General features: G+C 33.2%; 1 protein-coding gene across 1 annotated transcript; it reads right to left on the bottom strand.

Annotated features, from left to right (window-relative positions):
• Nucleotides 1–12,350: 12,350 nt before the first annotated feature.
• On the bottom strand, nucleotides 12,351–90,138 carry LOC143385917 (A-kinase anchor protein 9-like). Its single transcript, XM_077110662.1, is given in 29 exon segments — nucleotides 12,351–12,356; nucleotides 15,533–15,721; nucleotides 15,943–16,134; nucleotides 17,030–17,151; nucleotides 17,283–17,346; nucleotides 17,754–18,173; nucleotides 18,425–18,484; nucleotides 18,963–19,103; nucleotides 20,778–21,848; nucleotides 22,233–22,412; nucleotides 22,744–22,896; nucleotides 28,419–28,523; nucleotides 28,878–29,054; nucleotides 31,901–32,020; nucleotides 34,741–34,973; nucleotides 40,425–40,630; nucleotides 43,077–43,180; nucleotides 43,658–43,798; nucleotides 44,845–45,036; nucleotides 46,717–47,073; nucleotides 47,827–47,919; nucleotides 49,065–49,164; nucleotides 58,298–58,510; nucleotides 59,203–59,261; nucleotides 59,670–61,142; nucleotides 65,545–65,742; nucleotides 69,844–69,888; nucleotides 70,409–70,654; nucleotides 90,061–90,138. Coding segments are annotated over 29 exon segments (6,738 nt in total).
• Nucleotides 90,139–107,824: the final 17,686 nt, after the last annotated feature.

The following is a 107,824-nucleotide window of genomic DNA, read 5'->3' as shown; positions in this document are numbered from 1 at the left end:
TCCCAGAGTAAAAGAGGTCAGTACGGTTAAAAATACTGTTAAAAACCATTACTTTTTTTTCATATTCACATATTCCTAATTAAACTAAATAAATAACGAGTTATAAAGTTATTGAAAATATTCCAGTTTCTAAGCATGGAGGAAATGTTGTCAAATGGAAAAAACATGCATGCCATTTTGGAGTTTTACATTTGAGAGACATACGAGTTAATTAGAAGAAAAACAAATAATTTACCATACAATTCTGTGGTTTATAATTAAGGCATTTCATTGATTTTTAAGATGCACATCTGAGATGATGGAATCTTAAAATTGGCATGTTGTAACCACATGGCAATTTTTCTTCTGAATTGCACATAGAATAAGAATGTTTGGGTTGTTTCTAGGTTTATCACAGACGATACTATGGTGAAACAGCTTGTATACATATCATTTTATACATGTGCAAGTACATCTGTGGGATACATTCCTAGAAGTGGGATCACTGTGCCAGTTGACAATGCATTTATAATTTAGTTAAATGCTTCCTTTCTTAGGTGTTGCACCATTTCAAACTTCCACAAGTACAGTTGCTCCTCATTATTCATAGAGGATTGGTCTGAGGACCCCTTTGTGGATGCTGAAATACAATGATGCTTAAGTCTCTTACATAAAAAGCATAGTATTTGCATATAACCTATGCACTTTCTCCACATACTTTTAAATCATCTTTAGATTACTTAGAAGACCTAATACAATATAAATGCCATGTAAATAGTCATTACACTGTATTGTTTAGATACTAGTGACAACAAAAAGTTGGTATGTTTTCAGTATGACAATTTTTTAAAAAATATTTTCACCTATGATTGTTGAATCCAATCTGAATACCACAGATACAAGAGGGCAGATCTCAGTGTATCAGAGAGTTCCTTTTTTTCTGGGACTGTGTACTGTGTACAACCCTTGAATTTGTTAACAGTTTGATAAATGAGAATTATCAGTATAGAGTAATTTAATGTGGATTTCTATCATTATTAATAAGGCTGAGCATATTATGCTTAAAAACGAATTGTATTTTTTTTCTTGTGAACTCTCTGTTAATGGGTTTTTCACATTTTTGTTTTGGGTTGCTTTTTCCCATTATCAATTTCTAGAAATTTGTAAATTGGAGAGATTAGCCCTGTGTGATATCAATTCTAGTTTTCCCCAGATTTTCACTTATTTTTATTTACCTTCACATATTTTGGTATACAAAAGTCTTACTTTTCTTTTTCTTTAAATTTTACAGTTTATATTAATCATTTTGGTATCTTGATTTTTAAAAATATTTCTTTATTTCTATGTGGTGCTGAGGATCAAACCCAAAGCCTCACAAGTGCTAGGCAAGCACTCTACCACTGAGCTAAAGCCCCAGCCCAGGTATCTGGAGTTAAGTCACTGAAAGGCCTCCAAGATTTTTAGAATTTTCCCATGGTTTCTTTTAGTACTTTTATGGTATCACATTTACATTTAAATGTTCAAATTAGGATTTATTCTGGTGTTCAGAATGATGCATAGGTTCAACTTTATCTTTTTCTGTGTGTCTGTTATTTTCACCTGTTGCTTTTAGAGCCCTTCTTTGAATCTGTTACAGTATTGTTAACTTTTGGAGGTATTGGGGTGTCTCTGGGGTTTGTATTCTATTAGTCTTTTTCTTCATATACCAGTATCACATTATTGGTTTTATAAAAGTTTTAATATCTTTTAAAACTAGTTTCCCCTTGTTGCTTTTCATATTCCTGGGAATTCTTGCTTGCTTATTTTCCCATTAGTACTTTTGAACTCTTCGATCCTCAACACCACATAAAATAAAATTAAAAAAAAATATGTTGTCTCCATTGAAAACTAAAAAAAATAAAAAATAAAAATTTTAAATTCTCTCTCTCTCTCAAAAAATGGGGTTCCCATTTGATCATTTGCTAGAACAGTGTTTACAACTAAGAGAAACATTTAACTAAATGAACTGGTTTACTATAAATGTTACAACTTAGAGGCAGCTCCACGGAAAACATGCAAAGGAGTATGGAGGGAGCTCCCATGTTCTCTCAGGGTGTCTACCTGCTCAATGCCTGAATCTCTTCAGAAGCTTTGTGAATTCCCATCCTTTTGGAGTTTTATGTAGTCTTCATTACTTAGATATTAATGATTTTATCATTGGTCCTTATTGAATAATTCAACCCCCAGTACCTGTTTCCTCTCCAGAGTTGAGAGGTGATGCTGATAATTCCAATTATCTATTCACAGGGTTGGTTTCCCTGCAACTAACCTCTATTCTGCAGCTATCCAGGGGCTCTTCCCAAATCGCCTTATTTAAACTGTGTGGTTAAAAGGCGCTTCCTCTCTCTGGCACTGTTTGAGGAACTGGGGACCAAAATCCAGCTATTATAAGAAAAGATGCCCTTTTGTCTTTCATTACTTGGGGAAGTACATGGGTTTTAGGAGCTAGGACAAAGACAAAAATATATATTACACCCGGAATCCTGGTATTATGAGTTAACATTTTCTACTTATTAAAAAGGGAAATATAGTCAGTGCTTTATATACTTTGGTTCTGCATCCAGAATTCAACCATGGGGAAAAATGCATTGACATGGAATGGGTAAACTTTTATTTTATTATATTTTGCTTGTTACTGTTCTCTAAAAAATACAGTCTAACAACTATTTATATACTATTTACATTGTATTCTGGTTTCCTAAAAAAATTATTTTTTGGTTTTAGGTGGACACAATATTTTATTTTATTTTTATGTGGTGCTGAGGATCGAATCCAGTGTATCATGCATGCTAGGAAAGTGCTCTACCTCTGAACCACAACCCCAGCCCTGTATTAGGTTTTATAACTAAACTATAGATAATTCAGAGTAGACAGGAGAAAACATGTGGGTTATATGCACTTACTATTCCAATATTATTGCCCTAAGCATGCATGGGTTTGGGTATCTATGGGGGTCCTGGAACCAGTCCTCTGTGGATACCAAAGGACAAATCTACTTCTTTCAGATTCATCTTAAAAACAGTAATTATATTCACTTAATTGTGGATGTGGTGTTATTTTTCAAGTACATATTAGATTGTATATATATTAAAATGACAAGTATAACAAAACTTGGAAAATATTGGTTGAACTGAATTCTAGCCTTTTGCTAGATGACTGAAGACTGACCTGGGACCACATGAATCTTTTCTTAAGTTGGAAGGTTCCTGAATCCTCCTCCTCAAATTTTTTGCTGTCAGAGGCTTGCCCTTGCGTCTGTCTTCAAAAGAGAGTGCCCTGGACCCTGGACATTTTTTAAAATATATTTTCCTTTGGTTGTAGATAGACACAATGAAATTTTATGTTATTGTAAGTATTGAACCCAGGGCCTCACACATGCTAGACAAGTGCTCTACCACTGAGCTAAAACCCCAGTGACTCTGGACATTTCTTAATGTACAGATTTCTCAGTGTGTGTGTGGGGGGGAGAAGATGGTGGGTTGTTACTGGCTTTTCAGGCAGGTCAATTCTTTGGCACTGTCCTAAGCGACTTTATCTCTTATATGCTATCAGTGGGCCTCTGACATCATAACCAAAGCTCCCCAACCCCATGTTCAAAGCCCCCCACTGAAAGCCACTTCTAGGAAGCCTCCTAGTTAACAGGATCTAGATCCTGGCCCTACCTCCATAATTCATATTTTTAAATATTCATTTTACTGATAACCAATGCACATTGCACAGCCCAACATGCCCTGGGATAAACAGCTTTAATGCCCTGGGGACCTGGGGTCTTCTGATTGCACTAAGAAGGAGGAAAAGCACTGGCCAAGGATCCAGGGTGCCTATTCTGAGTTGCTCAATGAGCCCCTGTCTCCTTTTCCCTTTCTCTGAAGTGAGGGTTAACTAGCATCAGCCTGAAAAGACCATTGGGAGGATGGAATGAACTAATCCATGCAGAACATCTAATGAGCACCTGGCACACAGAAGGCAGATAGGGGTCAATTCAAAATCACTCCTCCCCTCCCTTCCCCTTCCCTCCCCTCCATTCCCCTTCCCTTTCCTTCCTTCCTTTCTTTCTTCCTTCCTAAATGCTGCATAACCTAGGTGTGCTCTACCACTTAGCTACACCCCAGCCCATATCATTTTAGTGACAGGATCTTGGAAAGTTGTGCAGCTTGGCCTTGAACTTGTGATTCTTCTTTCTTATCCTCCCATATGCTGGGGTTGTAGGCATATTATATGGTGTTCAGCTGTTTGATTCCATTTTTTAGATGATTAAAGGGAGGAATGGATAGGTAGCTTCTGCAGGCTTGACTCCCTCAGGAAGATAACAACAGCACCAGGGCTTGGCCTGGTTGTCTCTGATTCTTCTAGAGCAGGTTAGAGGATAGATGCAAACCCTGAGTTGGAGTCAGAAGGAGGAGGGTTTCAGGGGCACCTTGACCCTACTCTTGTGCAGGGACATGGCTTACTGCAATGAACCTCAGCTTCCTCATCTGCAAATAAGGGCTTTGAACCAAATGCCTTCTGAGGCTTCTGCTAGCTTCCCAGTCTTGTGTCTTTTGTGAAACCCCAAAACTGTATCAAGGGGAAGTCAGCTCAGGTCCTGCAAAGACAGCAGAGCCACGCTCTGAGGACACTGGGCTCTTTCCTCACAGTGCCCAGTGAGGCGACCTGATGACTTATTACTGGAGCTTTCATTCCTCCTCCTGCCCTTCCAGGCATCTGCCTAACTCTCAGAGCCTCTGAGGACACAGAGGATGTTATTTTGGCTCAATAAAAACATTGGGCCAAGGACACTGGGGCCTAGTTTCCAGCTAATGTGTCTGGTGAGGCTGCAGGTGTCCCCGTTAGCTTCTCTGCATCTTTCCCAAAGGGTACTGCCCAATGGGATTGCTGAACCCAGGAGATTATACACTGGGGCAGCTGTCTTGACTCAGATGTGAGAGTCAGAACAGTGATTTCTGGGGACACCAAGTGGTGTGAAGGAGGAGGAATTGCTAGATGCTGAAAATATCTGCAATCCTATAACATCATTCTCTGTGTGTTCCTGCACACAGCAATGGTGAAGATGATGACCGTGATCCATACTAATTATCTCTTCCATTTGTTGAGCACCCACAAGGTATGTGCCATGATACTAGGGCCTTCCCATCATTGTGTATGTATGTGTGTTTGTGATTGGATATGTGTCTCTTTGTGTATATATACACACATACAACACATATGTATATGTGTATATGTGTGTGTGTGTGTGTGTGAGTGTATACTTAAATATGTGTTATTACTTCACATAAATCATGTAAAAGAAGAGACACATATCTTGAATTATATATTAGTTTGGATTTTTTTTTTTTTAATTTTGGGGGCGGTTGCTGTGTATAGAACCCAAGGCCTTCTGTATGTGAGGCAAGCACTCTATGAAGCTGAGATATATCCCTAGCCATAGTTTGAATTATTTAATTTTGTTTAATAAATGTACATAATAAAATCCAGAATTACCTGAGAGTGTCAGTTACCAGTAATTCACTGTATAAAAAATATAAGAAGCATGTGTATGAGAAAAATCAGCCATGACTTAAAGTATTATTTTATGCAGAAATTAAAAGGAAAGTGAAGAGTTACTGAAAATAATAATCATACAAAACACCCCCTGAAGCAAATTGGAGAGTTGGTGCAGCTGAGAATGGGGGGAAACAAGCCAGGTATTCACATACCAGTATATCCATTTTCAACAACTAAAAGCCCAGAAAGAAGGGAGCAATCCTAAATACGGAGCTCTGGAATTTAACTTTTCCCCTAGAAAATTGGTCTTTAACAGGGTCACAGTAAATACTGAAACTCTAGGAAACAAGGTATCTCAGAGAAAGAGTAACAAAGAACAAAATTTTAGTCCTCATCTCTTGAAATCTGGGCTTCCATCTCTCCAAGTAACAATAAATTTCAATATTTTAAAAACTTCCCTCCTTAGTTAAAGGGTTTAAACTCCAAAACTACCACTGATTATTCAAACATCCAGAAGTCCCAATGATTAAAAAACCTAATTATAACCTATAAAATTAAAATCCTCTCTGTAATGAATGATCATTATTGTTGAATGCTAACACAAAGAAAAGACCACCAACTTTAATTTTAAATCAAATTAAAACAAGTTTGTGTGTGTACACCAAGAGACCTGATTAACATTTGTCTCTCTTAGCACAGGGTAGATATCAACACTCCAGATCTTCAGGAAAGAGGTTTTTAGCATACAAAGTTCCAAGGGTGCAAGGGGGTGGGTGCCTTGGGACTTACATATAACAGGATTTTGACAAGCATAATACACAGTCAGATAGTAGATTAATAATCTCCATGTATTGTGAGAGCTAACTATGTGAACAGAGGGGACCTGTATGTTTTCTTACTAATTATCCCATGTAATTCTTTTGTTCCTATAATATGAATTGCTAGTGTTTCTGATAATTATTTTATCTCTAATAAGACAATTCTGAGCTGCAATATTGTATAATATTTTAGAAAAATATTCAAAGATCAAATGTTACAATAAAACATTATCTTTTTTAAACACGTTTCCATCTATATGTGACCCATTCAGTCAAGATTGTTTTCAAGAAACAATTGATACCATTGGTTCCTGGTGAGGAGTCTTGCTTCCCCCCCAGTTTATGTTTTAACGTTAGAGACGTTGTGTCTGATTCATTCTACTGTATTTTCCATTTCTATTTCCAAATCCTTCTACTCACTCCCCAGTCCAATCAGGTAAACCTTCACTCCTTCCCTCACCTTGCTTATTTGGAGGCTGCTTTAACATATCAGAGAGAACATTAGATCTTTGTTTTTTTTTTTTTTTTGAGATTGGCTTATTTAACTTAGCACCATATTCTCCAGTTTCATCCATATACTGGCAAATGCCATAATTTTTCTCTTCTTTTAGACTGAGAAATATTCCATTGTGTATATGTACCACAATTTCTTCATCCATCTATCTGTTGAAAGGCACAATTGTGTAATTGGTCTAATTAGGTAGCCCATTCCCACCTCCTCTTGTGACAAACTGTCCTTTCCATGAAGTTCAATCAGCCTTAACTCAGCTGTTTCTGGATTTTTACCTATTCTAGAAATGTTTTTGTTTTTACAACTCTCCATGTCCTCTATAACTTGTCAATGAAAATTATCTTTCAGTATTTCCTTTAAAATTTTATAAAAAATAATTTATTCATAATAATTTGAATTTAACTTTAGAATGGAATTACATTACTATAATTTACCAAATGGGATTAGTTTTAATACTCTTAATATCCAACTTGTTAACTAGAATGATTCATTTAATCAACATTAAATCTCTGAAACAGTTTAAACTAACTAGCTGGTATTATTTCCTCTTAGCCAATGAGTATACTAGAGGCATATTTAGGAGGTGTTACTGGAACCCTACTTTACCAAACCTTGTACAGAGAGTCAGCATCAGGAGAAACCTGGCTTTTAACTTCCAGCTTGAATGGGTTCCAGGACCCCCATAAACATCAAAACCACAGGGATGCTTAAGCTATTCATAGAAAATGGCATAGTAGTTCCATGAAATCTTTGCATACACTCCTGCATACATTAAAACATGTGTAGATTACTTAAAATACCCAGTACGATATATATAACAAGTAACAGGTTAAGCAGTAGTGACAAGGAGAAATGTACATTTTTTAGTACTGATGGAATTTTTTATAATATGTTGCAGCTAAGATATGGAAGGCCAGCTGCCACATAGGCCCCTGAGAGAGTAAACAAATATTTAAACTTGGCAAAACCGGGAGGAGTGACCACAGCCTCAGGAAAATGGTGGTGACTTCTCCAACATGAAGCTTCACCAGCAACAGAGCTGTTGCTTTGTCATGTGGTCTCACAAAGAACCAGCAAGATTTAGCTGCGGATGAGGCATGTGATGAATTCAGGTGTACACATCCTGTCCTTTTCTAGTGCGACGCTGTTTTGCATGCCCATGGGCCTTATACCACTTTACCAGAAGCTCCATAGGCTCTTACTTCCTTTAAGTAAATGGTCCTGGGTTTTTGTTTACAATTTCATAAGAGCTTAATGTTGTTTCACTACTTTTGTGCACACTTGCTCCTTCTCTGGCTCTCCCTGTCTCAGGGCTAATTTAAAATTAACCACCATTTGTAATTTATTTTGCTATTAAGAGGACTGAAATTCTAGCTAGAAGAATGACCTGTAACTAACAGAAAGTTCCAGTCAATATCAGCAGTGATTCCAAAAAAGACAAACACCATCTGCAAGCTGAGAAGATGACTTTGTATCCAGTTAGGCTGTTGTGTAGTTGCATCTATTTTCTGTCTGAAAGTCCTGCCGATCTTGTGCCCCTACTATGGTATTCTCAGACAGTGAATCCTTCATTTTTTAAAAAGAACTCCTTTGTTTGATTTTTTTAACACTGTTTATGTGATCTAAACAAAATTTATTACATTATTGTGGTTCAGTGGCATATCTTTGATGTTTCTAATCTATTTACCTACTTGAGAACTCTAAGGACATTTAAAATTAAGCCAGTTTATTGGAGAATTTTTGAAGCATAATGTAGTTTTTAAGGTTTTGCTTTTTTTTAAAAAAAATGAGTAAAACTTAATTTGAATAAAGAACACAAACATCTAACCTCATCCAAATTTTATGAAAATAAAAATCCAAATCCCATGAAGAAAAGATATCACCATTAGTTTTTGCAAATTCTGAATGAAGAACTAAGCTTGAACTGGTGAACTAAAGAAAATCATGTGGATACTAGTATTTAGATTTCAAGTCGCTGTTACTGTCTTCGGCAAGTTTTAAGCCAAATATCATGCTAGTAGCACTGCACAATTTACTATTTCCCATATTTTTATGCTCGAGATTGGACTCAGTGCTGCCACAGAGCTACATCTCATCTTCTAATTTTAACTTTTAAAAATGATTCTGTGCATTTTAGTTGATATTGCTTTATACAGATCACTGGTAATTTCCAGTTTCTTATTTTTTAAGACTTATTTAAAGCACGGTTAAAATGTATTTTTTTAGACATATGCACCTACAATGCCATTGAAAAAACTTATAAAAGGAAAGAATTGGAGATTCCATAGGCACCTCTGAAACAGTATTTATTCTTAAATCAGATTTAGTATTAATAGCATATAATAAGATTATTTACTTACTGCTCTAACTTTTAGATATTGGACATAAATGATTTGTGAAAAACCTAGATTAACAATTTACATAAAATAATCCCTTTTTTCCTGTTTCTGGAGTTTGTTGTTTCATTTTTGTTAGTTTTATCTTGAATCAGTTTGAAATTAGTTATTCTCTAGTCAAATTGTATTTGCAACAATTTATATTTCTCTAAGTTTTCTTTTCACTGTTTCAATGAAATTACAAAAAAAAAATTTTAAAAAATTCTGTTACATTAAAGAACAGTGATATTGCTAGATATATAATTTTATTTAAATAATTACAACCAATACACCCATGTAAAGTAGATTTCTGTGTTCTAAATTCATAAATTGACTGTCCTATTTAAAAATGTTTTTTTACTGAGTAATGTCATAAGACTTAATTATCTTTTTCAAATAATAAATAATGTACATTTTTAAATATTGTGCTAATATAAAATCAAGAAAAATATGCTTCCAGAAAAAGTAATGGCAAGATATTTTAGAAATATTATAAGATTTAAAAAACAGTGGAACAAAAAAAAAATAGATGACAATTGTTGGCATGATTGCAGCCATCTTTATTTCCCCAACTCCCACTTTAAATACAGTTTTTATTCTCAAGAATAATTGATTTTTGCCAGAAAACAAAAATGTCTTTTTATGTTCTGGCTCTTTGTATGCAAATTTAGCATACTAATAAAAGCTGAATGTTCGCTGAAGCTTTTATAGTTTAACATTTATAATTTCTCTTTTAATCTTGTCTAAATCATACATAATTGAAAGTCAATAATAAAAGAGTGTTTTGTTGTTTGATAAGTTTCAGTTATTAACAAATCTTTTTGATACTACAGAAAAGGAATTTTCAAATGATTCAGGAAATTGACAAGTTTAAGGTGATTTTTTTGGCACTATCACATATCCTCCTCAGTTAAAAAATAATAATTTCAAGTTAAATAAGTTTTACAAACTTACTGTTTATATATAAACTTATGAATTCAGTAGTAATATGATTTATCTTCATAAAATATTTCAGGTATACCTACAATTGACTTACATTATAATAGCATATTCAGAAAATCTTCTTTCAATATGTATCTTTTGGGGCTGGGGCTGTAGCTCAGTGGTACAGCACTTTCCTAGCATGGGTGAGGTGCTTGGTTGGATCCTTAGCACCATATATAAATAAAATATAGATATAAAAATGTATTTTTTGTATTACTATAACCCCAAACTGGGATAAGAAATCTAATACCTATTATTAGACTTTTTATGTTTCTTTTATGGTAACACTTTCAACTTACCTTGTTAATTATTATGCATCTTACAAACAACATTAAATTCACTTTTGAACAAGAAATTACCTAATATTTAATCCAATAATGGAGAGTAACGTCCTTTAACAGATGAATGGATAAAGATAATTGTAAGCGGGGCTGGGGATGTGGCTCAAGCGTTAGAGTGCTTGCCTGGCATGAGTGAGGCCTGGGTTCGATCCTGAGCATCACATACAAACAAAGATGTTGTGTCCATCAAGAACTAAAAAATAAATATTAAAAATTCTCTTTCTCTTTAAAAAATGTATGCACACACACACAAATGGAATACTAGTTATAACAAAAAATAACCTTATGTCAACATATAGTCTACTGTCATGTATACTTAAAAAACATTAAAAAGTATATGTCCTTTCAATATAAAAGTCTGAACAAATTCAATTTATGAATGAGAGTGAATTTGAATAAAATAATTTATAGTCAGTTTTAACTTAAATTTTTAATAAATGTTAATGATAAACGTGTAGCTGAGGGACTATCTCAGCAGTAGCCCATCATGCTAGTCACACAAAAATCTGGGTTTGATCCTAAACATCAGAATAAAAATTATAAAGGAACAAAAACATGTTTCAGGGCAGTGAAAAATGCCTCATTGGTGGAATACAAACTTTCTTGAGAGCAATTTCAAAATCCTGAAATCTTTTTAAAGTTTCCAATTTAACCAAATAACCCTATATTGAATTTTTTAAAGTAAAGAGAAATATAATTTTTGTTTTTTGCTCTCACCTCCATCATTGGTACCAGGGATTGAACTCAAAGAAGCTAAATCACTTAGCTACATCCCAAGGCCTTTTTTATTTTTTTTTAAATTTGGAGATAGGGCTCAGTGGTTGAGTTCAGTCACCGAACTAAAATCTTAGACATGTTAAGTAAAAACAGGTTACAAAATATGCATCAGGATCCTGTTTTTATGACAAAAAAATATACTTATGTACATATGGACATTGAAAAGGTCTGTAGACATATTTACTTGGGTGTTAAATAGTCATTATTTTAGGATTTATGTGACTCAAGATGTGATTCTTAGGGGTAGAGGTCAATAATTTATACATATAAACATGAATCTACAGAGATACTCATTAAGACTTCAATAGCATTCTATATAAACAATATTAATAACCTCTAAAATTTTTCAATTAAGCCTTTGTCAACAGGGATATGTTTAATTTAACTTATTATACCTGTTTTCTCTGAAGAATTTTAACATGATTCAGCTTTTCAATGACAAATTTTGAGCTTGTGTCATGATTTTAAATCGGCAAAAGCACAGGTTTTTCTATCATCACTACATGAAACAGTTACTAAAGATGCATGTGTCCTCAATAGATACGATGAGAATTTAATAATGATTTCCATTTAGAGTTAAATTAAATAGACTTTTATCAAAAAGTGGGGAAAAGATCCAAGCAAGCATATCACAAAAACAATAATCCAAACAGTTGATAATCATATGAAAAAGCACTAAGTCACTTGAATAATTAAAATCAATTAAAACTACAATTATGTACTGCATGCCAAACGGATTGGCAGCAAAGGTCTAACAATACCGGAAAGTTGGCAAAGTTGTATATAACACAACTCTCATATACTGCTAGTGCATGCACAAATTGACAAAACTGCTTTTTTTAAAAAAAATATTTAGTTTTTAGTTGTAGCTGGACACAATATCTTTATTTTATTTATTTTTATGTGGTGCTGAGGATCAAACCCAGGGCCTCCAATGTGCTAGGTGAGCACTCTACCTGTGAGCCCCTAACAAAACTACTCTTTAAAATAGTTTGGGGTTCTCTAATAAATTTAAAGATATGAATTCTATGACCCAGCAATTTCACTCCTAGAAAGACATAAGTACAATTGCATCAGAAACACTTTGCAACAGTGTCCACAACAGCAATAATTCTAATAGCTAAAAAGTAGAAACAATCCAAATCTAATCAACCACAGAATGAAATATAAGTTGTTGAATATTCAAACAAGAGAATTCTATATGGTAACAAAAACGAACTATAGATAAATGCAGTAAGTTGGGATAATTCAGGAAGGTGACAGAAGCAAGACATAAAATATAAAGTTCAAAAATAGAAACACTTTAAACATATATGATTTTGGAATATATAAATTAGTAATAAAACTAAAGAAAAATCAGGATAACCTGATTTTTAGAGGGGGCCTTTAGGATGTGGGCAATGTTCTACTTCTTAACACAAACAATGTCTCCTCCACAGACATTCATATAATAATGTAATACTGGGGCTGGAGTTGTGGCTCAGCAGTAGAGTGCTCGTCTAGCATGTGCGAGGCCCTGGGTTCAATCGTCAGCGTCACATAAAAATAAATAAATTTAAAAAAGGTATTAAGTCCAACTACAACTAAAAAATAAATATTAAAAAAATTAAAAAAAATAATGTCATACTGAAGAGTTGAATTGTTCACTTTTCTGTATGTTGTTATAGTTAAATTTTTAAAAAGAGGGATTAAAAAAGAAATGGCTACTTTAATTATGGATTTCCTTTTCCTTTAGGTAGTTATCCTCTAGTATATAAAACACCTTTCTTAATGTACAGCTTTAAGAGAGTTCAACATCTCTAGCAATTAGAGAAATGCAAATCAAAATTACTCTAAGATTTCATCTCACTCCTGTCAGAATGGCAATCAATCATCAAGAATAGAGGCAACAACAAATGTTGTCGAGGATGTGGTGGAACAGGCATACTCATACATTGCTGGAGGGACTGCAAATTGGTGCAACCACTATGGAAAGCAGTATGGAGATTCCTCAGAAAACTGGGAATGGAACCACCCTTTAACCCAGCTATCCAATTCCTTGGTTTATATACCCAAAGGACTTAAAATCAGCACAGTATAGTGATGCAGCTGTATCAATGTTTATAGCAGCTCAATTCACAATAGCTTATCTATGGAACCAACCTAGGTATCAATCAACAGATGAATGGATAAAGAAAGTGTGGTATATATACTCAATGGAATATTACTCAGAGCTTTAAAGGAGAGTAAACTATGGCATTTGCCAGAAAATGGTTGGAGTAGGAGAATATCATGGTAAGCAAAATAAGCCAATCCCATAAAACTAAAGGCCAAATGTTTTCTCTAATTTGTGAATGCTAATTCACATAAGGTGGGGGATAGTAGGGAAGAATATGATTACCTTAGATTAGGTAGAGGGAAGTGATGGGAGAAGAGGGGAGGGAATGTGGGGATAGGAAAGATAGTAGAATGAAACAGATATTATTACTGTATGTATATATGTGACTACATGACCAATATGATTCTTCAACATGTATACTCAGAAAAATGAGAAATTATATCCCATCTATGCATGATATATCAAAGTGCATAAATGCACTCTACTGTCATGTATAACCAATTAAAACAAACAAACAAACAAAAAGAGACCATAAAATTAATTTGTTTATCTTGGTCAAGGTAAGGCTACTGTATTTAAAATTAGATACAGTTGTTTAAAATCAATTTGACAATCCTCTCTAGCCACTGCAGTAATTACTATAATTAATGTTATGAAAATGAGAAATCAATACCACTGAAAGGAAATGTTTTAACTGAGTAATTATAATGTAAAGTAAAATATTTTCACCCATTTGTATAATTATATGAGTCTGTTTTGTAACATACCTAGGTTTGGTTTATCATTTTCTTGTTCTCTTTTCAAGGTCATTTTCTTGTCTTTAATTTGAGCATGTGGTACTTCAATTTCAGATAATAAGCTTCTTCTGTCTATTTTTAACTACTGATTTGATGCTGTTGTAGGTCTTTTCAGGTATTCTGTTTCTTCCAGCATGAATTCTGATAAGTGATTTTTTTTAAATTTCACCTCAATTTTCTTATTTGTATAAATAAAATAATTTATAATATTTTGTTATTTTATTTGTTACATGTTTAATTATGATCTCATATTCATTTATAACATTTAAAAATCATAATGAATTCTCCAGAAAAGATTTTCTTATTAGCATTTTCAAGGAACCAATTTTTAATGATTTATCCTCTATATTGTAATGTACATTTCATTATTGTTTTTTACTTTATTATAGTTAATCCTCATTATTAATGGATCCTGTGTTTTTAGATTTGTCTACTTGATAAAAAGTTTTTGTAACCCTCAAACCAATACTTGTATTGCTTTGTCAGACATAGTTAGAGTAGTAAAAAATTAAATTTCCTCATGCACATGTTCCTGGCTAAGTTAAACAAGGGCATACTCTATCTTTGTATTTTAGCTCTCATATTGTACACAAATGTCCTGTTTAGTAACTTGTTTTTCCATATTGTGCTTTTTATTTGTGATTTAATGGTTTTAAATGGCCCACAAGTGAAGGGCTTGGTGTTCCTAATTGCAAGAAATCTGTGACATGCTTTAAGGAGAAAAGTGTGTTAGATAAGCTTCTGTATGATTGCTCTTGGCCGTGTTAAACATTAATGAATAATATACAACACAGAAGGTACCTTTTTTCTTTTTTTAATGGCACTGAGTACTGAGCCCAGGGCCAAGAGTATGCTTGGCAAGCATTCTACCACTGAGATACATTTCTTCTCCCCTCCCCATATAAGATTTCTTTAAACACAACCACACAGAAAATAAGATCATGTATTGACTGGTTGATGAAAATATTGTGATTGAGGCTTGCAGTAACATATTTCTGTATTTCCCACAGGAGCAATGACTCCTTGTAGGTTTATAAAATATAACTACTAAAAATAATGAGAAGTGACTGTATCTTATTCCTTCTCTTTTCTTTAGGTTTTACAGCTCTTTCTAAATTTCCAAGTTTGAGGACTATCTTATTAATTTTATGTTTTTCTTACTTTCTAAAATAAGACAAAAGGTAATGTTCTTCTCCTAAATACTCTTAGTGGCCCCTGTTAAAAACGCTTATCTTCATACTTAAATTAAGACTCTAAAACAAATCAGCAACTGATTTTTTTATTACTATTAAAAATAGTATTCTTTAAAATAAAATTTTGTTTTGATACTTGTTCTTGTATTCACTGTTCCAAACACTTTAATAATCCAACTGCATCTTTAGTGCCTAGAGCTGTCAGTTCAACCTGAAAAGCAGCTAGCAAAACATTGTGCTCCTTTAAGAAAACATGTTGGAGAGCAAGTAGAAATTCCCCTCACCAGTCCGGGAGGCTCTCATGAGATTGAGAATTATCATTAACCTAGCAGAGTACAAATAACAAAAGTTAGGTTTCAAATAAACATGTTTTTAAAACATTCTACTATCCAAAACAGGTATTTAAAAGAATGTATGTATTTTTGAGTCTGAAAATACAGACAATAATTTATGTGAAAATTCATATAAAAAAGAATTTAATTTACAAAGTTCATTATTGTCATTAAAAATAACAATGCTACAAAGAATATAATATTCTTTGGGTACCTCAGATTCCCTTTGCACTTGTATTTTGGTAATTAAATCCTTAAGAGATGAGATGATATTAAGATAAGATCTTCTCTCTTCTAGCCAAAATTCTGAAATCTGTTGAATAGAATGGTCTTCTCTTTCACCATATGGTGACTCAGTGAGAGAAAGCACCTGCAAGCCCTCATTATGAACAGCTCTCAGAAATCCCTAGAAACCAAAATCCAAAAGCCAAAGTTATGACAACTTCTCCAAATGCTGAAAAAATGAGAGCTACAAGGAGAAATATTAAGCAATATAGAATTATGAAGCAAAATAGATTTAGAAAAGCAACCGCAGAAAAGAAACTCCAGGCACCTTTACTAAATGCCTTCTTCCTGTGGAGAGCTAAGTCAATTGCAACAGATGGTCTATGATTTCCATAGATTTCACTTCTAAGTTCCTTCAGTTTAGCTAATGTACTCTTCCTAGATTTAATGATTAGCCATTGATTCGACCAAAAGAAATACCGTGGGAAAAACTTCCATTCCTTGAGACAGCTTTAATAATTTTGGCAAACAAAATCAGCAATAATAAAAATTATTTTTTTAAATCTTCATAACATAATTATTTAATATATTGTATTTTATTATTTGTGGACTATGGAAATAAAATGAAATACAATATATTATTATTTGTGGAATATGGAAATAAAATGAAATAGATTCTCATGGATTTTTTTTTTTTCTTTTAAGTCATTTATTTTAGCCTGTTTTCATTTGAAGCATGAGGTGAGTGCTACCTTTTGCTTCTATTTGATGGGGTGGACTGTACTAGACATTGTTTGAGCAACCAGGGATGCTACTTCCAACATCGTTTTTCCTCAATATCTAGTTAACAGAGAATTGACCAAAAGATCTGGTCACTAATTCTGGAAGAAAGGAGGGAGTGGAGGGCAGCATATTTTCTCCCTCTCTCTCCCCCTTCCTTCGATCTTTCTTGCTATACAGTTTTTTTCAGAGATCGAGTATATAACTTTAAATAAACTTCTATGTTCAACATAGAAATTATACTGGGTAAGTTTACTAAAATATATTATGTTTCAGTAATATTTATCTTTCAGTACCTTTATTTTCTTTGGAAATGATTCTGTTATATTTTCACCTTCTTCTCCTCGTCCTTCTGATGCTGTGTCAAATCCCTGATTTTGTGTAAGATAAACTCCCTGACTCCAGTCTGATGCAGAATCTAAAATAAAGAAAACAATCATTTGTTGTTAAACAAACAAACAAACAAAAATAAAAAACATACCCTCTTCAAACAAAAATAACACGTTTTAATCAAATACTATAAACATTCCAGAATTTTATATAACTTACCACTGGAATATATTTCTCTAGTTTTGTAAGCATTAGAATACATTAGTTCAGGAATCAAGGATCCCTAATTAGAAAAAAGAAACAACATACATAAATATTTTTGTTTTAATAAAAACAGAACCCAACGAACTATTTTGCTGTTATAATGCTGTAAAAAGAAAAAAACAAAGGGGGAAAGAAAAAGAAAAAAACTCAATCTAAGCATACTTGAAATGAAACTATGATTTATAACAAGTCTATAATTTTTTCCTTATAGATATTACCATAGTAAGAAGAGATAGTTATTATTTAAGGAACCATAACAAGTTGCAAACTTACATAAGAACTCTATTATCTAATACAATGGGGAGACTTAAATTCTAATAGTATAAAGAAGAGATATTTCTCAAATTTCTTTTAAAATTTTTGCTTAAAAACAGATTGTTGACAACAGTGGAAACTCCCCCCACATGACAACAACAAAATAAATACCTCTTTAGGTCTCAGACACTGTATCACTGCCTTCAATGTACCACACTCCTCTGTCAGTAACTCAACAGCAACATAATGTTCCTTCTTTAAAGTTTCAGTTTCTGAAATATGTCTGGATTCCATATCCAAAATTTCAGTGGCATGAAGTTCTTGTATGTGTTCAATTCTTTCAGTAAGTTGCCTAATTATTTCAGAGACTTTTTCTGAGGAACAGCTAGTCTGTATATCAATTTGAATTCCTGCATTTTTAACAAGAATTTGTGGAGTCTGGTTGCTCATGTTGACCTTGAGTATTTGGTCCGTTTGGGATGCAGTTTTTTTACCTACTACAATAGGAAGTGGCTCTAAGCAGATGTTTCTGTTTGTTGGTACTTCAGACTTATCCTCTTTTATTAAGAAGTGGGATAATTTCTTTTTTTCCTCGACAAGTTGATTCTTTTTTTTTTGGTTGTTCAAAACATTACAAAGCTCATGGCATATCATCTTCCATACATTTGATTCAAGTGGGTTATCAGCTCCCATTTTTACCCCAAATACAAGTTGCAGAATCACATCGGTTACACATTCACATTTTTACATAATACCATATTAATGACTGTTGTATTCTGCTACCTTTCCTATCCCCTACTATCCCCCCTCCCCTTCCCTCTCCTCTTCCCTCTCTACCCGACAAGTTGATTCTTAACTTGGCTTAAATCTCTCTGAAGAGATGCCATGTTTGTCTCTTTTACCTAAAACACAGATGAATTAAGTTGAAAATCTTGCACATCAAATGAAGAACTTACAGTGGAGAGGGAAAGAGTATAATTTCATTTATATGTTCACTTGCCTCAGAATAATAGGAAAAACACTTTGGAAACTGTAATACATATATACTTTCGCATGTATGTATGGTCACAGGTTACTACAAAATTGAAATAATTTTATTAGCCTTTACTTTTGTTTCCCAGGGGATTTAAGTTCTCTTTAACAGCAGTTTTTCGCTTCCTTTGCTAAAAGACTAGAGATTAAAAGCATTCTTCTAATATAAAGATTCCTAGCAAAACAAGCAAGGAGATGGTGAATAGATTTATAACAATGAATTTTTCAAAAAAGACTTGTAAATTTAGTTTTTAAGTTATGGCTCCGAACTTGTTTCTATAGGACAATTTGAAAGGGAATTAAGATGGGTAGAAATGAATGAATTAGGAGTTATGTTACTTGTCTTACCAAAAGCTCTTTTTGAAGTTTTTCTGTCGTTTCTTTGAAAGTGGCAAGTTCTTCTTTGGTAGCCACTAACTGGATTCTAAGAGCCTCAAGTTCTTCAAAAAATCCACTTTCTCCACTGGCATTTATTAACTCAGTAGTTGTCTGGATACAGTAGAAAACATAAGAAATACATCATTTAAAAAAAAAGAGCAAAATTCAAAGCATTTACACATTCTAATGAAGCTTTTCCAAGACTGACTGCCTAGGGGTTTTAGTGATAAATGCTCTTTCAACAAACAGTGAAACATTTTAAGAACCATCATTTTGTATTCTTAAGGAAATAAAAAAGATTTTCTAGGAATGAAAGACAAATCATGCCATTAATATATATAACATTTATAAATTATTGATAAAAATATTCTTTGTGCCACTCAAAAGTTTCATATTTATATTACTTTCCTCAAAAGATATGAGCTCAAAGATAATTATTATAAGTTATACCTAGAAAGTTATATTAATATTTTAATAATTATTACCTACAGTAATATGCAATTCCAATGAGCTAGGATGAAAAAGTATAGTGAATGAAATTATTATCCTTTGCCAATATAAATTAAGTAGACATAAAATCCCAATGTATCAATCTTCTGGGGCAGATAAGACTGAACTTCTGGTACTTGAAATTGTAAGTTTATTAAGTGAGGGAACTTGTCATGTCTGTCATACACTAAGAAATAACTGCAATTTCTGATCTTTATGTAAGTAGACTTAGGTCAGTTACAAATTTGCCCTAAGAAGAATAAAATATATTATGAGGCATAAAATTTGCCAAGCTAATAACTTGTTACTCATATGTTAATTCAATATGAATATATTTTGATATTTTTATAATTGTATCTCACCTACATAACTTTCACAGATTTTATGCCAAAATTGTTTTTGCAAAAGTGTGGTATGACCATTTTATAAAGCTCTTCCCCAACCAAAAAAAAAATTGTGCTGGTATTAATTTAAAATCATCTATTAATAAACTGTCTTTGGTGCAAGATTAGAATGTATAGAATACTTATGAATATACATTACTGTGGTGTTGATAATTATAGGGTGCACTATGGTACTTAAAAGAGATGATGACATAACATACTTAGTAGAGGTACATTAAGGGGGAAAATATCCACAGAAATTTTGGAGGACATTTGCTAAATTTAATGTTTCCATATTTATTTGAACTGTTCTAATTAATGACAACCCTGATTGAATAAAGATGTTTGAAGATCACAAAACATAATTAGGGCCCATTATTCTAATGATAATAAAATGACCCTATAGTGTTAAATTTAATCTGGTCTCTATACCTTGAGTTTCTGTGTAAGAAACTGCAATATAACTTGGTAGGGAAACAAATAAACAGAGTATAATTAACTACTAAGTCTCAGCCAATGATAATAGGCAACTATGTTTCAGCCAATCATAGGCAATCAACCAATCAAATCACATCCAAACAAGGTCTAGCCATGACCAATCAAGCAATTTCTGAATTTTATTTGTGAGTTCTGCCTCTAAATCCACCCACTGTTGCACAGTGAAGCTGTTCGAATCTCTTCTGTTTCTGAGTGTTGCACAATGCATGTAGCACTTTTTGCTCAAACAAACTCTTTAGTTTGTCTAAAGTTCTTTAAGAACAGTATGATTTTTTTAATAAAATCCCATTATGTATAAATTGGTAGGTGTCAGCAGAACTGTTTGACTTAGTAAATTACCAATCAGCTTAATAAGCAAAGGAAAAAAAAGAGTTTCTTAGGGTATTTATGTGAAAAATTCAAATATAAAGCTAACCTTGAGAACAAAATCTCCATGAGGGCTTCTTTTCCTTTCTTTTCCTTCTAGTTTTTTCTTACTGTCCTCCAATAACTTCTGCAGTTCTATCAGCTTCTTTTCTTTTTCCAAAGCATTTTTCTCTGCAGTTTCTACTTGTTCTTTTTCTGAAATCAAAGTAGTATGCATTTCAATCACTTGTCTTTCTAAGTCTGATATTCTCAAGGTTAATGCAGACATATCTGACTCCATTTTGTTTTCTGTTATTTGATTTAAATTCTGCATATTTTCCTTTTCAAGTTCTGATGAAGCTATTCCTTTATCTTGATAGAATTTCACATATTCCTGAACTGCCTCAAGTTGGACTTGACTTACAAGAGCAGCAGCTACTTTCTCCTCAAGTACTTTCTGTAGGTTTACGATCTTCTTCTGAAGCATTTCTGTTTCAGATTGGCCTTGTTCTTTTATGTCTTCTATTTGTTTATAACACTGGATAAGTTCTAAGTCCTTTGTGCTAACAGAGCTCTCAAGCTGTAGCAGTTTTGTTTCCAAATTTCTGGAAACTTCAGTGCTTTCTTCAAAAGATCTGAGATACATCTTGTTCTCAGGGGGTTTAAGAACATCTTCAATATGGATTACTTCCAATTCGGGTTGGTCTTTGCTGAGATCATCTATAGTCATGCTAACACTTTCATCTGGTATACTTTGGATTTTTTCCTTATGGTCATGTTCTCTCTTCAAGTTGACTAATTCTTGTGTTAGCTGATCCATTTTAAAATTGGTTTCTTTAAGTACATTTTTTGTGAAGGCCATTTCTTCATTAGTGATTTCTACTTGCTGTTCCAAAGCCAGCTTTTCAGCTATAACCTTTTCCAACTGATGTTTCAAGCTGTCCTCTTGTTCTGAGGGGGAATTGGTATCCAACAACATATTCTGTTTAATATATGACAATTCCTCCTGAAGTTTTTCAATAACTTCATTGAGCTTGTCTGTTTCTTCTTCTCTATTTTTCTTCAAACGTTCTGGATGACTCTTTAGACATTCTATTTGGGCTTCAAGATCCCTTATCAGTTCATTTTTTTCTTCAAAATCCTATTAGTTAATTCAAAAAAGGGAAACACAGAAAATGTATTCATATTTTAAAATTTTGTTTTATTTTAGGGTAAAAACTTAAAGATGATCAGGCACAAAAGCTGTATAGCTTGTCAGACACATTATGTTACTTTCAATATAGACCAACACCTCCCTTATCACATCAAACAAAGACCTTATTTAGAACATCATTCTGGAAGTTCTATTACACATAAGTGGCTTATGCTTTTAGTATTTGATTCTCTAATAGGAAAATGTCAACATTAGTACATTTTATTGGAAAGGATAAAATACTGAATTAAGTCTATAACAGATGGCATCCAAAGCTAATTACTCTATTTAACTATTAGATTTCAGATAATAACCAATTTTAAATGAGTATACCTTGTTATCTGTTGTAAGTCTAAGTTGTTGATGAAAGTCTCTAATTTGCTCATTTAATCGATCAATTTTTACCTCTTTTTCCTGTATTATTTGAGCAAATTTCCCAAATAGCATATGCTGGTCATGAGTAGAGATAGCCTCAGGATCCATTATGGCAAATCTCAATTTCTCCATTTCATCCTAGTGACAAAAATAACTATCATAGTTGGATGTATTCATGTCTGGCATTTTTCACAACATTGTTTCAATTAAGTCTTATAAAAAATACATTTCCTACAATGTACAAGTAAAAAAAATTAGACATAATGTAGATCAATAATTCTTGAAATATTTTAATAAAATATCTCAAAAATTTAATTATAAACAGAAAATAAGTTCCATGCAAATCTATTTGCTTGCTAGTGTTCTTCGAGTGAGTATTATTTAGATCTGGACTTAGTAAATGTTTATTATAACTACATAGGAGCAAAACTTCTCTTTATAGAAAAAAATTTTTTTCTAAAATAGTTACCTTGAATAAGTTATTTTCTTGTTCAAGTTCCTGTAGACGGGTAGTGGATTCCTTTTTCTGTATTTCCAATTGCATATGTAGTTGCTGAACTTCTTCATTTTTATTTTCAAGCTCATCTCTAAATTGCTCTAGTTGTTCTTCTAAGTTTGTTATCTTTAATATCAAAATTATGGAAAGTAAAGAAAAAAACCTTTATACAGATGTTTGTCGAGATAGAATTAAGAATGTTGGGGCTGGGGCTGTAGCTCAGTGGTAAAACACCTGTTGTGCACATGTGAGGCACTAGGTTTGATCCTCAGTACCACATAAAAATAAATAAACATATTGTGTCCAACTACAACTAAAAAAGAAATTTAAAAAAAAGAATGTTGTATTTGCTTTACAAAATACATATGCTTAATTCATAAGAATAAACGAAAGTGGTTTTCTAAGCCAGCCATACCTGTATGGTTCCTAGACATGCTCACACTGCACATTCTTTTTTTTTATTTTGTTTTTTGGTTTGTTTATTTTGTTTTTGTTTTGGCACTGGGGACTGAACCCAAGGGAGCTTTACCATGGAACCACATCCCCAGCCCTTTTTTTTCATTTTATAGTTTTTAGATACAGTCATGCTTAGTAAGTAGCTTAGGGTCTTGCTAAGTTGCTGAGGCTGACCTCAAACTTGCAATCTTCCTGCCTCAGACTTCTGAGTTGTGGGATTATAGGTGTGTGCCACCGTGCCTGTCACCTGCACATTCTTAAACCATCTTGCCCAAGCAGAAGACACCTTAAAGAAGGACACCAGGAAACATTTTCTACCATAAGCAGAAAGAGTCACAGAAAGGAGTAGTCCACATGCTAACTCTTATGTTAAATTCAGTTAGAATTAAGTCAGTTGCTATTGAAAATCTTAGAAAAATTGTAGAATTAATTCAGTTATTCTATTATCAAATAAAACTAACTTAATATAGTCCCACAGATATCTAATTATAATCCATTGAATGCCCTGGCTGCTTTGTGGTTTGATTAAGCAGATGGAAGCAGAGATACACAATAAGGTCAAGAGATCCTTAGGTCTGAATTGCAGAGTAAGTTAAACAAAATAATTTTAGTAGAAAATCAGGGAGCTCTTACTTATAGGAAAACAGAAATTTAATTTTTGAAGATGGATTATTAGTAATAAAAGTAAAATAATCCTGAACCTGATGATGAATATTAAGAGCTAATTATTGCTCTATTTAAAAATATGGGTTTGATTGAGGACATTAGCAGTCACTTTAGCTCACTGCTTCACAGCTACTTAATATTTAATAAATGAATTTATAAACATATATTTCCTTGATGATCAAAAATGTTGCATTAACAGCAACCTAAGATGCAGAAGCAGTGTTTAGTAGTAACTGGCTCAGAGCCAACTTTAAATCATTTAAATCATTTAGTGCCTTAAAGTTGAAAAGGGGCATATGTTGCTTATATACTGATACATCACATAATTAGAATCATTCTAGCACAGGCAAGGCAAGGTCTTAAAAATCAGCCTAAAAAGAGAAGTCAGCAAGGAAAAAAAAATCAGCCTAATATTTCTTAAACAGAAATGGTATCAATACTAAATAATGGCTATTATTTATAGAGAATTACTGCTAGGCATGGGTACAAAGTGCTTTATATATTGTTATTTTTTAAAAAGCCAGTTACAACCTTAGGAGCTCTATTCTATGATTAACCCCATTTCAGAAGTAAGGAAGGGAGTTACAGCAAGGAGTAACTTGTCCTGAGGTCACATGTCTACTATGTGGTGAAACCACCTTTTGAACGTGGGGAGTTCCAGTCCTAAACTATAATTTATCTTGTTTCTAATAACTAATGTCTAAGACCTCTATTTAAAATTTTTTGTAACACTGATATTAAATTCTGTAGACACTAAAACACGTTTAGTGGTTGTACATATATAATTTCCAGGTTAGTTTATTGAAAATTGTGATGACTGTATCTTCTTCAAAGTTATCTGACAGTAGTTACACCTATTCTTCTCTTCTATAACAAATTTTAATGACAAGGTATTATAAAATCAACATACACATAGTTATTTAAGTTCAAAATTGCTGCCCCACCTCACATGACCTTTTTTTTCCTTGTGACATCACTTAATAGTCAAAGTCTTAGCTCTATGTCTTAAAAGCCCTGCTACTCAAAGTGTAGTCTCTGGAGCAGCAGAATAGGTATCATGTGAGAGCATGTTTGATGCACAGAATCTTATGCTGCACTCAAAATCTGCATTTTGGGAGCTGAGGTTGTGGCTCAGTTGTAGAGCACTTGCCTAGCATGCATGAGCACAGGGTTTGATCTTCAGCACCACATTAGGAAAAAAAAGGTATTTAGTTTCTCTACAATTAAAAATTAAAAAAAAAGATAAAAAAAAAGACCTGCACTTTAACAAGATCCCCAGTTGATTCATATGCAGAGAAGGACTGGTTTAAAGTACTAACATTTTTATTTTAAGTAGCTGAACTTGAGACATCATATCAGACCTTAATTTCTCCAAATGACACTATGGAACATTCTTGTTATTCAAGCAGACTCTAGTTTCAGGCTGTCTTATAGCAACACCCAAACCAGAAGAACATTAGAAAGGTTTAAACTTGTTTTACTTATCTACCAATTGATATATAGACTATTTGGATGACACTAATTTGTACCTATTTGAGTTTTATTTTATTTTATTTTTAAGTGTTTTTTTTTCTCATAAAAAAAGTGTAGGGGCTGGGGTTGTGGCTCAGTGGTAGAGCAAATGTTTTCCTGGCATGTGTGAGCCACTGCATTCGATTCTCAGCACCACATAAAATCAAAAAATAAAATAAAGGTCCATCAACAACTTTAAAAAAATGTTAAAAAAAAACTTATATGTTCCACTAATTAGAGAGCATATTCCTTGAAGTCTGGTGTTGATTTCACAACTGAACAAAAGTGCTTTACATGCAGAAACAGTTTAATAATAAATGTTGAATGACAGTCTTTAACATTTTTCACTAACAAGCAAAATATATTCAGTGTTCTGGCAGTATAGCATCATAGGGTTCCAGATTCAGTTCTTTCTGTCTGTACTAAGTACTAACCTCTCTTAAGGATCAGCTCACACATTGGCAAATTAGGATATTTTAGAACAGAACCTATTCCCAGCGAGACTGTTAAGGGTTAATGGGATAAGTCATTTAATATACTTTCTAGACTCAGCCCTCAGCAAAGTTAACTATTATTTACTATTGCTATCTTATTATAGAGCTCATTAATTCTACAGAGAGCTAAAACTTATTGAAGGAATCCTTTTCTCAAAATAACTATTGTCTCCACAATATTTCCTTCTCCTATAAGAAGCTGTTTTCTTCTTTTTATCCATCCCACATTTCTACGTAGTTTAATGAACTTTCAAAAAAATGTTTTATTCAAATCTAGGTTTTGGGAGTATTTGAATATCTCAACGATAATGATACATAAGGATATCTTTATGTTTATACTCAATAGGACATCTGAAAACATTTGCCTAGTTTTCAGGATAGAATGCTTAAGTTATTTTCATTAAAAGACATATGTTTTAATTCTACATTCATTATTCAGTTATAGGTAAGGGAGGGAGTTCTGATAGAATACTCATTATAGTTATTTAAAGCAAGTAAATGAAGGTCAGCTGCTATTTTAATCTGTATATATTCACTCAACATCTTTGACTCTGGGTCTCTATCTGTAAAAACTGAAAGTCAGTTAACAGATGCTCTCAATGGTTTCTTATAGTTCTGAACTACTAGTGCTATAATCCTGAGTAAAAGGTAGATGTGTATTAGAAACTTAATTCAGGAAATTAAGGTGTTAGTAGATATATATTACGTTCAAAAGATAATAAAAATAATAGGGCATGGTGGCACATGAATGTAGTCCCAGCTACTCAGGAAGCTGGTGTGAGAGGATTGCTTGAACCCTGTAATTTGGAGTTTATAGCCAGCCTGGCACTATACTTAATGGCTTCCATCTCAAAATACAAAAACAAAAACAAAAAAACCTGTGTGTGCGTGTATGTGTGTGTGTGTGTGTGTGTGTGTGTGTGTGTGTGTGTGTGTATGTATGTATGTATGTATAGAATTAGGGCTAAGAAAATAACTCAGTGATGGAATGCTTGTGTGATGCCCTTTGACCCCCAGAACACACACACAAATGAAGAGAAACAACTAGTAAGCTACACCAAGATTCCTTAATCAACTACCACTACTTTTAGATCCAGTTGTGAAGGTTCATTTTTTGGGGGAGGAGATTATTCAGTATTTAAGATAAATCATTAAGTATTAATTCCTTTCAAATATACAGAAATAGTTACACAAAAATAAATGTTCTCACTGCCTTCAATGAAAACTCCAAACCTAATAAACAAGAACTTCTCAGATGTTACATAAAAATGGGAAAACGATCCTTCTCATGGATCATTTCAACTATAGTAATTTCTATGGATTCCTTTTTTCTTCTTTGAACTACACATTCGCTGAACCGTCATTTTGGCTGATGTCTAAATTAGTTTTGTAAACAGATTTCCAAGTACTTATTAACAAATACTTCTATGATATTTAAGGAAAATAAGTATTTGTTAAAATAAATTTAAATGTTCTGAGAAAAATTCTATGGAAAGGGACAAAAACATAATTAAAAACATTTTAAACATTTAAAATTATTTACTACTATACAATGTTGAGTATTATATGTTTTAGGAAAACTATTAGTAGACAATAAAAGTTATGATTACTATAGCTCTAAAGGTAAATTTTCTTTTCTTGTTCTCACAGGGGTATTATTATGTTGTCTAGGCTGACCTTAACCTCCTTGGCTCAAGTGATTCATTCTCCTGCCTCAGCGTCCTGAGAAGCAGGGACTACAGGCATGCACCATGCCTAATTGAATCCTTCTCATTAAGAAGGAGGGAGAAGGGCAACACAGGATAACTTTATAGTTACTTTCTTGTTATTATTATTTTGTGGTGCTGCAGATTCAAACCCACATTGAGCTAAATTCCCATTCCTATTTCATTATTAATCTTTTAAGCACAAGCTTCATATGTTGTAAAACAACACTATCAATTCTCAGGGAAAAGTTTAAAAAGAAAAAGGAAAGCAAGCAAACCCAAATTCACAGTAGAGGGGAGCAAAAACTCAATGCCCATAGCACGAACAGGAGAAAGAAGATGCTGCCTTTTGTCCTAACTACTACATTTCTCCACTGTCCTCTTCACTCAGCCCATACCTGCTAAATTGTCCTTCCTCGCTCTCTAAATTTCTTCTTGCTTCAAAGTGCTCACACTAGTTATCTTCTCAACCTGGAATAAACTTCCTTCATAAGCTTATCAGTTCACATGTTTATTGTCTTGAAGATCAATCTAGGCACTGAATTGAGAAAGTCTATACTTTGGTTTTAGACCACAAACTTCATTTTGTTCAAATGATGTTTTCAAGGTAACTGACTTTAAAATAACTCAAAACATATTTTGTCATTTAAAAATAAAGTGGTAGAGTGCTTGCCTAGTATGTGTGAGGCACTGGGTTCAATCCTCAGAATGATGTAAGTAAATAAAACAAAGATATTTGCCCATCTACATCTAATACACACACACACACATACACACACACACACACACACACACACAAAAAAAAAGTCCTTACCTCTTTCTCTTTTCTGTCAATAGCATCTCGCTCAGCTTGCAGTTGCACTTCTAGAGACAATTCTGCTTTAGCTTCTAAGGCTCCAAATTGTTTCTGGTCCTCTACCTTTAAATATATAAGAATGTTCTCAAATTTTCATACATTAAATATTGATTATTCAATGTGTGTGTGTGTGTGTGTGTGTGTGTATGTTTCCTTTTGGATAAGTAGCAATTCTCTCTGACCAGTTAGGAGGACAAACTACATTAGTGAATATCAAAAAGTTATAGATATTCAGTCTTGAATACTTTCATAGAGTCAAACAGGAACTTTTGACACTTAAAATGCATTTCTCAGATAAAAATGAAGGCTCTTTCCCATCTGCCCCCATCCTCAAGCTTTCCTATTCAAGCTCTGATGTTTGTGTATCAAACTTTTCTTCATTAAAACACTTAATAAAGTTGATTCAAAATGTCACACCTTTTGAAAATTGTCTGTGCTAACAAGTAAGGCTTGTTCCAGTTCTGTCACTCTGAACTCTAGCTTTTCAATTTCTTCATTCCTCTCTTGTGCATCTCTCTGCAGCTGTTCTTTTGATAGAAGCAGCTCACTGCACTTGTCTGTTTTTTCTTTTAGATCTTTTGTTAATTGTTCAACCTGAAAATATAATAAACAAAAAAATCTAAAAATTTGAAAAGTTCATAACTTTCAATTCATCTCAAAAATCATTTTTTTTCAAAAAACATTTTGAAATGCTATATTAATTTCATTTTTTATAAGAATAGCAACTATTATCTCAAACAAAGGTTGATATTTCCCAAGTTGATAAGAACTAGGCAGCACTAGTAAACAACAAATATTGCTTTTGCTCAACGCTTTTTAGAAAAATTTCATTCTCTTAAGACTAAGACTTTAGCTAGGAAGAGGGGAATAATGTTGAATTATCTAGTACTGGTATAATTGTACTAAGACCTATGACCTTAAAGATGGCAAATTTTGTAGAGTACTTACTGACTTGGTCTCAGAATGTGAAGTAAGATAACCTGAAAAAAAATCTTTCATGAATCACCTTTTGATAATAGTTATTTACAAAGCACTTTCAACCAATACATTACACCATCCCAGAATAGAGATGAGGATGGGTGGAAAGAGAGAGCTGTACATTTAGTGTCTTAATAATTCTCCTGCATCCAAAATAAATGATGACACATCCCAGAACTTATCCCTGAAGACTGATATGCAAGTGCCTTCAATTCAATGGCTCTGTGATAGAAGAATACAGGAAGGATTAATAAGATAATTTATGAAATTAGTTCTGATCAAGAGGTAGAGGAGGTTCCTAAAAAGATAAGTGATGATAAGAAATAAAAGAATACTACCTTTATTCAGTGAAACACTAGGAAGCAATTATACAAAATGACAATCATTATTCAGAACATTAAAAAAATGCAAGCTTAATTATAATTATAGGATTAAATTTTAACAGTAATAAAGCTACTGAGAATAATAGGTTGACTAAGTTTTGGATTAAGTTCATGAGAAAAGGCTATAAAACAGGTACAAAGAAATGGCATATTATAATATGTATTCACAGTTGGAATTTTTGGGTCTTCAGAAAATCAGAAGCTGGGATTAGTTCTGGCAGGGTAAGCAGAGAACAAATGGGTCACAATGTTCCTGAGGAAATTCAAACATATCTTAAAGTTTCATGAACGAGATAGGTCAACTTTCAAATATTTTTTAAAAAATTATATAGTAGAAAATGGCAGTCAAAGTTCTAGATCTTGAATTATCTTTTGAGTTTCAATGAATAAGTCACTGTTTTTCAAAATCTAAAAATACATTTGTTAGAAATAAGGACAATGACTACAAACAAGGGGAATGATGACTTCTCTGCTACTCTAGCAGATTTAACATTTCATTACAATGAACTTATAGGCATTTTATACTTCATTGAGGTAATTTTAAGAGAAATGAATCAAGTAAACTTCTTAGAAATTGTAGATAATTTTCAGCAATAAAATTATTTTCAGAAATAATAGTAGTTGAATTTAAGTGTTAACTAAGGGCCACACTAATACTGCTATGCAGTGGGAGCTATTACTGTCTTTATTTTAGAAATGAATAAATAGATTTGAAAGGTTAAGTAGCGTAGTTACTGTCAGACATCTACTACATAGCATAGCCATGATCCACACTGGAATTACATTATCTCAAGCACAATCTCTTTATAACCAGGACAAGCCATCTTTAGAAATATATATATAAGTGATATACATATAAATATGTATAATATTTCCCATGTAGCATTTGTTTAATAAATGTAGAGTTTTCTGTATGAGGAAAATGGACAGTGGGAGTGACAGAGTAGAAGCAGGGAGACTGGTCAGGAGGCTACCTCACACATATAGGCAACTAAGACACAGGGAAATGAATAAAGGTGAAAATAATAAAAAGATGTAGTATAAATCTGATCCATTAGTGGTTTGGGATCAGGGCTGAGAAGGAGTGGGACTGAGGAAGAATTCTAGAATTTAGCAAAGAAGATGATTTAGAAGACAACATTTATTGAGATGAAGAAGGGATAATTTTATTTTTGTCTTTTTGATAAAGGCTAATCAGGAACCAAGAATATGATTCCTGGATATGTTAAAATGAGACATCTACATGGAGACAGTGTAGGCAGTTGAAAATTCAAGTACAGAGTTCAACAGAGATGTTAGGAATAAAGAAACAACTGTGGGGCAATTTACAGATGACTGGGAAGAAAATGTAAAAATGGAAGAATGAGGACTCTAAGACTGACTAAGTCATGAGGCACCCCTCATTTATTTTGGGTAGGCAGAAGACAAATAAACACTGGAGGAGAGAGACCATACTCTACAGTAGGTGTGTCACAGCAGTCAAGAGAAGGAGATACTTATAGAAGACTGTAATGAGTGTCTCCAAATGGTTGAGTAGTATTGAAGACAGAGAGGTGATTACTAGATACAGCCAAGAGGCTTTGGGTAACCTTCATAGGAACAGTTTAAATATACTAAGGGGTATAAAATTCCAAGAAAAAGATGTTGGAAACTTCATTGTAGTGGACTGTAAAAGAGAAGAGAAAGGGAAATAATTAGTAAAGAGTGACTACAGAGAATTATCAGTTTTGTTGGGATGGGAGTAGAGAATTAGGCAGAGAAGGTTATTTAATACTAGAAAATGTATAAAGATGGAAATAATTCCAAATTTCAGTACAACATTTTTATGTTTTGTTTTTTATGGTGCTGGCATCAAATCCAAATCCAGGGCTTCAGGTACACTAGGCAAGTGTTCTACACATGAACTATAACTCCTAGTCCAATACAAACATTTTTTAGGGTTTATGACCTCCTCACATTTAAGTAACATTCAATGTCCTGATTTTTAAGATTTATACCTTATTCACTTTTAAGTTTTTCATAATGTAACTCTTACTTCACACTCAAGATACAAATAGGCAATACCAATAAAGTTCTTACCTCTCTAGTTTGATGTTCACCAAAAGGCTGGATTCGAGGCACAACCTTAAGTTGTTGTTCTAACTTCTGTATTTCTTGTTGGAACACATCTCTCTCATGTTCTCTGTCAATGGCTTGCTCCTGAAATTGAACAATAATAAAAACAATAGTAATTGAAGAAACAATATTTATTAAACCTATTATCTCTCTTTAGTCATAGGTTAAGTTTGTTTGAAAAGAAAGGACTGATGACCATGGAATCACAAAGATTCAAAATATTTTTGGTATGACACATTACTTATTTGGGTTCTTCCACAAAATTTAAATACTTAAAATTTATTTTCAAGAAAGAAAAAGTAGGGGCTGGGGATGTGGCTTAAGTGGTAGCACGCTCGCCTGGCATGTATGCAGCCCGGGTTCGATCCTCAGCACCACATACAAACAAAGATGTTGTGTCTGCCAAAAACTAAAAATAAATAAATAAATATTAAAAAAAAAAGTAGGGCTGCAATTGTAGCTCAGGGGTAGAACACTTGCCTAGCGTGTGTGATGCACTGGGTTCCATCCTCAGCACCACATTAAAAAATAAATAGATAAATAAAATAAGGTTATTAAAAAAAGAAAGAAAAAGTATTACCAGTTGTTTTCCTGGTAGAAAAAGTACAAATCATAGAATATAAACACTAATATGACTGAAATAAGCATAAACAAAACAAAAAGAAGAATTTAATACAGAATTATCTATTCTATACATCTTTCATAGAATAAAAGGGATAATTAAGATGCATATGCATTCAAGCTTTAAGTACTGACTTAGCTGACTCAGTGGACCCGCATACTCTAGAAGTGGTTTATGGATAAGCATTCTAAAAGAGAGAGAATGCAGGACTTAGGCTAATTATAAAAGACTAAAAATGTAGTAAATCTTGGTAAAATGTGTATTTTTTAATGATAACTATGAAATTTCACATTTCAACACAACATTTACAATGTCAATGTTTGAGTTTAAATAGTCTGCTCAACTTTGGGCTAAAGGAAAGGTGACTATAAAATTCTCTGATCCAAGAGTGTAAAATTAATGTCTTAATAATACAAACGAAGCTGAATTTTACGGGTACCATTTCATTTCCTTACAAGCACTTAGGATGTTGATAATGAAAAATAAAATAACTCTTCAGAACTTTGAATATAGGACCACCACTGATTTTTTTTTTAAATAACTCATTTTTCCTACTCTTGGCAAATAACAAGCATTTGAGCCTTCAAGAATATTATGTCTTTGGTTCTCTGTGATGCTCAAGTAAATTTTTGAGTTACTGAAATAGAAGCTTTAATCATTCTGTACATGCTAAAAAAGAAAGCTCTAGAGAAACAAGAATTGCCCAAGGTTAGAAATTTCATCTGCTATTTAACTACAGGCCTCAGAATTAATCTATGAAAACAAAAAAGAATTTTTGGGAACTACATAAGGCATATGTTTGCTTTAGTTTGGCCAATCAAGGTGCAAACCAGAAGATATATTTATCTAACTATTTATTCCCCATCCTTTCCCCCAGTGCTGGGGATAGAACTTAGAGCCTTGCATATACTGGGCAAGTGCTCTACCACTGAGCCATATAACAGGAAATACATTATGATGAATTTCCCTGACCAGTTAGTGAATTCCCTTTACAATATGTGGTATCTCAAGAGTCTTTTCAAGGTATAATTCATATTCTAACACAGAAAAAAAAAGGTTTAGTTTGTTTCCAAACAGAAAAGAATACCTGGAGAAAATTCTGGGTGTCATATATGAAGACCATTCAAAGAACAAATATTTCAACAGAAATGTATGTTATATTGATAATTCCTTCCTCATTGAATCCCAGAAGCATATTAAAAGTATCAGGGGGTGGGACGGTAGATTGATATGAGAAGTTAACCAACTAATAGGGAATAAATGAATCAGTTTAAATGTCAACAATTGAAGAAACAGCTTAAGTCAATAATTTAACCCTAATAGAAATGAATCAGGTATTAAAATGCAAAATATATATTTGTCATAGTTACTATATCTAATAGTCACTGCTATTGCAGAAACATGCCATATTAAATAATTAGAGAAAAAAGTACCAAAGAAAAGCCAGTCATCAGAACAAGAGCTCAAAGACATTCTTTCAACTTCTCAAACTTAATATTTAAATAACAATATTTTTTTTGAGAATTTTAATATTTATTTTTTAGTTTTCGTCAGACACAACATCTTTGTATGTGGTGCTGAGGATCGAATCCGGGCTGCACGCATGCCAGGCGAGCATGCTACCACTTGAGCCACATCCCCAGCCTGTAAAGAACAATATTTTAAAAGAAAAACTGCTCAAACAAATTTTCTACCAAGAGATAACTTGTATGGTGAATTAATCTACTCATATTTATAAAAAGAATGTAAAAATCAAGTGAAGGAATTGCAAGTTTGATATGTAATACAATAATGGTATGTTATGACATACTACAACATATAGTTTTAGACATTTCCACTACAACATATAGTTTTAGAGATTCCTTATAGTATTAAATAACATTTTAATGGAACATTTCACACAATAGTGAAGTTAAAATCTCTTTTGATATAAAAAAGTAATGTGTAACAATCTAGAAAATCTGGATATTAAAACATCAATGAGTTTTCGAACTGGAAGAGCTCATCATTACATTACCTTCACCACCAAAAACAGGACTACTAAAACTAATATTGGTTATCACAAATACAGCCAATTATTAAAGAGAAGCCTAAATAAATTTCTGTGGGACAGTAGAGAGAAATATTTACTCATTTATGCCTTATGCAATATTCAGAAGGTAGTAATAATTAAGGAGTTTACCTGACTACTAGTTTCACTTAGAGCTTCCAGCATTTTTTCAACTGCTGCTTGTAGTCGAGAACTAATATTCAGCATTAATTCTTCATTTTCAGGATCTATTTCAGTTCCAGCAAAACCAATCCTTATAAGGTGCTGCGATAATTCTGTTCCTTCCTCAGTTACTTTTGAACACATGCTATTATCAGTTCTTGGCATATCACTTCCAGAATAGGAGGGTATGGATCTGTCTATAACTAGAATAACAAAATGTTAAAGGCATACATTAATAACAATAATTTCACTTTAAATTTTTAAAATCAAGTCAAATTGAAATCATTTTTCAAAGTACATGTGTTTTAATAACAGCATTGTAAAATTGCAGAATTTAAGATTTGGGTTATTTAGTAATTTTTCTTTAATAAAAATTTGGGGTTTTTTTTGGGGGGGATACTAGGGATAAAATCCAGGGTCTTGCACATAATAAGCATGTACTGTATTGTTGAGCTATACTCCCAACCTGATAAAAACTTTTTAAGATAACTTTTAATAGATATTTATCAAATGACAAGCATATAGAGTTTGCTAAGAAATGGGGACACTAAGGAGACAAAATCTGGTTCCTATTGTGAAGGACTTTACAGTATAATGAAACAACACACATATATACATAAGGAAAAAAAAAAAACCTCTATCCTGCAGTGGGGTATGGAAGAATAGAATAAGTGCTCCTAATTTGTTTGGAATAACCTGACTTTTAAGCATTACATATTTGAACATTACCTGCTCTGGCTACAGATTAAAAGAAACAGATAATTTTGTAGCTTGGTATTTTTGTAAAAAGTATACTGGGAAGAAATTAGGATGATGAGCAGTGCTAATTTAACTAATTAGTTAAATTAAATTAGTTAACTAATTTAACTGTTACCATACTATCAACATTATTGTTACATCTTACATAAGAAAATCTGGTTGACATAGGCAGATGATAAGCTTTGCAACTGAACAGAGGAGTATTAATGGAATATGTGGAGATACATAAACTGTTAGAAATTTGGGTCTGCAGAATTAGGGGTCATCTGTAAAAAGGTAAGAGTTTAAACACTGAAAGTGGTTACATCTGTTTTAGGAGTGATATTTAGTGAAAGGAGGAAACAAAGTTGGAGCCTCTGTATATCATTAGCTAACAAAAGAAGCCATAAGAAATATGAGGTAGACAGGAAAGGGATGTTCTAGAAGAGAACATTTCAAAAAGGAAAAGACTTTAGTGAAGTTATTTGCCTAGAAAGACAAACAGTCACGGATTATGCTATGAATTTAATGACTGAAAAGTCACTGTTCTCCTCAGAAGGAAGTGTTGTTACTATAAGAACAGAAAATAAAGTCAGTTAAAGCAAGAGTTAGTCTATTCTTTTTAATTTTTTATACCTTCATTTTATATATAAATTTTTTCTGCAGTGCTGAGGATTGAACCCAGAGCCTCACAGGTGCTAGGCAAGCACTGAGCTATATCCCCAGCCCAGTCTCTTCTTGCTTATTCTCTTATGAAGTATACTGAAGTTTACCTTGTAGTATGTGTGTGTGTAAGTTAAAATAAACAAATAGTTATTTTTATGAATATAAAATGAAATTTTATGGTACAATATGACACTTTGTGGTACAGAGAAGCAATCAATGGTGAGAAAAAGACTGAAGATTCTGTGTACACATGGGAATAAATCTAAAACACAAGCACAAGGTGAAACAAAGCCATTTATAAATGATCACTGAGTGTTAGTTTTTTTTGGAATGGTAACAACAACAACAACAACAACAAAAACAGGCAATAAAGCACCTAGAAAAGATAAAGATGTCAATCAGCTTTATGTATTTTTCAGGGCTGGAGATGTAGCTCAGTAGTAGAGTGCTTGTGCTTGCCTGGCCTGAGTGAGGTCCTAGGTTCAATTCCAAGTGTGCGTGCACACACGCGCACACACACACACAAAAAAAATTGAAGATAGAAATTATCTGAAATAATCTGAATATGTTCCATTAAAGAAACAAATTTGTTTGTTCCAATGAAACAAAAGAGAAATACAGCAAAATTATAATTACCCATAATGACTAGTCTGGGGGAAAAAATCTGAGGACAAAAAAAGAAGGGCTATTTTATAACATGCCAACAGAAATCAAGAACAGGCAATTTGGTGAACAGAATCACTTGAGTGGTGAACCAACCACTCAGATGTATGTTGTAAACACAGCAAATAATAGCTATTCAAGTCTTTTAATCATATACTTTATGAATTATACCATTCATTTCCTGATGCATAATGGTAAGTTTTTCAGGTTAAAGGAGGGTGAGCAATATCATAGTGTCTTCCCAGCCTCAGTGGCTCACTGAAGACCTTTATGGTTCCAATTGGAAATCATGTGAACCAAGCTTGACCCAAGTGTCTGACAGATGAAAAGATATGGAGTGGAGACAACGAAATTTGTCCAAAGTCACATTAAGGCAGAAAAAAAATGAGGCTTTCTCATTACTAATCCAGTATTCTTTCTATAACTTCCCACTGCTTCAAAAGTAAGCTGAAGCAAACAAACTTCAATCCATGGACTCCTACAGGAAAGATGAGCATTCTACCCCTAAACTATCACACTGCAAACCTAAAGGAAATTTTCTTTTAACAACCTAGGGAACTCATTTTTATGAACTGATCTAATATCCACTCAGGTTCAAGTGATTTGACATTTGGCCAAAATTTCCTTTCAATTTCATAAACTAGTTTGCTTTTACAAGGAAGTGAATATTAGCACAATCATTTATTATTTTCAAGTGTTAACAAGTTCATACATGTTTAAAGCCTAAACAAGTTCAGGCTTGAAGGCTGAAACTACATCACAAGTGATACTTAAAAAAAAAAAAACAAAAAAGTTGATTCACAATCAGATTAAGCTTTAATTTTTTTTGTTATGGTAAATAACATAAACCCTTTCAATGGTGCATTTTAGTTTTTACAGAAATGCTTCCATTAAGAATGTGAAGAAATGTCAAAAGAACTTCTTACATATGGGGCATATTGTCAATATTTAAAGCCAGTATTTTCATAAAATAAATGTTTTTAATCATAAACTCTATTAATTCACTATATCCTTAAAGATGCAAACTAGGTAAGTATACCCCAATGATACTTAATTTTATTAGTAAAAGTAACATAGCCAGGAATGGTGGTACATGCCTATAATACCAGAAACTTGGACAGGAGAAGTATGGGAAGTTTAAGAGCAGCCTTAGCAACTTAAACCAGGCTCTACACAACTTAAGATAAAAAGGACTGAGTTACAGATTAGTGGTTAAGTGTCTCTGGGTTCAATTCTTGGTACCAAATCAAACCAAAGAATGATTTGTAAATACAAAAATTAAGATTGAGTTAATTAGACGAAGAGCATGAGAAGAAGATTAACATTAAACAGGGATGAGAGGTGGGAGGGAAAGGGAGAGAGAAGGGAAATTGCATGTAAATGGAAGGAGACCCTCAGGGGTATACAAAATTACACACAAGAGGAAGTGAGGGGAAAGGGGGAAAAATATAAGGGGGAGAAATGAATTACAGTAGAGGGAGTAGAGAGAGAAGAGGGGAGGGGAGGGGGGTAAAAATGGGAGTTCATATCCCACTTGAATCAAAGTGTGAAATATGATATATCAAGAACTATGTAATGTTTTGAACAACCAACAATAAAAATTAATTAAAAAAAAGATTGAGTTAATTAAATGGACCCGCAAAATTATCTGTGCCACAATATTTTACACAATGTATTTCTTAACTTTGAATTTTTCTTCTAATGTTTTCTGAATCAACAGTTGATTTCAACAGTTAACATTTTTAAAGCTCAATAATAATAAAAATCAATGATAATAATCATAATCAATTCATATATGTACAAAATGGTTGTAAGTAAAATATTAAGTATGATATAATCTTCCCTTGAACAGTAATCTCAGTGTTTCCTAGACTATGAACTACTATAAAACATAGACGATACAGAAATTACTGAATAAGTGTTTATAGAATTGAACAAAGTTGCTTATAATTAACAAACTATTGCTAGATATGTTAAAATAGACATTATCTATGGATATAGACAGTGGATAGAGGATTTGCTTTCTCCAAGAAAATGAACATGAACATTATCCTCTGTGTTTGCTTGATCTCAATTATCAATTTGTCTTTATAACTCAGCATACTGCTCCTTAAGTAGTTGCTGTTGTTTGCTGAATATTCAGTAGCCATTTTAAGAAGTATCTATGAGAAATGCTAACAAAAAGGCAAAAAAATATGTTTGCAATGTACAGAACATTCCTTAGTGTCTTTTGAATATGGAAGTCAATCTAGTACAGTTCTTACCAACAGAACAGCAAAATTCCTCCCTAGATGATTAAGTGAAACCAGTTAATTACCTTAAAAATTTTTTGGTAGTCACTTTTATAAGTTTTAGGTATTTTCAAACATTACCTAATTCTTCTTAATACATCAAGATCCATATATAGACATAATAGTCTTCATTGAGAACTTAACCATAAGTAAGTTAATTTGAAAAATATATCTACCTAGTTTGAAAAGAGTGGAAGGAAGGGTTTAAAAGTCAGGATTATTTCATCTTGTATTTTACTAAAAATGGCATTGAAAATTATTTTTGAACTCACCTGAAGTGTCTTTAATTCAAATTTATTTTAAATTCCAAATCAATATTTTCTCTATAGTTAAAATGTACTGCTGGCTAACTAGAACTTAAGCAAACCTTCTGTAATTAGAATACTTTCTATTTTTCCCCTTGAAGCTTAAAAACTAGAGTGTTCCAAAAATTGTAAAGCTCTGGCATTTCAGAATATTTCCTTCTACCTGGGCAGAAGTTGTTGGATGTGAAATGATAGTGAACTATAGGTTTGACCTTCTAATTTAAGAATCCAGGGCCTATTTCTCTGGAAGCACCTGACTAACCTTTCCCCTCTTTGATTTCCTGATATCTTCTCCAGCAAGGAAAAAGAAACAGAGAAAACAAGACAGATTGGAGGTCAGCAATGGGATGGTAAAAATTTAAAATAAGAGTGTACAATCACAGATATAAAAAATTGTGTTCTATATGTGTAATATAAATAGTAAAACATTCTGCTGTCATATATAACAAATTAAAATTTAAAAAAATTTTAAAAAAGCAATTAAAAGAAGAGCCCAAACCACACAGCTACAGGAAAATGACAAAATTAGGAAAAAAGCCATCTCATAACAGGACAAAAACTGTCAAACCACTTTTCCAAAAGTAAGAAAGGACCTAACAGAGGATAGTCTTTGGTTTCTTATTATCACATTCTTCTAACTATCTCAATGAAAACTGGTGCTGGATTCCTACAAGTTCTTTATTTTAAGCTTTCCTGATTTACAGGGTGGTGATGTGGAACTTTTCCTTTATAAGTGGAGAAATGAAAGAGTCTTCTGGTTTGTGTAGGCATACCAAGGTATATAATGGCAACTCTAAAACATTCACTTGCAAATGCTATACAATAATACATATAGTGCTTTGAACAGAGGGGCTTTGTGTTTGGAGGTGCATTTGTTGAAAAATACTTGAATATTCTCTCTCCTATATATTCTACACACAGAAAAAGTGCCTTGAACTCAGCAAGATGATTTGAAGATGATTATTTCACAAGCATATGAAACTAGTATTACCTCTTATGTGTTCCTCGTGGATACCTGACTTTACAGATGCCTCTGATTCTGATCTCCAAATAAGGCCGACAGATGACTTGCCTTTACTAGATCTATCTAAAATCCCAAGAACATGGTGGCCAATAGTTTCTTCAACAACAATGGTAGTCTTTACAACTTCTAAGAGGATCTTCAGAAGTCTGTTGTTAGTTTTCTGGAGTGCAAACCTATACAGATAAAAAAAAAATTTATTAAAATATTTAATCTCTTTATAAAACATTTAATCTTAAAATATTTATTTATTAAAATATTTAATCTTTTTACCGTATAAAGCCTTTACTACTGTCTCACCAAAAATACAATGCAAAATATGTGTTTGGTGAAAAATATCATATAGATATGCTCTATTAAAATTACACAATAACACCTACAATGAAGTGCTTCTTACTCTTAATTTATTTTTTTTAAAAAGTGATTTGTTTAGAACACAAACTTATAACATTTTTAAAGGTGCATTTTATTGACCTGAAAGAAATCAAATAATAATATTTTTTTAAGATAGTAATAAATTGGAAGAAAACTTTAAGAAGACATAAAACTTGAGTTTCAAAAAGTGTGGTAATACCAATATCTACATTATTGCATTGGTTATACTGATCATGTTTATATACATATAAGGTTTATCTTTTTATGTGTCAGACAACAATATTTTAATAATTAAGAATCCAACTAGAAAAAAAGTGGTAGTATTTGTATAATTTATTGGTGATAAACTAGATGTTTAAATTACAAGAACTGGCAAAGACCTGCTTTATAAAAGGCTTTCAGTGAAACTACTCAGTCAACATCACAGGAAATATCATAGGCTGTTATTATACCTGCTCCAAAGACAAAAATATCTCTAGTTACACACATTGCACTCAGCCAGTAGGAAAAAAACATATTTTCAACTAAGTATAAATAATAGCTTGCCTTTATAGAGATAAGAAATACATCCTAATTTTAAAATGAGAAAATATTGTTAATCAGCCTTCAAAATATCTTAGCACTATGAACATGTTAATGCCTATATTTCTAGACTTTTTTCCTCCTCTGCTTCACTCTAAAATATATACATTTTAAAAACAAAAACTGATCATACTGGACAATGTGATTAGAAAGCTTTCTTTTTAGCTTAACATGAACATTTTACCATGTGAAAAAAATGTGCTTCCATAAATGGTGATTCAAAAGATTATATGATTAATTTTATGAATAACTAAACAACTCACTCAACAGTTTAATTCAACAGAGATACTATGGTTATAAGCTTTATATTTAATACATGTAAGATATAATAAGAAACTTTCATAGTAAGGTCCCCTGGCCTAAGAGACTTCTTTCTCAACCTCACATGTTCTTTGACACATTACCGACAATCTGGTTGAAAGGGTATCTGTTTCACATGCACATGACAGACCTATTTTAAGATCAGGTAATAAATGGAAAAGTTTTCCTTTAGTATTTGTCAAGTGAAAAAGAGAGTTCTATTTTTGTACCTAGATCAAATTCTCTGCTTACATAATCAAGAATGTTTAAACATAAAACCCCAAATAATTTAGTTAGTGGGAAGTAAGGGTTTTAATTCCTTAACTTTTATTTATCGAAGTTTTGTTCAAGTCCTAAATTCCAGGAGTTGGATAATGTGATTAAAACTGATATAATGGTTAAAAGAAATAAAGATGAGCAAGATGTTTATTTTATATTGGCATGGTAACTCTAATTTTCATACACTGTCTTTTTTATTTGAGTTCCATACTGACTATGTTCCATATTGATGATTCAATGGGGAAGCCAAAATCTTAGGGGCCAAATTCCTCCATGCAAGATGAGGAACTAGGTTAGGAAGACACAAAAGGGTTGACAGTCATAGAAATTGGAAAAGGAGGAAAAAGTTAGTAGATATTAGTTCTAATTAAAATTTAAAAAATTATTTCCATTTGAACAAAATAAATTTTAGATACTGTGCTTAATATTAATGTGGGATAATTATAGTATAGTTTTGTACATTTTAATATTAACATCTACAAAATGAAAGTAAGGAACGTTTTGTTAACATTGGGCCATTAATTTATTACTTTATAAAACTAGGATATGTATTAAAAGTTCTCACCTGTTATGCCATGAAAGCATGAAAGAAACTAAATGTTGAATATTTACAAATGCAGTAATTTTTTTTCTCAACATAAACAAATCAGAGAATAGCTTACACTGAATCCATGCCCTTACACTGAAGGAGGAAAAAAGAAATAAAGCTCACAGGTAGAACTGTTTTTAGTTTTTTTAGGTTACAAAACAGCATTAAGAAGAATAAAATTAATCAAGAAAGGTTTGATGTTAAAACAATTCTAAACATTTAAAGTCAAGTTTATGATCAATAGCCAATTAAAATTTTTATTACATAAAAAGATTTAAAAATTTGTAATTTAATGTCTAAAAATTGATAATCTTTTATATATTACACATATATGGACATGTTTCATGCATAGAAATATATGACACGTTTCATACACAAGATAGTATTTTTAAGAAAATACACATGTACAAGATAAAAATAAGGATGAATAAAGTTTATTACATTTGAAAACCATTTTAATTGACTTTGCACTGAAAAAAAATACACATTTTGTATACCTTTCACTGGACAGACTATCAGGAGGTACATCTTCAGGTTTTCTGTCCATTTCCTTTTCTTTCAATGTCTCTTCCTCAATTTCCCTTTGGTTTTCATTTTCATTCTGTTTAAGTTTGTGCAACAGCAGAGAGGACAAGACAGAAAGAAAACCTGTCATCTTAAAAACAGCATATCATTCTTCTATACTGGTATGATGTGAAACAGAAAGTGCTTGAAATAATATTTAACTACAATTTATCAAGAGATCAGCAGTATCAAAAAAAAGGATAAAACATTCAAGTGTAGAGATGAAAAATGTTTTAATGGCTTCAAACTAATATATTCTATATAGTGTGACAATAAGGGTTGTCAATAAAGGTTGCTCCTTGGTAGAACAACAGTTTCTCCTACAGCAAAGCCAAATTCAAATTATCTTAAACAGAAAGCAAGGCATTTTGACTCCACCTACCTTACATCTAAGTGATCACCAATATGTTAAGCTTAGTAACTATAAAAATACGTCTCCCACCAACAATAAAGACAAACAAATCCTACTTCATTGTTGATCTACTGTTCTTAAATGCACCAAAGTCAATACTACGTGTGTTTGCGTACTGCTGCTGCGCAGCTCACAACACAGCTTCTCTCTTCCAGCTAAAGACAGCTGCTTTAGTGCTTCCAACTCTTTTAAAAGCACCCTTTCTCTTTCTGAAACCAGGTTTTCGTTATTTAATGAGGATCTCTAAATAAGAAAAAAAGTCATGGAAGAATATTGATTGCGATAGAGGTAAAAAGCAGAAACATCAAGCAGATTTCTTTTAACCCCTTGGGACCAAGAGACCTTGATTTTACCTTATGATTCATATTTCATTATTAGGGATTAAAAGGCACATATGAAGTTCAATGCAAAATTTCCAACTTTAGAAAAAAAGTTATTTAAACTTAAATATTCAAGAATTTGTATAGTTCGAGTAATATTTTCTCTGTCAATTTTTGCATTGAAATTTTAGAAGAATAAATTCACAAAATGCAATGTAGAAAAAACTGATTTTTCAAATGATATATTTTATTCTCAAATATCAATTTCCCTATTATTTTATATTTAAAAAATACACGTTTTTGTTTTCAAAATTAAATTCAATAAATTTGTTTTCATAAGAACTTTCATGTAAATATGTCTTGCTTTTCTGCAATAATTTTGTGAGTATATTTTATATAGCAGTTGACAAGAATATAGCTCCCAAATACCATGAGATATTTAAATTTAGAAAAGAATGTTATATAAATTTGAATTTCTCTAATCAACAAGAGATGTGTCCTTGGAGAGAGTTCTAGAAACAGATTACTTCAGAAGATTTCCATTCATGATTAAAAAGATGGATTAAAGATAGATATAGATAAACCTTGGAGATGGTAATTGGTAGACTCACAGAACTATAAATGAACATGGAAAAAGTGAATGACAGCAACTGTATACTCAAGTACCTCAGTATAATATTTTCAAAACTCTCAAAGTGCTTTAGCTATGTATGGTCAACAGAATTTTAAAATTTATATTGTAGTCACATTTCCAGTGCCTGAAAGGCAGTTAAATAAAATGATAATGCACATTATATCAGTTGAGTTAGGTGTGCCTAACAAGGTCTAAAGTTGATCCCAGGAACTTCCTGATGTTAAGTATTTGTAATTTATTTGTATCTAGGAAACATAATTTTGACTTAAAAAAAAAGCCACATAAAAAATACCATTATTTCAATTGAGGAGAAAAGAGACTCTAAAGTTCCATACCTGGGCTAACTGTCTATTATGTATCTTAATCTCTTCTTGTAGCTGCTCCATGTGTCTCATGTGTGCCTGCCTCAACAGTTCTGTGGCCTGTTGATGTTCTTCATACTGTCGTACAAGTTCTTGCCTCATATCTTCCAACTGTTCTTCATTTGACATCATTTGTCTAGAAGCATCCATGCTTGATGTCAACATCTTACCATGAATTTTTGATGGGAAAAAACACAAGCAAAAAACTCAATCATAACATATTTTGTGGCAATTAGTCAGCATTGATACTTGAACTGTATATGAAAACAATTCTATTAACAACATAAAGCATATGAGTTTTAGTTTTATTATTAAACAAAAGCATAAATCACTTTTTAAAAAAATTTTTTTTTAGTTGTAGATGAACATAATACCTTTTTTCATTTATTTTATGTGGTGCTGAGGATCAAACCTAGTGCCTCACCCATTCAAGGCAAGCACTCTACCACTGAGCCACAACCCCAGCCAAAAGTATTTTTCTTATTTATAATTCCAAAACAACATGAAGTTACTTTATTACCACCATATATGTTATTTTCCAAAAGGAAACAGCTACTTACCAGATAGTTTAGCTAAAATCTAATTCTAACAGAGAAAAACAAAATACTCAAGATTCTTTATCCACCCCCTCCAACCTCCACCCCATCCACTTTTTTTCCCACCCATACTAGAGATTGATCCCAGGGCCTCACACATGCTGGGCAAGTGCTCTACCACCAAGCTACATCTCCAGCCCCTTCTCTTAATGAAGTTATAACTCCTTTATATCTCTTGATATTTTATAATGGGGAAATAATATAAACAACAACAACAACAACACACACACACACACACACACACACACACACACAAAGTTTATAGGGCCAGGGTCGTGCCTCAGTAGTAAAGCGCTTGCCTAGCATGCATGAGGCACTGGGTTCAATCCTGGGAACCACATAAAAATAAACAAATAAAATAAAGGTATTATGTCCATATACAACTAGAAAAATATTTTTAAAAATTAAGTTCACAAAATATAAGGAATTTTGCCTATTTAATTTTTATTCATTGGTCATCACAGTATTATAGAAAACTGCTTATTCAAAGAAAAATTATAATAAATTTTATTTGGAAATAAATGCTTTACATTTATGAGTTTCTCACACTCATGACAAGTCAATAGGTTCTATGAATACTTCAATCCCTTAAGATACTAATTAAAATCATTCTGCCTTGAACAACAACAGCTAAATTAGTTTTCATAAACATTTCACAAGTTTTGCATTACATAAAAGCTGACAGTTTTATTTGAATACTCCTCTGAACAAGATATATCTATCGTGAACACATAAAATAAATTTGAAATTCAGATAATTTTAAAAGAAGTAGAATTTATTGTTTTCTAATAAAGGCTGCAATTCATTGGGGTAACAGATCCTCAACTAACAAAAAAAATAATTAGTATATAGATAATAAGATACTTTGAATTGTCTTCTTGAATTCGTAGCAATTTCCTTTTATGTTCTTACATTTAATTGAGCAAATCATTTGGCCACAGGTATTACCTAGTTATAATATAATTAGTCTTCAATTAGTTTAAATAAAATTAACACAGGTATAATTTACAATGAGAACTAAACATGTACTGTGTCCATAAGACAACCAAGAATACTATGACCTGACTTATTTTATACTTCACACCAATATTGTTTCACTTAATCAAATACCTTATAATTAATAAAATACATTAAAGTCAAGACTGGACTTCATACTTTTATTTTCTATTAATCAGCATTATTGCTACTGTTTTAAACTGAAGACATTATTATAAGTTTTTCTCTTTTATATTCAAAGAAGCATACTTACAGATTCGCTAGCTATAAATGTTTTGTCTTTGGAGAACATTTCTTCTGAAATAATTAGTTGGTGGACCTCTGATTCTACTATATCATCAAGATGATCACTGTTTGGTAATAGAACTTCTCCATCTTCTCCTAACTCTTTACTAAGTGGCTTAAATTCTTCTTTAAATTTCATGTCCAATGCATAAGAGGTCTGAAGATCAATTTGATCCTGAGATAATTTCATTTCATTAAAATAATGTTTTTCATTTTGCTGACAGAAAGTAAGTGCTTGTTTTGATGACATAGTATTTTCGTTTCCCTTTGATAGTCTAGATAGTTCAGTTTGTTGAGCAAATGCAACGCTCATTGACACAATGACCTAAAGAAATGAATCAAACAAACAAAAAAGAATTAGATTTATAAATACCAGCTGGATTTAAAAAGTGGGTCATTACTCAAAATTATATGAATTAGAAAAAAGCCTGGCATCATACTTTTAAAAATAAAAATAAATCCTCTGATAAAGTGATACACAGATAGGCTATTTTTCAATAAATTTAACATCAAAGTGTTTTACTGCCTGCCTTTTAAAATAAAACAAGCAAAACTTTTCTAACTATAACACCAATAAATACTCAGTACAAAAATAAAAAAATAAAAGTCTTTATATTTCTTCCTTCCAAGAAAATTCACTTGGCCATGAGTGATAATGTTCTGTGACAATCTTCCATCAGTATCTGTAGTTATTATCTAACATTACAATAATTTATCAGGGTAATACAACTACTTTTTCTCTTCATAACTTTTCCCTCATTTTTAGAATGCCAAACTCCTTCACAAGGTAAGTATTTACATTGTAACACATACATAAAAACTTGTGGCATTCTGAAAAATTGTAATTGCTATTCTATATCAAGAAAAAAATGTTCTTTTCAATGAAAAGCACCACAAAACATTCTATGAAGCAGCAATTATAGTTGATGCTGTTACACAACTATTTGATGGACTATATATGAAACTTACAAATAAAAAAAAGTACATACCATCAATAAAATCCATGCTTTTTTTGACAGTTCAAAGATCAAGAAAATCTATAAACCAAGAAAATCTTGCAGATAAACTATAAACTTACCTTAGCTATTTCTTCTTCTAATCTTTCTTGGTATTGTTTTTCCAACAATTTAACCATATTTGTTTCTTGTTTCATTCCATATTCATTAGAAAACTAAATTAAAGGGTGAAATATAACAATTTACACTGATTTTATACCATTAATTTTAAGGATGTACTCAATATTCCAAAAATATCACTATTTTTGGACACTTTCAAATAAAAAAAATTTCAGTTATCTTTTAACTAAAAACATTTAATCTAATAATCCTATGAAATAATTACACTTACTATAAACTTAAAGATGCAAAGAAAGAAATATATTTACATATCTGTAATTATTAGCATAAATTCTAGGGTGGGTTAAGGATACTTAAATATAATTAATAAGACATATGTATAAATGTATATTTATTTTAAGTAAAATGTTAACAAGTGGCTATGTTTGATAATGAAATCATGAGCAAATTTTCTTCTTGGTATTTATTAAAAGAACACAATTTTCCACATAAAAATTATTTTTATCAATTGAAAAAATAAATCTTCTTTTAGAAATGTAGATATACTGTCAACATGAAAGTATTTGTTTTTTTACCAATTATTTGAATTTCATCCAACAGACATTTAATAAGGGATGAGTGTGCCTCATATCTCTTCTTAATATCCAGAATGAGAAAGGGCAATAGTCAGTGATTTTAATTTTTACTAGAATTTAGAATTATTGGGTGAAGATGAAGATGCAGTTGGGGGTGTGAAAAAAGTTTTGAATAATACAATGTTGAGGACAGGCAGAGAGTGGTTCAGTGGCAAGCACAGTAAAAAAAAGCATTTTTCTATCATTACATCTGTTGGAAGATGGCCTGATCCATTATTCCAGCTCTAGCACCTTGGATTTTAGGGAATCCTATACACCATTCTGAAGATACCCTCTGCTTCCATAAGGGGAAGAAAAGACTATGTTGGCCATGGTACTGAAGCTGATTTGTTACACAGTTCATAAAGAAATGTTACAAAGAAAAAATTTAAACTGTAACAGGGAAGGAAAATTCTCAAATTTAACTTTCTCTGTGTTTTTCCTATGCTATAAAAATATTTCTATAGACATTCTGGATCTTTTACATAAGGTATTATCCTCATGCTTTATGCTTAATCTTAGCCAAATATTTACTACATAATTACAAAACTGAAGACATAAAATTGATAGTAAGAAAAAGTATCAGTGTACATAACTGTTTAAAAATGAAGATTAAAAAAACATACCTCTATTGCATGATCAATATTCTCTTGTAGACATCTTCCAGGATGTACTACTGATTTCTGTACATCAGATTCTTTAATTACCACTGAATCAACAGAGACGCTAAATATAAATTAAAAAAGTATAAAAAATTAGTGTTGTGTGTTTTATCCAAAGTTTCTACCATGCATAACGTGTACTGAGGCAGTGGGGAGACAAAAATGATAGTTCCCCCAGGGTTACAAGTATTGTAACTTAAAACATTTTTGACTAAGTTTTCCATTTAAAAGTAACAATGAATATTATGTCAGTATAAATGTATGATAAAAAATTTATTATGTAAAAAAAACATTTTTAATACGTCTTTTAAAAATAACATCTTAGATATGCTTATATAGCAACAGTGTACATAATATAACATGCTATATACACTGATAATACACACTACTTATATACCTAAGATATATGATACATATTATATTACATGGATATCTAAATTACACAGACACAAAACATATAATAATATAGAATAGATTATATTGGATTAAATATATTAAAAGAGCCAGGTACAGTGGTGCGTGCTTGCAACTCCAGAAATTTGGGAGGTTGAGGCAGGAGGATCAAAAATTTAGGATGAGCCTTAGCAATTTAGTGAGACTCTCTTTCAAAAAAAAAAGGGGGGGGTTGGAAATGCAGGAAGATGGCTGAATAAAGTATTTGCTTCCCTGACAGATCTGTGGAGTGAACCAAGAAAAGCAAAAAGGTCACTTTTTTCAACAAGATGGGTGAATGGTCCAGAACTAGGAAGGACTTAACTGGAATTTAATACTGGATACTTAAAACATATCATGGACTCAAGAGATCTTGTATAATAAAATAAGGGGGAAAGATCCCCAGGCTCCAGAGCTGTAAAATAGCTGGAAGTACAAACCAGAATAATCCCTATGTGAATGTAGTAAAGCAATAAAGGAACCCCCATTCCTAGGAAAACAGAGGTGTTTTGCGGTATGGAGAGCTTAAGAGCTCAGAGATACTGCTCAAAAAACAACAAACAAACAAACAAAAAAACACAGTAAGCTGTGCTGCACAGCATCTGTGTACAGGAGGGAAGCCACCAGCTTTCTTGGCGGCATGCATGGAGGATAGCAGAAAGAACCCTTGTGAAGCAATGGCTGGGGGGCCTGTAGCTAGGTGAGTCAATTATTGGCAGATCGAAATCTGGCCCCAAAAATGTGCAAGGCAAACCCATGCTGTGTGATAGAGAGTGTTCCAAAGTGACCAGGAGAAAATCAAGCATGGAGGGACATTTACACAGGAGAATACTGATCAAGGAAACCCACCTGGCTTTCCCCTCCCCATCCAATCAGCTGCTTGCAGTACTGGCTGGAAGAGAAGTGCCTGACTGTGAATTTGAAAGGACAGGCAAAGGAAGAGATCAAGTTTGGAGACCAAATGACGACCAGGGTTCATGGGGTCTGCAGGCAAAGTAGTGGGATAAGAACAGATTCCTACATCACATGTGTAGAACCTAAAAGAGATTCCCGAGGTATGGTCTTCCAATGTGGACAGACAATTGCTGAGCCTTGGAGGTGTGATGACTTAAAATCTTCAGACCAATAGGCACGCAGTGAAGAGATTGGAACGTACCTAAGCCTACACCTTGGCTCTAGTAGTTCTGCTTCCAGGACTAACACTCTCACCCTAGCAACCCTAACTACCCTGAGGGTAGAGCTAGCATCAAATTCCAGACAACATACCTAACTTCTCAGAAGAGAAGCTGAGAAACTTGAACTGCAATGGAAAAAAGTGTTCAATTTTTCATCCAGATTCCTTTTTTTTCTTTTCTGTTGAGGACTGGGATATCTGAATAGTACATTACAGTTTCGTTGTTTATTTTTTTCTTTTAAAAAATTATATATATATATATATATATATATATATATATATATATATATATATATATATATTCCCCTCTCATTTATCTGTTTCATTGGATTCTCTTTCTCACTTTTCTCTTGCTAACACCCAACCTCTATTAAGTCCTCCCTTCATTCTTCCTATAATTTTTTAACTTCTATCTTTTCTGATCCTTTCTCATAAACATCACACCCTACATGACTTTTGTTCTCTTTGTCCACCAATGGAAACTGTAAACTTTTTTGCAAACTTACTGTTTATATTGTAGATAATAATTGAACACATCATTTCAGTTTAATGGAACAAAACTGTGGATGCCTTAATAGGAGCTATTTGGTTTATGGCTGTATATTGTTTGTATTGGGTGCAGTTATTATTAGGTGAGGTACTAGAAATCTTCAGGGACACTATGAATCTACAGGGTAGAAACTGTACTGCCTGAAATCCACACTGCTAGAAGGACAGACATAAGAACAACATGAGAAAACAATGGAACAAAGTGGCCCAAACAAACCAAGATGATCTAATAATTAAACCCATAGACAACACAGTAAAAGAAATGTAGAAAAGGAATTTAGAAAGTACATATTAGACTGACCTGGTACATAAAGAATGATATAGGGAATAAAATCACGAGATAAATTTGAGGATGTAAAAGATCATTGCAGAGGCAGAGATTCTCAGAAAATGACAACAACAACAACAACAACCCCAGAAATCCTCAAAATGAAACAATCAATAAACCAATTAAAAATTCAATGGAAGATAGAACCTTGGGCAATGAAGACAAAATATATAATTTTGAAAATAAAGTTGACTACACAGGGAAGATGGTAAGAAACCATGAACAGAACTTCCAAGAATAATGAAATAACTAGAAAAGACCAAATTAAGATTTATCGGGATAGGTGAAGGCATAGAGATACAAACCAAAGGAATGCCCAGTTTTTCAATGAAATAATATGAAAAAGTTTCCAAAATCTGAAGAATGAAATGGAAAATCAAATACAAGAGGACCTCAAATGTACAAGATCACAACAGACCCACATTAAGACACATCATAAAGAAAAAGGTCAAATATAGAAAATAAGGATTGAATTTTAAAGGCTATGAGAGAAAAAATATCAAATTATATATAGAGGGAAACTAATTAGGAACTCAGGTGATTTTTCAACCCAGACCCTCAAAGCCAGGAGGTCCTGGAATAATATATACCTAGTTCTGAAGAAGATGGATGCCAACCAAGAATTTTATATCTAATAAAATAAAACTTCAGATTTAAAGATGAAATAAAAACCTTCCATAATAAACAAAAGTTAAAAGAATTCATAACTAGAAAATCTGTGGTATAAAACATTTTCAACAAAATATTCCATGAAGATGGAAAAAAAGTCAAAATCAACAAAGGGAGGAGCCATACAAAAGGAATAATCAATCAAACGAGAAATTAATTCAAAGTAAAAAGTAGAAATAAACTAAAATGACTGGGAACACAAATCATATCTCAAAAATAACGTTAATGGTCTAAACTAATAAACCCAAAAGACATAGATTGGCAGATTGGATTAAAAAACAAAACCCAAAAATCTGTTGTCTCCAAGAGACTCACTCATAAGACATCCACAGAGTAAAAATGAAAGGACGGGAAAAAACATCTCACTCACATGGATTGAGTAAACAAACGGGTTTCTATCCCCATGTCAGATAAAATGTACTTCAAGCCAAAAGTTAATCAGAAGGGACAAAGAAGACATTTCATACTGCTTAAGGGAATTATACATCAACAAGACATAATACGTTAAATATTTATGCCCCAAACAATGGAGCATCTACATATATCAAACAAACCCTGCCTCAATTTCAAGAATTAAATAGACCATAATACAATAATACTGAGTGACTTTAACAAACCTTTCTCACTACTGGATAGATCGTCAAACAAAAACTAAACAAAAAAACTATAGAACTTAATAATATAGTCAATAATTTATACTTTACAGACATATAAAGAGTATTATATCCATCAACGAATACATGTTCTTCTCAGCAGCACACAGACTCTTCTCTAAAATATGCCACAAAGCAACATTTATGAAATAAAAAAAGAGATTATACCCTGCATTCTATCAGATCATAATGGAATGAAATTAGAAATCATTGATACAATAAAAAATAAAAACTCCAACACCTAGAGACTAAATAATATGCTATTGACTAACCAATGGATATAAGAAGAAGTCAGGGATGAAATTTTTAAAATACTTACCAGAGATAAATGAAAACTGATACAACTTGTCAAAATCTCTGGGACACTATTAAGCTAAATTCATTAAAAGAATGGAAAGTCAATGAGTATATGACCTAACATAAGATCTCAAAGCCCTAGAAAAAGAAAAACAAATCAACGCCAAAAGTAATAGAAGACAGGAAATAATTAAAATCAGAGCTGAAATAAATGAAATTGAAATAATCGGAACAATTAAAAAATTAACAAAACAAAAAGTTGTGTCTTTGAAAAAATAAATAAAATTGATAAACTCAATCGTGCTAATGAAGACAGAAAACTCAAATCACTAAAATTCATAATCACAAAAAATATTACAACAAATACTGTTGAAATACAGTAGAGAAGCAGAAGCTATTATGAAAATTTATACTCCAATAAAAATGAAAAATTTAAGGACATCAACAAATTTCTAGAGACAAATGAGCTACCCAAATGGAATTAGGAGGACATACACAATTTAAACAGATCAATTTCAAGCAATAAAATAGAAGAAGTCATCAAAAGCCAACCATTTAAGTAACGCCCAGGACAAAACAGATTCTTATCCAGTTCTACAGTACCTTTGATGAATTAACACCAATAAGCCTCAAACTATTTCATGAAACAGAAAAGGAGGGAACTCTTCCAAACTCATTCTATGAAGCTAGTATCACCTGATATCAAAATCAGACAAAGACACATCAAGGAAAGATAACTTCAGACCAATATCCCTAATGAACATAGATGCAAAAATTCTGTATACAATTCTGGCAACTCATATATAAAAACATTAAAAATATAGTTGTTATGGTTTGGTTGTGAGGTATCCCCCAAAAGTTCACATAAGACAATGCAAGAAGATTCAGAAGAGAAATGACTAACCTAATCAGTGAATTAATCCCCAATAGGAATTAAATGAAGTGGCAGGGTATGGCTGGAGGAGATGGGAATTGGGGGGATGGCTATGGAGTATACATTTTTTATCTGGAGAGTGGAGTCTCTATATGGGGTATATATTTTGTATCTGGAGAGTGAAGTCTCTGTCTCTGTTTCCTGATCACTATGTGAACTCCTTCCCTCTGTCACACTCTTCTTCCAGATGTTCTGCCTTACCTCAAAGCCCAAGGGATGGAGCTGGCCTTCTATGGATTAAGACGTCTAAACACCATGAGCCCTCAAATAACACCATGGATTCTTTTCCTCTCTTAAAATTGTTCTGGTCAGATCTTTTAGTAACAGAAATAAAAAAGCTGACTAAAACAATAGTGCATCATATTCAAGTGGGATTCAAGGTTGGTTCAACATACATAAATAAATAAATGTAATTCATCACATCAATAGACTACAAGAAGAATCATATGATCATTTCAATTGGAGCACAAAAAGCATTTGACAAAATAAAGCACCCTCTAATGTTTAAAACACTGGAAAAACTAGGGATAGTAGAAACAAATCTCAACACTGTAAAAGCTATACATGCTAAACCCAAGACCAAAATCATTCTAAATGGAGAAAAACTGAAGGCATTCCATATACGAACTGTAATAAGACAAGAATACCCTTTTTTACCACTTTTATTTGATATAATCCTGGAAACTAGCCAGGGCAAGTAGACAGAAGAAAGAAATTAAAGGGGATACGAATAGAAAAAGAACTCAAATTATTACTATTTGCCGACAATATGATTCTATATTTAGAAGGCCTAAAAAATCCACCAGAAAACTTCTAGAATTAATGAATGAAATTCAGCAAAGTAGCAGGATATAAAATTAACAACCATACATCAAATGCATTCCTATATATCAGTGATAAAGTCACTGAAAAAGAAATTAGGAAAACTACCCCATTCACAATAGCGTCAAAAAATAAAATAGAATATTTGGAATCAATCTAACAAAAGAGGTGAAAGACCTCTACAGTGAAAACTACAGAAAACTAAAGAAAAAAATTGAAGACCTTAGAAGATGGAAATATCTCCCATGTTCTTGGATAGGCAGAATTAAAATTGTCAAAATGGCCATACTACCAAAAGCATTATATAGATTTAATGCAATTCCTATTAAAATCCCAATGACATTCTTTGTAGAACTAGAAAAAGCAATCATGAAATTCATTTGGAAAAAAGAGACCCAGAATAGCCAAAGAAATCCTTAGGAAGAAAAGTGAAGCAAGAGGCATCATAATACCAGAACTTAAATTATACTACAGAGCCATAACAGCAACAACAAAAAACAATGGGATGACACTGGCACCAAAACAGACACATAGACCAATGATACAGAATAGAAGACATAGAGACAAACCCATATAAATACAGTTATCTTATACTAGACAAAGGTGACAAAAATACTCATTGGAGAAAAGATAGCCTATTCAACAAATGGTGCTGGGAAAACTGAAAATCCACATGAAGCAAAATGAAATTAAACCTCTATCTCTAATCTTGCACAAAACTAAATTCAAAGTGGATCAAGGATGTAGGCACTAGAACAGAGACCATGCATTTAACAGAAGAAAAAGTAGGTCCAAACTCTACCATCTCAGCTTAGGAACTGACCTCCTTAACAAGATTTCTAGAGCACAAGAACTATAAGCAAGAATCAATAAAAAGATTCAAACTAAAATGGTTCTTCACATCAAACAATCAATAACAAGAAGAGAGTGCCTACCGAATGGGAGAAAACCTTTACCACACATACACCTCAGAGCATTAATCCCCAGGATATATAAAAAACTCAAGAAACTTAACACCAGGGGCTGGGGTTGTGGCTCAGTGGTAGAGTGCTTGCCTGGCATGTGTGAGGGACCTAGGGTTTCATTCTCAGCACCACATATAAATAAATTTAAAAAATAAAGATTTATCAACAACTAAAAAAAAATTAAAAAACAATAAAAACACCAGAAAAACAAACCAATCAATAAATGGGCTAAGGAACTGAACAGACACTTCACAGAAGACATAAAATAGATCAACAAATATGTGAAAATACATTCAACATCTCTAGCAATTAGAGAAATGCAAATCAAAACTCCAACAAGATTCTATCTCACTCCAATTAGAATGGCAACTATCAAGAATACGAGCAACAGGCCTAGGGACATAGCTCACTTGGTAGACTGCTTGCCTCACATGACCAAGGCCCTAGTTCAATACTAAGCACCACAAAAAAAGAAAAAGAAAAAATATGCAACAATAAATGTTGGCAAGCATGTGGGGGTAAAGGTACACTCATACATTGCTGGTGGGACTGCAAATTGATGCAACTACTATAGAAAGCAGCATGGAGATTCCTAAGAAAACGTGGAATGGAACCACCATTTGACCCAGTTATCCCACTCCTAGGTTTATACTCAAAGGGCTTTAAATCAGCATAACACAGTGATGCAGCCACATCATGTTTATAGCAGCTAAATTCACAATAGCTAAACTATGGAACCAACCCAGGTGTCCTTCAATAGATGAATGGATAAAGAAAGTGTGATATATATCTTCCCAATGGAGTATTACTCAGCCTTAAATAAGAATGAAATTATGGCATTTGGTGGCAAATGGATGGACCTGGAGAATATCATGCTAAGCTAAATAAGCCAATCCCAAAGAACCAAAGACTGACTATTTTGTCTGATATGCAGATACTAATTCACAATGGGTTGGAGGGGGTAGGGAAGAATAAACATATTTTGGATTAGACAAAGGGCAATGAGGGGAGGGGAGGGTTATGAGGGAAGAAAGGATAGTAGAATGAATCAGATATTATTACCCCAGGTACATATATGATTACATCACATATTCTACATCATGCACAACCAAAGAATGAGAAGTTATACTTCATTTATGTATGATATGTCAAAATGCATCCTACTGTCTTAGATAACTAGTTAGAAGAAAAAAAATTGTTAGAACTAAAAAAATAATTAGTTATTGAAACTACATATATAGAAATAATAATTCATTAAATTTGATTTGTCTAACATTACCCAACTGGTATGTGGTAGATCTGAACATGAGTTATTTTAAATAAAAACAGTAGTTCTGAAAAAAAGAAGAGGGGTGAGGATGTGGCTTGGTGGTAAAGAGCGCCTGAATTCAATCCCTTATACAAATATATATATATATATATATATATATATATGTGTGTGTGTGTGTGTGTGTGTGTGTGTGTGCACGCGCACATGTATGTATGTATATAAAGATATATCTAAGATATATTACTGAGTTAAAAAAGTGATAAGAAAGTCAGTAGGAAATGAAAGTCAAAGATGTCATGGTCCTCAGGACTAGTGAGACTGTAAGGAGCAGAAGAGGATTACAGTAACATGATGTAACTGAAATTATAAAAGTAAAGGTTCTGGCACTTGTGTTGACTATATAGAGAATAGACTGTAAACAGAAGTTGAGTAATCCAGGTGAAACACAAAACAATGGCAAAACAATGGCAGAGACCAGTGGAGCAGTAAGGAGTGGCACAGTTTTGATGTACTTTGAAGGTTAAAAAAAAACCCAAGATTTTTTCATAGAATGGCAGAGAGTTATGACAGAAAGGAGTCATGATGGATGAAGATGGCTACAGAAGGAGCAAATTTTAGAAGATCCTGATCCAAGAAAACATACATAGTGGTATCATTTCTTCTCTCCTCATAGATCAGGGTTCTATTTGGGACATGATGAATTTGAGCATTAGACAATCAAATGGAGTATATTCATGTCATAGTGGAATGATCATACTTAGACTATTTAAGTATTCACCACATCAACATATCAAAGCCTAGGCATAGAATAAATAAGTAAATGTTTACTACCTGACTTATTTTAATTCAGAAAATAGATTAATAATAACATCTTTATAAAAGTATAAGTAAAATTCCTATAATAAAATGTCTTTGGTTTATACCAACATTTATTTCACACATTTCAAAGATACAGAATTATCTCCTGCTCTTATTTCTTAAAAATGTTACATCCTATCTCTTTGTTAAAGTTATATTTTATTCTTAAAATAACCATTCCAGATGATACTATCATTGTTACTAAGCTACAAATGCTGCTGAATGAAGTTTTAAGTAAATAGATACCTTGGGTCCACTGTGGTCTCACTAATGGCTTTAAGCTTCTCCTGTAGAGAATAAATTTCTGCCTTATGATTTTCTTCAATTTCTTTCAATTGTTTGCGTAAAAAGCATATGAAGTTTTCTAATTCTTGAATGTGTTCTTCAAGTTGTTTAATTTTTTGGGTATCTTTCAGAGAAGATAACAGGAAGAGAAGACAATACACATTGCAATACAAACTTCTCAGTGAAATAACAATCATTTTATTTTAATGAATAAAAATATTTATTCTTTGAAAAATGTTTTCAGTGAAACTCAGGTTTTAATTTGACTCATTCTAACTGATGAAAACAAGAAAACAGTGTGATTCAAGATCATTTCTCCTATCCTTATGGTATAGTATCTCTAAATTCAACAATTTTATATCTTTAAAACAATTCAGAAACATGAAACAAAAGAAGTGTTGAAAAGGGACCAGAGGAGAGTAGTTAACACTTTTCACTTTCCTCTTTTATTTTTATTTCTTAAAAATGCTGATAATTAATCACTAAACTAACTTTTTTGCCAATTAAATGAGCCATTAGTTAACATGCAATTTGGGAAATAGTGGACAAACTACCTCAAGAAGATATCAATTTAAAAAAATACAAACTTAAAATATTACTATATTCAAAGAACTCCTGAAGTGAAAAAGCATGATATTATCTGATATGCTTGAAATTCTATTCTGTTCAACAAAGCAATTCCAATAATAAAACTCATTCCTAAAAGCAAAAGTGAAGGCCTAGAGATACCTTGAACACAAGAAGTCTGGTTAACTGGCCAAATAATCATGAAAGAAAAACATAACAGTGACTAATTGTTTATGGTTCATTGTATGGTCCCTTAACATTGTTACTTCCCATTATGCCATCTTGGTATTTTAACTCACTCTCTAGTTTCCCCTGATAACTCATTCTTGTCCTTGACCTCTTGTCCTTGACATTCATGCTGATTATAAATCTTTACCTCATAATTAAATTTTTCTCCCAGGTTTCAGACTTCTATTTTCAACTAACTCCTATATATTTTTTCAAAGTCAATAAGTATTCTATTCTTAACTCAATGTATTTAAAACTGAATTATTATTTTTTTCACAAATTGGTTCCTAGCACTAGAAACATACTCTAGTTTATTAAGCTAGAAACTTGGGTATCATTCTTAATTTCTGCTAACATTAACGACAAACTAGAACCTAACTCTAAGTGTTGAACTTAACTTTCTATCATACTCAATTCAATCTGGCTGGTCTTCCCATCAATAATTTCATCCCTTCCAACTGATCCTAATGGTATCAACTTAAAATAAAAATCTTATTGTTACTCCCACTATTTAAAATCCTGCTGTAGGTCTTATCACCAATAGCATAAAACATAAACATGTTTCATCAGCAGGAACATAAATTTTCAACATGTCCTCAAAAGCTTTTTTCTCATTTTTAAGAATGTTATTTTCTGCTTCAAGTTGTGAAAATTTTTCTTTAAGGTCATCCTCTTTTTCCTTTATTTGTTTCTCCAATAATTCAATTTTAAGTTGTAATTCCTGAACTTCTTGTTCAAACGTACCTTTTTCTTTTTTTTCTTGTCTTAATATTTCAATTTCCTTTTGGAGTTCATGCATCTGAAGGGTCATTTCTTCTGATTTTGAATCCATGATGGACTTCTGTAAATCTTTTAGTTTTGAAATTTCCAAAACCAACTGATTCTGCTTAGTTATCAAATTATCTTTTTCAAATTGCATTGTTTCCATCTTTTGACTCATTTCATTTTGTAAGCCATCTATCTTCTGTTTATAGTGAATGCCTAAGCTATCTTTAAGTTTTTCAATATTTATTCGATGTTCAACTTCTAAATCATCTTTTAGTTTCGAAAGTTCTTCTTCATGACTAAATAGGAGCTGTGTTCTCAGCCTCTCTAATTCAGCTTCTTGTGATTCAGCCATTCTGTATAATGCAGCATTTTTTCCTTTTTCCAACATTTCAAGTTTTATCTTGTAATCTGTAACTTCCGCTTCATGTTTTAACTCTAGTTCTTTCCTAGATTCAGATGCCAGAACAATCTCAGCTTTTAAAGCTTCCACTGTACTAAGGGACTTATGTGCTTCATTCAGTTGACTTTCTTGTTCAGCTATTATCATTCTAGCTCTCTGAATTTGGTCCCTTAAAAAGTTCAATTCTTCAAAAAGGTCATCAAGTTGTCTCTGCAGAGTAGATTTTTCTCCTGAAATTATTCCTAGTTCTTCTTGGAGTTTTCCCTTTTGCGCATTAGCATCTTGTAATTTCATATTCAGTTCATTTATTGCCACGTTCATTAACTTTATTTGATCTTCATTAATTGTAATATTTAAATGTGATTTTAAGACACTCTCAATTTCTTCCTTATGTTGTGCTTTAAGTTCCTCTATCTGTGACATGTGTTGCTTTATTAACTCTTGTTTCATCTGTACTATCTGCTGCCCATACATTTCATCCATCTCTGCTCGGAGTTGTTCTAATCTTTTCTGCATTTCTTGTTCCACCATTTTCTGTACCACATCAGATTCAAACTGGCTATCTGTGTAATGACGTCTTTTCTGAAGGTCTTCAACTGTACCCATTAATTGTTTTATTTCTTCAGAACATTGTCTTTCTTTTTGCTTAGAATTAGCCAGCTCTAATTTCATACTTGCAATTTGTTCTTGTAATTCTCTCATTAATTTTTCAGTGGCTGTGACTTGATCCTTTAGCTCAAGATTCTTTTTTTCTTCTTCTATTATTCTTATATTTAATGCCTGGATGATCGCCTCCTTTTCTTGTAATTCTTTTTTATTTGACTTTTCTACTTCATCTTGTTCCTTTAGAAAGAAAAGAAAATGAAAATATAAGAATGACATTTTTAGCTTCTGGCAACTTCTTATGGGTGTCTCCTTTTTATAAAATTCTATAAAAAACAACTGTTGGGCCTGCCCCCCCCCAATTTTTCCCAGTACAAGAAGACCTAGGACTTATCTACCTGACAGTACATATGAGCAAACAATATAACAGTTTTACCCTTCTTGGGAAGAAATTTATCTTACATTGTGCTGTGATTAAATATTTAAATTTAAAAATGCAATCTAATTTGCCTAGCATGTGTGAGGACTTGGGTTTGATCTCTAGCACCACCAAAAAAGCAAAACAAAACAAAATCCAGTCTGATTAAAATATCTATATAAACTATCACATTTTCATTTTTCTTATTAACTGGTCAATATTCTAAATATAAGTATTTCTGATGGCTAGTTATAGTACTACATACTATCTAGACACTCTCAGAAGACACAAAAATATAAAAACCGGTCCTCCCCTGGATTCTCATAAGAAACAAAAAATAAATAAATACCGGTCCTCCCCTGGATTCTAGTGATTTGAAGGTATTTCATGGACAAGTGCTATAAAATGAGAACAACAACAAGAACTAAAGTGGATTCCTTTAAGTCTTCCTTAACTTCATTCCTGGGGTTTTAAGTGAATCAGAAATTTAGGGATATGCAATGCTTAAGTGACTGAACATCAAGTGACACCTAAGACCACTACTGTATATTTACAGCATACCAACTTGGGCTTAGACCCACAGTTCAAACAGAAAGATAAAAGACCATCAGATAATTTTCCCCAGTTCCTATCTTTGGAACTGGAGATTAGGCTAAGACAAGACATATTAACGCATATTCATTAAACAGTTAAGAGCTATAGTCCCAAAGCCAAGGAAATAAGTGAAATCCATATAACTGATGAAAATATAGGTAAGGAAGTAAAGTTATGTTAAGGAGACACGAGTCCTTGCCAAACAAGGACTTCTGGGTGCCTTGAATGAATGTACAAAGAAAATATAGGCATTGATCAATTGAGTATAGTTCTTGGAAGAAGACCAACACACCATCAAGCTTTGAGAAGTCTGATCCCTCTCGAAAAACCATACTGAATGCAGAAAACAATATTGGGAGTTACAGCAAGGAGCATTTAAGAAGTTTAGTCTACAGACATGAACATTACTACTCTGAGATGGATGTAACAAGTTATCTCAACCTCATGCCACTGAACATCTGATTCCTCCAACACCCTTTCATCTAATACTTAATAAACAACTTTTTAAATTATTACCTGGCTTTTAAAATTCATCTGTCCATAGAAAGAATATAAAATCCAATGAGCTTAAAATCTGAAGTTTGTGATAATTATTTCTCATTGTAAATTCACAGTCTTATATTTAGACTTAAACATTAACCTCTTGAACTAATTAACCTCTGATATAGCTCAAGAAAAAAAATGACTTCTGAGCCTAACAAATAAAGGCCAAATTTTGCACTACATAAACCAAGGTTATCTTGTGCAGCCTCTTGAGTGAGACTATGAGCTGTTGTCTGAGTGTCACATATTCCTTTTCCAATTACATCATATGCTATTATCAAGTGCTGAGCCTTCTTAATTTCTACACTAGAATGCAACATTAGTAAATTAGTGTAATCTATTAATCCTGGTATTTCTATCTGTACAATAAAGATAAATTTCCTCTATCTCCCAGAATGTGTTTGAGGTTAAAATAAAATAATTAAGGTATTTTATTTTTACTGAGCTTTATACAAATATATTCATATACTAGAAAGAAATTTATAAATCATTTGGAACCTATATAAAATGTAAAATCAGGACTGAGGCTGGGTCTCAGAGGTAGAGTGTTTGCCTCACACACATGAGGCACTGGGTTCAATTCTCAGCACCACATAAAAATAAATGAATACATAAAGATATCTTGTCCATCTACAACTAAGAAATTTTTTAAAAAAGTAAAATCAGTTCATGATGGTCAATTTTAGCTAAACTGTTAAATAATAACTAGTTTTGAAAAATGTTAACATTGATATAAAAATCTGTTATAATTTTCTTTCCTGATTTTCTATAAGATGAAAGGAACACTCCTCATAAAAGAAAATAACTTAATTCAATACTGTCCAACACCTAATATGATAACCATAATTCTTCATTCAACTATTAAACACCACAAATTCACAGTTTTCTTTGTTTAGCTTTTTTCAAATTACATGGTTTTAAATCACTTGTTCTATGTTACAAAACTGAGAGCCCTTCAGTCAAGGAAACCTCTATTTTTAGAACTACACCTGAAAGAGTGGGGAATAATATACTTCCTGTTTATGACTACTATAACACAGGAGGTTTGGAGGATTAGGATAATGATCCTTTGACTATCAATATAGTTACTTCAGCTGCTCTGACAGAACTACTTCTCAAAGGGATTAAATTTTTTGAAAACTGAGAAATTAAAATATAATAATAAGAACAATAAAAGTATTATTGCTAACATTCAAATAAACAGTTTATTTTCATTACTAAAATGAATTACAGAAATTTTAGATTATCTGAAATTATACTGCCTAGTGACAATAAGAAATAATAAAATCCTAGATCCGGGCACTTTCAACTTAGGCCTCGATTGTCTTTCTACTCTTACCCTCCAGAAAGACACTTCCAAAGCCTATTGCTTTCTAAGTAAATTACTTTTTGCTCCCTATACATTTTCAACATTTCAGCCTGGGTCTTTATGCCCACTCCACACCCCGCAAAGAATATCCTGCCTATCTCTATTTGTCATGAATTCATAAACAATTCTCTTGATTACCAAATAGGTATTGAATAGCTGTTCCATATATTATGTTCCATATATTATGCCAATTTATGGGTAAACAAAATATAAATAACACATTATTCCAATTTATAGATCTATCTCAAATATTACCTCCCTGCTGATGTCTACCCTGAATCTTTTCCTCATAAATCAGACCTCGTCAAAACATTCATAACACTTGTTACCTGCACTTACTTTTTATTTTGTGGTAACTTGTGTACATGCCACACCTCTCCATGGGTTCAGTGAAGAAAGGGGACATCTTAAGGTCCGTCATATATCTTTTGCAAGGGTTACTACAGAATAGGTATTCTGTAAACACTTGCATAATCTTTAAATTACCTTAGTTGAAAAGCATGCCCTTCTCATAATTTTAATTTGTACATTTCCTATTTTTCAAAGAGGAGTCTCTGGAGTCAGATAACTGAGCTTTGAAATTTGGCTCTATCAATACATCACTTCTGCACCTGGATTATTTCCTTCATCTTGCATTGTCTTGGTACCATGATTTGTAAATGATAAAAGTACCCTTATCTCATGGGGTTGTAGTGATGATTCAATGCATTAATATGTGTAAGAGGTTTTGAATACTGCCTGTTATAGAGTAAGTACTTAATAAGTGCTAGTTAATGCTTTTGTTATCCAAACAATATTCTTGTCTTGGTAATTTCTCAACTTCCTGTAGAATTTGCTAAATTTATAAAATATGCTGTATTATATGTATTCTCCATCTTCATTATTCCCAGATTCTGTATTTGCCTACTTGCTCAAATTTATTTGAAACCCACAAATCCATACCAATGGTGCTTTCATAGACATTTGTAGACACACACAGAGTGATGGCAAGAAATTTGAGTTACTGTAAAATCATGTTCAGCTACATTCAAACACGGTGATCACACTGCCTTGTTTCAGCTCTCACAGAGCAAAAAAGAGGACAGAGATGGCAAGGATCAGAGTGCAATGTAGTGCAAGGAGCTCAGAATTTCAACTCTGGCACCTGTTAATGGGGCAGCTTCAGGATAATCACATCTAAACTTTAACTTCTCAAAAAAACAAACAAAAAAATGGAATCTGCTAGCATGAATTGCTTTTAAGATTAAAGATTACAATCCATGTGATACATTTCCTACCAGGAGCACTTATTGACTAAATAATTCCCCCAAACTGGAATATAACTCAAGTGAATAAAAAGAATCAACCACATTTTTTTCTAATTTAAATTTACAAAATTTCTTGTTCAGAATTTTATAATCATGGCTAAAATAAAAAGAAATACATTTAGTTGGAGGAAAAAGGATAAAGATCCTAGTTATAAAAATAGATTCTCCTGAGACTTTAGTTTAGCATAGGCAGATCACTTTTAAGGAGCAGAGTAATGAGTAGTATCATCTTTAAAACTATTACTACGAAATTCTCAATGTTTTTGAAATATTTTATATACTCAAAGAGTTTGTCTGAATTATGAAATTTTGGGTGCATATGCTTAAAAAAAGATAAACACCTTCATTAAAAACTTTAAAGTTAATTACAAAGCTGCTACAAGTAGGTTGACTTCCTTAAGATACACATACCATTTCATATACTTTAATTTTCTCCTGTAAGAAATTAATTTGCATTTTGAAGTCTTCTTTCTTTTTTTGATAATCTTCTAATAGATGGTCTTGTTCTTCAACCTGTTGTTGATGAGTGAGAATCTGTTGTTTGGCTTGCAGTAAATCTGCAGCTGTGTTACTGTGAGTGCAGTTTCGTAGAGTTTCACTAGCCTGTAACTTGAAAATAGAAAGAAAATATTTAAAATATTAAATTTTGAAGTGACACTTTATTGTACCCTCAGCCCACAGGGGTTCTCTGGAAACTATGCTCACTTCATAGGCTTACAATCTCAGTCAACATGTTTCCATGCTGTCAACATGCTGATAGGTCATGTGCACTTTTGGTAATGAGCCAAAGAATTTACCTTTCACATTATAAAGCTGAGAAAATAGGAGAAATAAGACAGGCAGACAGGCAGAGAAAAATGTGGACTGAAAGTTCTTCCTGGATTCTTGATGACTTTTCAAACTCTAGTTTCAATTTCTCTCAGAGTTCTGATTCTATTTCTAACCTTAAGTTCTATAAACAAGCCTGTATTCATACCTTAAATTCCTCCCTTTTGTTTAATGCAATTAGATTATAGTTGCAACTAAAGATAAATGGAATGTATCCAGTTGTCAGTCTAGTTATAATTGAGAATCTAATTAACATAAAACCATACCAGGGTTAAAAAAAGTAGGGTGTAACTGCAGGTTAAATTTCTGCAAAAATACACATGATAAGACTTTGTAGAATTTTTAAATAGACACAGGGAAGAAGTACAAAGAAAACTGTACCATTAATAAATTGGTAGGCTTTCCTGTTTTCACCACATTACAGCAATCATTTACCTGTATAAAAACAATTTCCTGATATATTATGATAGACCAAATTTTATTTACCTAACAATAATATTTCTACTAACTGTGTATCTTTTACATCTAGGGAAAATGCCTTAATAGCAAAACAAATATGGTAATTATATTTAACTGAAGTATCTAAGAGGCATATCAAATGTCAATCATTCCTCAAACATCTAAGTTCTTACAATGCAAAAGACACTTTCATTTAAGTTAACTGAAGTTCTAAGTGCAGTTCCTATTTAGTCTTTAGAAAGATAACTAAAAGCTTCAAGTTACTAGATCTTCTTTTACAAAATGCTTCCTTAAAATTACCTAAAAATACTTTTTAAATTAAGCCTCATTTATTTTCAAATAAAACCATTTACTGGTATAAATTTAATTAAAGGCTAGTAAGCAAGCAAAGGGAAATAAAGAGGTAAAGAACACTCCCCTAAGAACTTTCCTCTGGGGATAGTACTACTGCTAGTCATGCCAATCCAGACAGATGTGGGGGCTTTCTTTAACATATCACCACTTGTCTGTAGAACAGATATTTTGTAGTAAGAGAAAGGAGGATGATAGAATATGTACATAGGGTTTAAGGAGTGGGAAATTAATTTCTTATCAATTAATCATTTAGTTGCCTTTTTACCACTAAGAGTACAAAAACCAACTTCATTCCTGCCCACATTCCTGCCCATATCTTAAGCCTTCACAATTCTATGTTAATAGAACCCAGGAGAATGAAATTGTTAACATTGAAATATGTAGGACAGACTAGTCAGAATGTCTAGTCAGAATGTTAGGATTAAGTCTGTATGAGGCATGACACATTAAAAAGTAAAAATCCTAGGACTGAAGATGTAGCCCAGTTGTAGAGCATCTGCCTAGCATGTGCAAGGCCCAATACCCACAACTGCCAAATAAAAAAAGGGGGGGAGGGTCCTAACTAAGAGACTTTTAAAAAATCAGTTTGATTGCTCTACTTTTATTCTAAGAATAATCTCTGAGAAATAAAGCTAAATGGAAGGCAAAAAAACAACTTTTGTTAACACATTATTGTAATTGGTGAAAAACCACAAGAATGTAGGAATACTAATTCTAGATATAAAGTCACTTGTGATAATTTTCAAATTATAATACTTCTAAATTTCAATTACTTTTTCATGACTCAGAAATGACACATTCTGATTGTAGTACACACTAAAATTTCTATTTTGAAGTAACAGTGTAATAAAATGAATATTTGTAAATATCATCAAAGATCATGTCAAATATCATGTTATCAGTATTACATAAATTATTTATCCAGTATAATAGTTATATCTAATACCTCTATAGCAAATATTCAGTTAGTTCTCCTCTAATTCAGTTTAAACATATTTATAATGCCCCACAATGAGTTGGTTAGGATCTATCTCCAAGTACTTTCTGGCCATCATGTTGCCGATTGTAGTTGTCTTGAAGTGCCTGGACTGTTATGATCTGCTCTGAGTTCGCTGTTCAGCCCTGAGTGCTAGTCACAATGCAGCAGGTTGAAGACAGCCTACTGGAGGATTGTCAAAACCTTCATAACTAAGATTCTCAACTTTTTATCTAAGATTTTTTTCATAAGTTTGCAGAAGAGTTCTCAAACTTCACCTCACTCTCCTCCATTTCATTCTTCTCATCCTCATCTTTAGTTAGTTGCAGGCCTTCCCACCAAATTCCCCAAGCTACAGCATACAATACTCATCAATATACAACCTGAAAGCCCTGTTTCTCCACTCCACAAAAGCAGAGTTGATATCGGATCTTTGCTCTCATCAGTGATGAGACCTGAGTCTCCTTCAGGCAAAAGACATTTTTGACAGAAAAGTGATCTTACCTCCAGACTGGGAGGTATGATAGTCAAACAGCTCAGAAAGGCATCAGTAGTTATTGGGAGTCCTCAGAGCTTCCAGGTTTTAGAGATTTTAAGAGAATGCCTCTGACTTTTTTCCCTGTAGTTTTCTTTATTTTGTGCCAGCTCAGAAAAAAGCTCAAGGCAAATTTTAAAAATGTCTTTGTGAATGACTTTCAAGATTTTGCTCTGCTGGAGCATTTTCTTGGCAGATGTTCAGAGGCAGGTCCTCAGAGAACCACACCATGGATAAAGTTGAGATAATTCTGGTTTGCAAGTTCAAGGCTAGCCTGAGCAACTTAGCAAGTCAGTTTCAAATAAAAACAGCTGGGAATGTAGCTCAGTGGTAGAGCGCCCCTGGGTTCAATCCCCAGTAACAAACACACACCCACACTCAAACAACAAAAATAAAAACTGTAATATGTTAATTTAAGAACATAGTTTTTCGAGCTGGGATTGTGGCTCAGCGGTAGAGTGCTTGCCTAGCATGGGTAGGACCTGGGTTTGATTTTCAGCACCACATTTAAAAATAATAATAAAATAAAGGCATCATGTTGTGTCCATCTACAAAAAAAAATCATATTCATTCTCTCTCTCTCTCTCTCTCTCTCTCTCTCTCTCTCTCTTAAAAAAGGACATAGTTTTTCTATTAGAAGCCTACAATAAATTCAGACTTATGAAATATACTAAGTTGCTTAAACATTCAGAGTAAAGAATAATTTTCCATGTACTCTAAATCTGGGAGCAAAGAAATGACAATCATATCTAAAAAGAATAAGATAACAAAGTGATACTTATTGCAAACATATAAAGAAGGCAGGTATTTCTTAAGAGACCAATGCCTATTTTATAGTTTATCACCTAAAATAAAAATCATCATTGTCAGGCATGGTGATGCACACCGTTAATCCCATCTTCTCAGGAAGCTGAGACAGGAGGATCACAAGTTCAAAGACAGCCTGGGCAACTTAGTGAGAATCTATCTTAAAAAAAACTTAAAAATGGCTGGGAATGTAGCTTGGTGACAAAGTGCTTTCCTAGCATGTACAAGGCCCTGAGTTCAATGCCCAGTAACACACATGCACACACACACACACGCACAACACTACAGCAACATTAATTCCAATAAACATTTATATATATAAATGTATGTGTGTGTGTGTATACACACACACACACACACACACACTAGTATTCAAACATTTGTAAAAAGCATTACTATAAAAATCATACAAATTATAAAATTTTTACTGTGCTAAATGGCTATCTTAAAATGGTCATGGATCCTAGAAATGCAGACTCACTTTCCTAAAAACCAAATTAGGGCTGCTATATAATTAAGGATTAAGCAATTCAAACAGTTAAGACTTTAGCTAACCACTGGAAAAAGATACAGCAGTAAAATATAATTTTCAGTTTTTCAATCTATTTATATTATATTATGTTACCTTAAATTATATTAAATATATACAGAAGCATATAAATTTATAAGAAATAAAGCACAAACAATCAATAATTTCAAAAAAATATCAATTTTATTTATGACATTTTTAATTGGGATATGTTAGTCTTACCTCCGAAGTGCAATCATCTGCTGTGGTTGAAATCTCACTTTCTGGCTACAACAAAAGTAAAACATGATTACAATTATGACATTTTTCCCCTGCTAAATATCATACTTTACAAAAAAAAAAAACTGCTTTACTAAGACATTGCTGTTAGTAACAATGATAGAAAATTCACAAAAATACTATTAAAAAACGAGTAAAAAATATCCAAATCTTTAAAAATTTCATTTCATTATGAATTATAATGACTTATAATAATGCATATAAAATTTATCACAAGGCATTGTTATAAATACAAAAGTACCAAGAACTTTTACATATATAGTAGATGTCATCTGTAAGCCAAAAGCATCAAAGACACCATTCCTCTAATTGATGTAACTCTTTTAAATAAAAGTAAATCCTTAACATGCCATCAGAAAAGTTCAAGTTCTTTAAAAGAATCATCAGTTCTTGATGCTAAAAAGTCAATGACTTTGTCAAGCTTCCCTCAGGTGGATGTTAATGACTTTTCACTGCCACTACTTTCTAGTTAGAGGTAGAATGTTTTAAAATCTGGATGAATACTTACATCAACACAAAAGACCTGCTCATGCTTAAGCATTTCTTCATTGTTTAGAGTTCTCATTATTGTGGATTCAGGCATTGCGGCTGATCCAACACCCTGAGAACTATTTATGAACATCTCCTCACTCTTTGATTGATCAATATTCAAGCCATGAACATCATTTTTACTGCTTGAGGTTTTCTTCTTTTTTGGCTTCTTATGAGGGTTTTGTCCATCCAATCGAGCTCTTCTTTGTCGAAACTGGGCAAGCTACAGGAAAAAAGTATCATTAACATCAATTATAATTTTTCTTTGGGATCACTTTCTTTAAAAAATTAAACTATCACCAAAGTAAAACGATGATAATAATATAGATGACTTCACAGTTTCAGAATAACTATTGGATTGAATATTCAGGTTGTAAAGATTGTAAAACTACGTACTTTGTGAATGAACTTATTAAATATTGAGGGGTAAGAAATGAACATGTCAAGTCTAAAGAAGAGGAAACTAGCTGAGTTAGGGGAATAACTATTCTATAACTAGAATAGGGGAATAGAGGATTCACAGTATAATCTCTAGATTTAAGATTATATGAAAATACACACAAAAACAAGGAGCTCCAAACATACTTGTTCTGTTCTACTACTTTATACAAAAGATATTGTCTAAAATTATCTTTTATACAAAAAAGATAATTAGCCTATTAGCTATACAAATGCTCACTGCAACCATATTTATAGTGGGAAAAACTTACAAGTAATTTAAAATTTTAAACAGCAGTGTTTTCTACCTTTTATCATTTGTCTGTCATCATCAGAATTTGTACCAAACCCTAGTCAACGATACATTATCATTTACTTAACATATTTTAAACAGTGTATTTTCTTTAAATTTATTTTAAAAGGAGATGTAATCTCTGGCATTAATTGAAAGTTAATATCACTTGTTATTTCTTTTAAGAGATAAGTTGAAAATAAAAGAAATGATAAATCTATTATTGAAATTTTAGTAAGAAGTTGCTGAAGGCTATGAAAAAAATGGACAAAGTAAAAGACTGTTAAAGAGAGACAAGCATCAAACAGATTTTCATTATCATAAGTAGAAACAAAACTGAAAAAGGTAAAAACTTTCTTACTATACTATCCAAAGTTTTTTAAGCCCTAAAATATTTTCTTACCACCTAAAATCAGAAGTACACATTATATACCAGGTAACACTAGAACTAATTATGGTGAACTTATATTAAAAATGCCAATGCAAGCACTTGCTATTAAAGACTTTGTGATATAATAGCAGGTATAAAGTAGTATTGTAGCATATCTATTTCTTTTCATGAAAGGAAAATTACACTTCATTTTTTAAAAGATAAGGCAAGTCTCAGGCTCATAGCTTTCAATGATTATATCCAGTATGAATTTAAACATCATTATATTCATAGACATAGGTAAATTCTGGAAAACTACAACCTTAACAACTTTTGTTTACATTTGGAGTTCAAATTACAGGTATTTTTCCTATTGCTCACTTACATTTTATTTATTTATTCTTAAGAATTTTTTTTGATGGACACAATACCTTTATTTTATTTATTTTTATGTAGTACTGAGGATCAAACCCACAGCCTTGTATATGCTAGGCAAAGGATATATTGCTGAGCTATTACTGTATTTTTTTAATACAGTAAGTTTTCTGATTTTTATATAAAGCAACTACTGACAAAGACTTAAAGTTAATTTGAGCTCCTGAATCACTCTTAAGAGAAAAAAGAAGACCACATGTAAGTTCCTTTCTGCCTTAAAAAGAGGAAATATATGCCTAGAATTACCCAAACTATTAACCAGACCACTTACAAAGACAGCAAATAAATTTCTTATTATCTAAAGTACTAAAGCAATCTTGCTAATGTTACTATCAAATATGTGGCAAATACATTATTTATAAATAACATTTTATACTTAAATTATCTGCTGTAGATGAAGAAAAGCATATAAACAAGTTCTATTCCCTTAATAAAGATATTTAATTCATAAGTCAGAAATAGCTCATGATTATACTTACAGAGTATAAAAATATATCACATTTAACATTTTTCCCAGTTATTTAGTAACTACGCAGTGTGTTGAGGAACAGGTGCATGACCAGTTGCCTCTATTTTCACATTATTAAGCTGCTGGAATGTACTTGAACTACTTAGAGCATAGCAGATCATTCTTAAAAATAAACTAACTAGAATATTGGCAAATACTTTATCTATAAATAGAATCAGAAATCGAGGAGCATTATTTAAAAGCATCCCTTAGAGAGAATGCATTGCCAAAAATTAAATACTAATAATGACATTTATAATATTTATACTCAATTTCAGAAACTTCTTGAAATATCACGTTTCTGCATCAGAATATATTTAGTCATCAAAATTCATCAAGGCAAAGATGAAGATTTTGCTTAAAATTCCAAGTGTTAGATTATATCAATAATTTATATCTAATATTTATTCAAATGTCAAATATATAACAAAGGAAAAAATATTATCTTTGCATTATAGAAAGAATGACTTAGATCTGGGGATGTGGCTCAGTGGTAGAGTGCTTGCCTAGCAATCACACAGGGCCCAGGTTCAACCATCAGCACAAAATGAAAGATAGATAAATAAAGAATAGAAAGTTTGATTTAAACAACAACAACAACAACAACAAAATAACAACAACAACAAAAAAAACCTTCAAAATACGAATATATGTTACTAAATGCAAAAAGAAGCACACACATATGGAATAAAAAGTAGAAATAGTTCCATTATAGTATTTAGAATGAATCACTTCTACAAACATAATTAAAGATACTGTTCTAGGCCTATACTACTCATTATGTGAGTCATATTATTTTTTCAGAAAAATTAACCAGAAGGTAAACCCCATGAGGGCAAGGACTTTTTTTCCTCCCTACTTCTATATATTAAAAGCCTAGAGCAACATTAAATAAATATATGTTGAATTTTTTATCTATTTTTTAAAAAGAGGTTAGAGTCTGTAAACAAGTCTGGATGGGCGCCTGGCATTTTGCCAGAGGGAGTGGTTTGTGAAATAATGCCAGTGAGCCATTAAGTGTGGAGATTCCTGATTGGTTGACTGCCGTATCTAGTTTATGTTAATTAGATAAGCTGTGTGGAATGTATAAATACTGCTCCTGTCCTACAATAAACGACTCCCATTCCTGCTGTATCAACAAGTTGTTCGTCATCCCCAGCTAGTTTGCTGTAGCTGGACTGCGGCAAAAAGAAAGAGAGAGAGAGAGAAAGAGAGAGAGAGAAAGAGAGAGAGAGAAAGAGAGAGAGAGAGAGAGAATTTTAATATTTATTTTTAGTTATCAGCAGACACAACATCTTTGTTTGTATGTGGTGTTGAGGATTGAACCCGGGCCACGTGCATGCCAGGCGAGTGTGCTACCACTTGAGCCACATCCCCAGTCCCTATGTTGAATTTTTTAAAAGGATAATTTATCTTTTATTGAAAAGTCATCACACTAAGCAAGATCATATAAAAGGCATACCTAATTCTACTTTATTAAAATGTTCCATGGTTTCAAAATTAAAATGAACAATTTTCAAATTACTTGAATCACTCTTAAGAAGTGAAAGATAAAAGAATGAGACTAAGTGAATTTCTTTGTTCCTTAAAAAAAGGAAATATATGATTTGAATTACTGTAACTATTAAATAGACCAACTACAAAAATGGCTAATAAATGAATAAGAACATAAAAACAATCCTTCTCACTATAACCTCCCTCCTCCACCAAGAAAACCAAAACAGAACAAAAAGTTTCTCATAAAAAATAATATCCATAATAGCTTTCTGGTAAGACTACTGTTATATAAAAATGTGAAAGGGATAAGATTGTATCATGTATTCAATTATTCATAGCTATTTAGTTTTATTTTAAATTTGAAAAATGGCAAGCTAGCAGATAAGCAAAAAAATCTGAATCAATTAGATAACCATCTGATACTGAAATGATGCACTTTAAATTACTGAGAAAACATTTATTCTAAAACATGCTGAAAATTCAGACTACAGCCATCTGTGTTTGTCATTTGGAAGCCAATTATAAAAGTGTTAACATATGTAGTCACAGAAATAGTTGCAAGATGTACTGGAAAGATATTATGTTCACATATTTATCTTTCAAAAGTAGACGAGATCACAAGTAAATGTCTTATCTTGAAAAGAACATGAATAAACAACTGAGTATAAATATATTGAGTTCCTTAAATTCAATATTTATAATTTTATAAATGATCATTCTCAATAAAACAATACATTTTCAAAATGTTACATATAAAAACATGCCAAGTTTTTATAATGTTCCTTCAAAAATAAATGATTAATTGAAGTCTGTTTAGGTTTTGTGTGTACATTGACTATTTACTACATGCCAGGCACTGTGCTAGACATCAGTGAAACACATGGCCCCAAAAGTAGAACTTCACAGTATAATGCCAAACTCTATTATTAAATGGAGTGAGAAATAAGGGTTACAGCAATTTCTTAAGCCTGGCAATCGTTCATATATACATATATGGACAGCAAGAAGAGAGAGAAGAGGTGTATTGTGTTATAGGAAACTGTATTGTCCTGATTTTCTTTAAAAAGGACTTCCGAAAGAGATGTGTTGTAGTTTTATGCCTGGAAAGCATAAAAATTGGATTTATGTCTGGTTGTAGGTATATAGTTCAGTTATTTAACAAATAATTATTGACTGCCTATCATGAGCTATGACAGGGCATGTAGTGATAAATAACACATATGAACTCTCATGAATTGCAATCCAGTAAGAAAGATAATATTAAACAAAAAAGAAATATGTACATTCAAGTTATAAAAAGTGCTTTGAAGAGAAAGTATATGCATTAAAGACAGCATACAATGGAAATTCAATTTGTGGGACTGTGGGGAGAGGTCAGAAAATATCTTACTGAGACAAAAATGTAGAAGCTGATATATAAAAATCAATTTGTTAGGGGCTGGGGTTGTGGTTCAGTGGTAGAGTGCTCACCTAGCACATGCGAGGCCCTCAGCACCCATAAAAGTAAATAAACAAAATAAATGTATTGTGTAGAAATAAAAAAATATTTTAAAAAAATCAATGTTACCTGATCAATATTATAATCAGTGGCAAAACAAAACAGAACTAGAGTATCTGACTCCAAATCCAACCTTTCATTATACTAATTTGCTTTCTATGTATTTTTAGGTCCTTTTTCATTGTATTTCACAATCCTAGAACATTAATTTTAAAGCATGAACAAATGAAATCGCCAAACTGACAAGTGTTTTTTGATGAGAGGAAAAACAAACGTGAAAATGCACATACCTCAAAGAGAATGTTACAAAAATATGTAATCTGGTAATCTCTATAGTATTTAAAAATAACTATAAAAAGTGATTTTTATGTTTTTCCTGTAGAAAATGGAAGAAATCCCAAATAATTCTAATTATGGCGACTATTTGTTCTTTGCAGGGCTGTCATTAAGCCTTTTTAATATTTCTTTATGGATGATAAACAAGAAGCTATATAAACTACCACAGAAAAACTTTGGTGGCCTAACCATGGAAACAAAAAGATTATAACGACTAACCTAAAAACCAGCTGAAGAAGGGCAAATGAGAGCAAAGATAAAAGCAACATTTTAGGATGCTCTGAATCATATTTTCCAAAATAACAAAAAGGTACAAACCAGGCCTAGGAGAATGCCTGTAGTCCCAGCTATTTGAGAGGATGAGGCAGAACGACCTCTTGAATGTAAGAGTTTGTGGTCAGCCTCAGAATTAGCAAGACACACCCCCCGTTCAAAAAAACAAAAAAAAAACCTGTAAGAAAAAAATAGTGCTAAATAAAACTAAGGAAATCAAGAATAAAAAAGACCATAAGACTTTAAATCATTGAGCAACCAAACCTATTTATAGCCTATAATCTCATTCAATTCGATCACCTTCATGTTTAAAAAGAAAACAGATTCTTTAGCTATGTGACAGTGGACAAGCCACTTTACATCAGGAGAATTCAGTTTCTTCAACTGTATAATGAAGAGATGCATTAGAAGGATCATTTAAAATTTCCTCCAGGTCTTGAGGTTTTTTGTGAAAATTTTTCAATTATTTCCTTTCCTTTCTCCTTTCTTTACCTGCAATTCTAAGGAAACCAGCATTTTACCTATGACAATTTGTAAACTGTTGCTTGAAAATACAAGTCAACAAAAAGTATATAGCTATTACTAAATAATCCCAACTGAAAAATGGTATAGGATACAGAGAAAGTGGAATGATTCAGTGTTCAGAACGAATCACATCTAAGTACATAAAATTACCAAAACATTATTTTATTCTCATGTTATTAAGTATCATTCAGAACAAATTACTAGAAAGTTCCATAAAGGAGGGGATTTTTAATAAAAATCAATCATTATACACTCCAGGTCTAGAACAGTGACTGCATATAAGCTCTGAATAATTGCTAAATTTTTAAAAACTGATTTTTTGTGAAAGAGGCACCTCTAGGCATTAATTATAGGCATTATTTCTCAGAACTTCAGAACTCCTACATAGTTTCTTTAACCAAAAACAAACAAACAAACAAACAAAAAAAACCCTAAGATGATATATTCAGGTCCATGGCTACACATGGCTATAATTACTTAATGCAATGTAATGTTATGCAGCTGTCAAAAAATATTTTCAAAAAATTCTAATGTGGGAAAATGTTCTCAGTATAAAGCTGGGTAAAATAAGAGCACAAAACTGCATAAAGTGAATCAAGTGGAGTTTTTAAATATATTTGTGCATATAAAGAAACTATTAAAAATTAAAACAAATTATTAAAAATAATTACTTGTAGATTATGAGACTACAGGTAATTTTTTTCTTCTTTCAAAGATCTTTACTGCCTTCTGCCCCTACACATCTTTAAGGAATATTCACTGATAATATTATCATGGCTCCATGTATTACTATAACTATTTTTATGGTGCCTATGTTTTCCATTTACATCTGCTTATTTTATACATATAGATGCATGTAAGTATATGTGCATACACAGAGAGATCTCTGTATCTAATATGCACATATAAACATATACAACAGAAAACTTAAGTCATGAAACAATCTTTTTAGTTTCTTCCATGAATCAATACAATGATATTAGCACTAGAATACCAAGACAGAGTGTCCTCACAAATACAAAGTGATAAGTGCTAAAGCAGTGGCTACAGTTTCATATTGGAGTCTCATTTCATTTTACTATCACATTGGTTTCTATGTTTATGATGAAAACCAAGAGTGTTTTCTTTTTAGCCTGAAGTCAACTGAATCCAGTACTCCTGGCTCTAGAGCAATCCAAATCAATGTGAGAGTTTCATTTCAGATGCTTGATAGAAAATGTCTAGCAAGAATATCATTTACAATTGCTGCTTGGGATAGTGTACTCAGTCTTTGTATGCTTATGTCTCAGGCTGTCTTCTCCCGCCACTGCCATTCCATCACCAATAATAACTATTTTCTAAAAGAATAATAAAACTATATACCTACTAAAAATCACATCCAAAAGAATAATAAAATAACCTGCATGACAGTGAAATGAAGCAGAGGTAGGTGGTATCAGATACCACCTACTGTCACTGTCATGCAGGTTATTTTATTATTTATTAATTTTTAAGTGTAGGTTATAAGTGATTCCTTCTGGTAAGCATATAGTTTTGGCAGGAAATATCAACTCAAAAATACAAGAACTGGGCTGGGGTTGGCTCAGTGGTAGAGCACTTGCCTTGCACATTGTGAGGCACTGGGTTTAATCCTCAGCACCATAGGAAATAAAGATATTATGTTCATCTACAACTAAAAAAATAGAAAAAAAATAAAGGAACTGCTACCTCTGTTCAGTTCAGTGATCCATGTTAATGGTCAATGGGTATCCAGTTTTCATCAATAGTTCCCAGGGATGTCTGTTTGATGATTTAAATAATGAAACCATGTAGATAATATTAACAAATACAAGTTTTGCTTTTTTCATTTTTTTTATTTTTTAGTTGTAGATAAACACAATTCCCATTTTATTAAGTTATTTTTATAAACCCAGTGCCTCATACCTGCTAGCCAATTGCTGTACTAATGAGCTACAACCCCAGCCTCACCAGGTTGCTTTTGATTTCACTCCCTCTTTCTACCTCATTTTCAAAGACACTCTCTAGTACTCAAGGACTAAGGGAACACAGGATTCATGATTTCTATCCAACTCCAAACCCTTGGCACTTGCAGACAAAACCTAACACAGTAGAAGTATTTGTAACAGTAACAAAACTGGAAATGACCTAAATGCTCACTGATGAGAATGGACACTGAGATAAATTTCTATAAGGGAATACTATCACAGGAGTGAAAATGCTCTAATGATATTGAACAAAAGGAAAATCACTGAAGACTTCACATAATGACACCACTAAGTTCAAAAACAGAAAACTAAGTATAGTTTATGTACACATATGTGGTATAAAAAGCAAGGTGATGATAAATTCAGAAGTATAGTTAGCTCAGGTGCTAGGGGTGGAATTAGATAAAGATTTTAATGCATTGGTACATGAATGTTTTTAATCTAAGTGATAGGTGTAGAGGTATTTTTTTCACTTGTTTTAATATTATATATATATTTACCATGCATTCTTCTGTAGGTGAAATACTGAAGTACTTTTAAAGTATGTAGAACTTCCTTCTGAGGGAACTGGCCAGTACTTACAACTTCTACCATCCATGACATCTGTTTTCACCCTCTTTTGATAAGAGGAGTGAATCAATTAGATTCTTCTCTTGAAAGTAGGGAACAAGGAAGTAGCAGAGCTGTCCAGAAAGGTTATAGAGAAGAGATATCTTGTATGAAGGATTCTAAAATTAGTGCATAATTTGATCCTCATGTAATTACAGCCACACCACTAAAATGACCTCTAAATTACAGTACACATGATCATCCTACAAGATAAATTGCAGCCCAAGACACTTTTCTCTATATCCAATACAGCCAGTTTTCCTTCTGGCATTAAATAATCCTTATAGAAGCACACCAAGTAAAGTACCTGGCTTATAAGAAATCATAATATATAATCACTCAAGTATTGCAAAATCATGCAAAGTGGCTCTATCAATGGGTTTTAAACTTTTCTGCTCTTTGAAAATCTTTTTAAAATAGTGAGACTTTCTGATTTTGGCATGGGGTGTGTTCTAAACAGTAAAAAGAACTTTTAAAAAGCTTACCAGGAGCTTCAAGTGTAGAGCAAAATTTGGGAACCACCGGATAGTGGTTTATTTTATGAGATTTGCTTCCACTGTTTATATATTAGGTTTTTTTTTTGCCTTTTAAAAAAATTTTAAAAAATGTATTTAATGGGAAACCATTCCACTATATAGCATAGGTTTGAAAATTCATCCTATAATTTTTGTTCATACACAAACTGATGTGTAAATAAAGGAAGTTAATATACAAAACTATGGAAATAAGATAAGAAATGGTGGCAAGAATGGCATCAATTTCCCATGGCTTTTCAGATTCTCTGAGGCCCTACTACACTTCTCCGTCCTTCCTCTGAAATCTCTGCATTTTTACAACAACCCTCTCTTACCTCATCTTAACTAATCTTAGCTTTTGTTTTGAAACAAAGAAGTCCTACCAGAATTAGACTGTTTATATTCAGCAATCTTAATCAAATCAATACTTCATTTAAAAGAAATGATAGTTTTATTGCTTCATTTGTACAACAGTAACACATACCTACCACCTGGTGGCAGCATACCTACCTAAAAATAATAAATTATTTGGAAAGAACCCTTTCAGAGGTTAAGATATATCACACTTAAAAAAAAAAAGTTTTCTGCTATATTTAGGTTAAAATTCATACTACTTTTAAGTGATACATACAGCCCCTCATTATCTGATCCCATCATATTTCTCTACTCTAGTTTTCTGCTATATAGCTTTAATCTTCCAAATTCCAACATGACAATGATTTTAAGAATGGCTAATAATTCTTTAAGACTTTTTAAAGCCTGACAAAATTCTAAAGTATTTTATACTAAAAGGCTAAATCTTTACATCAACCCCAGTACCAACATTTACAGATGAGTTACTGAGTTACAGAGAGGTTAAGTATAACTTTATAAAGACATATAGCCACTAAATGACAAAGTCACACTTGATCCCAAACAATCTGGGTTAGCCACTATAGGTTATACTTTTCTCCACAAAATTTTTGAAAAATTCCACTCATATGTCTCATAAGGAATTTCTAATACAAAATATCCCAAACTGATTTCCCAATCTTGCCTGAAGTCAACAACTGAGACTGTTCTTTTTCTCTTAGTGATAACACCAACCTTCTATCCATGTTCTCTCTTTTACCAACCAATCACATTCTGATTTTATCCTCTCTATATTTCTTGATTATCCCCACACTTTCACTCCTATTTCACTGTCTCAATTGTAGTTCAACAGCCTCTAAATAGTTTTACTGTCAAGTCTATCCTCGATACAGCTGCAAAATGGATCAATCTGAAACTCAATCTTTTTAAGTATCAGTTAAAAATAATTTTTTAAATGCAAAAATTTAAATGAATGAATGTATATGTAACCATATTACTCATTGTCTTAAAACCCATCAACATATCCCACAACCTTCAGGATAAAAATCTCCTTAACATGAAATTCAAGACCCTCAGGATAGAGCCCAGACCTACCTTCTTTAGCTTCATCTCTTGCCCTATCTTGCTTATACCTTTATACTCCAATAATACCAAGCTCTTGTACAACTTCCCCCAAGGAAGTCAAAATGTTCCACACCTCAGTGCTTTAAAGGAGAGTTAGGCCTGATTTTTTTAGGGTGTGAGATAGGAATAGAATGAAGCAGATTTTGAATTTAAAAAAAAATTAGGCTTGGGATTTGGCTATGAGTATAAAAAAATAATCCCATAATGTTCAAAGGATTTTTCAACCAAGATGCATCCCGAAATAGATACTACTGTGCATAGAAAATATGATGGTGTGTGAGACAGAGAAAACTAAAACATTAAAACAATTTAAGTTCATATCGTAGGAAAAAAATAAGTATAGACTCTTCTTTCATAAAATTAAAATCTTGAGGCCTATATAAAATATTATTTCATCCTTTTAATTTACAAAAAAACAAATATCATATACAAAAATAAATCTCAAATTAAACTTTTTCTGTCAAACTTTATTTTAAAAATTGGTATTGGTTGTTTGAAGCAGAAAAATGAAAGTCATTAGAAATACTCAGACATGTAGTTCACTAAAAAGGAATTTATGCAAGTCAAAAGTAAACATTAGTTTGAAAAATATAAAAGATTTCACACCAAAAATATTTATCTATTAGTAGAAAATAGAATTTCTGTGACTTTTAGCTAAAACCCATTATTTCATTTAAAAAATGTCCTCCTAGTGCACATTTGTTAATGCAGTTTTTACAACTTTTCTAATACCTAGATCTTTAGAGCATCTACTAATTTATTCAACTTTCAAGGAATCAACATATACACATGCACTCAATAAAATATCAATGATGCGGGAAGTTAACTGAGATCATTGACCACACCTATGGCAACAACCCCCACATCTCCCTCACACACTTTTCACACATTAAATTTGATTCTTGAACTAGTATTTTATTTATAATTGGTTCCTTTTTCTATCTTCCCTGGGGAAAACAACTAGTAAAGAAAGACCGACTTGAATAAAACTGAGACCTCTGAGGAATAAATAAAACCTAATTACTGAGCTCCCACAATGAACAATCCTTAGAAAACAACAAGGAATTTTATAGTATATGCAATATCAAGAAATAGAAGACCTAGCATGCATGAGCCTCTGGGCTCAATCCCAGGGTTGCTGAGGGGCTAGGGAGTGGCTAGGGAGTGGCTAGAGAAAGAAACTGTAGATCTTGTTAGTTTTTCAGAAATCTGTAAGTCAGAAATTCTAATCAATCAATACAATTTATAAAGTCAAATTTTTAAATAGGACTTTGTATAATATATAGAGTAGTTCTAAATCATCAAAATAACTTGAGGCTCTAAAAAATGATCTCTAAAAGGGGAAACACATCAACACACACAAAAAAATCTTATAATTACACAAAAAAATTTAGATTACATAAAAATCAGAGCAAACAGTAACCCGAAAGAGGAAAGCAACTGCAAACAAGCATTACATTGTTCGTGTAAGATAAAGGAATTTTACATAGAACAAAAGAATATAGATTTAAATAAATAACCTAGGCAAAACTACTCCTGGAACAATGCTAAATTTATGAACAGTCTTAACGTTTAGCAATTTTGAACAGTGTAAAACCCATGAACAAATTAACCAAGCTTTAGGAGGTGTACCTAAATGGGCATTAAATATCCTAAGTTCTATTTTGGTGAAAACTACCACAAAGTAAAAGGGAAGTCAATATGACAATAAAAATCCTTTCTACTAGGTAGAATACATACACATGTCTATTGTGTTCACACAGAAAAATGACACGGCTTTTTGTTATGGAAGACTAAGTCATTTTTCCCAAAAAACTGATATGTATTGGTAATGATCAAGCCAAAAGGCCAACAGGTGCCCATTTGACCAGCTGGTCAAAGAATGGAATGACTCACTGCACCACAAAAAAACTCAAACTTCACCATCACGCTGTAATCAACTCACCAACAGCTTATTCAAAGGAAGTTCCAGTTTAAATTTTGGTGAGCCAAACAAGCTTTAAAAAAAAAAAAAAAAGAGAGAGATGGAAGATATCCCACTGGAAATGTGTATTTCTGTCTGCTCCTCTCTTGTACATGATCATACATGCTCTCTTGCTTGATGCATATATATATATATATTAATAATAATATGTAAAACAAATTCCTAACAACCAAATTACAAGATAGGTAAAGGACTTGAATAGTCTGAAGATCTACAAATGGCCAAAAAGCATACAAAAAAGACACTCAGTGTCATTAGTCATCAAGAAAACAAGAATTAAAACCACAGTGGGAAATCCCTTTTTGCCCACTAGAATGGCTATGATTTTAAAAAAAGAAAACAAATTTGTTGAGATACAGAGAAACTAGAATTATCATGCATTATCAGTGGGTATGTAAAATGAAATGGTACAGTAAAACGGGAGAGCCACTATGGTAAGCAATTTGGAGATTCTTCAAAATGTTAAATGGAATTACTATAAGACCCAGAATTCTTAATCCTAAATATATGCCCAAGAGAAATGAAAACATGTATTCAAATGCTTGTATACAAATGTTCAAAGCAGCACTATTCACAATAGACAATACATAGAAACAATCTAAATGCCGATCAATGGATTAAAGTGTGAACACATTGCTGTACATACACACACTGGAATATTATTCAGTCATAAAAGGGAATGAGGCATGGACACATGCTACACCATGGCTGAACCTCAAAACATTACACTAAGTGAAAACAGCCAAACATGTAAACACCACTGCACATGGCCCTTTTTATTTATTATTTTGAGACAGGGTCTCACTATGTGGCCTAGGGTCTCACTAAATTGCTGAGATTGGCCTAGAACTTGTGATCTTCCTTCCTCAGTCTCCTGAATCACTGGATTACAGGCATGCATCACCATGCCTGGCTCCCAATTACACGGATGCTAACCAATTAAATAGAATGCCTAATTTTAATTTTATAAAAATCTTACTAAGAAATAAAAATAATGTCCATTATCACTAATGTTTCACAATTTACCAGAACTTTTTTCTATTTGTCATATTAGAAGAAATTAATTCACATTTCAATCATCAGCAGCCTAAATTAAATGTTTAATAGTCATAGTTTAGCTCTTTCTACAAACCTTTTTATTTAACAAAAATAAGAAATGTTTTTGTTTGAAAAATTTTTGTCCCACTCTTGTCATAGTCCAATCCTTTGGATGAATTCTATCTTTTTTGTTTCCTCATTGCTGTGGGTTATCATTCAGTAAGGATGTCTGTGGTGTTCTGTCAATAAAACTGAAAAGTGAAAAGAGAAAGTAAAATAAAAGACACATCCAAGGGACTAGATGAGAACAGGAGTGGGATAAAAATTGTTCTCAAACAAAATTATCTCTTCATTGGATTTTACTGATGCTCTGTTTTCCTGCCTTAGAGAAATTTCTTTGACATACATTTCAAGAAGCCTGTCATGTCTATTCTTTCCTCTCAACACCATGATTTCTTTTATTTCAGCAAAGCCCAAAAGTCATGAATTAGTTTTAAATCACAGGAACGCATCAGTCTCTGATGGAGGCATCAAATTGCTATATCCAGAAAAAGCTTAAAAAATTGTACGTTGTAAAACTGTTATCAAATGTAACTTTGAAAATTAAGTAAGATCTGTCACAAGTATAAAAAACTAGAAAGTTTAAAAGAAATCAGAGAGGGAGAATAGCTTTCATCATTCTGGAGCAGAATATCTGAAAATGCAAGGAACAATTTTATACCATAACTAGCTTGCCTATCAGAGCAGCACAGTAATTGAAAAATCCTATCAATAACCTAATAAGAGAGCTTACACAGAACATTGTACACAACACTGGCATTACTCTACAAACTAAAAATGCTTGTTAAACAACAACAACAACAACAAAACTCATATAATTCCAAGTTACTGAATGTAGTAAAAATTTTAATTATTCAATAAATAATGACAATTATATAAAATGCTATAGAAGTATAATACTTTGGTTTTGCTGAATTCTAATACATTTGAAGAACTTTTTAAAAATATAGCAAAAGTGATTTATAGGACTAATTTCATTCTAAATACACAACTGTCCTTTAATTTTGTTCACTAATAATTAAGTACTTTATTTATATAATCATAAATAATTTTACTTGGAAAAAATGAAGTCATTTAAAATGGAGTTGAAATAGTTTGGTTGATTCACTATAAGGATAGCCTATGTGGGACCATCTCTGTCAGGAACTTGTAAATGAGGTCAAGCCCAGCTCTGAAAATATTTAATAATGTAGTTAACATCTCCAAGTATTGGGCTTCTTGCAACTTCAATACTGAGGAGATAGTTGAGGACCCAACAGCAAACCAAAGAACTACCTAGCATCAGAAAAACTGAATTGCTGCGAAATCCTTTCTACTAAGTTCCATTAGCCCTTCATTCTTACAAATCATTCCATTAACCTCAGTTTCTGGGTTCTTTTGTTACAACAAATCTAAAGCAGCAAGTTAGGGAAAAAGGCAAATGAGAAAATACAAAGCTGGACAAGCAAGTTCATAGGAAAAACCAAAAAACTGAAGCAAGGAAAATGGATAAGAATGACAAAAACAAAAAAGGCGATCCATAAATGTCCAATAATATAGAATTCTGACTACATAATACAAGTGGTACTGGAGTAAGAATTACAGTTACAATTTCCATACATATACACACGCACACACACATAAAATCAGAACTTCACTACACACACACACACACACACACACACACACGTAAAACAAATTATTTAAAGCAGAAATTCTAAAGCTTTGTTCTGTGGAATCTTTCCGTCTTCAGAACGTCCAATCCACAGGATACAAAACCAACTGCCATGACAAAGACCTCCTAATGTAGGAGACCTAGTTATTTTGCATTTCATATTCTTGTTCTGTATGAGAGTCATACAACATTAACCTGTTTATCATACTGCATGTAATATCTTTTTCTTAAAAATGATATCTGGGGCTGGGATGTAGCTCAGTGGCAAAGCGTCTGCCTTGCATTTGCAAAGCCCTGGGTTCGACCCCCAGTTCCAAAAAAGACAAAAAAAAAAAAAAAGAACCCCACCAAATAAAAAAAGAAAAAAAATGATACCTGAACATTGTATGCCTGATCATAAAAGAATAATGTTATAGAGAATTTGTAAAATAAAGTATAAAAAAATTAAAATACCTATAACCCACTACCCAGAGATAACCACAACTGACATCTTGGTGCATGTTTTTTCCGATGTCTTCATATATAAATACTTACACGTACCTTTTTTTTTTTAACCTGACATTTTCTGTGGGCATTTTCCCAACTTGAAAAGTGTTTGTAGAATTATTTTAATGGCTACATAAAATAACTCATTCTCCTATTACTGCAGATTTGGGTTAATATAAAATACTTTACAAAGTACACTTCTATACTGTAGGGGTTGGGGTTGGGGCTCAATGGTGGAGCACTTGTCTAGCAACATGTGCGGCTCTGGTTTCAATCCTCAGCACCACATAAAAATAAATAAATAAAATAAAGGTACTGTGTCCATTTACAACTAAAAAAAATTTTTAAATTATACTATACTGTATACATGAGAATTTTAAAATGATCATTTATTAATAGGTCTTGAAAAAGGAAATTTAGAGAAATCTAGAGAGAAAGAAACAGAAGACCAATTACCAAGAAAAAGATTAAAAAGTTGTATGTTGTAAAACTATTATCAAATGTTAACACTTAAGTCTTATGAATAAATGAGATACTTGGAGAACCAAGTCTCTGAATAAATTTTGGGTAATGATCATTTTAGGTGGTTTCTGATACCAGCAATAAGAGACTTCTAATTAAGAAAATTTTGGATTACTCTTATTAAATTCCAACCTAGCTGGTAACATTACACTCATTAAGAACTTATTCTGTCATTCTGCTCATTCATTCAAGAAGCAAATGTGAGGGACTGCCCTGTGCATGAGCTAAGCCCCTCCAAAAGCCTTGAGTAAAGGGGATATTGGACTGGCAACATACGCCACACAATGTGTTATACCAAGAAAGTGGCCTTTACGCCCACTCATCAAGGAAGAGCCTCAGCTCTGGGCTTGAACAGTACCCAACAGGATTGGGCAACCCCTGCTGAAACACTATCCCCTGCCTTATTAGGGTGGAACATTCTATCAAATGTCTTTTCCCTAATAAACAGATGGGTTCCAAGTGCACTCGCTCTCTTGCCCTCTTGCCTTCCAGCGTGGAAGAGGACCCTTGGGGTGGCAGAGCAGGCCCACCCTCCACCTGAGAAACTGGTGTCCATGGGTTGCATGATTCTTAGCTGTTTCCTTACTTTAAGGTTGCAGCCAGCTCTTTTGACCAGCTCATCTTGCCAGCATGCACAGCTGGAGAGAAGCAAACACTTATTGAATACCTGCTATTTGAAAAGCACTATGCTAGGTTGCATTTAATTGATATTGAGAGTTTTCCTTATAAAATATTCTAGAAAATGAGTCAGTAGCATTTTAAATATTTTAACAAAATGTTGTGGGGGGGGGTAAGATCCAAAATCCAACCTCTCACTGTACTTATTACCCAGGAGCATCTGTCTCTCCTACTTTGGAAAGCAGAGACTGTTGCCATTTCTCTATTTCCACCTCTTGATCTAAGTTTGCTGATTATGTGTCTGTTCAAAGTTAACTATGTTTAGTAGAACTGCTTTATAAATTTTGTTTGGTGTTGGGGACTAAACCTAGGAACTTGTGCTCTACCATTGAGCTATATCCTAGCCCAAGAAATATAAATATTTATAATAGTTTTTCAATCCCATTCTAAAAGCACATATTTATACAAATGAAATAATGTACATACTTTGTTTAGTTTTGTTCTTGCAGTAGTGGAGATAAAGGGCAGTAGGGCTCTACCTTTGAGCTATAATGTAAGCTCCCCCCTTTTTTTTCCCCTCAGACAGGATCTTGCCTCAGCCTCCTGAGTAGCTGGGATTACAGGTGTATACCACAGCAACATCTAAACTATTTCTGATAATTTTGTTTTCACTCTATTTACCATGTCCCTCTCAGCCTTAATTCTTTTAATGATTTTATAATATTCCATTGCACTTACATGGCTGAGGAATCATGACCTCAGTAAAGTATTTTATACCAGATAGCTAATGTTACAGCAAACATATGTTGCCTTAAAGGCCTCAAGGATCTCTTACTGGAAACTGGGTTCATTTCTAGGGGAAAATAAACTACAATAAAAATTAACTTAAAAAGATTGTTACCCCATAGGTAGACTTTTGAAAGATAAAGAAATATATACATAAAGAAATCAAAATTCTACTTTGCCAAATCTACTTAGAGCAAGAAATTTAATTATTATGAAATGTGACTGTTCAAAATTAACTATGTTTAGTAGAACTGCTTTACATACATTTAAGAAAGATACATTTGGCAGAAGGCAGTAAACATTCTTAGGTAACAAATAAGATATCTAACCAGAACTTCCATGCTTTTGAAAAGGTACACAAAATTACTTTCAATTCCTTAGATGCAGAGTGTTTGCTTAGTCCCTTGCTTAGTCCCTTGGGTTGCACAACTGTAAGCAATTTTGGGCTTCTGAAAATGCCAATGTTCCTTCATTTATATATCCTGGAGTAAAAAACAAAATCTACCTGTTTACATACAAGCATTTAAGTCTTAACATTAAAAGGGGGAGATTATAAAAAAGTCAATTATATTTTAGAAATGCAAAGCTGGGTAACCTACACATTCCTTTAACACACTTCTAATGAACATCTACTACTGCATCTCTGCAGTAAGGCCTTTCTTTCATTGATTACTGAAATTATTGACCTGGTTTCCTTTGTTTATGTGGAAGAATGAAGAAAGAAAGGAAGAGAGGAAAAATAGTTAATTGTGTTTCAAGTATGATTGTTATCCATTAGCTCTAAAAAGAATATCATCTATAAAAAGTAACTCATTGTAGGGAGGAAGGGGGCCTTTCAGGCAAGCCTAAAGAGCTGCTCAAATATGTAATTTTTTAAAAAAATGCTATTCAATTTATAGTTTGTCTACGATAAATTTTTCATGATGCCCCAAGAAGGATTTCTATGCATAATACAATTTTCAAATGTTTGTGTTACAATTTCCATACATATACACACGCACACACACATAAAATCAGAACTTCACTACACACACACACACACACACACACACACGTAAAACAAATTATTTAAAGCAGGAATTCTAAAGCTTTGTTCTGTGGAATCTTTCTGTCTTCAAATGTCCAATCCACAGGATACAAAACCAACTGCCATGACAAAGACCTCCAAACAGGAATGTACAAAGACACACTTTTAAAAACGTCCCTAAAGCCAAGTTCACAGCTGGCACTTGTGGCACACTCAGGCCACTGCTGAGGCAGCTGTCACAGGCCAATCTCACACACGTCCTCGAGTGCCAGCGTGCCACCTAAAGAAGACAAGCTGATGATCAGCGCACAAATTCCCCACTGAATAAAAGGAAAGCTCTAAATCCCGGCCCTGGAAAACACAATGCCTGCACCACCCATAAAACTCCCTTTAAAAGTGAAGGGCTGAAGGTTTAAAGGCTATTAATTACCACCTAATTATCAATACGGTTTAAAGAAAAGAGAGAGAGAGGTGTTTTATTGGGGCAGTCGTGAGAAAAGAGCCACACCATTCAGTCACCATCGAAGTCTCATCAGCTAGGTAGCAGCACCGGGCTTTACATGTCCTAGGAAAAGGGACAGGAGGGAGGGAAGGAAACCCAGACCCTGCAGTACCTCCCTCTGAGGGCAGCGCACCTGGCTGCAGCAAACTCATTCCCCAGGCCTCCTCCCACCCTTTCCCAGCCACAGCCTCCCACCTCTGGCCCAGGGGTCCCCGGCTCTCCCACCTTCGCTCTGCCAGCTTCTATCTTTCTCCTTCTTTCTTCGTCCTCCATGGCTTCTGCGGGGTAGGCAGGGAAAGAACACGGAGGGGGTCGGGGGTACAAAGGAAAAATCGGTTCAGATGGTGGGACGGCTAGCTCCGCGACCTAGGCCGCAGGGCCCAGCCGGGAGCTGCCTCCCCACCCAAACAAAACCAGTCAGACGCTGCAATCACTGGCGAATCGTCCTCGTCCACAGGAGTACAGCGGTCGCCACCGCCATCTTTGTCTCCAGGTAAACACAGAGTGAGGCAGGAGTCAAGACAAGTCACAGCGTGCAGGCGCCTGGAACTCTGCGTTGCCTGGCAACTCCGCGTTGCCTGGCAGGTGCGCCCGCGGCCCCGCCCTGCCGGCACCGCTGTGGGGGTGGGGATGGCCCTAGCCTGGTGCCAAGTGCAGCCTGCCTGGCGCCGCCCCTCCAAGCCCTGGGCCCCACCGCGCCGCCCCCAGCCGCCTGCAGAGGAGGGGGCCGAGACCCCTGTGCAGGCACTCCCGGGTGCGCCTGCGGAGCTCGGGAAGCCGGCCCAGCGCCGCCCCCGCCCCCGGCCATGGGAGGGCGCAGGAGGGCCAGGCACGAGCTGGCTGGGGAGTGTGCAGGGCATGAGCTCCGGGCTCCTGGGTGGAGCGGGGCGCAGCGCAGAGCTGCAGAGTCCACCGCATGCCCGCTCCTGAGCTGGTCATGATGCTGGGCCGCTGCTGGCCCTCCTTCCCGCGCTCAGAGCTCAGGCCGACAGCCAAATAAACAGACCAAATCAGTCTGGTTGCAGAGTTAACAAGTCTGTTATGTAACTAACTACAAGAGATGAAGTTGTTATTAACAAGGGCAATTTTCAAGAAAGTCTCAATTACAATTTTAGTTTTACTAAAAAATTTAGTTTTACTAAAAAATAAAGCAGGGCTGGGGTTGTAGCTCAGTGGTGTACTTGCCTAGCATGTGTGAGGCAATGAGTTCGATTCTCAGCAATGCATACAAACAAAATAAAGGTCCATCGATAAGTACAAAAAATATTTTTTTAAATATTTTTTAAAGAAACAAGATGGGTAGACTAAAGACCAATATGACATGTCCTTCCTTTATAGACTTTGATGGCTAAACTAAGTCAGAGTAAGAAACAAAGAATGCACTCACCCATTGAATGCTGCCCCACTTGATCCAAAAGAAAAAATACCACAGAATTGAGAATCTTAAAAACTTAGTTATGAAATCTTCAAGATAATCTTTTCGGCATTCAGATGTGGGCTAACACTCTCAGGCAGGCCTGCAACTTAAAAGCAACCAAAATCTCCCCTAGTAAGTAATCTGTATTAGCTGTACTTAATAACTCCTAAGGCAAGATCTGCCTTTCAATAGCTATAATCAAATCATAACTATAAGCAAAGATAACATTTTAAATCTTACTAAACAAATCAACCTTTCATTTTTAAAAATGTGAAACTTTTGAGTTAGGCTTCCTAAGATATGTACTATAAAAAGCTAACTGGTGGTAACAATGAAAAAGCTTAAAGGTTTGGAAAATATTCTCTAATTGATATGTATTTCTAAGAGGGACCAGAGATAAAAAAGAAAGAAAACCAATATGAATATCAAATCCAGGAGAATGGGTAAGTAATGATTTTAAGACTTAAAAAAAAAAGACTTCCACTATTTTAAAAAGTCAACAAGGAAGTAAAAGCAGAATACAGATTGTAAACTCTGGACAATATACAAAAGTGACTATTTGAAAGCACTAAAAAAAGACAAAAGCTGACAGAAAGCTGAATGTTACTGATAAAACACTTTTTTTTAAAGCCAGGGACTGAACTCAGGGGCACTCAACCAGGAAGCCACATACTCAGCTCTATTTTGTGTTTTATTTAGAGACAGAGTCTCACTGAGTTTTTTAGTGCCTTGCTGTTGTTGAGGGTGGCTGTGAACTTGCAATTCTACTGCCTCAGTGTCCCACTTTTATATTGTTTTTCAACTAAGGGCATTCCCCAGATCACATGATGCAATAGTTAGAATTCAAGTAAAAAGATATCATTCTTATGATCGTGTATAAACTTTGCCCAAATCTTTAACAGATTCCCAACTTGTACTTGAGGAAGAGAATCCATAAAATTTCCAGGAAAAAGTCAATATGGAAGCCTGAAAGAACTAAGCAAGATGGAACTAAATTGTGTCCAAAATGAACAAAAGTAAAAATAACTCAGAACAAAGTTCAACATTTTGCAGAAGAGGGGAGGGAAAAAAATAGTGGTCTCATCATCTACAATGTGCAGCACACAATAAAAAATTACCAGATATGTATTAGAAGTTTAACATGAGGTTTCTTTGTATTTGCATAAGAGTTATTTTACCTTTGACAAGCTGCAAATAATATCTGCATGTATCTGATAATGAATATATATCTAGAATTTATAAAGAACACTTCCAACTTAAAAAGAAGACATCCCAATTAAAAATGGGCAAACATTTGAAGAAGATAAATGAATGACTAAAGGCATGTGAAAGTTGCTCAACATCATATTTAGGGAACAGTCAAAATTATTATTATAAGATGCTTCTATACATCAAACAAAATCACCCTCTTATCTACTTAAAACTTGAATTTTTTGTTTTCTCACAAAGAAACTCAAGTCCCAGATAGCATTATAATGGCATGCACCAAAAATTTCAAGGGGGAAAATGATACCATACTTACACTATCAAAAAATGGGGGTGGGGGAGCTGCATTTTCCAGTTCATCTTATGAAACCAACTTATCCTGACATCAAAACTACATAAAAACATTAAGAAAAATACAAGCCAAATCACTCACAAAAATAGAAACAAAAATCCTTAATAATATTACCAATTCATATCCAGGAATATAAAAAAATAATAATACAAATTGGCCAAATGAAATTTACTCCAGAAATGCAATGATGATTTAACTTCTGAAAATAATACAATTCTGAAAATAATAGTATATAATTCACCTGATAAAAAAATTTGAAAGAAAAAGCATACAACTACATTATTGCAGAAAACTCATTTATAAAACACCATTAATCCATGATAAAACCTCTCAGCAAACTAGGAATAGAAAATTTCTCAACCTGATAAACAGAATCCATTAAAATCATACAAAAAGGTAAAAAACCTGAATGCTTACCATTAAGACAGGCAACTTAACCAGAATGTGAGTTCTTACCCATGCTAATCAACAGAGTCCTGGCAGTCCTAGCAAGTACAGTTAGGTAAGAAAAAGAAATAAAGGTATACAGATGGTGTGGGGATAGAGAGAATTAATGCTGCCTCTCATCTGCAGACAATAGGAATCTTCCAAAAGGCTAACAGAGAAAGTGTTTCATAAAGCAAGATGGCAGACTACAAGGTCAATAAACAAATAATTGTATTTCTCCTAGTTGCTAAAACAAACAAAAGAAACTTGAAATTTCAGATGTTTATAATATCATCAAAAAACATGATATAATATCATCCAAATATTTAAGGATATATTTAATAAAATATGTGTAAGATCTGTATACTGAAAATACAAAAGCTGCTTTTAAAAAAACCTGAAGAAGATCTTAACAAATTTGCAAAAAAGTATAAAGGCTAGAAGAGGGCAAACTCAACCAAATGAGTGCTCACTGATGAAAAAAGAAAAAAAAAATCAATAAAGGCAAAACTACTCCCCCAAATATTAACTTATTTATGTTTTAAAACTGTATACAATATTCTACAAATCATACCCATATCCTAAGCTCTTTACTTGTTCCCCTGTTTTTTCACACAATAACAAAACTTCTGAAAGTGATACAAATGGAAATCATCTGAGATGACCAAGACATCTATTCAATATCCTTGTATTCTTTAAAATAACAATTGTGGTCATGTTTTGTTTAATACTGGAAATATGCTGGCTCTCTTGTCATCCTGGAAATATCACAGAGTGCATTTACACAAAACTACATAAAACAGTCTGCTACACACCAAGGCTTCATAGTACAACCACTATTGTGTTGTAACTCTTCAATATCCTCAACATTAAGCAGAACATGACTATACTGTTAAAATGCTACTATGCTTATTCTTCCAACATAAAAATCACTATCTGTTTTACCAAAAGTTAAATTTCATTTCATAGCCTCTTTCCAAAGATAATCTCTCATCTGCTACTAGAGATTAAAATAGTCCAAACTTGTGTAAAGACAACTACTAAATCCAGAAGAGTCATCATAACAGAGTGTGATTTTCAAATCACAATATAGCTCTAAAAGGGCTGTGAATTTAACCAGCTTTAAAGTGACACTGGTTGTAAAAGTATATGTTTCAGCTAATCAAAACATGTAATACAAACTGCAGACAGGGCTAGAAAGATGAGAAGGCAGAGACAGGATTCCCAACTTCAGTTCTTTGCAGTCTTAGAGAGTCTCCATGGAAAACCTTAAAACTTCCTTTATCCTGAAAAATACAAGCAAGCTTTTCTAACATGCTCTCATCATATTCATTCATCTGTGAATGCATGTAAGAGCCCCTTTAAACTCACACAATACTGAGAGAATAATCAAACAGATATCCATCTGACTACAAATGAGCAAAAACTACAAATGAGCAAATGTAGGCTATTCCTGTATCGCATAACCCACAAAACAATACTTTTTAAGATTTTTGCTGTCATTCTTCCACATTATTTTAAGACAAAAATACATAAAAGAAAATTTTAATATACTGAGTCCTTGAAAAAATTAGAAATCAGGCATCAAAAATGCCCTCCCAACTCGACTTCGGTCAACATTTAAATCACTAAACTGGACAAAGAGAGAGAACGTGCAATGACCAAACTTTTTCAATCTAATGGATAATTTACCGCAGATCCAAAAAGATTACAAGCTCAAATGTTAACTCCTGAAACTGTTTATTCTTTATTTTTTCATTCATTCACTGAAGTTCAGTAAGCACCTACAACTAGGAACATTGTGTTAGGTGCTACAGACAGAACAAAAGCAATATAACCCCTGTTCTTCAAAGTATATACACTCCAAGGTAAATAAATATGAAAACAAAAAAGTGAAATGACATACCACAGTTATCTAGGTAGAGGAAGACATAAAAATGATTGGGGTGGGGGAGAAGCATGCAAACTCAAAAACACACTTAAAGAGGAAGGGGTCTAAAAGAAGGCAAATCTTCTAGGGCAAGCCCCTAGTAACCTACTTCCTCCAACTAGGTCCCACATTCCAGCAGCCTATTTGTTTATCAATAGATTAATTCACTAATGAGGTCAGAGCCTTGTGATCCAATCATTTCCTCAGCACCCCACCTCTGAACATATGAGACTGCAACACTCCAGATCCAAACCATAACAAAGTGTTTCAAAAGTTATTTTCTAGTTATCATTGTCATCAATTTAAAAAAACAATCTACTATGATGAGTAAGGTACACAGGTAAACAGTATAATGGGAAGAGGGATAAGATAATAAATCATTCAAAGGATCCAAAAATTACTAAATTCCAAGTAATTGCCCTTCAGAGACCTCTAGTCTACTATAAAATAGCATGCAGATCCATAAGCAAATATACAGTAAGGTTATAAAGTAATAAATGCCTAAAGATCATTACAAGTTTAAGTACAGTAGAAATCTACTGTAATCTATGTGTAAACTAGTGAAAGATGGAAAAGGGATAGGGTAAGAAACTGAAAATTCCAAACCTACATTAACTTTACTATTATGGAGATATTGACATAAATTTAAGAATCCCAAATCATATTAAATATAGCTGTATAATCCTGAGCAACCCAATCATACTTCAGCTTATCTTCTATACTACAGACACAAAAGAACCTACCAGTTTAAACTTCCCATTTTGATATTAATTCCTTAAAACTGAAGAATTACACAAAAATATATAAAGTAGAAATGACCTAGAACAACTGGCTATGATAACACCAAAGAGAAAGCGAATGAATGTATGTTTACATGGAAGGCTTCTTATATGCAGATTCTTTTAAAAATTCTTGAGAAGTGGGTACTCTCCTCTATTCTACAAGAAAAATGACAAGACTCAAACACCTTGTTTAAAGATTCCCTGCTCATAAGTGGTGAACTTGGGCTGGGGATGTGGCTCAAGCGGTAGGACACTCACCTGGCATGCACAGGGCGCTGGGTTCGATCCTCAGCACCACATAAAAATAAAGACATTGCATGCACCAAAAACTAAAAAATAAATATTTTTTTAAAAATTCTCTTTCTCTCTTAAAAAAAAAAAGTGGTGAACTCTGGAATCAATCTAACTCAAAAGCCAACTCTCTAATTCTGTACTATGCTAACTCCCAGAATCTATAACTGAATTTCTAAACTAACTGGACTTAAAACATTACTGATGTACACACATGGATGGGCACAGGCACAAGAGGGAGAAGCAAGGTAGATGTATGAATATTTATGTAGAGGAAAATCACCAATCATCAAATCAAGGTGACAGTGGCAATCACTGCCATATACCAGATTTTATCCCTACAGTTGCTGGGTCACAGGCATTATGTGGAAAGGGGAGGGACAATCTTCCAGGTGGTATTTCAGAATCTTAACAATCATCATGGCCTCATTAGGACACAGTACCTGGACATGAGCACAGCAGTATGCATTTCTAAAAAACTTTAAGGTTAGAATCATAGGAACCTAGCTTCCACATTTCAACCGAGGCATGTTAGTAACATTCATTACCCAGTGACTCCCAGTACTGCCACAAATAACATTACACAGAAGAAAAAAAGCAAAACTCCCACAAAAGCCTCCCAAGGGTTGCTTTCTGCCAACACTGACCATGGTGTCTATAGAATTCACTTCCTTTAATGTAGCCAATCTAGTTAAATTATGTGTCTCCTTTTTAACCCTTTATCAGAAACAAGAGTACAGCAGAAAAGGAAAACAAAAAAGGCAGAGGGAAAAGCAAAACACACAAAAAGATCCAGGGTTACTTACAGACCTCTAAAAGACACCAGCCATAGCACATTAAAAAAAAAATCATCACATTCTACCAATCTGTGCAATTTAATCTTGGCTGCATTTTAATCTACTGATCTCTTAATGGTATGAATCTGTAAGAACCAGAAAGAAACACTACAGGGACTGAAATCAGTCAGGCTTGTTAGAACCAGACATATGGAGAAGTAGGACGGTCCAGCCGGAACTCTTCCTGGTTCAGTGTGTAAACCATCTTCCTTTTTTACTTTTATAAGCAACAACAAACTCTAATGATTTCTACTTAATTTTTTTATTAAATTTAGGAAATGTTTATCCTTTGTTTGTGCAATTTTTTTCATACCATTTTCTCTTTCTACATACAACTCCAGACCTTTTTAACTGTTCCACGTTTTGAGGTTCTGTTCATTTTTGTTTCAACTGCTTTCTGCAGATTACATCAGTTCAATAATTCTTTCATTATCTCTATTCTGCTAAAAACTTACCCTGTAAAATTATTTGTTTTTCCTTTTTTTATAGCTTCTATTTCTCTGCTGAGATTTTGTATGTCTTCCTGTATGTAATTAAGTATAGTAATAACAGTTGCTTTAAAATCCTTATCTGCTAAATCTAGCATCAATCTCTATTAGTTTTACTCTATAGAATGGGTCACATTTTTCTGTTTCTTCAGATTTTGAGTAACTTTATATTTTTTAAAGCAGACACTTAAGTGAACTCAGAGGCAAACTTCTGTCTCTTGATGGCAGTTCCATTCTCTATTAAGGTTAAGCCTTGGCTTGGTGCCCCCATTCAAGTATGGCTCTATAATTTTGACAGGATTTCTATACAGAACTTGGGGTACTCCCTGTTTGGGTTTTCTGTCCTTTTAAAGGCTAAAAAGATGTACAAAAGATATAAGTGAGAAACCAAATACACCAAGATGAAATTTATTATGGATACAGGTGAACCCTGCACTTCTATCAAAACACCCAGGACACACATACAAATGGACAAGGAGAAGAAATTTCTTTGAGACACCATCTCACTAAGCTGCTGAGGCTGGCCTTGAACTTGCATTCCTCCTGCCTCAGCCTACCAAATCACTGGGATTTCAGGTGTGTGCCACTCCACCTAGCAGAAGAAATCTATCTTAAAGTAGCATAAACAGAAAGAGACCTGTGATTTTGGCAGCCAGTAAACTCCCCTGTCAATAAGATGAAAAGTTAAGGAAGCAGAAAATCTGGCTGGATTTCTTGATGGCTGTTTTCACACTGAACAAGTAAAGTGAACTGAGCTCCAGAGAACTTAAGTGAGTTATTCGAGATAAAAGTTATTAAACTGTTAGGTCAGAATGATAGATAGCAAAGGACATAGGATTTCTTTTGGGGGTAATAAAAATATTCTAAAATGATCATGATGATAGTCATACAATTCTGTAAATACAGATACTAAAAGGCCATGGAATTGTAAAATAGTACACTTCAAACAGAGTAATTGTATGGTATGTGAATTATATCTCAATAGAGTTGTTTTTAAAAGGAATTTAAAAATCACAACTGGATTTATATTCTTTCAATTTTATTGAAGAACTCTTATCTAAAAAAATAAATAAATAACAAGAGCATATGCCTATAATCCAATCTACTTGGGAGGCTGAGGAAGGAAGCTCTCAAGCCTGAGGCCAGTATGGGCAACTAAGCAGGACCCTGTCCTGAAATTTTTTAAAAATAAAATAAAATAAAGAGAGTTAGGGATATAGCTCAGTAGAGTACCTGTGGATTCAATTCCTAGTACTACAACAATAACAACGATAATAAATCTATTATTTAAAAAACCAAATAAGATATTCTGTCATTTTCTGACCACAAATTCAGTACTAACAGTTTAACCTATTCTCCCATTCCTTCTTTACATAAAGTTTAAGTAGCAAATCAAAATCCAATTAAATCATAGAATCAATGTCTTCCACAGATTGCTGGATTTGGCACTTACTTTGTTCCAAATTAAAAAGAGAATCTCACCTGGTTTGCATTTCCAAAGGTATGACCAACTTTCACAGTCTACAAGCATATATTATTCAATATATCCTTCAAGGTACAAAGATGGTATAGAAAAGGTGAACAGGGAGCTGGGGTAGTGACTCAGCAGTAGAATGCTTGCCTAGCATGTGCAAGGCCCTAGGTTCAATCCTTAGTACCACATAATAATAAAAATAAAGGTATTGTGTCCAACTACAACAACAAAATTTTTTTTTTAAAGAAAGAAAAGGTAAATAGGAGGGATTAGGGGGAGATAAATGTGGCTAATGAAAAGAGAATAAAAGGGAATACTGTGTGAAAGAGGCTGAAGAAAAGCACAGGTGTCAGACTGTAGGCCTACTTAGGCTTCATAAAGCACTTCAGTCTTTAAGACCAAGAGCAATAATCACATGCACATTTTAAAGGATCACTTGGTTATATCATGGACAGCAGAGTGCAAGAAGATATCAGGATTCAAACTAAAAGACTATGGCAGCAGCTAAGATACAAGGGAATAGCTGGGGTAGGATCATAGTAATAAAGATGGAAAGAATGGATGGACAACAGATATTCAGGATATTAAACGTCAACAATATTTGCTGAAAAGTACATGGAGTAAAAAAAGGAAATGTCTAGGATGATTTCTAAATTTATGTGTTGCATGAAGCAGACTAAGAGTTGTATCATTTGAGAGTAGAAAGGAGAAGACTGTGAATTTGTGTGTCTTTTCCCCCAGAAGACTTGCATCTATGAGTTCTAACAGTGCATTCAACTCCTCTTACCTAAATGGTTAAGGAGTCACTGGCAAGAAGTCTATCTAAATGATTTCAAACTTCCTCTTAGCGTCAATTTTCTGAAAAAAAAAAAAAAAAAACATAGCTAGGAGAAGGGAACAACTGTTTTCATGAAAACTGATCTGATAATCAGCTAGAGGTTAACAAGTATCACACACTCCAGTTTGGAAGGCACATCTCACAAAAGCACAATGCTGAAATTCAAAGTAATTCCCCAACAAAACATCAAAAAGTAGTAAAAGTGTTATATGCTGCATTTTTGCTTCCAGCCCCAAACTATCTTCTTTCTTGTAATAAATAAATGACTATGTTACCATAATATTCTATAATAAAAATGTTAAAACACCAATTAATTTAATGTTTAAATGTCCTTCTTTGTTTTCTATACATACTTCTAAGATACACATATTTATTTTTTGAAGCCTACTGATAACTGAATGGATCTCAAATCCTGAGGACTGACCCGCCTGACCACAGCCAAGGTAGGTATTTTCCAACATACAATAGTACTTTTATTTTCTACTGATTACAGCAGCTAGCTGGAGCATTGGATATGAAAAGTTCTGTGAATTTCAACTTGCCATCAAACACCAATACAATTCATATAAGATAGTGTTAGTAAAATGACACAGATAAGTACAATGAGAAAGAAAATAGCATAAAATTTATGCCAGGCCCAGTGGCGCACACCTGTAATCCAGCAACTTTGGAGGCTGAAGCAGGAGGATTGCAAGTTTAAAGCCAGCCTCAAGGACTTAGCAAGGCCCTAACCAACTTATTAAGACCCTGTCTCAAAATTTTAAGTGGTAGGGATGTGGCTCAGTGGAAAAGTACCCTGGGTTCAATCTCTAACCAAAAAAAAAAAATGATTTTTTTAAAAAAGAAAGAACGAAAATGGCATAAAATTTATAACTGCTATGGCTATGCTCCCTACCCTCATCTACAATCAAAAAGTACATAAAGGTGTTTCCAGCTTCCACTAAGCCAAAGCAAGCAAAAGGGAGAGGAAAGGAGAAAGAAAAAACTTAAATCAATTTCTCATTGGTTTTAAAGTTACTAGTGGAGCATAGGGAAAGATTCTGAAACAATAGGTTTTAACTGTGAGTTATTTAAACTCCAAATGTACCAAATTATTACTTAGGCCCATCTAGAACAGTTAGCAGAGTATATGATGATAACAGCTAATAACTATAGCTTGAATTTACCACAACTCCAGATTGGTCAAGTGCAGTGTCACACACCTATAATCCAAGGGGTTCAGGAGAGTTCAAAGCCAGCCTCAGCAATGGCGAGGTGCTAAGCAACTCGCTGAGACCCTGTCCCTAAATAAAATAGAAAGTAGGGCTCCGGATGTGGCTCAGCAGCTGAGTGCCCCTGGGTTCAATACCTGGTACCAAAAACAAAACAAAACAAAACTCCAGATTGCCCTCATATCCAACAAATCCATTTAGCCCCATTCCCTCAGTTTCAGCTGCTGCTCACTTACAGACTGCTCTTGACAAGGATTCTCCAGCTCTAACTACTTTCCAAAGCTCCATAACCCAACTGTCTTGACAAACATACTAGTCCCAGTGCACAAACCCATCTTCTCATTTACTGTCCTTTAGCTCATTAATAGTCTCACCTCAAGCCTTATGCAGCTATTTCCTTCTCCTTTGTTTCTAACATTATACCTCAACAAATCCCATTATTTTTCCTCTACAACTGCTATTTATCCATCCCTACTAACTCCTTATCCTCTCTCATGTGTCATAGCTTCTCTTCTATTTTCCTTGCCTCTAACCACTATCCAGTCCTCCATGAATACCACATGGATCAACTCTGCCACAATTTGGATATGAATGTTAATTTTCTTATCAAACCTTTCCAAGGACCTCTTGCTTTCTTCACAATAAGGTCAAATCTCCTAAACCCAAATTAATGTCTGTTATATTTACTTCCTGCTGTCGCCACACTAGCAATAAAACTAAACCACTGGGGCTGGAGATGTGGCTCAAGTGGTAGCACCCTCACCTGGCATGCGTGCAGCCCGGGTGCGATCCTCAGCACCACATACAAACAAAGATGTTGTGTCCGCCGAAAACTGAAAAATATTTAAAAAAAAAACTCTCTCTCTCTCTCTCTTTAAAAAAAAAAACTAGACCACTCAACAGCCAGGGCACTTCTACAACTAAGTCAAAATAAACAGAAGAAAACCTTCAGTAATGGTGCCATTATAGTGAGACAAATAGGAATAATCTTTGGCTATCTCCATTCCTGCCTTATTAATCACTTCAAGTATAAGGCAGAATTTTTTCACAGATATTTTTTCCCCAAGTCAGTCTATAAGTATATACTACAATAAAGGTGAAGTCACAGTACCCAGGGAGTTCAAAGGAAGATGTAATTAAATGAATGTTCATCAGAAGAAACTGCCACATTAACTACTTCCATAATAGGCAGGTTTAAAAAAAAATAATTAAGTGACATTTCAGGAAACAGAATATCCTAAATAACTAAATTTCCTGGTAAATTTACTTCTGCAGGTAAAAATAATAATAATAATAATTAAATGACATTTCAGGAAACAGAATATCCTAAATAACTAAGTTTCCTGATAAATTTACTTCTGCATTAATGATTAATAAAAATCCAAAAATTATTAGTTGTACCTCTAAAATTAGAACATGTCAATCAGTTTCGTTTAGGCTCACTCTTAGAGATGCCATCATAGATTCTGTGGATTCCAAAAACCAGGTTTAGAGATGAAGCCCCTTTCAGTGTTAAGGTGTCAAACTGCAACATCCAGCATCTTTCAAAAACATAAATAACCTTAAGGAAATTCATTTCAAAGAACTGTTTTATACTAACTTGCCAGTACTTATCAGAGATCAGATGATAAGGGTTTTTTGATTAAGTATATGGAGGAAAAGAAGGGAACAAAACATTTATTACACACCTTGAGAGAAAACAAGATATTAAATAGAAAAAACAAAATTCAAGAACTTGTACAACTTTCTGTTAATTTCCTCAGTAGTGAAACAGATTTCAAAATGGCTATAATGACTGTACCATATAACGAGTTAATTTCTGTGGTAACAGAGTACTCAAGGGCAAAGGGGCTCAGAGAAGCCTCCAGGAAGTAAAAGGTCCAAAAAGTAAAGTAGAAGGCCATAGAGAATGGAATCATTCCCCAGAATTATTACTGGAGTCCTAGTGCTAACTTCACTAAATTTTTATTGAACTATAATCCTGTTCCCACAAAAACTCTGTGGCCATGTCTTCTAAGAAGGATTTAAAAGTTTATTTTGTAGTTCTAGACATCCTAAAAGGATTGTTTTGCTTGTTGGAATTTTACTACATCAGTAGCAGCTTCTTCCTGGCTTTTCTGAACACTTAAAAATGACAATCAATATAAAGTAACGATTTGACTCTAACCAACTGCTTACTCCTGTGTGAACACCATTTGCAATCATGTCAAAGGTTCACTGCACCAGAATAAAATTAAAAACATAACCACTTAAGATTTCACTTAGAATCTCCTGTGCAACTGGCTCTTCCTACCTAAAGTACAAAAAAATCTTGACAAGTGTTATCTAGTTGGAAATCACTGCTGTTATAACTGAGACCAATTAATTCACCCTTGCTCATAAAAAATTAAAGAAGTTTTGCTACACTAAAGTCAAGAGCACAGTTCTAATGTTTAATTTGATTTTCTTGATCATTTAAACTATGTCAACACATGAACTGAGACCTGAGGTACAATGTGTGGATTATGTACAGTCATGTTTTCAGAACTAAATGAGATTTAACATTAATTCTATAAATTTTGATACAGAACAGAATGGCCCCAGATGGCTTCTCAGAGCTCCTTTTTAAAAGGGTACCAACAAATAACCCAATCAACAAATGGGCCAAAAACATGAACAGACACTTCTCAGAGGAGGACATACAATCAATCAACAAGTACATGAAAAAATGCTCACCATCTCTAGCAGTCAGAGAAATGCAAATCAAAACCACCCTAAGATACCATCTCACTCCAGTAAGATTGGCAGCCATTATGAAGTCAAACAACAAGTGCTGGCGAGGATGTGGGGAAAAGGGTACTCTTGTACATTGCTGGTGGGACTGCAAATTGGTGCCGCCAATATGGAAAGCAGTATGGAGATTCCTGGGAAAGCTGGGAATGGAACCACCATTTGACCCAGCTATTGCCCTTCTCGGACTATTCCCTGAAGACCTTAAAAGAGCGTACTACACAGATACTGCTACATCGATGTTCATAGCAGCACAATTCACAATAGCTAGACTGTGGAACCAACCCCGATGCCCCTCAATAGATGAATGGATAAAAAAAAAATGTGGCATTTATACACAATGGAGTACTACGCAGCACTAAAAAATGACAAAATCATGGAATTTGCAGGGAAATGGATGGCATTAGAGCAGATTATGCTAAGTGAAGCTAGCCAATTCCTTTGAATAACCAATAAAAAGAAAGAAAAAAAAGAAAAGGGTACCTTACTTCCTATCATCTCTACAAATCTTATCTCAAATACTTCCCTGTCTCACTGATAAGAGTTACTCTGGACCCCCAGGAAGTATCCAAAAGAACATATCAGTCACTCCTTTTATTTGAAAGTTGCCTTCATGTGTCTTTTAATATTGAGAACTGATCTTAGATTAGTTTTCAGTGCTTAGGGCCTCACTGAAGCTATTCTTTAGAAATACAAAGTTCTTTGATTTATTATTGGTTGTCAAGAATCCAGTATTCTAATAGTATTTCTATCATGACAGTTAAAACTTTAAAAACTTGCTTTCTACATGTTATGAAAAAATTGTTTTTAAAAAAGCAAAAAAAATGGTAAGTAGGCACTCATGTTCTGTCAGTGGGAGTCTAAAGATTGTAAGTTTTCTGTAGTCAACTTGACATTATCATTGAACAGTTGTTGAAATAATTTGCCCTAGCAATTCCATTTCTGTGAGAAAAAGGTAAACAAGTATTCAAAAATACATGTATAAGTTGGTTATGGTTTGAACACAAGGTCCACCCTGAAAAGTTCATGTTAGGCAAAGCAGTAGTTTAGAAGTGAAATGATTATGAGCTGTTTCCTCATCAGTAGATTGTAATTCATTTAATTGATTAATAATCTGAATGGACTACCAGATGGTAAATGTAGGCAGGCAGGGCTTGGCTAGAGGAAACAGGTCAGTGGGGGCATGCCCTTACAGATTATATCTTGTCCCTGGATCCTCTCAGCCTCTGTCTCTTTTTACTTCCCAGGTACCCTGAGCTAAGCAGCTTTTCTCCACCATACCCTTCCCAACCATGGTGCTCTGCCTTACCTCAGGCCCATAACACTGGTATCACCTGACCAAGAACTGAATCTCTGAAACCATGAGCACAAAGTAAATTTTTCTTCCTCTAAGCTGTTCTTATCAGGAATTTTGCTTACAGTGATGAAGGGCTCAATAACACAGTGATTCATCACAGCAAGGTTTACCTTAGCAAAAAGAAAGAGGGGAAAAATTAGGCAAGACGGGGGGGATATAATCTAAATATTCAAATAGGATATTTAGTGAATGAGGATAAATCTAAATTCATATAATGAAACATTATATAGCTATTTAAAAATACATCAGTTACTTGATATAATATAAAGCTATATTCATGAAATGTTTTGTAATCTGTTTACACTTGAGTATGTATGTCACACATGGATTGTATTTATGTACACAGGTACACACACACACACACACACTCTACAAATTTTCAAGTTTGGAAAGAAAAACAGCAAATTATATCTAAAATAATTTCTTTGAGTAATGTCAACTACTTATATGTGTACTTTTTTGTGTGATGTATTGCTGGGAGCCATCCTGCGGCAATGTATAATTTCTGACTTTCTAGAGGGCCTGAATATTACTACTTTAAAAAAATACGACTTCTTTAAAATGTTTTCTTGTGAAGCATAAGAACTATCTGATGACCCCTAGCATATGAGATTATAAAGTAGAAAGTTAACTATAAAAATAAACCTACTAGCAAAGTCAAAGTTACATAAAGTCCTGCCAAAATCATAAATCATAACTATTTCAACTCTTGCTAGAATGAGGCATTGCAGAGAGTCTGGGCTCTAAAATCACAGACTCGTGTTCAACACCCAACTCTGCCAACATTCTGTGTATTCCTCAGCAATTTATGTAATCTGAGCCTCAGTCTCCTCATTCATAAAATATGATTAATAATAGATAGTACCTCTTAAAAGGATTGTGAGGATTAAAATATGGTTTGCAGAGCAGTTAGTACTAAGCTTGGCATATGAAAAGCAATAATAAATGATGGCAATTATTACCATTATTATTGTTTTTATCATATCTTAATGAAAAATCATGAGCACTTTTAAGGGCAGTGACCTCATCTTTTTTCACTCCTCAATTCCTGGCATCTAGCAGTGTGCCTGATACACAACAGGCCTTCAGTAACATGCTGAATGAAGTACATCCAAAATTAATTAACCTCCCTGAGCCTCAATTCCGGAACAATCCTAAAACTATCTTGCTTATACAGATCAGAACTGATATACATAAAATACCCAGATCAATAGTATTCTCAATAAATGAACTTTTCCCTGCACATTTCTGTAGGCATCAAGGCTGAAGGAATAGAATAAATAACATTTTTCTTCTGAATTTAGTACTTGGGTCCTGAGGCATCTCACAGAGGACACATTATTTTTATTTGGTTTTAGGAAAGAAGTTTCTCCATTTAAGGACACATATCCTAGAGACCTAACGATTGAAGCAGTAGTCTCTAGATTGCCACAAGCACTTTTGGCCAAACAGCCAAAACAATATTTTACCACAGTGGGTTGGGGAGGTAGGGAGTGTGGTATTTCAGAGAATTCATGAATTTACAATACAATATATACAAACAGGAGCCATGAAAAACAGTGTTATCAATTGTTCTTGGGCTTCAAATAAATGCTGTTAAGATGCTGATCTGAATTTAAAAGCATGGGGGGGAAAATTCAACAATTTTATATACACTGCCCAATGAATGATTAAAACTACAAAATTTATTAGGGCATTCACTGCCTCAAAAAAAAAGTATTTTCTTCACAAAATTCAAAGTAAGTAGGAATGCATTTTAAGAAGAAAAACAAATTCTAGAGGGGAAAAAAAGGTCACTAAATTCTATGGGGGGAGGTGAAAAAAACTGACAAGAAACCAAAAATAATTTTGTATAAATCATAATATTCTTGTGCTGGTATTTAAAGGTCTTCCAAAAGAAAAAAGAAAAAAGTCTTAACATAAGGGAGAACTCAAAAATTGCACAGATCAGTAATTTGTGCAGCTTTGTTTAATTTTCCATGTCTAATTTAACAGAAACCTCAGATTTCATATAAAAGTGCTTAATAGAAGGTTTATGGTCCTATTTCTGTAATTATTCTGTTGAAAGGAAAATAGGCTACTCAGCACTCATTTGCTTTGAGTTAAAGTTGTCTCACTGGTATCCTGGAAACATATCCTGCCATGTTTTACAGAAACATTTCACAGTTTATAGTATTATACATTAGAATAAAAATAACATTTAAAAATCACCATTAAGGAAATGATAACTTTAAAGATAACTTAGATGAACATAATTAAAATGAAGCAAGGGTGAATTTGATGGTATCAGACAGATTTTATCATAATAAAGCTGACATTTTAAAAATGATGCACGAAAAGAATAGCAAAATCAGGCTACGGTTGTGGCTCAGCATTGAAGTTCTGGCCTAGCAGGTGCAAGCCCTGCACTCAATCCTCAGCACCACATATAAATAAATAAAATAAAAGTATTGCATCCAACTACAACTAAAAAATAAATATTTTTTAAAAAAGAATAGCAAAATCTTCTTAATTCTCTAGAATCTGGGTAATGAGTATAGAGGGATCAATTCTACTGTTCCATTTTGAATGTTTTGAAATTG

The sequence above is a fragment of the Callospermophilus lateralis genome, chromosome 11, assembly GCF_048772815.1.
Source record: "Callospermophilus lateralis isolate mCalLat2 chromosome 11, mCalLat2.hap1, whole genome shotgun sequence".
NCBI classification, from domain to species: domain Eukaryota; kingdom Metazoa; phylum Chordata; class Mammalia; order Rodentia; family Sciuridae; genus Callospermophilus; species Callospermophilus lateralis.
Note: the sequence above shows the minus strand (reverse complement) of the source record. Positions and strands in the feature narration are given on the sequence as shown.